This window comes from Pezoporus wallicus, unplaced genomic scaffold (genome assembly GCF_028554395.1).
Source record: "Pezoporus wallicus isolate ANWC-B61680 ecotype Strahan unplaced genomic scaffold, APGP_CSIRO_Pwel_v1 contig_4309, whole genome shotgun sequence".
NCBI classification, from domain to species: Eukaryota; Metazoa; Chordata; class Aves; order Psittaciformes; family Psittacidae; genus Pezoporus; species Pezoporus wallicus.
The window spans coordinates 791,692-931,286 of NW_026638191.1; the positions used below are offsets into that span (position 1 = coordinate 791,692).

Below are 139,595 nucleotides of genomic sequence, written 5' to 3' on the forward strand. Positions count from 1 at the left end.
TGTTGTCACAGCCTAATGTCATTACCTGAATTCTAGCACTTTCCAGGGAGCACCAGGTTGTAGCTCTTGCCCTTTACAGCCTCTGCTATAATGATAATTACTTGTAAAGGGCCTGGAATTACTTGCAGAAGTTTGTGACTTTGCATCAGCACAGCAGATAAGAATAAACCTCCCAACACAAACCCTTTGCAAAGCTGCAACCAGAAGTCAAGATCCACATAGTTTTTAATGCTTTCAGTTTGAAGTCTTTGTTACAAACCAAATTGATTACACAGCAAATGAGTGTTCAGTATCACAGCATCTCTTTAAGGAAGGTTGCCATCTCGTGCACTGCTCACATGCCTGCTGCAGGCTGGCTTTCTGTAAAGCAGCACAACAAGGCTGACAGTTCAAGCTCACACCTCTGTGCAGGAGTAAACTCTATTACACACCATGTCTGAAAGACTAACTGGACTCCTTGTCCCTCCATAGGACAAGGCTTGCAGTTGTAACAACTACAAACAAATGCGTTTTGACACTCCGAGCACGAGCTGTTCTTACTTACAGTGCTTATCAAGGGCAGTTTTGTTTCTAAAGTTTGACAACCCTCCTCAAAGTCATGAGCAAATTTAATGGACAGAGGAAATAATTTCTTCTCCTGAAACCAAATTATTTCCTCCAACTTTCAAATATTTCATGTCAAAGCAAGAAAAGTGGTGCCAAAACAATTCCGAGCAGCCACTCTGAAAACAGCTGTCAAGAAGGCATTTCATTGATGCTTCTTCCCCTTCCACCAATGTATGTTGTCAGAGGCATTGCCTTGACAGTAGAAATCGTATATAAGGACATAACATAGTATTCTAGATACCAGTTCTTAGAAACATACCAGTTTTCATATGAGGCATTGCTTGTAAAGCATCCTTATTCGCATAGGGCAATACTTGGGTCTGGAAGAACATCCTAGCCAGAACGAGCTTCTTCCACCTTCCACGTACCAGAGAGAGACTGCTCTGACTCAGAAGAGGTTTCCAAATGTGCACTGCTATCTCTGAAGCCCAGCAGACTTTTTGCTGCCCTGTACTCCCAGATTATCTATACAAATGTTTATTAGCACACAATGTTCTCCACCTAAAGTTTAACATCTTCTCAGGGCAGATCCTTCTTGTAAGGAGAGTATGCATAGTGACCGCACAGGAACACGGCCTTGATCCAGGTTACCCCTCCATGAGGGCAGAGGGTGCACAGTGTAAGTGTTGTGATCTTCGAGAAATGGTTTTCAAAAGGAAAGACCTTTTCAAACAGTAAAAAGATGAGTTGTGAGCAGGAACTCTGCTACATGCATGGAAACTGTCTAAAAAGCTAACATACAAACAACATTTACACAATAGGCATCTGGCAGCATTTTCAGACATTTTTTTAATTTATTCTGACATGCTATAAAGGAATAAATTACACTGTTAAAGAATTACCAGCAATAAAAGTATTTCTTTCTTTCAGCTGGGCTAGAATAGGAGTGAGAAGGAAGACAGCCTGGGGCAGTAACCAATGTGAACTCTGCATGGTGCGAGGCTGTCCCCGAGAACAAGAGTAAATCTGGTCATATCCACTTCACAAGAACTTGAAAGAAAATGCCTTGGTTTAAAACCATCCGAATACTCCATCCAAATTTGTTTGCTTAAAACCAGCAATCCCAGGTCAGTCCAGCCGGTGCGGGACACGGCAGCGCTCGGGGGGGGGGGCTGCCCATGCTGGGTCTGCAAAAGATGCCATTTTGGTTTAAAAAGCTCCAATCTTTAGTACAGAGGGCTGGTCTCAACCAACAAGTTATAAAAATGCAAGACTGCCCCTTCCCCCTCAAGGAAAAAATACAAAATTTATTTAAAAACAAAACAAGGAAGAGTTACAACACTAAATCTAAAATGATTTAGAAAGAAATAGGACGTCTTTTGCTTAACAAATGGCCTTGCAACTTGGTTTAAAAACAGGGTAATGCAGATTTCTTCAACTGAATTAACAAGGCAAATTAAAAAACCTCATTTCCTTACAGAAAACAGTTTTTAGTTTTTAATGAACTTGTAAACAAAAAAAGCTCCCGCTTCAAAATAAAAACAAAATCCCAGATCATATAGATGTTTACAGTGATTACATTTATCTAAGCAACTTACATACAGGTTCAGTTGTAAGATGTTAACTAAATTTCGTGACAAATATGCTGTTTTTCCTTTTATACCAAGAACATTATAGAGTTAATGCAGAGTCCTAAAGATTATCTAGTAGTCGCTAAGTTTCTCTTAAGTCTTCACTTTAGATGCTGTTATTTCTAGCACAGGTAAGCAGGCAGAGTCTTTCATACGCTTAAAAACTGGAATCTTTGGTTACTACCATGTCAGCTGGCTTGGTATGTTGCACATAGAAGCCAACAACTTTAAGAATGTTTTAAGTGTACAACTTTCAAAACCCAGGGAGGAATAACCAGAAAAGAGTGCACAATTGTGAGCATTTACAATTATCACAACTGTTGCCGAAGACTGTTCATGCCATTCTTCCAAAACAATGAGATCTCATAAGCAGTGTAGTTCAAAGTAAAAAGGTAACAAAAATTGGCATATGCACAATTTTCTCCACTTGTGTGTCAACCATTAGTTAACTTTTCCACTTGAAAAAAATGCAATAGAAAACTGGACACCATGTTTCACTATCTCAGTAATATTCACAATTACAGCTGCTACAACTCAAAGTGCAGCATCACTGACACTGCCCAGAGCCAGTTTATACTGATAGTAAGTTCTTTACACCAAGTAAATGGTTGCCCACAGCCACTGGCAAGTGTACGTATGAACTAAAATTTCTAGGATTTGGGGAGTGACAAGTCCTGCTCCGATCTGCTCTGCTTTGTCCCATCCTTGCCATGCTCAGAAACCTGCAAGATAAACACAAGGGCAACTTACTGATACGGGATGGAAACAAGAAACAGCCTTCACAGTAGGAGAATTAATCATCAGTTATGGTCATTCAAAGGGGAAAATGCTGCTCTGTCTCAGAACGGCAGGGTTCCTAGTGTCCACTTCCAAAGCTAACCAGCATTTGCCACCACCCTTCAGCTCAAACACACACCTCTCGCTCACACCTGCTACTGCACAGAACAGGCTTATGTACCAGCTGGATGCCACATTCCTCTAACAGGAATTCAGACCAACAGTTTGAAAACAAGATGTGTTATTGCCACTAGGAAGCAGGATGTAATTTCATAGGATTGTTTTCTACTTGTCTGCAGTGTCTCATGTTTATATCCTTGAATGTCAAACTGTCATCTGATTGCAGTGGTGCTTTTCAGAGAAGCAGTACAGCAGTGTCACACAGACACAAGGAAAAGGAACAGGAATAACTTACCTTACAGTAACTAGTGTTAGCTACGAGCTCACATGTACGACGCTCTGGGCAACCAGAACAGAAGTGTGAACCTTTGTCAGTGACTAGGAACCCAATATACCTTCTGTCCTTGGAAGGACAAGTGAAACAGCTCATGTGACAGGGGAGATGGGGTGTCAGGAACAATCCTTTCAACACTCAGTACTCCAAATGACAAATTCAAGACATTGTGGAAAAGGGAGAGTAAAGAAATACACACACACATCCCCAAGAACCAGTTACTGCAAGCTAAGCCAGTCTTCATGTGACTGCTTATGTACTCATTTCTACTATTCAGGTAGTAGCAGCACTGTGCTTTAAAGAGGAAAAAGGAGTCTCAACCAAAGATGACTTTGCCAAGCAAGTTTCCGTTCTGGATGCCCTCCAAAGGCACAGTGTTCTGCTGATGGATGAATTCATCTGAGCAACAGCTCTGAGCTTTTGCAAAAGAAATCTCTTCAGTGAAATACAAAGCTGACCTCAGCTATAGCTTGTGCTGTCATCCAGAGAGAAGCAAGTGCAAACAAGTCTTAAACATAGCCTCACATTCAATCAAAAAATGTATCTGGACAGTACCCAGAAGACAGCTTTAAGTCTTCCAAAATAGGCTACATGTAATTTAGAAGAGATTCAATAGCTTTGTTTGAACTGAGACTTAATGCACTGAAGGACAATTCTCTTTATCCAGCACTAGCAATTAAAAATAAAACTTCTGCACCAGAATTAGGACAGCCATTCCCACTTGGGTGCAAACTCTCACAGAAACCTCAGTGATTCCCTAGTTCCACTGGCATAAAGTTGTCCATAACTCTTACTTGATGCATACAACTGAAAATTACACTGTTTTTCCATTTAGGGTGTTCAGTCATGAACTCTGATTCATCATTTGAAGCACTTTCTCCATCAAAGCAGCCAAAACTAAGTCAACAAAGGAAGAATGTGCTCCCAGTGTGGAAACTCCCTGCTTTAGAAGCCTGGACCTTTCAAATGAAAGCGGGATCCTGAACCTGAGGACAAAGGATTTGCTAACAAATGACTTGCTGCTGTTTGTTAGAATACCTCAAATCCAAGTTATTATAGGCAAGAGAATGTCCGACTATGGAGCACTACAGGGAACTGGATTCAATCCACAAAATCTCTTGCAAGTCCTATTAAGACTACACAGAGATGTTCCTAAACACAGCACAGCCACAGCTGTTCAAGTGAGATGTTGACTCATTCATGTAGCACACAAGACTTTGCCAGTATGAAGAACATGCTGAGGAGTTTATGCCAGCACCTCTCTAACAAAATCTTTGCTATATACAGGACCAGCTTGAGTCTGCACATTGATGACTCCTTGTCCCCCTGGGGGAATACCCAAAACCTCAATCTCTATGCTACAAGAGAGATAATAAGGTTGCTTTATTATTATTACCACAGCTGCAGATCTGATCAGCAAGGGGAAAGTAACTATACTGCTGTACTCCAAAAGCTTCTCTACTTAAGAGGTGTTCAACCTTTTTCTCTAATACCTGCAAACAGAAGTATTTGGTTGTCAATTGGCTAAATCTCAAGAAATGAACTAATAGTCCATTCTGAGAAATACTGCCACGATCACAAGCTAATGGGGCTGCTGACAGACTTACAGAACTCAACACTGAAGGGAACTAAAAACGTCTTGCAAATGGAACCGATAGACTTTATCCCAGAGACTGACTGCTTGAGTCAGTTTTATGACTGAGGGAAGCTGACTGTAAGCATTGCTACAAATCACACCTGAACTGCTGCACTGTCAAGAGATCAAGAGCTGAACTTCCCTGTGTCAGCAGAACAGCTCACTCTGTTCACATCTCCCAGGTTCAAAACCAGCTGACCTTGCTGTTACAAAAGACACTGCACACAGTTCCAGAGAGGGACAGGAAGGGGAAAAAAAAGGCCACTGACAGGACAGGCTGCCCTGGAACCACACAGAATATTCAGCCTGAACAGCCTACAGAACTCTGTGAGATGGTTTAATATGGATCCGAGACAGGAATGTTGATAAATGAGTACACTGTTCAAGCACTCAAAGTCACAGAAGTCTCTGTACTTGAAAAAAATTAAGATTTCACCACCCTGCCCAGGTGCATGCTTTCAATAGTACTTACACTTTATACAGTATACTGTAAGGATTTAACCAATACATGCACCTGTGAATTGCTATTTCCAGTACTCTTGTTAAACTGGATGTGGTTACCAGAGGGATATAATTTGATACCACGAAGCCTTTTAAGCCACTTCAGCATAGGCTTTGCTACAGCAGCTATGTAAGAATTTAACTGAACTCCGGGAAAAAAAAATGCCATGTATTTCATTAATCTTCAATGCGACAGCAACTTATACTCAGCAACTCATACAGTCTCCTGCCTGAGCTTAGCTGGTTTCAGAAAAGCTTCATTAGCAAGCAATATTCCCCACATAAAGGCACGTAGGATTTTAGAAATCTGGAATCTTTACTTTGATGAAGAGACCAAGCTAACTATTTTAGGACCTGGGAAAGTCTTCAGATGTTGGATAAGCACTACATTAACACTCTGCTGACATTACAGCTTGATCAATCCAAAGGTCACAAGCCTTTTCTTCAACATGGGGAGGAAAGAGGAGGGAGTCATTCCTCCAAAAGGCTGTTACTCCATGCAAGAGTCAATGAAATTCTGCTAGAACAGCAGCACCTTCTCTGTAGCTATAGCTATGGCCTTATTATCCAAGAAGTTGGTAAGGAACGTTTGTCAAGAAACAGAAATGGTCTGTAAGGTTCAACAGCAAGACAGCTTCCCTGTACTCATGCTTGTCAGTCAGCTGCCGCTTTGCACTCTCACACTAAATCATCACTACAAGGTGGAGGCAGATAATCATAATGACCTTTTCTTCACTTAAGGTATAGCAGTTGAAAAGTGAGCCAGGAGAAAAGCACCTTAATCCTCAGGATACCTCACCAGCAAGGCAGTATTTTAAGTGCATACAACCTGCTTTTCAGGGCACTGCCCATTTACAGATCATCACCTCCTGTAAGAGCTTCACTTTGAGCACCAGCTGTTGCAAAGAGTGCACTGTTGCTCAGATGATTTCTTCCTGCTCTAACCACCAGCCTCTCCACACCCTTACACAGGGCTGGGTTCAGCACTGGGGGTTGAACTTCAGTCAGAGCTGCTGCATTTCAGGAAGCCTGGGTGCTTAATCACTGGTTCTGTATGTACTAGGGTTTCGGCTGAGGGAACTGGTTTATGGCCCTCAATGTTGTAACACCAGCTGGCTCCAGCAGAACAGGTTGGACTTTCAATGCCACAAAGAACCTGATATTTTAATGGTATCCTATGGAAATTTTTCTTCAAGAAATCATTTCAGATGGAATCTTAGGAAGACCAGCAGGTATTTTACTGCATCTTTCTGGATGAAGTGGTGTGGTTTTGGATAGCTATTTTGACTAAAGTCACCTGATGTTTGAACACAGCCACAGTACATTAAAACCAATGTTCTGATTTATTGTAAACACTTGTGCATTTCTTGGACTTTCAAGTCTGCCAGGTTAGCTTCATATATTGTTTTATACATATAAAAGTGATAGTTTGCAAGAATGTACTGAAGAGCAGCAAGTACTAGCAATACCCCAGTACATAATTTAAGCCTAGCTTCTCTATTCTTACTTGAAAAACCTCATTAGCTTCAGTTTTATCCACAGCTCATCTTGAGGAATCAGTTTCATTACCAGGCTGCCTGCAATAGTCACTAGCTGTAGCAGTTTCATTCTAGCAACTTACAAGACATAACACTGGCAGATTTACATCACAAAAAAAAAACCAGCACTTCTAGAAAGAATATGTAAAAAAAATAAAAATCAAGTAATTCATATGTGCCTTTTCAGAACTCAGTTTTCAATTCTTACACAATTACACCTTGAACATCTCACAATATTTCCCTTTGAAACCATAACCTGGAAACATTAAAAATAGTCAAGAAACCTGAAGCCCACCCAAGAGCATCCAGACACTTCAGAAAATTGTGACTTGGCAGTCCCCATCAGCTCAGGGTTACTCCTTGGTTTAGGCAAGGCATTTTGAGCTCACTGGTCCTCTCCTTTAACTCTGGACCAAATGTCTCAATGTAAACCCACTCGAGGAAGCCAGATCATTCACAATTTTCTGTTTCCAATGTTTGAGGTATACAGAACAGATGCAAACCCACAGCACTACACCAGCTGGAACAGAGTAGAACCCAAAGTCACTAGATCCTTGCCTAGTTAATGAGATTTACCTTTCAAGAAGTGTTAGGTCTAGGATTTTGGATTGTATTATATATTTATATATATATAAATATATATATGTGTATATATATAAAATAAAGATGTCACATTCCCAACACCAAGTCAGTTTCTTGTTTTTGGAAAGTGGTTAATGCGGGAGCAAAAGATGCAGTGGTTAAAATGACCCAATATCCCCAGAAGAAATGATATGAAGAACAAGGACATTTTGGTATAAAGTTAGTAGTCAAATTCTCCAAGGACGTCTTTTGGTTTTGCTTTTTTTCAATTGACAGCCAAATAATGTTTTTTTTTTTTAACCACCTCCTTGATCTAACACTTAAATTGCCAACATTGTCCAAATTAGTGTAATTTTTTTTTCCTGTAACGTCACTTGGTTCTTGGCTACTAACCTTTCATGTTACTCTTGGATTTGTCAGTTTGCTTGCCTGTGGGGGTTTGGGCCTGCTGCCCCTGCCCACTGGAAGAGGCTGCCTGCTGTGCTGCTTTCTGCTTTAACATTGTCCAGTCGAATGTGTAGTCATATTGGTGGTTCAAGGTCCTAGAAAGAGAGTGAAATACTTTAACACATCATAGCTTCCTTACTGCTAATACCAATCCTTTGCTGAAACCCTAGAACTACAGGTTAACTCCTTTTGTAAGCTTAAAGGCTTTTGTAACTTAAAAGGATTCCTGAAGCAAGCCCAAATACCATCGAGCAGTGTTTTCATCACTGTTTACACAAAGGTCTGCATTTGTAGCAGCATTATTTCCTCACAACCCAGCTTACCTATCTGCCTGCACTGAGGCGCTCAGCTTTCCTTTCTTTTAATACACGGTTTTAAGAACTGCAAGATGATGGAATAAAAATTGCTTTGGGTTCCAGAAACCTGGAGGGAGACTCTTGGGAGATCAGTACCAGCTCTTCTTTTGACAGATGCTGTTCACTCTACAAGGCTGAATTTATGTTCTGGTTTGTCTATCAAGCTCAGCCAAACAGCACTATTCCCCTCCACTGAAATCCATCCTCTGAGCGACACTGTTAGTCCCATCACCAATCTCCAAACATATAGTTTCAAAAACCCATCTATTGAGGAGTCCATTTTTAACGCTACCTGCAACAGAACTTGAAGCATGGGCTCAAGCCTCTAGCATTAGTGGTCAGATTATGCAACACAAACCCAAGAGAATCTTTGCCTTCATGTTTAATAGTTAAAGGACCTAAAAATATTGTTCAATAGCTTTTGAACTCTGAAATAAAAATAAGTCCCAGAAGAACTCCCTACACCTCACACATACGAAGCAGCTTTCTGCAGTGCAAATCCCACATAGCAGTTAGCAACTGGTAAAGCATTGACAGAATTCCTGTACTTTTCCACTTTGAGACTGACCTGAAAAGAATACGGAATAATTGCCTCAGATACATGTAATCTGGTGCCTCTTCAAAGCGCAGGCCACGACAGTAGTTCAGATACATGGCAAATTCTGCAGGGAATCCCTGTAAATCAATAGTGTTAATCAAGCCACAGCTTGCAGCAAAAAGCTTCTAACAACCCTGTAATAAGGCAAAAAGCTGTATTTCTGTCTATAATAGCAGATAATAACTGGCTGAAGATTCATAAGTGTAAATTCCACTGAGCCTCTAGTTATTCATTTATACTGTATTTCAGAAAGTGGATTTGATCAGCAGGTCCCCAGGTACACATGCCTTCCCCAGAATTGTTACCTGATGCATGTTTCACAATCACAAGTTCTCTACCACCAAAACCTTTAACACACAACGTATTTAAAGCACTTTATTCACCCTAGTTAAAACTAGTTCTCATTAACTAGGTCTCTGAAATTAATTACTGTCTCTTAAAAGATTCCATTCCTTGTTTCCTTGACAATCTACTTCAGCATACTAGAAGCAAGGTCAGTTACTACTAGTAAGTGTGAAGACTTGAACCATGAAAATCTCCTTCAAAGATCTTCTGCTTTATATATCTGTACATTGAATGCTACACTAAAGCCAGCATGTAAACAGGTAATAGCATACAGCACAGTGCTGTACTGCAAGAAAATGGAATATAGCAGTTCAGCACTCTGAAAGATGCTGTCAGACTGTAAGGGTATATAAGTGTGCATGACTAGAAAGTGCAATCATTGCTGCTGCTGTTCTATGTGCAAAGACTACCACATGTTTTCGAGGGCCTTTGCTAACAAGTATGCGGCTGCCACAGTTTAAGACCCAAAAGTATACTTTGGGTCTTCAGATTTCTCCTGAACTGTGGCAGCACTGGAAAAACATTCTGGCTCTAAAGGTCGTTTGGGGTCAGAATTATGATTGGAAATAAAGAACATAATATGAACAATCTTGAAGAGGCAGAACCAAGTATATATAAGCAAGCTATACAGCTCTATCTTGGTTTGCTTTTTATCCTGCTGAACCCAGGACAAGGGCACATGTAGACCTTTCACTGTAGAAACTTAAATGAGCAAGCCTACCCAAGAGAGCTGGAGAGCTTCCACAGCTGACAGGCACCAAGAACTGGAATGATGGTGGCATGAACAATGCCAAGAAACAGCAACAATTGCCTGCCCTGTTACACACATTCACAGTCTTACTGGGTGGCCAAACAAGGCAACCACGACCGCCAGAGAAGTATTATTCAGCAACAAATACCGTGTGAAAATACCTAATACATTGGCTCTAGTTAAAAACAACACACCAAAACCACCACCCTCCCCCTGCCTAAAGAAAGCAAAGAAGTTCCTCTTCACAGTCTGACATCATTTGGAAACTCTTACCTTACACAAAACCTCAACAGGAGTGGACATTTTCTTTTCACTAATCTTTTCATACTTTTGCTTCTTTGTTGCAGCCTGTGGAACATGCAGGTCACAGTATGAGAGATATTGTGCAACAATGGATTAACAAGGACAGTAGCAAAAAACCACACCAAACAAAAAACCAAAGACAAAAATCCTTTGGTCAACCATAAGCATTTTGTGAAATCTCCAAGTCCCACACACTTACTGCAGAGAGAATGAAGGTCAATCTGGTATTAAGATTTGGACACAGTTTAATACCATTTGTCGCAGTCTAATGCCTCCATCACATGGCACAACTCGTGTAGTTCTAGCTGCTGCTTTTGTCCATTAAACAGACCAGACTTACATTTCCATTTGCCAAAGTTCTATTAATTCCCACTCAGCACCCCATTCAAGGGCTGCCTGGGTGTTAGAGCAAGCAGCCATTACGTTCATTTGCAGCTGAAGAGTTCCAGTGTTACACAAGCAGCTTGCCTGTACAGAGACCCTGCAGCTGCAACACGATTTGAGTTACACAAGTCTCACATGGAGGAAGAGCAATAATTAAAACATGAAAACAAATCACTGAAGTCCAGAGAACAGAAATATTTGCCATGCTTTTACTTGGCAACCATACATGAAAACCACTCAAAACAATTCTGCTGTAGCTACGCAGTTCTGCCATAACCTGGACTGAAGGTATCACTAAAGCTAAGCTTCCTACGTAAGAGGTTATTTCAATGCTCTCCACTAACAATGTAATTTTCTACTTCCCAAGGGCCTCAGCCTAAACAGGACAATAATAATTTGCAAAGATGACGTAAGCTATTGTTTAGCATAAGTTTTCAGACAGTCAAACAATACACATTTTGCCTGCTGCACAAGAAGCAGAAAGACCCTTTCTTCTATATTCTATAAATATCATGGCCTTGGGAAAAGCCACTTTGTGTAACTGAAGCTTAACTTAATATAAAATTACCTCTCCAGAGCAACAGGATAAAGCACCATACCCAAACATGAAAAAGAAGAGGAAAAGAGGGTGTGGAGGGCGGGGAAGGCAACTTAACATACCTTTAATCCTTGCCAAGGCAGACTGGTTCTGTTAAAGTACATCAATACATAGCCTAGAGACTCCATGTCATCCCGACGACTGGAGAAAGAGGAAGAAAACATCAATTTACAGAACTGGACATTTCACGCTTGATTCCAAATAGTGCAAGCATTACTTATTTTATTTAAAAGTAATTAAGAGAGTAATTAAGGAATAAAACCTAAGCTCTGGTGCAAAGGAAGGTCTCTAACACAGCTAAGACATCTAGGTGTTCAGGATTCCACTCGGAGGCATGTAAGTCTTCACAAGCAAGAAGTGCTCCTATTCATTTTCCAAGTAAGGCACATTCAGTAGGTACTGTGTGTGGTAAGTTTCCATCTGTAGTTACATTAGAATAATTTGGGAAACAAAAAACTTTGGAAAATAAGAATGAAATATTGAATGTCTTTCCCATTTAATTATATAGCTTGGATAGAAGCTGAGGTTTACCTGTAGGAACCATAGAATGCATTGTACAAAATACACGGCATTAGCTTTAACTTAAGATTTCCCTGAACTCTGCCTCAATCTGGGACCAATACTGAACATCCGGCTCCAAAAGGGCATAACTACTTTCTTTCTCCACTCTGTTAAAACACCCTGAATTGCTTTTGTGACTTCTAAGACAAGCAATATTTAGAAAGGTGCATGCACAAATATGAGAAGAGCCTCTGTTTTCTTCCCACAAGAAGTCTGTTTCAAGGCAGTTAAAGATTTCCACCCATGGATCTCACTGAGAATTTGCATGCAAACTCTCATCTAAAAGGCTTCAAATGTTTTCTGTACTGCACAGGCTCCAGATCCACGCTTCAGCCACATGAACACCATCTACTGAGCTACATGGCTTTGAAGGTTACTAGGCCTAGTACAGTTCACTGAAGTGGAAAAAACACTCCATGTTTTTTTTTCCTCTTGGCAAAGCTGCCTCTTCCCAGCTCTGGTAGAATCAGGTTTTTCCTCTGACTGCCCCTCTGCAGCTGGTATCTATTTAAGAAGGGACACAAAAACAACTTGTCTTTCTCCACCCAGCCCTCTTATCAAAAGAGCTGGACACATTGCTGCTGCTTTGCCACCCAGGCACATCTACAAGCATTTAAATGGCTGCAGGAAATTCTACACACTACCCGCACAAGGGCACAAAAGGCTGAGAACAGTGTTACAAACAGTACTACAGGAGTGGGTGAGAGTAAAGCAGCTTTTAAGTGGAAGCAACCTGTAAGAATCCTGTCAGATCCTGGTATGAGAAGAAAGAAACTGTAGGCAATGCTTTATGTTACAGCCAACCCAATAGAGGCACTACCAATCACTAGAATGGTCAGCCTGTCACCCCCTCAACTCCTGTTCCAGTTCTCCAAGCCTTTGGGGATCCAGTTCAGCTATCCCAGAAGAAAACCAGCTTGGCTCCCTAAACCAGTTCACCACTGGCTGTTCCCAGGGGTGAAGCAAAAGAAAAGACTGGTTCTCTCCTCTTGACAGCAGCTAGCTCCGAGGTCATCTCAGCTGAAACATGAAGCCACAGCCGAAAACAGAGGGATGAAAAACGATACTAAGACCACAAGCTCCAGCCTGCAAAACTTGCTAATTCTGTTAGAATTGCAGATTTTAATCATCAACAGGATTCAGTGAACCAGTATGGGGTCATAATATAAAATTACATTTTCCAAGAAGTCAGTGGTAAATTCAGAGGCTATAAAGGGATTAATAGTTTCCATCCCCCATCCAGTTCATTGCTTTAATGTTTAATTTCATGATTTTGTAGTAGGAAACATTTAGTTCTGTAAATCTGTAGTGGATATATTACTCTGGAGCATACAAAGTGATTTTCAGGACAACACTCCATCCCTAAACCAAAACATGGATAACACTGTAAACAGCTCGAGAACAGGAAAACATGTTCTGTAGCAGTCCAAGCACAGCAGAAACAGCTGAAATATTCTGCCATAATCTTCAGGACTGGTTTCTCTTTATTACAGGAATATATTATTTGTTTGCCTCACCACTGACTTCATCTAGACAATGTAATGGCTCTTAATATGCACCAAGCTACATGTTAGAATTCCCAGTACCAGCAGAGATGGTACAAGACCTCCAACTAAATTCAAAAGCATCATCCTTTGCAGCTCTTCCCCTTCACACAGCTATTCCCTTACAAGAACAGCTTGGGTTCTATGCAATGTACTGACCTCAGAAATGACAAATGTTATTTGCCTTACTTGTCCCATGTCAAATGGGCTTAAATATTGATACTGACAGATAACAAAAAAACACTTAAGGGAACTTGAGGAAATTAAAGCAAAAAGGAAACATGAAGCATTTTAAAAGCACCATGTATTTGTTAAGTTACATGTTCTTTTGAAGCTGACCACTAGAAATTCAGTCCTTCTCATCTTGATTAAACTGAAGGACAGAAGCACAGACATTCATGGCAGCTTTAACTATGTCTAACTGACCTCAGCACCATGTGACAAAGCCACGCTATTACACTTGTACAATAGCTAGGCATATAGGTAAGGAAGAAAGGCATCGCTTCATGTCTTAAGAGTACCTAACTATACTTCCAATCAATCTGAATTGCTATCTCCACTGGATTGCTCCTAGGGCACTGAAGTAGCAGTATGCTTTTGATCCAGATGATTAAAATATGCTTGTTGATTAAGCAAAGCTCAAGCACATAAATATATATACATATACACACACGTGTGTGCGTGTATACACACACATATACAAAGCCACTGTGATTGTGTATACCAGAAACCAAAATACAATGTGAGTGAAGTAGAAGATCTTTAAGTCTTGCTTGCAGGCAAAAGGACAAACAACAATTGAAAGGAGAATGAAAACGCAGGACACAACCACCAGCTTTAGAATACTCCTGGCTACAGAGCTGCACCTCAAGCCAATAAGCAGTGGCATCAACAGGTACCAACACAGCCAGGAAAGTGCACCACTTTATTTGTGAAGGTCCTCTCACAGATCCACATGAAAGTATAGTTCATCCTTTAATAAAAAGGATAACTGTATGCAGAGCACCCACCTCATGCCTGCAATACTTAGTCTCGTCAATAAGAGAGTTAGATACTTGGATTGTTTTTCCCTACCCTTACACAGACAGCCAAAAAGAAAACCACTTGCAAAGGGATATATATACTTCTTCATATAACATTAGTTCAGACACTTCAGAAGCTTACAAATATGATCATCTTACAGCCTTCAAAAGCACAGCAGTAATATCCTTGAACTCACCTCTGCTCAATGCCAAGATGTGCATTGATACTGGCATATCGAGCTGTGCCAGTGAGATTTTTGTCTTCTCTGTATGGTATGTGTTGCCTTGTCCTGTTGTCCCGGTACTTTTTGGCCAAACCAAAGTCAATAAGGAATAACTTAAAGAAAAATGAAAATAGATTATATTCCTATACAATGCAAGGAATCCCCAACCTCTTTCACTAGGCCTTAGTTACATTTTAAGACATCCACACAATGTAACAGCCTACAGTTACAGAGGAAGCAAAGTAACAGTGCAGTGTCACAACTAGCTTTAACTAGCCAGTTAAAACAACTTCATAGTAAAGGAGTTCAAGCTTTTTCTCAGTCCAGTGGGATAGATTAGACTGTGCTACTCAGCATCTGTATCTTAGATCTACAACTATTTGAAGTTTGCCATTTTGTAATTTGTATCACATTAGCTCAATAACTACAGTGCACAATTTAGGAAGGAAACTAGTATGTGCAAAAGCACACTTCACAAAACCCCATTCATGCTAGAGCAGTTTACACATACAGAGAGTTAATGGCAGCTCAGCAGCTTAATGCAATGAATGCACATCCTGTATTCTTCTCCAGGTTTCAAAGAGCACTGGCCATTCTGCAGAGCATAAGGCCAAAACCTTCAACAGCAAACAAGACATCTTGCTTTCAATTATATGCTCATATTAAGACTACCAGAATGCTATCACAGCAGCATTACGCACTTGCTAATGACATTAATACAGGCAGGAAGCTAGAGCCTAGTATCTGGAATCCAATTTTAGTCTGTAATAACCAAGCTTGCCCAATGGTTTGATATTTAACAACAACTGAGTGCGTGTGTTGTTATTAGTGTGTAACAGCCAGCCTATCTACAAAGGTTAATGCAGACTGTAACTTCTTGTGACAAGATTTCAGGACTAGACAAAAAAAACCTGAGGCAGAAGTATGTAAGGAACACTTCAAATTCTAGCAATCAGGCTGAGCTCCCAATTCCAACACTGGATTAATGCTACAGGATCGGGCTAGAACTCCTACAGATTAACAGTGAAAAAGTAAGGGGTGGGGGAAGGCTGGATGGAAAGATGACAAAAGGGTCAAGAAATTCCCAGTAAAAACCTAATCATCTTAAAGGTGATTCCAGAACAGAAGAGGCAGTTTTAAATGCAAACAAGCACTGGAGATTGATATGCAGGTACACCTGCATCCAGAACTGGAACAAAGGGTCACTCTGACACACTGAAATGCTGTGAATTGTAAAGCGACACTCAATGCGTATCAAAGACACTGAAAGACTGAAAGTTTCTGAATTCCATGAAAGGTACATCCTGGAATGCTGGTTAAAGATTTTCTAACTATAATAGCCTCAATGAGAGAAACAAAGCTAAAAACCTCTTAAACTACCAACGTCAGAGCAGAAAACCTCGAGTTGAAATCTTGCCATGATTTACATTCAGCCACAAAGCACATTTGGTGTTCTGGCGAAGGTCACCCTGAAAGCCCAGAATGCTTAGAGCAAGAGCATGTAAATCCAAGTTTTTATACCAACTACACTGGTCAGTTAACTGAGGGTCTTGGTAGCTGTGTCAGTGCAACAAAGACATTAGAGGCGGTTACTCAGCATGGATGGACATGTTCTCCAGCTACCAAGCAACGAACTAGGTTGATACTGAACTCCTAATGCAGATAATACAAAGCTCCTATTCAATTACTGTACTGCAAATGCAATTCTCCTAGAAGCAAAGGCTGAGCTCAAATGCAATCCCTTCTTTTCTGATTAAGGCTTTCTAACCCAGTGACAGCCTCTGATGCATTGTTTGCAACAGTTACTTTTGCAGGGCCTCTGCCCCTTATTTTAAGCAAAATACTGTGAGCCTTGAGAATGGAAAACCAAATGCACACCAGTCGGAATACTTTCCCTGCATATTTAGCTATGAACTCTTTAAACAAGTCAAAGCCTTCATGTGCTTTCTGTCATCCTGGTGATCTTGCAGTTAATCGTATGAAGTGATAAAGTCACAGCTCATGAATCAAAATAGTTAACACTGGAAGTGTGCCTCATAGACAAGTAACTGGTGTCCAGCCCTGCTTAGCACAGTAATGGTAAGACTACTTTCTCCAAATAACTTATAAATGATGCTCTGCCTCTTCCCTAGCTTCTACAAGCTCTCAATATTAGACCTGAACAAGGAAATTCTGTATTTTCTCAAGAGGTATGGGCAGAACCCCTAAGAAGAGAAGAATCAATTCAGCAACCAGACCTGTTTTACACCAGTCAAGTAACTGGATATTATTTACAGCACTGATTTTACTGGGGAAGTTTACTCTGTTCCCTTGCTTGGGGCCATTCTGTACTTCCCATTCACAACGAGCGGAAGGCAAAGCAGCAAGTCCATCTTGCAAAGAATTAAGTTGGAAGACACAGCTTGAGCTGGATGAGCACAGAATGTACTGATGCCAGCCAGCAGGAACACAGACGTATTCCCACAGATAACCTCATACCACCTTAATTCTGTTTGTTGCACAATCAGCAGGAAACTGGAGAAGTAGGGCAAGATATCTGCCAAGAGCAACTAGAGAAGTAGATCAAAGTCTCTGCCTCGACTGATAAGAAAGTTTCAGAGGCAGACAACAGAAGCCTGTCAGCTTGCCTACAGCAGCGAGCTGCCTGGGATTTAATACATGAAGGCTATCACTGCAGAAAGCTATGGACCGATTCTATGGCCAAACTCCTGAGCTATGATTCATACTCAGCAATTTCCAGCTGTCCTGCTACAAACTGGCATATGGCTTCATTCCTCTCCAATTTATCTTCTCTTAGAGAGTCAGGAGTAGTACATTTAGCACTACAAGATAAACTCATGCTTCTCCATGACAGAGCCTATCGGAGTAATTTCATTTTATAAGCACAATGGATGAAAACAGGAGTCCTCATTACACATTTGGAAAGATTTTGAACAAAAACTGCAAGGGAAGGAGTCTGGCTGAAGCAGTAAAAGAACTTCACATGCATTCAAAGGCATTGCAGGAGCCCTACAGGAAGGCAAGCAGACAGCCCTACACAGAAGCCCCACTATTTCACTAGGGTGGCACATCTGTCCTTCAACACACTCAACAGATTGCCTTCGAGTTTTAAAGGACAAAAATACAATCATTTCTGCATGTGAAACCAAGCACATACATTTAGCCTTTTTTAATATCCAGTTTAGAAATAATTCCACCATTTAAACAAGCGCCACAGGGAAACATCTTAGTAATGTTACATGTTTGCCAAGTATGTCTGAATAATGCCAACATAAGAGGTGCTTTTGCAAGGTCTACATTCTCCAGGAAATAAAAAAAAAGAAACAAAACAAACCAAAAAAACAAAACAAAAATAAAGCACATGAATTTGGGGTTGAGGTTGGAATAGGAGACAGTTCAGACCTGGTTTAATCCTGAGAAAGATGGGTCCTGAGAAGTACTAACAGTCATGCTTCTTTTCCTCTTCCCCACTGGAGATTCTAAACACTGAACAAACAATAGAGGGTGGCAGTGCATCAAACAGTATTGCTTACATTGCAACAATGGCCGGCGCAGACAGGCAACACCGAGGCGTTTGAGAAAGAACAGGGTAGCCAAATGCCATCCTTCTTCCACCAAGCACTGTAGTTTGCAAAAAAACCAGCTATGTTCACATTGAATTTTTAGGTTTTTTTTTGTTTTCTTTTTTTTTTCCAAGGAGAAAATTTGGAAGATGTGACAAGGTCAATTTGAACTGTGAGCTGCTCCAATATGGCACTGCCTTGACCAGGGATAGCAATGGTGACATTTGGCTGTATTAAAAAAGGAAATTGGAAGTTTTGCTTACAAAAGCAGCCTTTTGTTCCACAAACTGCCCTTCCCCCATGGAAAATGTAAATCTTCAGTAAGGAAGAGGTAGAAGGCATTTAGTCACCTTAAAGTTTACTTTCATAAGCATGCAGGGCTGATTTCTAACAGAGCTAAAGATTCGTCTTTTAAAGGTGGGAGCAAAATTTCTCCCAATCACTCAATTAAAATTTGGAATTAAAAAAATATAAAAAAATTTTTTTTTTTTTAGAAAAATATAACTGGCAGGAAGCTACTGGAACAAGATTACCATGCTGCTCTAGTCCTGCTGGATGGTTTGCTTTAAACTGGGTACAGTTCAGCTCTAAAAAATCCCAAACTACACTTACTTACAACAAAGAAACAAGGTAAATACTGTATGGTGGCAAGTGCTCCCTACATAAAGCACTTGGTTCCAAACTGAAGCAACCCATTCCTCAGTTTGCTCATGTAAATCTATCAAGAACTATGTCCCAGATCTCTAAAACCCTGCAACAGTAAGGCAAGCCTATGCCTACACACTGTTCACCTCCAAATCACTGTGTGGCTCCCCAGCTAGGCTACTAATGGGAAAACGATATAATGGTTTACAGGCAATTTTGCTTTTCATTTCAGTTGATGCAAATCTAATGTGTTCCTCCACTAAAGTAAGCACAGCAGCAATTTCTAGGCCATTAATCCACATCAAGATGAACCAGAGTGCAGCAATGCCAACCTAGCATGACTGTGCAGAAGTCTGGAAAAACGGCCCAAAAGAACAACTGGAAATCAGAAACTAAAACTAGAACAAAAAAATAAAAATCAAAGTTTTCAATTTATCCTCTAAGTCATGCCAGAAAATTCAGGAGTGTAACTGCTCAACACAGCAGAGAAAAATAGAGCTCTACAGAGTGAAAGTATGAAACTTGGGAACAAGCAAAGTTTAACAGCAACAGGATTACATAAAAAATGCCTTTCAGCTGGACTTACAAGCTTTTCCAACAATGGTTGGATCTAAACATTCAGTGCACTGCACCTCTTCAGACAAGAGCTGTTATCTCATGTTAATCAAGTTTTCCCCTTCTAATGTTCATGGCCCTGAAGTTGGCATTCATACAGGCAAACAAAGGTAAACATTTTAAATACTAGTAGTGCCTAAAGAGATGAGACATTCTCAAATGGCATATAAAGAAGATAAGTGGGAATCTTGCTTCCAATAAACAGCTTGATCACATACATTTGTCCTGAAGTTAATTTCTATTAAGTAGCATGCTTAATGCATTGCCAATGCTGCCTGTCTGCCCGAGCTCAACATACAAATTGCAGGATTAAGCATATTTCACTCAAGAGAACTACAAATAAAATTAAAGTTTTCTTCTATATAAGGTTTTCAACAGGAAACATGCACTTCTGACTACATTTACCCATCCAAACAAGTGCAACCTCAGGCCACCCCCCTCCCCTGCTTTTTTTCCTCCCCCCACAGAGTACATTGAGAGCAGTTTTTGTTGTATAACATATTCAGGTACTATACAACTTAACAGTTTTTCATCAACATATCTGCATAATTTCATTGATTATAAAGGCAATTTATCTATATATTGGCTATTAGTTGTATCTGATGACTGAAGAGTTCTCTTTACCAGTCTGTCATTGCAAGATTTAATGCACTGATGACTGGAAGGTCAGGAACTCCCACATTGGTATGAATTCTTTCCATCCCAGGAAGTCAGCCCCAAAGCCAAAGGTAAGTTTTGACTTTATCATTGAGGAGAAAAATGCTTGTTATAACAGTTATCTCAATAATGAATCTCCATCACTGAGAGAAAAGTAGTTAAATATTCTCTAGGGTTAGTTTATCATCTTGTTGCAAGACTATTTCCAGGCTTGCAATCAAGTGCATCTGACAGGGTGGGTCAGAGACATGTGTATGCCACTGCATTTGGAAGCAGACACTGAGAAATCCAAGTTCTCATGTCAAGAATATGGTTTTAGCATCTAAACCATCAAATTTAGCAATGAGTTTTAAAAAGGTTGTGCAGCTTGAATCAAGTAACATGCCATTCCCTTTGGATCTTTACAACAAAGAGCATTAGACTAACCTTATTACAGTGACGCCCAATACCCATTAGGAAGTTATCTGGTTTAATGTCTCTGTGTATAAAATTCTTTGTGTGCACGTATTCAATTCTACTGATCATCTGTAAATAAAACAAAACAGCAACAAGAGAACAGGTAAGGTTTCAATGAGAACAATACAATTCACTTAAACCTGCAATGAAAGCATGAATTTTTAGCGTTACCTTCCTCTGCAACTTATGTATTTGCTTAATGAAAACCAAGTCTTGTTTTTATGCTGTTCAAATAAATGGGGGGGGAGGTGGGTTCTATATTAAAACTCCATAATATTTGTCAGGAAATAGCAGATTAAATACCTGAAACTACTTCCCAGACATTCTAGTTCATGTTCTAGCTATAGTGATCCATTAAAGAGTAATTTCTCTTACTTCTAACAAAGGTCTTCTATACTTACAATAAGACAATTTTAAAGCTCTTTCCCTCCCCCCGTCCCAGTTACTCATTCATCTGGTTATTCATTCATCCATCATCAAGCATCACTTTTCCAGGTAACAGTTTTCACAGAGCAAGCAAGAACTTGATTGTGGCCCATAGTGTCATATCTAGGCTGATCCAGGAGTGCCAGCAATGAAGACTCAAAGAAACTCTGGCAAATCTGTATCATCATAAGCAGTCACGCAGCTTCCTGCGCAGGAGATCACAGCACAGGCATTAACATGGTGCGGCTTTCCAGCCACTACAACACCCCTCACACAGTCCACAGTGAGTTGAACTGTTACACCACCATACCCTTGACAGCTGACCATGCCCTAAAAGCCAGTTCTGTGTAGAGATACTATATATCCCATCTATGTGGGGGTGATGACAACTAATTAGTGTTTTATCATCCAAAAGAATACTGCATAAAAACTAGAGGTTCCCTGGAGACGTTCTAATACCAAGACTCCAGGGTGTTAGAGCAGGCAAAGGGCTTTCTAAAGACCATGTACCACTCAAGGCATTGGAGAACAAGGACAGCTGACCCTGACTCCATACAGATGCCGTGAACTTCTTTGGCCAAGAGCCTGGGATTCTACGAGCACTTGGCTAAGTGACAATTTGGTACTAACATCAGTTATGAAATATTAGATGAAATTTAAACCACCACTGAAAATTCAATGGCTGTCCGTTTCAAATACTCTTATGTACTCACATGACCAAGCTGAAAAAGTATCAATTGCTAGAGAAAGACTTAACAGACCTCAATTTTACAGGCCCTGATTAAGTTTGAGGTAGAGTGGTATCTCAACTAACAGCTTTAAGAACTGCCTTTAAGCACCACAACAACCAAACCAGTATTCATTAGCTTATGGTCTGGTACCAGAAGTTACAGAAGGTTGTGAGTGCACAGTGAGATTCAGTAAGAACCCACATGCTTCTATGCTGCCCACCAGGTTTCCACTGAAACAGATCAACCATAACCGAAGACTGTTTTGGACCTTACATCACCATCCCCATGGTTGATCCTGGCTGATACATGGCTGACCTGTGCTAGTCTTGACACTTTATTAAAGTTGCACTTGTTAGATCGGCACCATCAAGGAGGTGGTATCTGTGCTGCTATGTTCCCACGCTGCCCATGCTCGTTTTGTATACCACAGCCAGTCACCATTACTTCACTCCTATGTGGGTCAAGTCTTCACTTGGCTATATACAACACTAACATGTTATTTAACCTTTTTAAGAATTACCATGTTGCAGAAAATACTTTAGGGTTTTTAAGTTCCTCACAGCAAGCTCTGTACATACCTGGTCTGCTAACATAAGTACTGTTTTCATCGTAAACCTGCGAGAACAGAAGTTGAATAGGTCTTCAAGGCTGGGACCAAGAAGATCCATAACTAGAACATTGTAGTCCTTTTCCTGACCATACCACCTGCAATGAAGAAAAAGAGAATTAGCAGGAACACTAAAGCAGCCCAGGATACCATTAACCTTCTTTGCTGCAAGGGCACATTGCTGACTAATGTTGAATCTTGAGTGCTAACTAAAAATTAAGACTTGTAGAATTGTATTTTTCCTGGAAACAAAGTCTGAGAACAAAATAGGACACACAAATTGGCAAGTGTGAGCATATTTCATTTTCCCTGAAGAGCACTACACTTTAGGGGCAACTGAAATACCAAACACCAAAATCAAAATGCAATCAAAACAGAAGCCATTACACATCATTAGTGACGTGTGTGTACAAAGTCTGAGCCGAAACTCATTGCAGGACTCCTTATTCTCCCATCAGTTTCCTGCATTATTTAACTCCACATCCTTCAGGCTTTGTTTTCAGGTGACTTCTCTGCAACAGACTAAAGCAGCTCATGCAGTTAACTCTTCATTCATTCATCCAAATTTAACAAATGGCAACCAAGTTCCGGTGTCCTTTTAAGTAGGAGATAAGGACTTTTCAAGGGGTTTTCAACACTCCAACTGGAAAAACAGTGTCACAAAAGCAAAAATACAAATGTAGCAAAATATAAACTGCAGCCAGGCGGTGATATCCACCCTGAAGTGTCTGATGTATCAATTCAGTGCAAAAAACTTCAATGTTACCAATACTGTGAGGACAAGCAGGCAGCCTCACACACGTTCTTCCTTTCAGTCCATGTCTAGCATTTCCACGATAGCACTGTTTTATATTATCTGCAACTGCAGATAGTATTTCACCACCTAAACTACCCCGATAAGACCTGGAGCCACAGCCTTGACTTCTGCATATTTCAGATGTGAATTTCCATACTTTGGCCACTGAAAGACATAACCTGAATATTATTCTCTATGGTCCTTCCATACATTCCAGATACCTACAGTTAAACGTTTTTTTCACATGCACCTCTCGCTTATGAAGCTGTGCTGAATTCTAATAGTTTGTTGTAAAGATTCAACATCTCAATCAGAAGGGTACATTTTGCCTTTCCCAGGCACCCAGTCCTAGTACCAGCAGTCAGGGGTAACACACTGACCAACTCATCTCCTGGAGGAGTCCTGAAGTGCCAACAACAGGGGTGCAGAAAAGATACAACAAGATTAGACCCCATAATAAGAGCATGCAGTTTAAAAAAATACCAAGTCTCAGCTCAAACACAGTGGTAGCTGGGGCTTAGAGATGTGTATAGACATTTTATTTCCACTTTAGGCAATGACTCCAGGAGGCTAATACACGGTTGTCTGGGAAATAGTTACACTAAAAAAGCCAACAAATTCCTCGGTACTCACAGGATTCCAAGCTTTGCCAGGGTAGTAGAGTCAAACATTTACAAAACTGCAGAGAAAAGACTCTATATTTGGATTTGTTTCAGGAACTACTGGCCTGTACCTTCTTCACACTTCATAATGCATTGTTGTACATCTGATAAAAGCTGAGTATGAGCCACAGCTCATATATATTGTTTTACTGGTCAGTGTAGGACCCTTATTCATTCCCTATATCAAGAAGGGATGTAGAAAAATGTATTTTGAAAGCAGCCATTCAAATGACATGTCAATAAAATAGTTTTCTCCAAAATGTTAATGACCATACCAAAAGTACTATTCATCAGGTTTTGCCATCTAAAAATTCACTGAATGTACTATTATGTAAAAAAAAAACAAAAACAAAAAAAACACACCCTTGCAAGTGACTCAAATAGGAAACCATGCTGATGGTATTATTTGATGAAGCCTGTTAAGTTATGGAGAGGTTAATGTTCACACTGCAACCTGACTCTGAGCCATGAAACATACACATTTTAAGACCTGCCTAGGGCCCTTTTCAGGACTGATGTAGAGTTTCACCTGCAAGAGCAACCAAGAAGAGTCTTCTAAAAGTGCAATGCAGAGATGGAGGAGAGAGTCAAAATGAGATGCTGTTGAGAATCTTAGCCATCTCCAAACCAGATTCAGTTCAAGAATTACTGACTATGCCTGTAGATCTACTTCTTGGTTACTATCAGTCACCTATGCAAATGGCCGAGTAGTTTTTGACAAGGCTCTATGAACAAGTCCATAGGTCACAGTTCAAAACTTATTATCTAGAGTAATGAAAACGACCATGCGCCTTGCCTTGTTACTCTGTCACATGGAATTTAGGCTTATTGTGCGAAAGTCTAAAGAACAATAAGTAAAATTGAAGCTTTCTAAGAAGTAAATCAAGATCTAGATAAAATATTTTCTTCAAGAAATGGAAGTCCAGTACTGACAGAGTGTAACTGTTTAGCACAGTAATGGTTCAGTGCCCAAGAGACTGCAGTACAAGGGAAAAGGATCAAAGATCAGTCTTCAACCAAGCTAAGAAAATTTAGCTACAGCATCACAGAAAAAATGAAGCTGATGAAAAGGAAGCCTACCCTGGAAGCTACATTTTAAAAAGCATTTGGTTCCTCCATAGGGATCTCTCTGCTTCGTAAGTGCAGTAATTCAGGTTGATTGCACAACCTCCATTTGTCCTACTTCTACGTATGCACAAGAAAACTTTAATCTCCTGACCATTCTGCACTGCTGGAATGCAGGATCAGCTCTGCAAGACAAAGAAAGAAGTCTGGCCCCCAGGTTTTATTTTCATGTTTACCTGCCTCTAATTCCTCACAGGATTCCTAACTACTGGCAACTGACACTTCTGCTGGGGTATTGGAGTAACCTGTACTTTATTTACTTTGCTAACACTGCAAGTAAGTTTTCATTTCCCTTGGAACACTTCCAGGGAAAATGGGATTAAGAAGTAAGGCTACATCACGTCCATTCAGTCTTGTAGCTGCTACTACTGGCAGCTCTAAGTAAAAAAATGTCTTGGCTCTTCTTAGTAAACCTTGGATATAATGATACATAAGAGTTTGGCAAGTGCTCCTTACTCCCACATTCGCATAATCAATGTAAGATGGCATAAGCACAGGTTTTGGATGAGCACAGATTCAGAGTATACTTTGTTTTAGTGCTTTGTGTGTGTTTTTGGGAGGTTTTTTTTTTGCCATACTGCCCAGTAGTGTTAAAACCTGCATGCCAAACTAGTGTCTCAAAGAAAAGACCAGTTGTAATACTGCATTTCTAATAACGAAGCTTGGATTGAACTACTAACATGAAGGAATGATGCCTACAAGGCCCTGGGCAACTATGACAACAGCATCTCAGAAGACAAGTGTCCCACATGTTTGTTTGAGCTCCATAGACTTTTTTTTTTAAGCACACTTAAGTACTCCCTAATGCTAAAGCTGTGGAAACAACAGCAACAATACATTTTAAGCAGGGAGCATTTTGGAGGGGAGTGGAAACTGGAAGCAAAAGATTAAACAACTTGACAGTTCACTTTGGGTGGGTATTTCAGATTGCTACATACAGTGTATTGCTTTGAAAAGAAAAGCTAAACTACTAAAAAAAAAAGCTAAACTAGGAAAACTTATTATTTCTCTAATTCACTCCCATAGCGCTGTATGTCCTACTAGGACATATTTCCTAGAGCGAGTTTTGATTCTGTGGCACAGGTCCATTTATACCTACTTGCATCAAAAAACCCCACACAACATAGAGATTATTAGTAGCTTTCCTGAACAGCAGCAGTAAATAATCTTACTGAAGAGCAAACAAAACATTAAGAGGACAATATTATCATGAAATGCTAAGAGTTGCCCTTGAACTGGTAGCATCTGATACAGCTGGTAACAACACTAGGCCATATTCAAGCTGTTAGGCATGCCCAGGCTCATGCACACATGAAAACGCTTCGTCACTCTCCCCTGCCTCATCTGTTTAAAGCTGCAGATCAGTGAGAATACAGTAAATATCCTTATATCTGTCAATGTTCGTTTAAACATTGAACAGTGACCTTAATCCGACTTCGGCAACTTGTCTACTTTGAAAGGCCAAGTCTCACAACAAGTTTCCAAACCATGTGGTTTAGCAGCCACACACAGAGCTGAAGTTCTGTAACATCTTCAGTATCAATATTTGTGGCTTTGTGCTCAACAACTGAGTCACATGAGAGTGTCATTTGAAAGGATTCAGCTTCCAGCTCACATACAGTACAATGGGGACAATGCCAGATCACATAACAAGTGAATGTTTATTTGAACTCGTGCGGGGTGGGGTTTTTAAGTCCCTTGACTAACCTTGAGACAAGCAAGTGAAGCACTGATGCACCTCTAGCACTTGGTGGCAAAGACTATAGTCAGGTCTACCCAAACTTAAAATCCTCCTCTGTTTTTATAGCTGCAGCTTTCCAAAACTGTATGGTGTCCATTTCAGCAACTGCATATGTTGTAAATAATGCCAAGGACAAAATAAATGTTTGAGAAAATGTCTGTTAATAACTTGTTGGTTGGTTTGTTTTGTTTTTAATTGAGAGAACATTTCATTCAGACACAGGACATGAAATTACAGGCCCAGGTTCAGACTCCTGTACTACTTAAACAGCTTTAGTAGATCAGCAGCAGTTTCATCCATTACACTGGCACTTGTAATTGCTGCAGGAAGGTAACAAAGACGTCACAACTATCAAAGTGTGAGCTGTTCATGTGATAAATAAAAGTATTCAGAAGATTCACATGAAAATAAATAATCTCAAATTCAGATCAAGATGAACTGAATTACCAGTGATCAACAGCTCTACAGTTCTCAGTAAAGAAACCCCAAATCCCATGCATTCTGAAGCCATGAAGGCACTACCACCATTAGCATAATGATGCATCATTTGGTCTACAGCTTATTATATACAAACCAAAAATCAGCTCAGTACCATAAAAAAAGTGTTCCTACTACCAGGGCAGCTCTAACCAGGCTATTTTGCTTCAATTTAATAAAAGCTCTCCTCAATCAATGCCTGCCTTGCCAGGTAACCTATCCTCCACTAAAAGCTTCTGTCAGCTCCATCACAGACTGTTCCATCAGAGACTGTGGCTGCTAACCTGGAATTACAGAAACAACTGCAGAAGGTCATGCCTTCATGAGACAAAACATGCTTCTTTGTTCCTCACTGTGAGGAAGTGCAGTGCTTTTGTGACAAGACTTGAATAGTTCAACACAAGCCTTTAGACTTACAGTAACCTTTCAGTCACTATAAAAAGAAAAAGAGACCGATCTGGACTTCTTTGACATTACATAAACTTCTGCCACTTCCCTAATTCCTAGTATGCGACCCTATGATTACTCTGTGTAATCCTACACAATTAGCTCCCCAGCACTTGGCCTTTCAAACCACCAAGCAAAAGAGTTCACATGACAAAAATTGAGACAGTCAAAACCAGAGTGGATAAAAAAAGCTGTTAAAACAAAAGGCATACGGTGAACAAGCAAGCTGGAGAGAGCTTACTACTAGAATTACCCGAGATCACCTTATCAGTAAGTTTGACAAGTCAGCAGGAGCATGGGGGTGAATATGCAAGTATGGAAGGCCTCATGAACACAAAGGATTCAGACATCCTACAGAAATCCAAATGACGCTGAACTGATGCACACTCTAGAACTGTATTCCATTTCTGCAAGCATTAAGTAATTTATACAAAAGTGTCTGAACTAGGCATTAGTCAGATGATGTGACTAAAGAGAAACCAGACATCTCTATAATCATTTAGTTTTAATATCAGGCATCACTGAAAAATAATAAGCAATCCTAACCAGTAAAAATACAAGTGTTCTACACAGACTGTGAAGCAATCAGTACCAAAGCTTAGCAGTGACGTGCAAACCCCATTACCAATATTCAGGAAAGGAAATCCAAATCAACAGAGACAGGAAAGAGACTTCAAGAAAAATGGGAAATACTGTAATCATGTATTCAAGCAGCTCAGCAAGGCAGCTATGGAGTTACACAACTACTCTTTATAGATACAAGAAGAGTGTTAACAGGCAGAAGGTTATGAGTAAAGATCAGGGAAGAAATAAATAGGAGCTGAATGCCTATGGATACAAGCATTTATCCAGGAACAGAGGCATGTTCTCTGTCTAACAGTCATAAGCACTGCTGTGCCAGCCTAGAAAGTTTTACCACTGCACCTGATCGATGCACAGGAAGAACTGCACGTTGTGCAAAACAGGTGATGGATGTGGACCAAAGGGTTCCCTTCTAGTCCCATATTCTAGACTTCTCAGCATAGACAACTCTTGATATAATCATGTTTCAAACAAATTGGCAAGTATATTCTGCCTGTTAAAATATACTAATTTGAGTCTTAGCAGATACTGAAGTAACACACACAAGAAAAGTAATCTATCATCCTAAAATCCATGTCTAAATTGAGACATTTTAGATTTCTAGTTTTATCTCCCCTGAAGCTGGAAAAGCACTTCTAAACTGTTAGCCAGCTAGAAGTAATATAAATGAACTTAACATAACATGGCATGACTGAAATACTGAAGTGGAATATTTAGCAGATGCCATCTAACGTTAGTTGCCATGGTGAGCATGAATTAGGCCACCCAAGCACTAAATAAAGAAACACAATGAACACCCTACGCTATGAAGTTAGCTAGGCTCTATAAATAAAATTCTCTATCACTTTTTGTACAGTTATGAGAGAAATATGAATGTGTGAAGTACACCAAAGCAACTCATCTCCTAAGCAATAAGGTCATTTCATCCGCAAAGTGTTATTATGCTGCATATATACTTCCATGTAGTTGACTTGCTGTTTTGCTAGCTGGTTTATGAGGTGCATTAACACCTGGTAGGAAGCAAGGAGAAGCTAAGCCAAGTTTCTCCCATAAGAGTCAGAAGGTTCAGTTGAGAAGGTAAAGCCATTAATCCACAGTAGGCATAGGAAACATTGCTGAGCTGGAGCGTTTCAGTAATACCTGTTCCAAACAGGAGTTACACTGAACTTCTGCAGCTGTTTCTGCAAAGACTGAGCTAAGGCAAGGAGAAAAAAGGGAAGAAAAAGAATCAAAAAGGACAGCTTCATTTGTTTTCAAACTGTGGTCTCTCTTGGATGCTTCAAAGGAGTCCACAAAGACTGATTAAGACAGAAGTTTAGATTGTTACAAAACATGAAATAGGTTTTGTTTAAAGACATTCATTCTCTCAGTAGAAAAACTGTAGGCATTAAAATACTCACTGGCCATTTTAGTCTGAGCTACCAGAACAAGAGGCTTCCTCTTACCAACTAAAGTGCTTCTGCCCTTCAGTATGCAGCCTTAAGTAATAACAGAAGGTTAATTAACATAAGGCTCTATTGCTAGAACCTTCCTCCTCATTACTTGCAGACCTACATAAAAGTACCAGTCTTGGCAAAGAAAGGAAAAGAGAAAACTTTTCAGACTATGTGACCAATAGTTTCAGGATTGTTCTGGGGTGTTTGGTTGGGTATTTTTCTGTTGGGAAGGGCATTGGGGGGGTGTTGTTTGTTTGTGGGTTTGGCAGGTGTTTTAATGCTGCAGAAAGTTACTGGGAAAACAGTTCAGAATGAAGGTGTCCAAGAGGTATATTTACAGATTTTTAAGCACTGCTTAAAGAGATCAAAATCTGAAGTGCTCAAGGAAAAAACTGTTGTGAGAACAACCCTAAAGCTATCAAACTTGACCACATTTTTCCATTACATGCATTACTCAGCGAGATGAATGCAGCCCAAGTCTGTTATTAATATGTTTTCCAACATGGCAGTCAGCAATCAGAACAAAAACTGTAGATACTTACGTAGGTATTTTACTTCTTGCCAGAAACTTGACAATTCCTTCACTATTCAGAAGATTGCGCAGTGACACATGGGTGGCAATACTGAATTTCTCAACATCAAAATCTTTTGCAAGAACTTAACTGCACTGAATAGCTCAGAAATGGAGGGATTTACTTGCTCCCTTTGCAAGAGGATGTGGCAAAAATATAAGCACTGCCCACTCAGTAACTTTTGTTTTTTAAATTTTCAAATGACTAAACTTATAAGCTATCACTTTGATCAGCCTCACATGCTCTACAGCATCTCTTCAGCCTTGCCCACCCCAGAATACATGCAATATCTCTTTCATATTCACTAGGTCTTCCTGCTATTAAGTGCAATAAATCTAATACAACACCAATAGCCACAGCTGGTTTCAGCATAGCCGTTTTCCATTTGAAACTGACAATAACAACTTATCCCATAATATTGCCAGGGTAAAAGCCTGAAGCCCACTTTTCTTTTAAAAGTATGTCTGAAAGAGTACATAAAGGTTTCAAGGAGATGAGCAATAGTTGCTAAACACCATAAATGGCAAAAACCAGAAGTGCTGTCACAGGTAATTTGACCAACTGCTTTTGTCAAGATTGCTGTAACAGTTACACTACGAACAAAGCACCACACACACATCACCAAACCCATTCTGCTGCACTCCTCCAAGCTAGAACCAAGAGTATGGGGATAAAGGTAGATGGTGCACAGTAATAGGATCAGTGTCCAGTTAACAAGATTACAGCTAAAAACGCTTTGTCACTGAAAAAGAGAGGAAAAAAGAAAAAAGACAGCTGGTAGCTGAGAACAATGAGAATAAGCCCGGCAGAATACTGCAGGCTCTGCATTGTGTCCTAAAGGCAGATCACATTGTTAGAACATTAAGCTTGGTTCAAGAGCTTTTTGTGAAAAATGAAGGTAATAATTCACCAAAATTTGCACACTGACAACAAATCCCAGCTTAAAAAAAACAACTTAGAGTGTTTCTATGAGGTTTTTTGAAACTCCAGAGACAAGTTCAGAAACTTTGCTGCTCTTCCAGGAAGCAATAAGCAGCAAAGTGAAAGACTTGCAAGTTTAAAAGTGTTCAGAATATTCAGAGAATAAGGACATTCCCATCTCAATTTTTGCTATTTTATGTGCAAACTGCATGTTCTCTTCCAGTGAGTACCACCAACCTTTGTGGGCCCTCCACAACAAGCTCACAGCTGATCCCACAGAAGCAATATTAAAAATCTTTGAATTCAAAACTGAGATTTTGCTCATTACCTTTCCTGCAATCAGCCAGAAAGGGCATCAAATCAACCTGAAAGGCTATAAAACCAAGTTGCTTGGTTCCGAATTAAAGTGACACTCCAGATAGGCTACCTTATCATTACTAAGTCTGCAACCATATCTAAAGGGCAGAATTCAGTTTAAGAACAGGTGCCCAGAATGAATGAGCAATCCATACCTCACCTATGATTTCAGCTTTGTGAGTCAAAGAACCACAGCAGACCACTTTAGTGAGGCAAAGGCACATAACGCAACTTCTAGTAAGTTGATCTTGGCTACTGCATTACTTAATGAGATGAAAAATAGAGAACAAGTCCCTCATTCTTAAATGATGAATGCAAGATTACAGGCCTCCATTTCCCAGATGGGGAGCACAGAGAGAAAAAAATGATGCTGAGCCCAGCTTAGCATGGCAATGGGAAAAGCTTAGAGTGATTTTCTATCTTTCTTGATTTTCTATCAAATGCTCTGAGCTGCTGTTGTTTAAAGGTGTCACAGTACAGAAGTTTCTTAAAATGTATCAAGTGATTTTCCTTCAACTTGATTCATCCTTCTATAACCACTGAGCCAAGAACGGCTTATTCCAACTTGACAGCATACCATTATAAAACAATGGTGGAAGGAGTATTAGCAATTACACATGCAAAGTGACCCAAGTACAAAATCACACATTCTCCCAGCTCAGCTGCTGTCGAAAACACACATCAGAAAAGCTTGAACTGTCCGAAACAATATGGACAGTAACTTCATCTTGGTCTTACTCTCTGTAATCCCCTATTCCAAGATGTATTATTGTTAAGTACCACAGCAATATATCTCATCTGGTCAGTCAGCTCCTCCCTCTTAGATTCAGAGAGCCATGGATTCTACTTCTACTGAACACATGAACTTTTGTAGCAAAACCTGTGCTGGGTACCCTGCTCAGCTTCCTCTTCAAGAAGAGAAAAATAATGGTTGGGATTTCTTCAACCATCACCAGATGCCATACAGGAAGAGGTCAACTGGTAACAAAAGCCCAGTCAAAGAATCTGTCAAGCAGTGTCTGATATAAATAGATTTCAATGAAGACAAAAAAAAAGGTATTTATAAAAAATTTCAGAAAGAAACTTTTTTTTTTTAGAAAATTTTTTGGGGTTTATACAGTGAGAACTTGAAAGTGAAAAACTTTAAGACTCACTGACGTTATCAACTAGATCACACACCCTGAACATCAAAGAGAGGAAAAAACCACCTTAAAAATGACTGCTGCAATTGAAGCTGGAAGTAAGAATGCAAGATTGTTTCCAGTATTCCAGCTTTAAATAAAACGCTCTCAGGGTGTTTTCACCAAATCCAAGAACTCAGCAGGTCACTTCTGCTACATGGGAAAGTTGAGAAAATTCCAACTTAGGCCTCATTATAGCACCAAAAAAGAAAAAAAAAGTAGTTGAAGAATGCCTGCTTTTCCAGTTCTGTGATGAAACACCTGATATCTGCTGGCTTTGGCTGTTTTCCCAGTTTTCCTTGTTGTAGCATGTAACTACACTGGGATAGCCTTCCAAAATGCACTTTCTAGTCTTTCAGTTGTGAAAGGAAGGCAACCACATTTGAAGGAAGAAAGGAATCTGTTGTCTAAAATGAAGACTAAATCTGTTTTCACATAAGCAGCTCCATCTAAGCTGCAAGTATTCTGATTAAGGCAGGTATGTTTGTCCTGCTCCTACACCAAAAGGCTGTAGTGAATGAGGCCAGATGGCCATGACAACACTGTCTCCTCCACCATACAGCTCCACTTTACAAGCAGTAAAGTAGTTGGGGCAGGCAAGGAAGAGGACGGGGGAAGCTATTAACCTCAGAAATGCAGACCTGGTTTAGGCTTTGTTAAAATTAACACATGATCTAGAATAAGTCATCATCACAACCTTGCAATAGACCCTACAGGCCACTACTCATATAGGTGCAATACAGTGAAGTCAGGGAAGGGTTAACAGATTACATGGAATGGTCAGTTTGATGGAAGTATCTAAACTGAAATCATTGCTGAAGCTCAAGGCACAAGATTCCTCTATGCCATAAGCGTATGCATAAGAAATTCTGACTTTAAAAACAGACATTAACGAAGTTTAAAAGAAAATAACTTATTGTACAAAGTCTTTCTGAAGAATACTGAAGTTTCACATAAACTGTTCTGATGAATAGATTCAGTAGCTGGGAACTAATCCAGTACTAACACCTCACTAATCTCAAGAGAAAAAACTCCTCAGAGTCTGCTGCACCAGTGATTTTCTTTAAGATCAGGAAATTATTAACCACCACTGAAAGTTTCAGAGTATGAAGCAAGGATCTGCATAAGAAGCAATTAGGAGAGATTCATCTTGGCACTTTAACTGCACGGAAACCCAAGTGACGCATCTGTTGTGGGTAACAGAAAGGGGGCTGGTTGAGGTTCTCAAGCCTCGCAGCACATAACTATGAAAGGAAAAGATACATGCCTGAGCACGTCCCTTGTCCCAACACGAGAAGGGGGAGGGTTAATCACGTCCATCCGCCATTTTCTGAGCGGAGGAGGAAGACATGTTGGAACAAAAAAAAAAAAAGCAACAAAAGAAAGCAGCCATTTCCAGAGCCGGTTCCAAACTCCAGCCCCAGCAACACATCGGGGCAGGCCCACACTGCTCCCATCACAATTCAGGAGCTGCTGAACATCCTGCTTTCAAAGCACACTATGTACAGGTAAGAAGAGGCAGCAAGCCAGTTGGGAGGATACCCAACTAGTTGTACAGCTTGGAATGGAGTATTGCCCCCCCAACAGCACAATCCTGCCCAGGTAAATCTCCTTTTAATGGTGATGCCCTGCCTCACACTAACATTCAAAGTACTGGCACATATGAAGGATTCCTACCGTATATGTGGGATGCCAACTCCTCCCTGCAGAATCTTGTATAGTTTGCTTTCATACAGCAGCTGGGGATGTCTAGCCTTCTGAGACTCCAACTTTACAGCAACTTCCTACAGTGAGAGGGAACAAGGAGTCAGAGTGTCCACCAAGCACAGCTTTGCCACTGAGGTTTAAGGGGCACAGCACGTCAACATTCCCCACACAGCCCTGCTGCAAATGCTTTGAAGTGTAATATTTTTAAGCTCTCGGTGCTTAATGTCCTGTTATTTTGTTGCTTCTTCAAATAAAATCCGTACGGTGATAATCTGTACATAAACATCCATCCCAGGTCATGAAACTGAGCTGGAGATGTGAAGTCTTCAGATCCATGTAAGTGAGGAAGAACATATGTGGGTGTTTCTTCTTTACAGCTCACAGCCGTGAGGGGGAGGAAAGAAAAAAAATAAGAAAAAAGAAAGAGCTGAAGAAACAGGGGATCTTCTTTGTTTCTATTACAGTTGATGAAAACGAGATAAAGTGTTCCCCAGCTGAGAGAGAGGGGGACAGATGATTGGTGGGAAAGAGACGACTTTGGCCACCCATAAAAGACAAAGTATGTTTGCCCACAATGGTGGCCTCCTCTTCCTGCAACACACAAGCGAGCTATGCAGCTGCTGGGTGGGCGACACCACGACCGCACGGCTCTGCCCTCGGGGATGAAGACCCTCGAGGGGCTCAGCCCCCCAACCCCGGGTTATGCACCTTCGCTACCCCTCTTTGGCGAGATGGGGCCGCCACAGGGAGCGATACCGGGAGCAGTGAGGGCAAAACCAGGCCTCGGGAATGTTACCGCTGGTCGACGGTTCTCCCCGAGGTGCGGGAAGGACCGCGCCGATGGGCCCAAAGACGGGAGAGAGTGCGAGCCGCCCTTACCTCCCCGTTGGTGATGTTGATCGCCAAATAGATGTCCCCGAAGGAGCCCGACCCGATCTTCCGCACCAGCTTGTATTTGCCTCCGACACAGCAGGAGATAAGGCTGGGGCACCCCTGCTGTGACGCACGGTCTCATGTGGGGCTCTGGCAGGCGCTGGTGCAAGGTGCTTATCGGCTCCAAACCCGACGTGTGCGCTCGGTAGCGGTGTGGGTTTGAGTGAACCCACTGCAGCGTGTCTCCTGTGCTGTGGGGTCTGCAGGTTGTGGGGCTGAGGGGATTGCGGTGCCTTCCCCACTGCTGGGTGCACGCCACGTGTGCTTCACCCCCCATGCTCGGCTGACACATCCTGTTTATCCCCCGCGCCTTGAGCCTCGGCTCACTCGAGGCTTGAGTTCCTGGATGCGGTGAGGATTCAGCAGGCGCTGAGGAAGCTGTGGCCTCTCACAAGGACCACACTGCGGGCAGAGGCACCCATCGGGGCCGCATCTCTTAGCCCTGCGGCCCTTGCCTTCACATGGCCGTTACCCTCGTGTCCTCTCCTTCCCCACGCTGCTGTGACCCAGCAGCTCGTGCTCTGGGAGCTGTTCCTTGCTGTGTATCAAACCCAATGGAAGCCTCCTCCGTTGCCCCCTCGCTGGGTGCTGTGAGCTTTGCCTTTGCAGGAACACAAACCTGTGAGCTCCCGGTGACTCATCATCGCTCCCTGTCAGAGCGGCGTCTTCTGCTGTGCAAGCCTACATTGGGGAAATGATTCAGTCTGCAGGAGAAAGCTCCTACAGGAATGCAGCTCATGTATGTACAAGCAAAGCCTACTCAGGGTGTCTGCTTTTAAGGGAAGCAGTAGGAGAAACTGCTTTCCAACTTGCCTGCTTGACACCCAGAGCCATGAGAATAATAAAAAGTTCGATTTTAAGACTGGTCTATGCGCAGATTTATTTATTTTTTAATAGCTAACTTCTGGAGGAAAAAGTGAAATGAAGAGGTTCAGGTTAGGACACTGCTATATTGGTTGGAAATTGTTCATAGAAAGTAAAGGAGTTCTCTGAACAGCATTCACACGGTGATAGAGGCTTGTATTGCACTCACCATGTTGCTTTCTAGCTTGGTAAAGGCACTGTGCTACAAACACTTTCTGTCTGCACAAGTGAGAAAAAGTCCTGGCTTGTATCCATCTGGCTGTTAGGCAGCGAGGGAAGTCTGTGATTTGCCTCTGTTTCTTCCTGTGGTGGACTCAGTCAGCTACAGGATGACTCCATAGCGAGACACCAGGAGGAATGGAGAGAGAAGATTGGCAGCCAGAAATTCCCTGAACTGCAAATACCAGTTCCAAGTTTCCCGTGTGTTTCAGGGAGCTCAGATCCAAGAGTTTACTACAGGTCTCTAATAAAAATAAAATGTGAAGGGTTCAGAATCAGCCCGGCCTGTGCCAGATGCACCAGAATGAAAATGATGCTCTGAGAGCACACTAGCCTCCAACTCATTCCCACCTCAGTTCTGTCAGGGAGCATTTGTTGAAGCAAGAATATCTGCACCCTTGTCACTCAAAGGGAATGTAGATCTTGTGCGGAGGAGCTCAGATACATCGCACACTAGTTAAGGGGGCTGGAGTTTCGAGGGCAAATGAGGTATCTTTGAGCATCACACTCGTTTCTAAATGCAGAGCCCCTGTGTCCTCAGTTGCCCCCACATGGCTGTTAATGCTGGTTTGCAAACTGCTCAGGACTGATGTGCACTTACCGGCCTTTGGGGGTTAGTTATTTTTAATGGTTGCTCTGGATGGGATTTGAGCAGTTTGGAAGCTTTCGGCTTCAGTCACATATCCTTGGAGGAGCTGGAAAAACAGGTCTGCAGCTCCTGGCAAGTAAATAGACCATGCATGGGGATGCGGGAGAGCAGGATCTCCTGGGCTATGCAATGCTGCCACCTCCTGCCTTCCGGGGGACATCTCTGTGTCCAGGAAACACTGCTAGTGCCTTGGGATAGAGAACATCACACAGGACAAGGACTGGCCGAACTGATCTGGTGCAAACGCACCCAGGCGCGCATCTTCCCCGAAATGTCTGCAGTGTGTCTGCAATCTAGCTGGGTGTCGTGCAAAAAGAGATGGCCAGCAGTCAACATTTGCTATCTTTTGTCTTGGTTATTTTTAACATCCATTCATTAATGGGTCCTGCAGGAAGGATGGGAATGGAGAATTCAGAGGAGGACCAGACTAGGCAACGTGCAGGTTGGAGGAAAGCAGAGATAGCAGAAGTCAGACAGCATAAACCAGCGTAAACCAGGACACAGAAGAGAAGAAAGACCGAGCAGTGCAGCTGCAGCTCCTTCACCCCTGGCCAGGAGCAGTGAGGATACCTATGAACACAGGACCAGGAGGGTGATGAAAGCCTCCACCACTTCCAACTGTGGCTGCTCCATGAAGGAAGATCTGGGGAGCCCCGTGTGCCAGCGTCCCACCATGTGCTACACGGAGATGACCTCAACCTGCTTCCAGTTTCCTCATTCCCATGGCTGCAGACCACATCTGTTGAATCCTACTTTTCAGATTTACATCTCAGCCACTCCAATAGCAAGGAGAGCTTAGTTCCATTTCAGAGAAAAGGGAAGGTACATGTGTATTTCTGGGTAGGAAGAATTGAACCTGGTGCATGAACAGCACTATTCAGAGCATGAGACTGGAGGAAACTCTTAGTCTGATAGATCCTAGTTGTCCAGAAGCAGATCATATCTGGAGGTGGGTCTTACCTGGTGTGTTGTCCCCTCCTCTGTCAGGACAAAGTCCACCTGTGCAAGAGCTTTTGCTGTTTTTATTTTGGCGAATGGATCTGTCCTGTCTTTGTGCCACAGGAAAATTCCCCTTCTAGCCCCTTGCAGAAACCACACCCCGTGGCACCATGTTTGGGGTTTGCCTTGCTGAGCAATGGGGATACTGACAGTCTGAGAGCAGTGCTGGCCTTGTAAAAATCCTTCCATGGCCTCTGCCTTGGACTTTGTGTCCTGAGTCTTAGGAAAGCTCAGAAACTGGTGAAGACAAACGCGAACAATACTAAGAGTTGCACAAACATAATGGAGACACTGACTGGATTTAAGATGATTCAATTTTAAATGAATAATTAAAAGCTTTAAAAATGTAAGTTGGGAGGGGAATTTCAGGCTGTGGTTTCACAGCAGCTGACCTGATCTAAGCACTTACACGGTGTTCTCACTTCTGCATCCTTTTCTCCTCCTACTTAGCCCACTCTCAGTGCCCAGCTCTATGGCTCGTTGGACCCTCTATGGTCAGTTCATCTCTCCAAGCCTACAGAAGATTGTCCAAATGGCCTCTCTTGGTGTTTTCTCTGGGTTAATGTTCTCACAGACAAGTGACTTGAATGGCTCGAGGATCTCCAGGGGACAGTGCAAGGGTTGACCCCTGCTGGCAGTGACACTGGCAGACAGAACGCCAGATGGGAGCAGTCACAGGGGAAGACTGAAGAAACCTCCCTTGCTACCCAGAAAGGTGTTCTACCCAGGAGAGAGCAGGAGAATCATTGCATTCACTGCTAACACAGAGCACCAGCCTCAGCACCACTGCCAAAGAGGGTGGGGTGTACTGGAGAGCTAAAGTATCCTCAAGGTATTCTTTAGCTCCTGTTCATTATTATTTTTCACAACTTTCAGGGACACCAAAGCAGTGAAAACACATTTATAGCTGTATCACTTGATAAAGTGAAAGGAATAAATTCCCTCTCTCATCTTTGCAGAAGGTAGGCCAGAGCTCTTGCTGCATGACCAAGCCTCCAGTGTAATCATCCCTCCTTGATCCCAGCGTTGCTCATCTTTTATTTGTGCCTGCTTTGCAGCTGAACATCTCCAAACCCCTTAATTTGATCCCAGCAATGGGGAGGAGTGTAATAAACCAGCTGCTTGATGCAGCACTGATGGAGCTTTGCATGCTTGTACCAATGTCAGCAAATATGTGCTACTGTGAAGTTGATGCAGGAGGGAACTGCTCATCCTCTGCAGCAGGGATATCCTGGGCTCCAGTCTAAACAGTCCTGGGGAGGAACAGTGAAATGACAAGCTAAGCAAAGTCACAACTGAAAAAGTCAGAGGGCTTTCAGTGCTTCTGCTCCAGAGCTGTCAGATAGTGTTCAGGTCAAGTTAGAGTTTCAGAGCCTCTCCAGAGTGGAGCTGACATCATTCAGGACTTACCTCCTGCTGCTGCGGGTAGGACCAAGGAGCACCAGGGATGCACGCCCCGAGAGCTGCTGCAGTACAGACTGCAAAGGGCAAAGTTACCCACCACAGAGAGCAAAATTACATGCCACTGAGCTGAGCTGAACTGAGAGATTCCATCCCCTGCCCAGTCCTGCTCCCTCCTGGCCAGCCACTCCAGCAGACTGGCCCCTCGCTGAGCCCAATGCACCTCCTAACTTGGCAGATGAGTCCCTTGTATTGCAGGCTAGTTTTGTAATGGTTTAAGGAATCAAATTGTCTCATGGCAAGGTCGAACAAAGCTGGTGCTGATGCAAAGGAAAAAGAAGAGTGAGATCAGCAGAAGCCTAACATCTTAAAAAATAAACCTGCTATCTTCTCTCTTTTAACTCACTGCCTAGCATCAGCCCCTCTCCAGAGGGACAAGATCGCTCTGTGTAGCCTTCAACCCGAGGTCCGTTCTGTTCTCTGAAGCATTTATTGTCTCAGAGAGATGAAGAACCCAAGGCAGTTTCCCCCAAATTTTCCCTGAAAGTGGGCAAAGCCCAAGTGCAGATGAAGAAACCAAGAGACCGCTGAAGGGTCTCACTGATCCCTGGGCAGCCAAAGTCATCTCAGTATTCATTTGCTCTTGGGCAGGAGGGGCAAGAGAGCTTCTGGCAGGGCTGAAGGATTTGTGTTTTAAATCAGGTGTGGTTTGCAGGTTTGTAGACACAGCAGGTTGCTTGTCTGGGATCATCCATTCTGCTTTGCACTCCCCTTGACCATACTGTTACACCTTCACACTGGGGCCTTTGTCCTCCCTCTGAGCCCCGGGGCTTTGGCTCTGTGCTGACCTTAGCTGATTCTCCAGCCAGCTATTGTTAGCGGAGCTTACAGCACTTGGGAAGATGACTGGAGAGGAGCAGCTTGTGCCGGTAGGAACCAAACCAGGCTGTGCTGGGATCCCACGAGAGGTAGCTCACCTTTGGACGGTCCTGTCTGTGTGCCCAAGGACACCTCACGAGGTGGCTTTGCCACGCTTCTGGCCAAACCCTGCTCCCCCGCAGGCTGAGTGGGGCTCACCAGGGTGTTGCAGTGAGGTGGGAGGGATCCGGTCCCTCCACATTCCTTGGGCAAAGTCCTGCCTGACACCCACCCATGCCAAGGGCATCTGCAGGCACCAAGGAGGTGCTGGTGGCCACCCCTGCCAGGGCCACTAGTCCCTGCCTTGCTGCTGCTCCCTCCCCTGCACTGGCAGGACCCAGTACAGGGCTGTGGGGAGCCAGCACAGGGAACTGCTCCAGGTTGAAAATAACCCTGTTTTTCCGGAGCAGTCTGACACCGGCTGCATTTGCCAGGCTGGATCTGAGTGCACAGCTTCCATGCCAGTGCTGGCACAAGGCAAGAGGCACCATTGTGTTTGGCAAGGGTGCCTGCGTTAAGTGTTCCCACATAACCCTCACAAAGTTGTCTTCCCTCATAGCCTAGGGTTACAGCCAGCACAGGCGATGCTTTATTGCATCAGAAAAGATATGAGCAGGTGAGCCATGTCCAACCTGGGATTCTATCTCCAGCACTGCTGCAGCAGAGGGGCAGCAGAGACGGGCAAGGCTGGGGTGAGCCTTTCCCACCCATGCCAGCTCCTTGCCTTTGACCACATTGTGTCTCGAGACAGACCCCATCATCTGCAACCACGACAGTGTGGGCATAGCATCGTGCCTTAATTGTCCTCTGGCAGGGAAGGGACATGGGGGGCCCTGGAGCTGGTGCAGGGCTCTGTCAGGGCAGAGCCTGGAGCAGGGCTGGGACAAATCTGATTCTTACAGCACTTGAATTGCACCAAAGGTATCTGGGTCCAGGGAGAAGGTGTTTGTGAGCTAACAGCGCCATTTCCAAGGCTTGCATGAAGTTAGAGGGGAATTCTTCAGTCTGGAACATTCATGGCTGTTTGGAGAGAAGGTTGGGGGTTTTTTAAGTACTGCAGGAAAAGGGGGATTTTCAAGCAATTTGGGTGATTCATAGGAAATTACGTTAGTGCACAGCTGAAGCTCTACCAAAGAACTTGTTCCCTGGAAGACAGGGGTTTATCTAGTGAACACACTAGTGCCAAGCAGCAGCATCTGCCGGCTGCCTGGATTGCCCCGGCTCTGCTGCAGAGCTTGGACTATCCATCCAGGCAAAAAGGTTCAGAGACGTGAGATCATTACAAGTTTCTTTCTTGATGGAGCTCATCTGAGTTCCTTTGGGGCACCTTGTTTTACCTTGCTTTACCTCTCTGAAATGCCATGAGATTCCCAAAAGCAGGTTCCTTCCCTAATCCAGTGCCAGCAGGCTGTGCAGCTCCAGAAGCATTTGCATGTAGGTGGAGGAGCTGCATCTCCTTTCCTTTGGCACAGTCCCTAGGGACAATTTGCTGAGCGGGGGTGAAGCTGAGGTCCAAACTTTCCAGTGATGTCAGACTTAAAATTGCTTTGGGTACTTGAGCGTATGCACTGGGAGCTGAGGCGAGAGACTGAAGCAGCCAAAAAAGATGTAAATGGCAGCACAGCTGATTCACTGCATGTCAAGTGCTGTGGGTAAGTCTTCAGCGGCAGTTTCAGTGGTGCTTTTGAATTAATTACCCTGCTAGTGCAGAGCTCTGGTAGTTGGCATCCAAGACACATTTCCTCTGTGAGGCTGCTTAGATCCAGTCAGGTTAGAATCACTGAGGTGAGTCTCCTCTCACGCAAAGTAATTCAGCTTGTGGATGATGGCTGGTACACCTGGGAGTAAATCTTCCCCCTAAGAACAATTTCTTCAACTATTTTAGGGAACACGGGTTTTATGCATGCCATGTGCTGTGGTTTAGGATGCTGGGGAGGATAAGAGGAATGAAAGTAGGTGGTGCAGAGTGTCTGCTGCAGCAGCAGAGCAAGAGCCTGCCTGGGCTGCAGGATGTGGCCAGCTCGGTCCTGGCTGCCCAATGCAGGCTTTGGGTGTGCTGAGTGGACACTGCTGCTCTCCTATGGCAGGAGCCAGCAGAGCAAAGTCCATCACAGCAGGCTCCCCATCACCCTCTGCTTGGGGTGCTCTGGATCTCTTTTTGCACTGGGGGAGAAATGACACGGTGCTGAGAGCAGAGACTGTGCCTAGCTGCCCCTAGGCCCCTCTGCAGCAGGAATTCTCCCTCTGCCTCCCACCTCCTGAATCTTAAAACACTTGGAGGCTGCCTCTGGATGAGGATCAGCACTCGAGCAGATTGCAGATGAGGGACGCAATCAAGGGCTGCTGAGTTCCGTGATTTTCTCTCTTACAGCACATCATGCGGTGGCTTTTATCTGCACCTCCTCAGGGGGCAGGCAGTTAGTGCTGTGGAGTCAGGGAACTACAGCTCCTTCCATTCTGGTTAAAGCTTCCTCCCTAGATTGGACACAAAATCATGGCTGAGAGCACCCCAAAGGGCCTGGAGAGCAGGGGGCAGCAGAAAGGAGCCCACCCCTCCAAGGGCTTGCTCTTAAATCTCTCTGTGGTTTTTAACCATGACATTTCCTAGGCCACCCTCCTGATTTCTAAATCCTGGGGGAGGTTTGCAGGAGACTAGCGCTGATGGATCCTGAGCACTGGCCCATCTCCCAGAAGCCACGCACAAGGGCATGGCACTGGGATACTACAGGGCAAAGCACCCAGGATTTAGGCTCAGGATGGAGCACATGATTCCAGGCAAATTGTGGCTGGAAACTTGGGTCTCCAGCCCCTTTGCGAGTGTGTCCTCCCAGGGGTAGGATCCATTTGTATCTTCTCCCTCCCAGTAGTCACCTGCAGGCCTGAATATCTTCTCAATGGAGCAGCTTTTCATGACATTGAAAAGCAGTTCTTGCTAAGATTTATGAAGAAAAGAGATGAAACCATGGGCTGAGAGATGCTGTTTGATTGTGCCTATTTTTTTTCCCTCCCCTGCTCCAAAGATCGTCACGAGCTCTGGTTCATTAGCGCTTGGGGGGAAGTGTAGGGTGCAAACTGCCAGATAAGGGGAAAGGCTCATCACATCTCATTGTTGCCACAGCACTGGAAATATCACTAACAAATCTATCAGCCCCTTGATGCACAAGGCCCCGCTCCACATCTCTAGAGCAGCAGTCACACACGTGGGTCCCCCTTTATCATCTGAGGAGCAGAGCCAGCAGATGAAAAGGGTGCAGACTGCCCCGCTTTGATGCTCTTTCAAGGGCTCCTTTATTGATGGGCTTTGGGCTAATTTTAGCACCAATAAGCAGCAGAGCTCAGCACAGTGCAGGGCAGCAGGGGCCATGGTTTGCAAAAGCAGGGGTCTATGTTAGATGCTCCAGACACAGAAATGGCTCTGCAGGATCTCACAGCAGTGCTGAGCTTGCTATACCTATGCTCCAAACTAGCCAGGGACACACCATCTTCAGACCCAGAGCTGGGCAGCAGTGAGACCCTGTAGGAACAGCTTATCCTGGGCTTTGTGACACAGCAAGGCAGCTTTTGGCCATGGTGTTTCCTGGCAGCAGATTGGTGTCCTGATGCATAGGACCAGTCATCTCTGCCCTGGGAAGCAGCTTGCTCTGCCTTGCAGAGCAGGGTGCTTCACTGAGCCCATGATGTGAATCTGGGAGCATCACCAGCTAGGGGTGAGCCTCCCTTTGCTCTGCACTGACTGCAGCTCCAGCATGAGCAGCACAAGGTCCTGCTGCATCGCCCTTGGCCAAAGAGGAGTGAGTGCTGGTGGGGACTGGTCCCTGCTACAGAGCAGCTCCATGATGGGAACACAGCTCTGGTGCTCTGAGCCTGCTCTTGTCACTGGGACTGAGTGAAAATACAGGAGTTTCTATTTATCACTGTGTGAGGCTCTGTGTGCAGAGCTCTCGCACCCATGCTCCTTCCTGCTGGCATCTCCTTCGGGGTCTGTGAAGCCACATGTGTGGTGGCGTGACACCTGGCACAGGAAAGTCACACAGCAAGGATGCCTTGCCCTGATTATGGGTGCTGCTGGCCTGGTCCAAAACCCACTGGAACGTGGGGAGCAGATTGATATCTGGTGTGACTCAGGCACAAGACCTGCCACCTCTCTCCTAAGTGAGGCACTTCCTTTGCTGTCTCAAGGTCTCTTGTGATCCTGCCTCCAGTGGGACACAGAGTATCCTGGGTCCCCAGAGGAGAAGAAGGTGTGTGGTGGCCACCCAGGCTGATGGAGCCATGCTCCTGGGATGACATCCAACCTGCCACCTGAGACAGGCCATTTACACCCCTCTGAAGCTTCCCAAGAAAATTCAGATGTGTAGGACCTGCATCCCCTCTGCAGGGAGATAAAACATGGCCTGAGGCCAGAGGGGAAGTAATGAGTGTTTGCCATTCACCCAAGGCTAGAGAAAGGATCATTCCCCCTGAAGTGTGCTGCTCACTGCCCAAGGGTCACATACGTGCCACCGTCACACTGTGACTGCTGTGTTAGCTCTGGAGCACATGAAGCCCTGTCAGTCACCTCTGAAAAGTTATCCTGAGAACAAATGTTTCTAAAAATAGACATTTCTCATTTCACCTCTCCTGGACCCTCTCCCAAGCGACAGAGGGGACAGACCAGAGCCAGATCTTCCCATTAAAGCTGATGGAGTCACATCCTCTGTACCCAGCAGCTGGTACCTGGCTGCTGAGAACTGGTTCATTGCGGGGAACTCCAGGCACATGACAGCATCTTGTGTGCCCTTGCTGTGAGGTTTGCTTTATCCCCCTAGGGAACTGGAGATGAGGATCTGCAACCCAAACTCAGACTGGATTCAGCAGATAGGGCTGCTGTGTATCACAGTGATCAGATCACATCGACCGTGTGGCAGCAGGTGAACAGAAGACACTGGGGTTGGCTGCTGTGTCCCAACAGCCAGCTCCTGCCACCTCTGAGCTGATCACAGCTCTTGAAAGCATTAAGCAGTGGAGGGGAGACATGCACACAGAGTGAGAGGCAGGACAGAGTCACAGCAACAGAACTTTTAAGACTGATTTTTGCAACCAGAACATGTGTTGTGGCTTCCATGGATTCCCAGACTCTTTTCCCCTCCTCTGTCTCAAGGGCATCACTAGAAGGCTGTTAGCAGCAGAAGTATTTGCTTTCGTTAGGTTGTACGTATGCTGCCTGAAAATCCAGAGGAAAGCAGGCAGAGGGATGTTCCCCGGGTGAGTCATTCCCAAAAGCACTGCAAGAAAAACAGTGAACGTCAGTTGATTATGATGAACTGTTCTCTGAAAGCCGAAGGGAATGGGAACATCTTGTACTAGCATGGCTACCCCGGCACGTGGCACAGGTTGGGATGAGCCCCTCATGTGGGGCGGCCTCCCTGTAGATCCTGGCCTTCCCTTGGATGAGGAAGTGGTGTGCCATGCTCCTGGGAGATGCCTGTGCTGTGGCTTCATCCCAGGGCAGTGGTTTGACAAGATGCAAGAGCCCTGTGACAGCTCATCCAGATCAATACCCTGACTCCAGCTGTGGCCCACAGCAGATGTTTACAGAGTACAGGCACAGCAAGACTTCCTCAAAGCAGTCCCTGAGCTCCCACCAGTCCTTCAGCCTTAAGGAAGAGTGATGGAGGTTCTTTGTATTTGATAACCCAAAGGATTTTTCTTCCATGAATTCATCCAGTTCCTGTTTAAATGCTTTGCATCTGTCACATCCTGTGGCAAGGAGCAATATGGTTTAACTATAGGTTGCACCAAGAACCACTTCCTTTTCCTTGTTTTAAACTTCCCTCCAGGTAGTTTCATTTGGAGCTTGTCTCCTGTACTGGAACATATGGTGAGCAATCACCCCTCCGTACCCTCACATACCTCTCAAGATGGTGCAGATCTGTATCACACCCCTCTCCATTATCCTTTTTCCTGGCCATGGATCCTTTCCTCACACAAAGGTGGCTCCAGATCTTGGGTCATTCCTGCTTTCCTTCTCTGGGCCTCTTCCATATCCCTGTAGAGATGGAGGCAGCAGGGAGAGACAGACCTGCACACAGCGCGCTGAGCATGGGCACATCGCTGCCTTGCACAGTGGTAATGCTTCCTTTCTCATCCTCTGTTTCTTTCCTACTCACTTCCAACGTTCCATTTTCTGCTTCCTCTGCTCCAGACATTTTGGAAACATCATTTAACATTACCAACAGTATCTCCTTTCTGAAAGAAGATGCACCAGTCAGAGCTCATCACTGGGCTACCAACACTAGGACTGGGTTTGTGTGTTTGCTTTTGCCCAAGTTTCCTTGGCTGCCTTACTGTCCCACTGCTTGGCACCTCCTCACATCCTGCCCTTCTCTGCTCTGCTCTGAAGTACTCAGCGCTGATTACAGACACGGTCACTTTGCTACCCCTGCCCTTTTCAAACCATTTCTGGACGCACTCAATGGTTCTCTGTGGGTAACACCCCTTTGCTGTGAAAACAAACCCTTTACTTCAGTCCTTCCTTTCCTGCCTGTATCAACTGATCTGCCCAGCAGGTCTTTCCTCTCCCTCCCATAAAGCACCATGTCCCCGAGGGTCTGTGGTGGGAGGCTGGCTGAACATCTCACTGTGCACCCCAGCAGACCACATGAATCAGGTTTCTCTCCCTACATCCTTGCTGGATCACCCTGTGATCGGTCTTGGCCAAGAGCAAGACCCAAGGCTTGGCAGGGAGGTCTCTAAGTGGAAGGTGCCAAGGCTGGAGGCTCTCCATCATGGTGGCCTGGGGAGGAGACCTGCAGCTGGGGCGTACGCTGGTGAGTCAAGGCAGGTGGAAGAGCTGGAGGTGGCATCTCATTTACGCACATTAGTGATGCAGACGTCCCTCTGACGCTGCAGCCTTCCCTCCTGAGGCTGGAGGGAAGGAGATGAAGCAATGACTGCTGACAACAGGGGAGCTCTGCTTATGGCAGAAGTGACTGATGGGCAGAGCATGCTTTGGCAGGAAGCCCCATGTTGCTGGAGCCAGGATAACCCGGCAGGTACAGGGGGTGCTGAGCTTTATGGTGTGGGGCTTGTGGTGCCCATGCTGAGTGGCAGAGAGTGCCATCAGCACCTGGCACTCCTGGCCGTCATTTTATATTCCATGGTAATAGCTGATGATGTGTTTTTCCACAGCAAACTCCTCCCAGTTAAACATCCTCCTTGACAAGTGGTGAGGAGGCGGGTAGAGGAGGCTGTGGGCAACACGATGAGCTGGTCCTGCAGCCTCTCTGCTGCTGCTGGGGCTCCAGGGATGCCTGGACCTCTCCCTCCACCTCAGCCTCTTTTCAACCTTTATGGGTTTGCTCAGCCACATCCCTCTGTCTTCTCAGCCTTGGCATGTGCAGCCCCAACAGCACCATGCTGCCAGAGATCTGCATTCAGAGCTGCATTAATGCCAGGCAGCTACCTCCCTCAGGCCTCTGCAGCCTCCAGGGGAGGTGCCTGGTTTTCCCTGCTTGGTTTATCTGCCCACAACATAAGGGGGGACCCCAGGCATTAGGCTGCACCCTGAAGAGCCTTTTGGGATTCCCCAGCCCATTGCAAAAAGCTCAGGGGCTGTCTTCTCCTGCCCTCCCTCCAGTGCATGGAACTGCTGGCCTACTGCAAGGACTTTGCTTCAGGCATCCTTACTATGACACAGCACATGGGCTGAGATTCCTGGGCTGGGTGTCTGCCTTCAGTACTGAAACAAGCCCATGATGATCCCTCTCAAGGGGGCAGCTTTTAGGCTTGCCTGTGGCAGAGACACAAGCCCCGTCATGGCAGAGGCATTCCCGGTTGCATCAGTGGAGCACAGGATGGAGAGCTTACGCATGGACTGGCTTGGCAGCTTCATGGGGCTGCTCTTGCCTCCCTCCTCCTCATTTCTCTCTTGAGCAAGAGATGTCAGCCCCTGAAACATTCCTGTGCACTGCAGCTACTGCAGTAACTCCAGAATAACCCCTCCTGCAGGGATTTGCCTGGAGAAGCGGGTGCTGGTGGGACTCCAGAGGTACCTGATCCCAAAGTGAATCTCAAGGGGCTGCACCTCTGCTTATCTTCTCGTGCCCTCACCCTGCGCAGGAGCACAACTGCACTCCGCGGTGGGTGCCTGGCACTGGGGTGGCCCAGGGTGAGAGTGTGGGGAGCACTGGGAGGAGGTGGTGGTGCTCACGTGGAGCTCAGTGCCGCGGCGGTGGGTGTGATGAGTCGGCAGGAGCAGGAATTGCTCAAAGCCAGGCAGGGAGAAGATGCGGGTTTGAGCAGTGGAAACGACAAACCAGCACAGACCGCCAGAATCTGCCAAATTCTTCTTACCTTCCTCATGCCTCGTTCCCTCCTCACTGAAGGTGCTGGGTGGGATGGTGCGCCTGCCCTGTAGGGTGCTTTGGGCAAGGAGTGGTGCCACTGGCACTGCCCTTTGATGGGGTGTCAGTGACATGGGACACATGGCGAAAGGCCCAGTCACCAGCCCTGCAAGAGAAATGGAATCTTGGAGTAGGAAAAGCAGTGCAAGGCAGCAGGACTCAGTGGCGAGAGGGAAGGACCACAGAGGCTGGTGGAAATGAAGCTTCAAGCACTAAAACATTGATACAGAAGACTTGAGCTGCTGTAGCCTCAGAGAAGCCGAGAGGGGTTGAAGACTTCTCCATGAAGGTCTGACTAAGGCCCATAAATAACCCTCTTAGAAATAAAGAGCTGGCTCTTTATTCTGCTTGGATCAAATTCTGCTTATTTTTAGCCTGTGCTGTGCCTTGTGGTGCAGGCAGTGTCCCCTGGCCATGAGGCTGGAGTCTGCAGCTCCTTCCAGACCACTGGAGCCAACACAGTTTCTACCTGCCCAGGAGCAGGCCCTAGGCCAAGAACATGGATGGGATTATCCCAGGCAGGCACACACACCCCTCCTTGCCTCCCACAGAGGACAGAAGCACAGGTTGGGTTAGCTGGGGAGGGAAGAAGGAAGAGAAAGGCATGACACCCAAGTGGTTTTTCAGGAGCTGCTCATGCTGATGGCCAGCCTAGCAGAATGAAGACCTTCATCGCGTGGGTTGTTCCACCCTTTTCCTATGGTCTTAGCTCAAATTGCCCCACAGCACATACAGGCAATGGTGTTGGATGCAAAGTCCACTTCCTAGACCTTCAGCGTGGGAGGAAGTTGTGATTAGGACGCACCTGCAAGCACATTCTTGAGCTGCTGTGTTTCTCCCTGTGTTTTCATCTCCACCATGAATGGCTGATAACGGCATGGGGTCACAAAGTCCTTTCAAGATGGGAAAGAAATCCAAAGAACAGTAATAATGGAAAAAATTAAACAGAGGAAATGTAACTTTCCTGTGCAAAGCTGCTGCTCGGGGAGGAACCCCCGCCTGCTGTTATTAGGCACAGCCTGAACAGCCATGCTTTGCATGGCTCAAAGTTGTGTTTATTTTCTGAGCAAGCCCTAACTCAAAGCTTATCTGCTGCGTTCCCAGAGAGCCCCCTGATGGCTTTAGCTTTCATCCCCGTAAGCTGAGCTTTAGCATTTTGAGTAGTAGGAAAGCTCTGATGGCAGCAAAAGGCTTTCAGGGAGCCAGCAGAAGTTCAGGGTAAGATGCAGAGGGGCAATAATCACCTTCTCTGCTGAGATGGCTGTGTACACACTGGGCAGCCACATATTCCTGAGCTTGGCTCGGGCAACCATCAGCCTCCTGCCCTGCAAACCTGTCTTCTTGCTGATGCTTTGAGCTGGAGCCCAGCACCATCAAGCAGGTGCTTCTCCATCCTCTGGACTGGGCCTCTGGTCCTCACATGGGGAGTATCACAGGGGAACCTTGTCCCACCAGCAGGTTGGGTCGGTTTTTGTTTAAACAGTGTCATAAAAGAGCTGTCAGAGCATTCCTGCTGTGCCTGGGCAGTGCTGTGGAGGATGCTCACTCTTGCCCTGCAAGAAGCACCCTGTATAAACTTGAGGTTACCCAAGCCTGGCTCTGCTGTGGGTGAAGGCAGTCCTGCCTCCCTGCTGCTCCCCACTGCAGGGTCCCACCGCCTGCCAGGTTCTGTGTTGGCAGCGCCAGCTGCACACACTGCTGCCGATGCCGAGTGCCAGGGGACAGCACACCCTGCTCGGACCCTTCAGCTTAGCTTAACCTGATCACAACACCTCGCCCTGGGACACAAACAACTGAGCTCGACCAGCCGGCGCCTGTTTGCTTTTCCTCTGTCAGCAGAGCCGGGCCGGGGCAGCCAGCCTGGTCTCACGCCTCCCTGGGGAGCCCTGGGGTGGTGACAGCGCAGTGACACTGCTCCTACCTCCTTGCCACCCAGGCAAAGCGGAGACACGGCAACCCCGGCCCATGGGCTGGACGGGAGGAGGGGAGCAGCAGCATGGCAGGAAGGAAACGGCTTGCAGTGGGGACAAGGAGGTGTCGGCCGCTCCCCACGGGGCTGCGAGCAGCTCGCTGGGGGCAGGTTATCCAGCGACTGAAAAACAGGACTGGAATGGGAAATATGCCCAAGGCAACACCCGTGACGTGAGCCGGCCGGGGCGGAGCGGGTGGCCTGAATCCTGCCTGCTGTGCCAGCCTTGGGGAGTGAGGACGTGAGGACACCATCCGAGAGGGAGCACTGCCCTGTCAGGACTCCGTCAGCATCCACTGGAGTGTGGGTTCTGCCCTGGCGTGATCAGCCGCAAGATGCTGGTAGGAGCAAAGCACCAGTGACGTGCCTGGAGGGATGATGGTTATGTTGGACACAGCAGCGAGAGTGCCTGCCCAAGGACAGAGCTGCGCAACTCCTGACATCAGTGTGATGCCAGCCCGAAGGCTGCCTGGCCAGGCATTTCATTGCTTCACAAAGTGCCTGAGCGAGGACTGAATCCCCACTGCCACGTGCAAGGGAGGAAGGACAACAACTGTGTCCCCAAGGCCAGGTAAAGCCTTTGCTGACCAGCTGCGTGCGGATCTCTCCCATGGCCACGTCTCTCCCTAAGCCCATATGATCTGGGTCAGCCTGGGAACCATTCTCATGGGGTGGCTTTACCCCAGCCAGGGGACATCGCTGTGCATTGGCTTTTACCCCAGAGACCTGCCTGGGCATTAACGCTTCTGCCTCTTCGCATCTGGCTCCTCCTGCTGTTGCTGGCCAGATTATCCACTCACAGCTCCTCTTTGTGTCTTGCAGCACCCCTCCAGCACAGGGATGAGGGAGTGAGATTTCATGTTTTTAGCTTGTGGCCCCTCGGCACAGCCCCATAAGCCTCACCCAGCCTCTCTGTGGGTAGGATGGGATGCAGGCAGGGAAGGCAGTGGGGCAGGCTGGCCTTCCTGGCCTCAGCACTGGGAGCCAGTGAAGCAGATGCATGCAGGCCCCCATGTGCCCTGTCCAGCCCACATCAACCCTGCACCTTGGGGCCTGGCTCCCTCCCCCCGTAATGGACCCAGAGGGAAGTGTTGTGCCAGAGAGCTCTTCTTGGCCACAGGGATGTTTGTCTATGGACACAGACACCACCTGCGACCTGTGTGAGTCACTGACTCATAAGTCCTTTTTGCAGTGACAGCTTTTGGACACTGTGGGTCACCCTGGAAACCCCATGTGCCGCCACCCCCTCCCTGTGGTCACGCTGTGGCTGAGCTCCAGTGGCAGGAGTTGGCAGCAGATCAGCTTCTCTCTTCTAATAGTTGTTTATAACAATGCAAACACTCACCAGCGAGAAAACTTCACGCCTAATAACCAGTAGCTCCCAATGGCCCAACCCGTGCAACCACTTCCTCAGTTACATATTTTCATTTCTGTTTGCTCCTTTTCCATGGCTAAGCCGCTGGGAAGCGATGGCAGAGGGGGCTGTGGCATATCCCGGATTCCCCACGGGATAACTCAGGGGGAATCCTGTTCATTTCTGGATGGGCTGCGGGAGCAACCAGCGCACCAGCTGGGCTCCCCTTGAGGCAGCAGCCCACTGTAGCCTTAGCAAAAAGCAGCCCCAGAGGACTTTCCCCTGTTTATTTATGACAGGTGAGCTGGTGCATCATCCCCTGCGCTCCAGCCGGAGCTGCAGCACAGGATATCACTGCACTGGCGCAGCACCAAGGTTTGGGGGTGGAGGGGCGGAAAGGTGGGTCCGCGGCTGCCGTGCCGGGGGTTAGCACAGACCGGGCACGGCGCTTGGGGACAGGCGGCGGTTGCCCATCTCCTGTCCCCAGCTCCTGTCCCCAGCTCCTCTCCCAGCTCCTCTCCCGCGGGCTCGGCTGCCGGGAGGCGGCGAACGCCCGGTGCCAGCCCCCCCCCGCGCCGCAGCCGGGCTTGCGCAGGGAGCGCGTCGCGGCTCATCTGACCGCGCTGGCGGGGCCCGAGCCGGGCGGCGGGCGCGGGGGGGGTTCCTGCCTTGCCCCGGTCCCGCCGCGGGTTGATCATTAACGCAGCAGCGGCGGTAGAGCGGCCGCGGCCGGGCCCGGCTCCCCGGCGCCAGCCCCGGCGCCTCCGCAGGTAAGAGCCGGGGCCGCTGGTTTCGGGGTGCGGGGTGACCGGGGCAAGGGGTGCCGGAGCTGCGGGCACTATGAGAGTACCGGGGCTACCGCGTCCCTTCCCTGCGGATCCGCGGAGCCACTGAGCAGCGGTGTCATGTCAGAGGCAGGCAGCTGCCTGGGCGGAGAGCCGGGGGGGGGAAACCTGCGCCTCCTCTCTCTGCCTGCTCCAGCGCTGCGCAGAAACGCTCCTTTTTGCCCTATTCTCCTGTTCCTCTGATGTTTCGGGCCAGGGGGGTAAGGGGAGGGAAAGAGGTTTCCCCAGCTTGGGGACAACCCCCCAAAGCAGTAGCATGCTCTGGGGGATGCTGGTGCAGGGACCAGTGACGCACCATTGCCTGCATGCTGCCAGGCATCTCTTCAGGCATGTCTCACACCAGGGCTCTCCACATGCCTCCATTGCAGCCCTTCCTCTGAGCAAGGATTCTGCTGTCACCCCCAGGCAGAGGGCACTGGGCTTGTCCAACAGTTCTTGATGGGTATCCTTCTGCCTGGACACCTCGGAAGCACCCAAAATCACTCAGGAAGGCGTCTCCCACTCCCCATGTCCCATAGCAGCCGATGCCTTGCCACAGGCAGGGGTGGCAGCCAAATGTGCAGAGGGCAGGGATGACAGCTGGCAGGGGATCATGCCCCTGGAAGGCAGGCAGTGGTCCCATACCTCATCACAGGCATTTTGGCTTGCTGTGCCAAGCCCAGCTCTCCTCCAGTGTAGCAGTGCGCATGTGCCAGGAGGGGCCATTCATCCTGCCCAGTGCCCGCTTGATAGCTGGACCCTTTTCCAGGCTCAGGATGTCCTGCCAGCCCCTCTGCTCCCACTGCAGGTGCCCGGGGCTGCAGCCTCTGAAGCAGGAACCTGTTGTGTCCCGGCCTGGCACTGGCTGGGCAGCTGGCAGAAGGCAGAAGGCAGAAGGCAGAGGCAGAGCTGCCCTCCCTGTGCTGCTGCCTCTGCCATCTCGCTTTTATCCTGCCAAGCCACCTCGGCCCTGCCTTCACTCTGCACTCCCCCGCAGCCTCCACGGGCAGGCTGCCTGGCAGCATCCATCCCTGCTGGTCCTGGCTGGGGTCTGGGTCCAGCCAAGCTGTGCTCTGCACTGGTGTGGGCTGCGCCATGCCTGTCTCTCAAGGCCTCCTGCTTGACATCGAGCACTATCTGTGGTGCTCTGGGAGCTGCTCCATCCTCCTCAGTACTGGTTACAGCAGAGGATGTTCCCGGAGAAGGAAATGGAATGAATCAACTCCAATTTTCCACGCTCTCTGCAGGCAGAGGGGAGCAGGGAGCAGGCTGTGCTGGGCAGGGCACAGGCACTGTGCACCAGGGACTGGGAGTGCTCCTGGCAGAGGCGCCTGTAGCTTCTTCCCCCATCCTCATCACTGTTAAACCATCTCTGCCTGCCACAGAAACATCTTTTGTTCAAGCACTGCAGAAACACTCTTTGTACTTTGAATAGGACTGTTGAAGGCAAGGCAAGGCAAGATGCCAGGCGCAGGCAGCCACGGCAGGGAGGGAACAGCTTGCCCTGGGAGCAAGGAGTGGGAGCAGAGGTTGCAAATACCACTGTGCCTTGGGGAGCAGCCCTGCATAGTCCCAGTGCGGGGTGAATGCTGCCAGGCCTCTGCCTGCAATGGGGCTCCCCTTGCCTGCACTCTGGCCCTGCATGTGGTTGCTGGAGCTTGGGCATGTGTGTGTGGCAAGTCCCTGCCTGTCTCACGTGGGTGCTTGCTCTCCACAGCCAGCCTGCTCCTGGCCTGCAGCACTTCGTGGTTTGTGGGTTTGCAGTGTCATGGATAACCTGCCTGTAAGCGCATGTGGACGGCTTGAGTGTCCCTGGGGATGTGCTGTGGGGTGCCCCCAGCACAGGGAAGGGAGCATGGGCACTGAGCTGGGTTGGTCACTGGAGCGCTGGTCCTGGGGCTGCCTTTGTGTGGCCTGTCCCTAACCCCCTCTGCCTCCTGCAGAGTGTCCTGCCAAGATGGCAAGTGACCCCAGGGCAGAGCCTGATGCTGAGGATGCAGCTGAGGCTGAAGAGGGTGTCTATGAGGAGGTGATGCCCTGCGACAGGATGGAGCTAAGCCAACGGCTGGCCGTGGAGGAGCTCATCACCACTGAAGCCAGCTACGTCCACAACATCCAGCTCTGCGTGTTGGACATCCGAGCACACCTCCAGAAGAAGCAGGTGAGGCAGGATGCATCCCCCTATCCAGGGGCTGGGGACTGCAGCATGAACCTATTGAGAGCTCCAAGATGTCCAAAATCACTGCAGGGAGGTAGCCACATGCTCACCTTCTACCTTCCTGGTCTCCCTCAGTCAACTAAGCTCTTGGGTTGGATGGACATTGGGTCAGACCCAGTACAGCCATCCTATGGCTTTAACCCTGCATCTGTAACATGAAGAGGCCTCATTGCCCCACTCACGAGCACAGGCAGGTCTCAGCGTCCCCAGTGCTCCTGAAACAGAGCATCGCTCCAGCTCCTTGGGTGTCATGTGGGGCAGCTGGAAGGACGTAAGTGCTCAGGAGGGCATGAGTGCCTCCAGAACACGTGGTCCACCTCTACTTGATGTATTTAGCTTACCTTGGGGCACCTCTGTTCCCTTCAGCTGCCTGACCTTGACCTGGAAGGACTCTTCTCTAACACTGATGACATCCTGCACATGTCCAGACGGTTTCTGAAGGGTCTTGAGGGCACGACCACAGCCACCAGTGAGCATGAGCAGCTGTTCTGCATCAGTAAGTGGTACAGCACGAGAGCTGACCTGTACTATTTGGCATTGCTCTGCCAGCTTCACTCTCCCAGCAGGTTGGGGAGAACCCTCTGCCTTTCCCTGAGGCCACAGGAAAGGACCATCCTCTCCTACCTCACTCTCCATCCCCAGGCACACTGTTCCAGGAGTTCAAGGAAGAGATGGAGACCACCTACAAGATCTACTGTGCTAGCTATGAGCATGCCCTCCTGCTGGTGGAGACCTACCGCAAGGACCCCAGGCTGCAGGAGGAGATCCTGGACACTCTGAACGCAACAGTGTAGGTACCTGCTGCTGAGGCCACCGCTTCCCTCTCCCTGTTTTACCTACTGGCCTTGCCCTCCTTCTGTCTGGACAAGCTGCTGCATGGGCACATGCCACCAGGCCGAGTCTGATTCCATGGCCATTGCCTTTTTGGCCCTGCCTGGTGCAGTCCCTGGCAGCCTGTCCTGCATTCTTGGGGCCACTTGCCAGGTTGGTGGGCTTTTATGGTGGACTCCAAACTAAGGGATGGGGTGGCACCCAGATCTCCTGCCTGCTCCACAGTCCAAGAGGCTGTGCCCACAGAGGACACATGTCCCCCAGCTTAACCAGAGGGACAGGCTGGCCCTAGGAGACCTGCCAAACCCCTCCTGAACTATTAGAGGAGTCACAAACACCATCAGAGAGTAGGACAGGGGAAGCAGGAATGACCTCAGAGGAGCTGCTGGGATCTGCTGCTCTGTTTCAGGGCACAGGGGGTACAACTCCCAAATGAGCTATGCCTTGCGTGCAGGTAGCAGGCTTGTCCTGCCTGCAGCCTGCCTGCACTTTACCCACACCCTCCCTCCCCATTGCCTCTGGAGCAAGCTCCCATCCTGTGCCTCCCAGCTAGACAAGCACAGCACTGTTTAGGGAGGCAGAGCACTGCCTGGGGCTGGCACTGATGGCATCCCCTGCCAGCAGCTGGCAGGGAGCAGAGTTCACAGCCAGAACCCCCCCTGGCTGCTGGGCACAGCTTGCCTATGGGTCGAAGGCAGCAAAGCTTCCCTGCAGCTGGAGAGGTGCTGCTTTCCCCCTGGAATGCTCACAGAGAAGCTGTGGGAACAGCAGAGCAGGGAGCAGCCCTCAATGCCAACCCTGAGCGATCCCCTCTCCATCAGGCCTCACACGAGTGCATCGGACCTCAGCTTCTTCCTGGTGATGCCGGTGCAGAGGGTCACCAAATACCCGCTGCTGCTGGGGAAGATCCTTGAGAACACCCCCCCCAACACCAGCGTGTACTCGGCGCTGGAGGCAGCCGTCCGTGCCATGGCCCAGGTGAACACCAACATCAACGAGTACAAGCGGCGCAAGGAAGTGGGTGAGTGGTTGGTGCACGGTGCAGGCAGGGGGCACAGTGTCTGGGCAGCCCCAGCCCAGTCCCAGTTGTCTCCCCTTGGTGTTGCACTAATTCCTACTTGAATCAGTTCAGGCCTCTCCTGCTCTCCACCCATCCTGCCTGTGGAGCCACAGGCTAGTGCAGGCAGCTCCCGGCGTGGTGCAGGCAGCAGCCAGCACTGCTCTGGTCCTGCAGATGCCAAGCTGGGCAAGACCCAAAGGCTGCAGGAGCAGGGTGGTGGGGAGGAGTGGGCACAAAACCAGTGTGTCTGCATTGCCAGAGATGGGAATGGGAAGGAACAGTCGTGCCCTTGGGATAGAAGTCAGGCTCCCCACAAACAGGAGCTTATTCTTCTTTTTGGTTTCCCTTATACTTCCCCCGGGGCTTCCCTTCTTTGATGTGGGTTGTGCTTATCCCGTTGATCACGATTTGTCAGCTCGGGGCCTCATTGCCCGCTCAGGCTGCTGACGCTGCTGCCCTGAAGTTTCCTTTTCTGACCTTTCCTCCTCTCACCTCGTGTGCCCGACCCGGGGCAGCAACCAAATACAACAAGGCCGAGCACCTGACGCTGCGGGACCGCTTCGCGCGCCTCAACACGCACTCCATCGCCAAGAAGACCTCGCGGCTGAGCCGGCTCTTCATGCACGAGGCCGGCATCGTGGCCAAGGTGGGCAGCCCTGCACCCACGGACCCGCTGCCTCTCCTCGGGTTGCCCCCGGGGCCTCTCCAGCGGGTCGGGAGAGCGGAGCAGGGTGGGGTGGCCGATGCTGACACCCGGTGGCCGGTGCTGGCATGGGAGCTACAGTTCCATTTGGAGCAGCGCTCCCGGTCCCTCATCCCAAGCAAGGGTGGGAGGGATGCAAGTACACACCTCCCTCCCCGCTTCAAGGCATTGCAGGGGAACAGTTTGCCCTCCAAAGGGATCTTTGGGCACCCCAGCAAAAGGAAAGACACCCCAGTGTTCTCCAGCAGCACCACACCAGAAGCTTTGTTTCTAGCTGCATCCTGAGCACAAATAGATCGCAGCCTTTTTCAGATTCCTGGACCCTCTTGGGGTCTCCCCTGCTTATCCCCAGCACTGTGAGCTTCAGGCAAGATGCTGTTTCTGTTGGTATTCCGTGAAGGGCATCCTCTCTGTCAAGGCTTCACCTGGCCTGCCTACGCTGATGCTAAGCTGTCCCTTGCCTTGCAGACTCGGGACAAGGAATATGATGACCTGGAAGAGAAGTTCCAGTGCGTGGTGTCTGCCGTGACCACACTGAAGGAGAATGTGGCATCCTACCTGGGCCATTTAGAGGTAAACCCTTGACCATTTGCAGGGGCTTGGCCCCTTTCAGTCCTCAGGACCTGATTCTTGGGGTCACAGAATACTTTCAAGCCCTGTGGAAGCCCATAGCAGTTTGGGATGTTCAGGGACTTGCATCTCTTAGCTGAAGGGGGCTGTTGTGCTAGCAACTTGCACAACATCCAAGGATTGCTCACGTCCAGGGGAGCTTAAAACAAAATGAGGCTTTGTCAATGCAGTCTGAGCTGGGTGTCATTTGAGGATAACCTGTCCTTAAAATGACCATTATTCCAAGGTGGTAAATAGCTGAAAAGGCCAAGTGTTGTTCAGCTGGGGAATTGCTGTGTTAATAACAGGTATAAGGCAGAAATATCCCCAGATAGGCCTGATGACAGACTTCCCCTCCGAAATCACCTGCTTCAGTAGCAGGAGAGGCAGGAAGGAGGCTGCTGCCCAGGGTTAATACTAGAGCAAAGCCTCTCAAAGCTGAGGTCTCCTCTAAACCATCCCTGGCCGGTTTTCTTTCCCACCAGTCTCACTCTCATTGCAGAGGCAGGGAGAAGGTTTTGTTCACAAATACAAGAAGCTCCAGAGCTGCTGGAACACCAAACCCAAACACCAAAGCACCAGGCAACACCAATCTGGGGCAGGCTGCCTGGGGCCACAGGGCAGCCTTGGCCACCTTGTTGGGGTAGGAGTAACTTGAGCAGGTACTTAGAAATGTATGACCCCTCCTTGAGCAGAGATGTTTGTTAACACCCTAGCATGTTCCCTCTCTTGCAAACAGGAGTAGCACAAGAGCATCCATCCCACTGGGCTGCAGAGCACCCAGACAGGGGTATTATCATGTCTTTGGGAGCACAGGGCCAGCTTATAGACAGGTTAGTCAGTGGTGGCAGACTCTGCAGGTCACCTCTGACATCTTTCTCCCTTTCAGGCTTTCCTGTTGCCCACCCCACACCAGCATGAGCTGGAGCTCACCGAGGGACCTGCGCAGCAGTACCGCAGCTTTGCACAACACCTCCACTGCACTGCTCTCCCAGAGTTTGTGAGTGCTCCTTCTGCCAGGCACTGCTCTCATGCCTCCCGCCAGGGTAGGTAGGGCAGCCAAGAGCTGAGGGGGATCCCAGAGCAAGCAGTGTCCTCACCAACAGGCACACTCCCCTGGGGGCTGAACACTGCAGGCAGAGCCAGGCAAAAGGACCATCAGCAGCCTCAGATACATGAAGTAAAGAACCAGGTCCAGCATCCATCCAGGAAAGAGGAGGCAGAGCCAGAGACATGGCTAGAAGCATTAAAGCCCATCCAGGGCTGGAGACAAGCTGTAACATCCAGCTGATGGGTTCATCGAACAGCTAAGCTACCTACAGCAGGGATGCAAAGTTTAGCTAAGACACAAACCCCAACACATTCAGAGCAATAACAAGGAGAAGCAGGAGACCTTTAAATGGGTTGTGAGCAGGGTGGAGGCCCCAGGTGAGGCTGGTTTGGGCTATTAAAGGCTGTTTGTGCATTCAGGACCCTGACATGTTGATGGCTGGACATGCAGGTAGGGCTGCAGTGGAGGACAGAGTGGTGGGAAGCCCAGAGGTACAGTTTATTTGGCTCACACAAGGCATCTGCTCCCAAATCCAACCTATCCATGCTTTGTGGACATCATGCCTTATGTTTGAGGGCTGAAGACCCTCTGTTTCCTACTACCACTGCTTGGTTGTTCAGGACTCCCTGTTGGGTGGTGGCTGTCCCCCTGAATGCCATTGGGGAAGTTTTCCAAGCAGTGAGGAGTGTAGCAGGACAGCCTGGGCCCCACATCTGGGTGCCAGCATCCCTAGGGAGCACCAGCACAGGGAGGGAGGGTAGCTGTGTGGGGTAACAAGTTTGGAATCATGGATATGCATAACATGCATAACTGCTCTCTACCGGGGCTTGGTTTAGTTGGAGTCCTGTGTGCCTTGAGGGAGGATGCCCCAGATGCTCCCCGCTCCACACAAGCCCTTCAACAGGTCCCCAGGTCTTTTCTTCTCTGTAAGAGCAAGCCTCATGCAGGCAGCCCGTCCCCTCTCAGGGCTGACACCGACACGTGTATTCTCTCGCCCCACAGAAGCAGCGACTGGACAAGCTGGTGTGCCAGCCCCTGTGCAGCCTCTCAGACATGCTGGTGGGGCCGCAGCAGCTGGTGAAGAAGCGCCTGGACAAGCTGCTGGACTACGAGGAGATCCAGGAGCGGAGGAGCGAGGTGGGCAGCGTGACGTACGACGAGGAGGCCGCCATGAACACCTACCTCGCCATCAACGCGCTGCTCGTGGCCGAGCTGCCGACGTTCAACCAGGCTGCCCTGCAGCTCCTGGGGCAGATCCTGCGCTCCCTCAGCGCCCTGCAGTGGGACTTGGCTGCTGAGGTCCTGCACCAGGCAGAAAAGGAGCTGGAGCAGGTGAGGGTGACCCCTCTGCGTGTGTGCCCAAACTGGCACGCATGCTGAGCCAAACCCACTGCTTCAGGCTTGGGACATCACTTGGACATCAGGGCACTGATTTGCTGTAGCCCAAGCCCACTCAAGCAGACATACAGGTCCTCCCCTATCATTTGTAGGGATCTCTCCTCTCCTTTGGTTGGGAGAAGCCAAATTTTCTCTTCTTCCCTGCCAGGAGCTGTCCTGCTTTCTCTTAGAGGGCACCACTGTTAATTTATGACGTGCTGCCTGAGAGATCAGTGTTAACTCTGAGCTCCTGAGAGCTCTGTGCTGGGAAGGCAAGGAGGAGAGAGACAGCTCCTGGACAAACAAAAGAGCATCCCTTCACCTTATCCACTGGGAGATGTCTCCCCACCACAAAGTACTCTTTGAGACTGACATTTGCAATCGCAGTGGGTCAGGCCAGTGCACAGCCCTGGGGTAGAGCATGGCCCTGGCCTAACCCATGATTAAGACAAGAACAAGATGCAGCCACATGGAGGCAGCTTTCATAGACACCTGGTTGTGAGGTTGGATTGCTCTTGGTCAGTCTGGGATGCTCATGCTGCAGACATCTACCCTGGAGCTACATCTACCCATCTCCATTTATAAAGAGGGAAGGGCTGTGGCCTCAGGGCAGGGTAGCAGGACTCAAGGACTGCTCTGGTGAGCTGGGGCCACCCCAAGAGCCCCATGTGTGATGGTCCTGCCCAGGAAAGGTGGCTCAAAGCTAGAGAGGAGCAGCTTTGATCCTAGATGCAAGGTGCATCTTTAGTGGCCAGGTCTGTTCTCTCGCTTTCTTGCCCCTTTGCTCCATTTCTCTTGACCCTACCATCAGCTCTTCCCCTGCTGGGCCCTCTCTGATCTCAGTCTGTCTCCACAGATGCCCCATGGCCGCATGCCCCTTCCCAGTTTCTGGAAGATGGTGGAGGATGCCCTGCAGCAGTCTGGTGCTCAGCTCCACACTTTCCAACAGACGTTTGACACGGTCACACCAAGCCCTGTGGCGCAGGTAGGAGCGGGGAAGGGGATGGCTCAGGCCACATGGATAAAGAGGAAGGGCTGTGGCTTCCCGGTGCGTAACATCTGGCTCAGAAAGTGGCATGGGGGGGACTCCACAACCACTGTCTCAGCTCTTCTGGTTTTGGACACATCTCCAAACCCTGAAGTAGAGCTTCATGCGAAGGAGTTTCCCCTCTAACCTCTCAACCTGTGATCTTGCAGAAAGCAGAGCACGTGTAAACGCCTCTGTCTCATCGGGTGCTTCTGTGTCTCTTGCTCCCCACCAGCCTCTGAACCCTGCTGAGGAGCGGAAGGTCCTTTCCCTTGTGAGCAAGCACGGCCCAGACAAGCTTTACCAAGTGACAAGCAACATCAGTGGCAGCAGAGACTTGGACCTGACCTTGCAAAGAGGACAGGTTGTAGCTCTGCTGCAGAGTGTGGACACCAAGGGGAACACGAACAGATGGCTGGTGGATGCTGGAGGTACTGTGAGCGCTATGGGGAGCCTCTCCCCACCTTGGCACCAGGGTCAGAAACCAAACCCAAATCACCTCTTCATCTTGGATGAAACAGTGGGCCATTTCCCCCTGGGTCTTCCCCTCCAGGGCTTGCTCAGCCCGAAACCACCTTTGCCTTGCCAGTTACGCCCATAGCCATTAGCAGTGAAGTTCAGGTTTCCCCATTCATTCCCCGAAGAGCACTCTTGTTATGAAGTGTAATGGCTGGGAAAGGAGAATTGAGAATCCCATGCACACAGCAACATCTTGAAATCCCTTTCGGGGGGGGGTTTGCTGCTGGATATCCTCAGCAGGGCCCCATGACCTCTGGGTGTGTTTATTCTCCAGGTCCCCGAGGGTTTGTGCCTGCTGGAAAACTCCAGCCCTACTGCCCAGCACAAAGCCAGCAGCCTGGGATGCAGATGCTGACCCTTGAGAGCAGCACAGAGAGAAGGAGACATTCATTTGCATCACCTGCAGCTCCCAGGCCTCAAGTGCCCACCTTTACCCCAACCTACCAGGTAAGAGTGGGGACCATTCCTAGCAACCCCACCAGCTTCATACGAACCCTTGTGTGTGCAGGGGGTAGGTGGGAAGGTGAACCTGCTTCATGTGCAGCCATGTGCCAAGCAGGACAGGGTCACAGCCTGACACTGTGTGCCCTGCGAGGCTGGTGTCTGCCCTGTTGGGGCCTGAGGATGGACAGAGCTGTGCTTGATGTGGTCCCCAGTGTCCCTGCATCCATGGCACTGCTGTGCTGCCCTCTCAGGAGTGGCCTCCTGCCATGTCTGTCCTTTCCCCTTCATGTCCTGCAAGGGCTTCCTCCCTCCTTCCCCTGCCTTTTGCAGGTAGTCGCTGGCTTCTCCTTCGCAGCCAGGAGCCCGCAGGAGGTGACCCTCCAGGCAGGGCAGCCCGTGGTGGTGCTGGAGCCGCACGACAAGAAGGGGAGCAAGGAGTGGAGCCTGGTGGAGGTGAATGGCCAGAGGGGCTACGTGCCCTCCAGCTACCTGGTGACCGTCCCCGTGCAGGAGCCCACGGGCTGGAGCTTGCCTGTGTGAGCACCCAAGGGCATGGGCTTCACTGGATGAGAGCGGTCTGCCTGGCACCTGAGGACTCGTCGAGGGAGATGCTGGAGGGGGGTGACCCCTGGCTGGGAAGATGGTGGGAAGGAGCTGGCAGAATAGGGCCCAGGGGACACGGGTGTGAGGGATGGCCGTTGGGAGGCAGTTTTTGATGGGTAGGCGTGAGGGTGCCGTGTCCCATGTGTGTTTGCACAAAGGGAAGCAGCACAGAGTGAGGGCAGGTGGCTGGTGTTTACCAGGGGGTTGCTGAAATCCATGTCAGTGACAGGTCCCTCGGGAAGAGGAGACAGTGCTGTCCTTGTTCCCAGTTAGGTCAGGATGGAGCTACAAAGGGTGCAGCGCTGCAGAGGGGTCTTCAGCCCAGTGGGGAGCAACTGAGCCTCTTGGAAAGAGGGTCTTGGGACAGTGCTGATGTGAGTGCAGAGACTGAGGTGAAGCAGCCCTAGAGACACAGCTGCTGCTCCTCACCAGGCTCTGCACCTGCCTGAGTGCCCACCCCAATGCGCTACTGTGGTCCCTTTGTCAGCACAGCCTTCACATCATCACTCCTGGCCTTGGTTTCCCACCCCAGCAGGGCCCCACTTGGAGCACTGAGTACAGTTCTGATGTCCTCAATGTAAGAAAGACATGGAGCTGCTGGAGCAAGTCCAGAGGAGGGCCACGAGGATGATCAGGGGACTGGAGCACCTCCTGTATGAAGATAGGCTGAGAAAGTTGGGGCTGTTCAGCCTGGAGAAGAGAAGGCTGCATGGAGACCTCATAGCAGCCTTCCAGTATCTGAAGGGGGCCTACAAGGGTGCCAGAGAGGGACCCTTCATCAGGACTGTAGCGATAGGACAAAGGGTGATGGGTTCAAACTTAAACAGGGGAGACTGAGGTTAGCTATAAGGAAGTTCTTCCCTTTGGGGGCGCTGAGGCACTGGCACAGGGTGCCCAGAGCTGTGGCTGCCTCATCCCTAGCAGCGTTCAAGGCCAGGCTGGACGAGGCTTGGAGCAACCTGCTCTAGTGGAAGGTGTCCCTGTCTGTGGCAGGGGGTTGGGACTAGATGATCTTAAGTTTCTTTCCAACCCAAACCGTTCTATGATGCTGCCTACCCGTTTGGGAGGCGCTTCGAGCAGTAGTGATGAGAAGCGTTCCGTGAACCCCAGATGCTGTTCGGTGACCGTTGCGCTGACATTACAACAGCTCAGACCGTGGCTCCGCCGCACCGTGTTGGGGGGCTCGGGCCTCGCGTGGGGACCGGTCGTGTTCCTGCGCGGCCGCGAGGTGGCAGCACTGCCCGCCGGCCGGGGACCGCGGAGGGGTTTGAGCGCTGCGCTCCTGCGGCCCTGGGGCTGCCGCGCACCAGCGGTGCGACACGGGGCGTGTGGAGGAGCACGGGATCTGCGGGAGAGGCTTTGGGGAGAACCAGCTTGTGTGGGTTCCTGACCTAAGGCTCGGTGTGGGGATGAAGGCAGCGCCGCCTCCCACACTGCCTGAGGCGTCACAGCTCTGTGCCTCTCTTTCCCTGTGGCTTTGATGCTGTGCTGTAACACGGTGCCGATGGGGCTCAGGGCAGTGAGCTGTGTCCACGGTAGTGCTGACACGGTGTCAGAGGGGAATTCGGGAGCCTCCTGGTTGCAACCCTGCAGCCAGGGTGCCATACTGCCCACCTCTCACTGCCCGTGGGCAGTGGGGCAAGGAGGCACAGGTGATGCAGCAGCCTGGCATTGTCCTGCTGCCCTTGGGCTCCTACGGATTCCTGCATCAAAGGTGCCATGGGCTGGCTGGCGAGCGCTGGCATGCCGGCTCCCAAGCCCTTCCCATAGTTAAGCAGCAAGCCTGCTGCCCACAGGCCCTCTCCGGCGGCAGGGTGGCTGTGCTGGTGCTGCTCTGTGGGCTGGGCAGAGGGGCAGAGCTCCATGTCCTTGCCTGAGCTTGCACTGTGTGGGGAGGGATAGGGTGGGTGCCAGGCAGGTGGGGACAGGCCCCAGGCGCTGCTCTGCTCTTGCTGTGCACCCCACACGTGAGTCCAGGTGCCTGCTTTGGGCAGAGCTGCCTGTGGGGCTCACCCTCCTGCTGGGTCCTGGGGCATTATCTGCTGGGGGTTTGGTACTTCTGCCCGGCTGGCAGCAAAGCCCCCAGAAATGCTCACCCATGGGAAACGTGGGAGGGGACAGCAGTGCTGGAGCAGGGACATTGCCTGGGGATGCTCCTAGTCTGGATGGGCTCCTTGGGACAGGAGGGCGGGCTTTGGGGACGAGGGCGGCTGCGCAGGGGCTGCGTTTCTGAGGCTCGCACCTCCAGCTCGCTGCTGATGGCTCCTGCAGGCTTTTCCGTTCCTGATCAACTCCCTTCAGGTCAGATTTCTCCCCGGGTCACCTTCCTGCCTGCATAGTGCAGGTGCAATCAGCCCTGTGCCGGTGTAGGAGGCAGCGGCTGCAGCAGGTCCCGCTCTGCAGCCGCGGGTGCCAGGGACCCTTCGGAGGGTGGAAGGTGAAAACGGGACAAGGAGAGCTGAGAAAATGCGGCTGTCTGAGCCCTGATCTGCCTGCATGAAGGAGACGTGGGGCGGGCAGGACTTGACAGGCGACTTATAAAACTGGTTGTGTGCTCTCTATCCCACTCATCAGGGCTCTGGTTTCATGTGTTCTGAAACAGCAGCTCCCCTTTCCCTCCCTGCAGGCATGGACAGTGCTGCCAGTGTGGCCAGGAGCTCTTTGCCCTGCCTGCAGCAGGCACAGGGGGTACAGGCTATTGTGAGGTGTCCCAGACTCTCACTGCCTCTCCTGGGGCAGGCTCTACCTGTCACATGTCCATCTATCAGTGCTTGCTGGGGCTGACAGACATGAAGGGCAAGGTGGAAACAGCCCATGCACATTCACCAGGAGATGGACGTGAGCCACACACCAGGCTCCGCAGGAGGTGGCAGCACACTGGGGACAGGATGCTTGTGTCGGGCGCCGGCTGGCTGCCCAGCGCCAGATAACGCGGTTGTGCCCCAAGCTGGGTGCAGCCGAGGTGCCAAGAGGCTCTGTAGTGAAGTGCTGAGCCAGCCCGCACTAGCACCCTGCCCAGCGGCGGTGGCACTGGTGTCCTGCCTACCCCGAGGTCCCCGCAGTGGCTGTGGATGTCCCCACTAGGAGGGAAATGAGCTCATGCGGCTCCTTTAGTCTTTGGACCCGAAGGGGTGAGCTGGCCTCTGCTGTACCCACTGGTCCTGCTGCTGATCTCGATGGCCCTGGGATTTTCCCCATGGGGTAAAACCTCAGCCCGTGGCCTAGTGCTTGGCTGCAGGACTTGGAATGCTGGCATCCCTCACTTCTCCCACGATTTCACCCAATCTTATTGCACCTGCTGCTGCCCCATGCCTGGAAGTGCCTTCTTACAGGAGGGTATGGGGCTCTTCCAGCCTAAACAAGAGGGGGATAAAGGGCACAAGTGCGCCTTTAAATAGCCGGTGAGGACAGGCTCTCCCTGGAGGAATGCTCTGGCTGGCCTGGTGGAACATGCTTTTAGCTGGGGGCACGGGGGGGCAGCCAGGCAGGGACAGGTCCTCGCCGGGAGGTCAGGTCAAGGTGAGGCATCGGGTGCCGCTGTGCCGTGGCTTGGCAGCACGGGAGAGGAGCCCTGCAGGGGGTGGGAAATGCATCCCATGCTGAGGGCATGCCAGTGCCTGGGGCTGGTCTGTAAGGTGGCAGCAGAGCCGGGTGCTGCTGCCTGCAACCTGCACATTGACCCACACGGGGCCTGGAGAAAGCACAGCCTGGCTGCAGGAGCAGTGTGCCAGCAGCTCGGGTTGTCCAGGAGCTGCTGCTGCCCTCCTGTCCTGGCTGATTCATATCCTGGACATGCAGGCACTTGGATAGCATCCACCTGCGGGGTGTGATAGAGCACGGCCATGTCCCTGCGGTGCAGGGCGCCAGCCCGGCGAGCAGGAAGGTGGCAGCTCACACTCGGCTCCCCCTGCCCTGCTGGGCATGCTGGTCTCTGGGGACATAGCACCAGTCGTGGGCAGGGTGTGGAGCTGCAAAGCACATCTCCAGATGGAGACACATGGACTGCAGGAGGATGGTTGTGCTCTGGTGTCAATGTGCCCATTGGGTCTGCTGGGGCACCCAGGTCTGAAAGGAAAGTGACTGCAAGAGAAGCCTCAAACCCAGACCCATGCCCTCACTGCAGGGTGCCAGAAGGGGAATAGGGGTGCAGCAGGGATGCAGAGCGCAGGGAAGGAGGGGATCAGGGGGAGCCCAGCAGGAGCTGAAGGGCTCCGCCAGCCAAACAGGGCCGTGCTTGCAGGCATGGTGCTCCAGTTCACCTCTACTGTTCCCAAGCACCCGTCTGTGCCTGAGAACAGCATGGCCCATGAGAAGCAGCCCCCAGCAGCCTGCCCTGCTCACTGTGCTGCCAGCCGTGATCAGTATGGTGCTGCATGGCCTGAAGGAGGGCTGAGCCCCACTGAGAGCAGCCATGGGGCTGCGGAGCAGATGCATCAGTGTGAGCAGCAGTGCTCGCTCCAGGCTTGCGCAGCCGGCACCTGAATTGTCTAATAAAGTGTGAAATTGCTTTCATGCTCTGCTACCTTTGCTGAGATGGACCGTCATTACGGCCCCCCCTTCCCAGCCGGCTGCCGGCTGGTGCCAATGTCCCTGCTGTCATAGTACTGCCAGATGAGCCCCTGGCTAGAGCTGTGCCTGGCATCCCTCTCCTCCTTCTCCTCAGCCCCTTCACTGCACCCACCCCATGGGATGCATCACCCTTAACAGGGTTAAATCTCTGCTATGGGGCTGGGGGCTGCCAACCCTCTTCCTTACCCTAAAACAGATGCCCTGGGGTGCAGGGATCAGCTCAGGTCTGAATCCTGCCCTCTGGCTGTTGCCAGAGCCCTGCCCTTTCCCAGGAAGGACTGGTGGGGAACATGCCCATCAGATACAGCCCGCAAGGAGACGGGGCTCCCTCTGGCTGTGCCAGGAGCACCTCAGACCCCCACCTGGATGGTGAAGGGCTCCCACCTTGGCAGGGACAGAGGGATAACGAGGCTCTCCCCTGCTGGTGGGTGACTAATTGCTCCTGAGCCACCTGGATGTGCACAGGAACTGTTCTGCAGCCTTAATAGCAGCCATCCATCATCCTGCTCTGGGCTGTGGAAGGCTTTCCAGGGCTAGGAAGCTGGGGGGGGGTAAGGGGGACAGGGACTGTGGTGCCAGCGGGGAGGCTCCCCTCGAGGGGACACAGAAGTCTCTGCTCTGGCACTGCCTTTCCTCCTGTGCTCCCTCTGCAAGGGCAATCCCTGCCCAGGTACAAGGGATAGTGCCAGTTTCTCAATGCTGGCACCATGCCGGAGTGCCTGGGTCTGTGCAAACACTGGCTGGGGGGGCAGACGGGGCCATCTGGGAGCCCAATCTGTGCATGGGGTGCTCCCTGCCCCAGAGCATCTTGCAGGTCCCTGTGCCGAAGGCCCGGACCTGAGTGCCAGTGAGCTGCTGTGTGGGGCCAAGGCAAAGAAACCTCCTTTGGGATCTCTGCAGGGATCAAGATACTTTGCCCCAAGGAAACGGTGCCACGTTTTTCCAGCCACTCATAGAGTTAAACCCTTGATCTAGTTAAAGATTTAGCCCACAGGGCACGCCTGGGTAAGAGAACAATGCTGTTAGCGCTGCCACTTGCCAAGGCAGGGGGGACTAACCCCGCTGTGCCCCCGCCTGCAGCTCACCCCCACTGGCAGAGCACATCCCCACATCCAAACCCTGCTGTCAGTGCACAGACACCATGGCCACAGCTCTCACAGCCCTTGTGCCTGCGTCCCCAGGGTGGCTGCACCTGGTTGTTGCAGCAGTACTTGAGACTGCAGCCGCTTCCCAAACACATGCCTGCAAAGTCATCCCAAACACAACCCTTGGAGCATCTTTGGGGGGGCTAGTGCCCCCCAAGGCTGCAAAGACAGCTCTGCCTTGAGACATTTTTGGCACTGGGGCTCTGGAGTTCACCTCTGCTCATGTCCCTGTGTGAGAGCAGACGAACACAAGCAGATGCCCCAGGGAGAAGCTGTGTGTGTGATCCATGTGTGCCACCAGGCTCTCCATCATCCCCTTCCACAGCCAGAGCTGCCATTGCTGATCCTGCTCCTGAGCCAGCCTGAGCCCTGTGGCTACAGCCTCCAGCCCTGCAGTTCCATGCCCGGGTTTCCCTCACTGTACAGGGAGGGCTAAAGGTGCTCCTGAGCCCCAGACAGCCTGGGCTGTGCTCTGCAGGCACCTTGGCTTACTCTCAGCCAGCTCCAAGCCATGCTGGCTGCTCACCAGAAGCATGGCCCTACTGTGGCTCTGGGGAGACCCCGAAGGCAGCCCTTTGCTGGAACAGAGGCCACCAATTCAGCATCAGGAGCCATTCCAAAGTTCTCCCCTTGCATCATGCACTGGAGGCAGAAAGGCTGCTTAATTCCCACCTCACCTCCCCACTGCCCAGAGCCATCCCATCTGCTAGAGAAAACCAGGCTCCGGGAGCAGCGGGGCGAGCAGCACTCTAACCCAGCAGCATTCCCAAGCCCTCCTTCATCAGCATTCCTCCTCTCCCAGCCTGCACAGCCTGTTCCCAATGCCCCGAGTGTTAATTGAATTACTTCCCCCAGAACTGCCGCAGCTTCAGGGGCTCGAGCATCTGCACACACCGCAGGCAGCCTGCTCCATGCTGGCTCAGCCCTTCCCTGAAGGATGAGCCAGCTGCAGGAAGGGGAAACAGACCTGGCAAAGGCAAGTCCAGGTTGGTGTGAAGGTGCAAATGGCCCCGTGGCAAAGACAGGGTGAAGGGAAGGGAGTCAAAGTGTGAATCAGAAGCCCCAAGAGCTGTGGGACCCCCCCAGTACGGTCTGTGAGTGTGGGAAACCTCCTGCTGCTGCCGGAGCCATCGCTACACTCACTGTCAGGCAGCAGTCCACCTACCGTCAATCTGAGACATCTCTGCTTGAAAGAGGTGATTTGTGAGTCTAAAGTTTGCCTCCTTTGGGCTGCACCCAGCTATAGCTACAAGCTACAGGCACGAACCCCCTTTGTGTGCCCAGCCCGCATCCTGGCTGGGATTTACCTCAAACAGCCCCGGGGAGGAGCGGCTGGGCGCGGATGGGGGAAGGCTGTCTGGTGTTTGTTTTTTACTAATGAAGCCCCATAATCAAATCATTTCAATTTTAATTGTGAAGCCAGCAGGCAGATTTCTGTCTCCAGATGGGACGTGATAGGAATAGTGGGAGGCTGGGCACTTTCTGCTGCTCACCTCAACACTTGGAGAAAAGCTGATGGGAGCATTCCTGGGGAGGTTCCCACCCTGCCTCGGAAGAGCCTGGTCCCCAAGGGGTGCAGGGACCATATGAGCCCCCTTGGCATCATTCAAGCAAACTAGGGAGAGAGGGGCTCCTGCACTCTAAGCCATTCCCTGCTAGAAGCTGAGGTGCATGCAGATGCACTGCCAGCAGAGCCTGGAGCTGTGAAGCTGTACCATGGCATTGAGATGTTCCTTGGAGCACCAGACCAACGAAACAACATCCCACCTGCAACAGCCGGGCCCAGACCTTGCCTGGTCCAAACTCCACTGTGCCTGTGGGCAGAGAGCAGCAGAGCCTTTGGGCTTGGACAGGGAGTGACAGCTTTCCTAAGCACTTGGTAGGCAACGTGGCACTTGAGCTGGGGTCAGACCCAAAGCTAGCCCCGGGGAGGATGTGCTGCCACTGTATCTGAGATGTTTCCCCAGCTTCATCTCCCACCTCATGAAATCTATTTGTGGCTTCCACTTACAGCCTCATCTTTTGGGTGTTTGAACTGTGGGAAAAGAGAAAAATAAAGAAACTGGGTCATTTTCTATTTATTTGGAAGAGCTGAGATGTTAGCCCTCCAGCTGCAGAGCTCTGCTCACGTCTCTGCAGGGCTTGATGAACTTGGAAGCAAGTGATGGGGGAGAGGAGAAACCTCACCAAAGAAAATGTGTGTTTTGTACAGCTTTTTGTTTAGGCTCGGGGGGGAACAGGGTGCAGTGAGATTGGGATTGCCCTCCCAATCTAAACCAGATAATTCAGGCTAAACACATCTGTTTGTTTCTCGTGATGGAGAAATGCAGGCAGGAGGGGCTGGGCTGCTCTGGGACTGATTAATGACCCCAGGCTGGGGCAAGGGATAGGCAGACACAGGTTCCTGCTGGAGGTGTCAGGGGAAGGAGGAGGTTTCCTCTCCTCCCATCAGAGAGGTTTATTCCTCTCTGAAGAGGACGAGGTCAGAGGGACAGGGCAGTACAGCACGATCTGGGCTGTATCATACCTAGCTCTCCTGTTAATGCAACTGCCATAGCCATAATGAGGCAGGGCCATCTCTTATCGGGGATGGCTGCTTCTCCTTTCACCTCCCCACGCTGCTGCCCTTCTGTGCCTGCAGTCCCACTCCCATTGCTGACAGCATTTCTGAAATCTCCTGGAAGGGATCCATGCTGGGGGACTTTGGGCACTGAGCAGCCACCAGCATCCCTCTGCCCGGGCCTCTTTGCTCATATCTGCTCTCCCTTTTCGTGCCTGAGTCATCAGAGACAAGAGCATCAAATCAGAAATAAAGCCATTAACTCACTGAGCAAATACAGATCAAAACCCTCACTTCAGCTTTTGAAATCAGAGCCCTCGTTCCTCGGGGCTTTAAGTGGCGTCTTCCCTCCTCCAGCCTTCCCATAGCCATACGTCTGCTCCAGCCCCATACAGGTCACAGGGGCAGGAGTGAGACACCGGCACCCACCTCATGGAGCTCAGCTTGCCCTGCAGCACCCCATGCACTTGCTGTGGATACAGCTCTCCAGCCGGGATGGCACAGCCACATGCCCTGCTGACGGGCTGCAGCTACATGACACCACTGCAGCATTCCCACCCAGGCTTGGGCATGCTGTGCACACCCAGCAGGAGCAACGTGTTCCTCTCCTCCCTCTGCAGCACCCATCCTTGCTGCCAGTGCAGCACCCTCTGCCCAGGGATGGGCACATCCCCAGCATGTTGTGCCTTCCACGTGGTTGCAGCTCGCTCACTCCATCCCAGCCGCTCCGTGCTGATCTGCGACTTCTTTCCGCCATGGGAACGGGAACCGGACTGAGGCCCTTAAGCTCACCCTTGCCCGCAGCTGCACTGGGGCTGCAGGCAGCGTTTCACCACCAGCTCTCCCCAGCGGCTGCCTGTCTCCGGCTGGAGAACCGCAGCGGTGCCCGGCGTGCCGCTGCCTGCTCCCTCATGCCGGCAGCCGCGTGGGAAAGCAGGGCTGGGGTTAAACAACCACAGCAGGACACGCGCCAGCAATTGCCTGCTCATGTGAGTGCACGAGGAGCCCCAAGGCACCGCTCGGCTCCTGCTGGGGTCCCGTGGCTGCACCAAAGCCCCAAACCCATCACAGTGGGTTTATGGGGTGTCCGGGGGTGCACGGCTGCCTGCAGCCCTGCCCCAGGAGCTGAGTGTCCTTTGGCACAGGGGCCATGTTCCATGGAGCCATGTGGTGTGGGCTGCGTGGATGACCCTGCGGCATGGCTCAGCCTCAGGGCGTGAGGGACCACCATGGGGACATGGGAATGAACCGGGAAATGGGAATGGGGGGGGGGGGGGGGGGGGGTGCACCAGTAACCAGTGCAGGGGCCAAGCATGTGAGGCTGAGGATCCAGGCAGCCCTGCATGACCCACTGCACCAGGCAGGGAGGAGGCATCATGGGGGGTTGAAACCCAGTGTGAAGCCACTGGGTTTAGCCCCCCACAAGCAAGGAGCAGCCCCCAAGTACCTTTCCCCTGGAGGTGACCACTTAGTTTTAGGAGGCAGGACAAGGAGAAGGAGGGATGCTGGCTGTGTTGAACTTGCTGGAAGACTCGCTTCTCTATCACCCACGGAAAAAGCCCAGGACAGTGCCTGTGGACAGCAAAGGAGGGCGGGCATGAGCGTGCCGGGAGGGATCAGCTGCTGGGAATTTAAATGACCGCCCATGAATGCTGGTTTTGTTTTGTCCCAGCCGTGGCTGCTCTCTGCTTTGGCCAGGCAGCATTCAAACACAGCTGAAACAGGGCCCGTGCCTGCAAACAGGGCTGGTTTGGAAAACCTGGGGAGAAACTGAGCTTGAGAGGAGCCCTGGAGCAGCATCCTGCCCTTGTCCAGCCATGGAGATGGCCAGAGCTGCAGTGGCATGGAGCTGGGATGGGTTATCCCTGGGACCTCAGGTAAAGCTTTACTCCCATCTGACAGAAGGAATAGCAGGGGAAGAAGAGATGCTCAGGAAATGAGCAGGGCATGCTTCCTGCTTGCTTCCTCCTTGCTTCCTGAATGATTCCTGCATGCTTCCCGCTTGCTTCCTGCATGCTTCCTGCTCACTTCCCGCTCCCCTGCCTGATGGGACACTGCTGCAGGGCTGGACTTTTCCAGGGACAACCTGGGTGTGAAGATCCCAGCTTGGCTGCAAGCCTGGGACATGGAACAGTGCCCTGTGATGCACCACGGCTCCCCAGGCAAGCAGAGATGTCGCCATGCACCGTGGTTTATGGTCTCAGCCCTGCACCGCCTCGATGCTGCCAGGTCCATGCCCTGGAAATGTAGTTTCATCTGGACAAACAGCGTTTCTTATTGCTGTTGCTAATGTGGTATCAGTGCACTGCAACATAGATATTTTAATAGCACATAGTTCTTTTGATGAAGCGGCTTTAACAAACTCCTTCCCAACATTGTTTATGTCATATGTGCTCATTTATGCATGCAATAAATTAAATGAAGGCTCTTAAACATTTAGGAAGTAACAAGAAGTGCCCCTGTGTATTAACCCCCAGCAGGCACTGCTTTCCCTTGCACATCCACGCACTGCCGGGTGTTTCCTCCTCTGCCCGTGTGGCAGTGCAGGCTGGAGGGGGTTCTGCCAGCCCCACATTCCCGGGAATGCCGGCAGCTGTGACAACCACTGCAGGTTTATTTTTACCATCCCGACAATGCTGCTGCTTAGCTCAGCTTTTATTAGACATAAATAATGCTTTTAAAGCGAAGCTGGCACCGGGGCAGCAAACTGTGACAGAGGCCGGGGAGGAGGCCCTAGGGGTGATTCATGGGATGTTTCCAACATAAAAACTGTAGCAGTTCTCCCATGTCGGGGGCTCTGCCAAGGAAGTGTGGGAAGGATGGAGGCTCTCAGTGCCACTTGCAGCCCGGTGGCTTGTCCTCAGGGGACACAACCCACACTGGAGGGAGGTCTGACTGCAGCCTCATGCTCGCCCCAAGCCAGGCTTTGGTGGGCATGTGCGTGGAGCCCTCCCAGCCCCTGGCTCTGTATCCATCCCTCCTTCAGCCGTTATCGTCCTTGCCTGCCTCCAGTGTGCCCAGCAGGGTGATGAACTCGCTCATCGCCAGGGTAATTAAACAGGGCACATGGTGTACCCTGATATAGGGTCTAGGCTGTCCCTGGGGCTTCAGCAATGTCATCACTGCACCACTCTGCATGGGCACAGAGTGGCCCAGGCACATTGGTGTCACATATGCAAGCTTCCCTCGTATCACAGCCTGCAGGACGAGGCTTGTGGCTGGAAGGTTGTAGCCCTTCGCTTGGAGCTCATCCAGACAGCACTCAATGCCTAAGCTTTCCCCACTTCCTGCTCACAGCGACCAGAGGGAAGAGTAATGAGCAAAGTCCCAGGCAAACATTTTGGGAATCAAAAACCTCACTCTCTGAGTGTGGTTTGGCTGAGCAGCTTGATGGAGGATGGTGCACGCTGCATGCACAGACTGGGAGACAGAGATGCTGCCCCACAGAGCTTGCAGTGATCCGCTCCATCAAGGGAGAAAGTGCTGCCGCACAGTGCTTTGCTCCTTTTATCCTGGTCTCCCCCCTCCATTTCCAGGCCACAGCATTTTCCAAACTCTGCTTTATCCTATCTCTGCTGCCTCCTTTCCAGCGCTACCAGCATCGCTAATAATAACAGCTCTAAATTCTCCTTGCCTGGCGCTCAGCTGGTGTCAGCGGGAGCTGTGCAGCCTCGCTGCATCTCCTGGTGCCCCCGTTTGGACTATGTGTGTGCGCCCTTAAATCCACACCACTCCCTCCTCCCCGCACTGTGCAATTGGGATGTTTGGATGCAACATCCAACCCCCTGGCTCTGTGCTCATGAGAATATCATGCCCGTCCTCGCTGCAGGCAGAGGAGCGAGGCGGCTGTATTCCTTACCTCTCCAAGGAGCCGGGAGTGCGGAGCGAGCTGGAAATAGCCCTGGCTGACACAGATACCTGTGCAGAACAGCAGGGCCCTGCTCTTGCCGTGGTAATTGCATACTGCATGGAGATGAGTCACCCGCAGCCCCGCTCCGGCGGGCAGCACGCAGCCTCCCTCCTGCATGGCGCGGGCAGGATTCGCCGTGCTCAAGTTGGTACCGTGTGCCTGGGAAAGTGCTGCACATCGTCATTCCCCCCCCCCCCCCAAAGTGAGCAGTGAGCAGCAAGGATATCAGGGAAAGGATGGGAATGAGAGCATCTTGCAGCTTTTTAAGCTCTTGAGATGCTTTCAAGTGCCAGGAAGACTGAGGGAGCTGTGATTTTGCTGCATTATTTCTGTTGCTAGCATCTCTGCGCAGGGAGCTCCTGCATGCAGAGTGACTGCTTGCTGCAAGCAGGCATTCACACACTGCCTGGTCCGGGGGAGGCCTGAGCATCACCTGTAAGAGACTAGGGACCACTCTGGGACCAGCCCTCAACCCTTCCCATAATGGGGACCAGGGGCCTCTGAGATGGGTCCCCTTTATCATAGTCACTGGTACAACCACAACTGAAGCAGCTGGAGAAGGAAGTGATGTGCTGGCTCACCACGAGCACCTCATTGTGATCCACAGCAAGAAGGCCCCATCAGCAGAGCTCTCCATCCTCCTCCTCATCCTCTGCCCCATGGTGGGGGGCTCAGGGCTGCCTCACTGCTGGCAATTGCACTATCAGGAGGACATGTATAAATAATTAGCCAGCAAACTTCCACTGGGGAGCTTTGTTTCTCCTCCTTCAGCAGTGCTGTGGGTTCAGAGACCAAAAACCAGGGGAGAGCAGCTATCTTTGGGAAGAGGGCCTGGGGGGGGGGGGGGGGGGGGGGGGGGGGGGGGGGGGGGGGGGGGGTGGCATTTTCCCTGCCAGGCTGGCAGCTCCCTGAGCTCCTCTGCAGCTGACTTCACATATCAAAGGGATGTAGGAGGGAGGAGGAGGAATAGGTAAAATCAATGAGAACCTATTTGGTGGGATTAAAGACTGTGGTTTTATTTATAGTGCTGGCTAGAGCTGAAGTGCCTCCTGCCCAGAGACATGGTCCTGAGGTGCTGAGCAACAGCAGAGTGGTGTCTGCGCAGGTCCAGGAGATGTGCCAGTGACTGCTGCCTTGGCACCCCAGCTTCCAGCCCCACTGAGCACACAGCCCCATCCCCAAAGTGATGCGGGCAGCTCTGCTCACTAGGTTGGCAAAGGGAGCAGGAGGGGATGCTTGGCAAGGGGTTTGTGCTCTAACAACAGTGCCTGCTGTCAGGGGGAGCCAGGATCTGACAACCAGCCCCTTCCCATCACTGGGGCCCAGGCTGGGGGTGCAGTACGTGGGGACAATGATGGCCAATCACCATGGGGGATGCTTGGGTAGCTGGTGAGGAGGGCAGGGGATGTGGTGTGGAGAGAAAGCTATGGATGGGGGCCTGGGGACAGACGGGGACAGCCTGGCTGGTGCTTGCCTTGGGCTGGGATCCACAAGGCAGGAAGATGCCCATGGACATCCCTGCCAGCAACGGCTGCTTGAGGAACAGCAAGTCCTTGCTCGGCAGCGCTGGGGATCCAAAGCAGCTCCCTTCATTGCTTACTCTCTTGGCCAGCTCAGATGGTGCAGGGGGTTGGGATCTGCTCTGATGATCATGGCGTGTCTCCAGGAGAAGACAGTTAAACAGAAAGAGGAAGAGGAAACTGTGATGGCAGCCCCCAGACTCTGAGCATCCTCCAGGGAGAGGCAGGAGGAGTCGCCTTGCTTGGAGCCAGCATCAGCAGAGGAGGATGAGGTCAATCTGGGTCTCAGCCAGCCTCCCCCCTGCCCCTTGCTCTTCCCATGGAGCAGAGCAGAGGAGTATCCGGCAGCAGGATGATGGGGATGGAGGAGACACCCCAGCTCCTGGTGCTAGGCAGGGATGAGCAGGGAGGAGAGGCCGAGCAGCACCACCAGGACCGGAGGCAGAGGGACAAGGCAGGCCAGCGAGGGGACAGCGGGGTGGCATCAGTGTGCTCTGACAGACACCATCAGCGCAGTGTGAGAGCCACCAGTGACACGGTGCAGCGGGGAAGCCGAGTTCAGCCACTGCAGAAGAGTCAGCACAAGGGACACATGCCATTTGGTGCAGCGCCCTTTGGTCCCTGCATGCTGGTGGCTGGCTACAGGCTGGATTCTCCATGGAGGGATGTCAGGCAGTGCAGAAAGAGCCATGCAGGGTCTCTGACAGAGGGCTCCTTCCCTCAGATACAGCGAGGGATGCTACTGGGCTCTCATCCCCAGGCAGAAGGGCCATGTGCTGCTTCCTGTGGCCAAGTGAATCACTGGAACGCCATAAGGAGTCAATGGGCATCCCACACTGCTGGTGGGCAGCATGAGCCATTGCGCAGGAGCCTTCCCTGCGCTGCCTGGACTCTGCTGCTTGCTCCGGGAAATTCCCATCTGTTTCAATAGCTCATCCACAACCCCCTTCATACTCCTTTGCCACCACATTTCTCTCTTCACAGGTTTCCTCTGCAGTAACTGCATGGCTTTAGCTCCACAGCAAAAGGCTGCAGTTTTGGAGAGGGGCAGGCTGCAGAATGGGGCAGAATGGGGCAAAATGGAGCCCTGTACATCATCACCCCGTGTGTGTGTGTTTTCCCAGCCTCAGTGCTGGCCATGGGCTCCTCTGCTGGGCTGGAGCAGCCTGAGTGAGTCTCTGCTCCATGGAAAGAGAGCTGTGGCAAGCCCAGTTTGGTGGCACGGGTACACTCTGGAGAGGGGAATGGGAGTCTCTCCATGACGTAGGCAGATATGGTACCTGTGCACAAGGGGCTTTGCTGACACAGCGGAGCGCTGTTCCAGATGGTGCGTGGGGATGCTGGAATGGGAATAGCAACCTCTGAATGAGCACAGCCCCAGCTGTACAGGCTGGAGCTCAGAGCCAGGAGCCCAACCAGCACCCACGTGTACTCTGAAGCCACTCTTTTTTACCCCAAGTCCCCTCCAGCTCAAGAGGCCACATTCTCAGCCCTGTGGACATCAGCCTGAGAGCAGAGGGGCAGTTTCCACCCAGGCTTGTGGGGAGTGAGGGGCCATGCTGCCCAGTGATACATTCCCAGGGGTTCACTCCTTGCTGGCACTAAGCACGACAGAGCCCTCCCATCATAAACGGAGGAGGAAGGGGAGGCAGGAGCCCCTAGGGAACATGGCTGATCAGGAGCCACCAGACACAGAGAGCACGGAGGTAAAGCGACACGAGGTCCCTGCGCCGGGTGACTTCAGGTGAAGGACAAGGCCGAGCCGAGTGCCAAGCGGGGCTGAGGAGAAAGAAAACCAGAGCTCATGGAAAGGAGCCAAGCACAGCAACTCAGTGAAACCCAGTGGCACGGCATTGCTAACCACTCCTGCCCCGTGGGGAGCGGCGCCTCCCATAACGGCACACATGAATGAAGGCTGCTTTAGGGGAGGACTTCGGGAAAGCCTCGGGGGCATCTTCCGCTTCGGCTTCCCCCCCCCCCGGCCAGCACAGAGCCCCCTTCCCCGGTGCCCCACACAAGTTCTCCCTGGGGCCGCGTTTAATGTCGGTGCCACGGGGTGACTGTCCCAGCGCGGGGGGCTGCTGGGGACCCACGATGTGCGGGGGATGGTGTAACCCGGAGGAGCCCCATTTGCCGCTGCCTCTCACTGCCCGGTCCTTACAACATTTTCCCATCCACAAACAGGGGCAGCTGCAACACGAGAGCGAAGGCGGGAGTTTGCACAGCGCGGGGTGTCTCCTGCCCAGCCGCCGCTCATTGGCTCCTGCCCCTGTCCCGCAGTTGGCCTTTGGCAGGCTAAGGGTACCTTCAAACCCTGTCCCCTCCTGACCGCTGGCCTAATGACATTACTCACTCTCTGCTGGTTTGAAAGGGCAGTTGCGGGCTTTTCCTGTTATATTTTACCTCGGTAACATTATCCTCGGCCTGTCCGGGGTTAGCATCGTGTTGCTGCGGCTGGCTGCAGCGCCGGCACGGTGCCATGGAGCGCTACGGCTTAGCCAGGGCTTGCATGCGAGGGGTGGGCACGAGGGGACTTATTCCTTCCGGGCTGTGGCTGACACCTCTGTGTGTATATAAACACAGGGAGCAGCAGAAGCCAGAGCTCTGGCAGCTCTCCTGCTCACAAAGCTCAGGTCTGGGTTAGGAGGAAAGCTGTGAGCTGTGAGCCAAACTGCACACTCACTCTGCGTGCAGACAGGGAAGGGTGCATGCACACGGAATATAACGTCCCATCCATGTCACTGCACTGAAGTACTGGGGATCACTCTCTCTACCAATGGTGGGTATTTCTGAGGCCGCCACATGACTGCCTTCTAAAGGAAGTGGACACAACACCAGCTATAACATCTTGTCCTGCTTTGCCTCTCTCTTGGTGCTTTTGAAACCCTTTTCATGAGTGTTATTCAACCAATCCCCCCTGAAGCTCCAGGGCACAGGGAAGTGATGTGATCTCTGTTCTATAGGTGAAAACCCCCAAAAAGGCACAGAGCTGTGCAAAAGTCCAGAGCAGTCAGGAGTATAAGCTGGAACATGTTAACACCAACTTGCAGCCACGTCAGCAACTGCACTTCGTCCTCCAGGACCCTACTGAAACCCAGAACTAGCAGCATGTCCACCCCACTGAGATGCCCGTTTCTGCCACCCTCTGGGCTGGAATGGGCTCATCTTCTTGGGTTAGAAAGCAAGTAGAGAGGAATTATGCTAGCACACACACCAGAAAGGAAAAGGTATTTCTGAAACACACAGCTATGCATAACTTGATTTCAGAGCAACCATTCACTAAATTCCCATGAATGGTTACTTCCTATTTGCGTACAACTGGAATAAAGGAAATCACGAGATACTCAAGTAAGAACCTCGCCTTTTGTGCAACAAATTCCTCCTGAGAGACCATTTTTACGGTGAGGCCTTCCACTCCTCTGGTGGGGCAAACATCCCTCCTGTTCCCAGCCCACCTCCTCTCTCCACAGCACTAGCTTCTCCTACAAAGGATGGACTAGGGGGAGAACACATTCCAGGTTATTGGCCAGCAGGGTCAACTGGGAATTGGAGCCTTATCTGCAAGGAATTGCACGTGCTCCAGAGCAATGCAACTTCCTTCTCCAGGCCCTTCCGATGCCGCTCGGCCCCCCTAGAGCTGTGCATCCTGGCAGTGGCGCTGCTGGGCCCAGAGCTTCCATGCCTGGGGAGAGCAGCTTCCTTGCTGCAGCTTGAAAAGCACCTTGGGTACCTGCTTCAGTGCTTCACAGCAGTAATCAGTTGATGGCAGCTTCTTTCCTGCTTTATCCCATCCCAGCAGCCCCTGTCCCCCGCTCTCATCAGCCAAACAACACATGCTGCCTGGTGACATCTTTTGGTGCAAGGCTGAGGATCACCAGGGAAAACCCAATGTTGCTACATTGCCTGGTGCTCACAGCGCATCCTGAACCAAAGGGAAGCTGGAGGGCTGGAAAGAGCTCTCCTTTTGAAACACAAGCAAGGCAAGAACACAGACAGGCAGGCAGGCAGCAAGCCTTTCCTACCAGGGGATGAAGCACCTTCAGCTCATCCATCAGAGTCTGACACAGCTCTCTACCTAACTCACTTCATATCACTTTGCTTCACCAGCCATTTACGCTGATCCTGCAGGCCCATCTGAGCCACCTGAGGGGATTTAAGGATCTGGAGCCATTAAGCTGTAGGTATTGCCACTTGGTTCATTGTGTATCATCTAATTCAGACTGCAGGGCCAAACCCTGCTCTTTCCCATGTAATTGCTGTGGGTAAGTAAATAGAACATTCATGAGATTTTTGGTCCCATCGTTATTTCTGAAAGGGCTTTTAGCATACATCTCAAAACCTCAGGCAGAAAAGTGACCTGCACGACAGCAAGATGCTAGCAGCAGCAGTGGGCATGGAGAAGAAAACAAGGGAAACCTGAAGATCTTTTGCTCCTTGTTGCTCTTTGCTCTCAAGCCACCCGGTCCCAATCCAGTGCAGACCCATCAAGCCTGGACATGACCCTCAGCACAACACACTCCTCCCAGGGTTTATATATCTCATATATATGTATACATATATATATATGCAGTGATGTAGGGACTGTTAGGTGCTGCAGGGTATCCCCACTTTTAAGGGCTGTCACTCCTAAGGTGTACACAGTGGTGCTTCCCATGGGAAGCTGCCCCACGTGTCTGCCAGCCGTATGAGGTGACCCCCCGGAGCCTGGATGTGACCCTCAGCCCGACGTGCTGCGCACAGGCTTCATGTGGCTTAACGGGGCTGTCGGGGAGCCCCCAGTTCTAAGGGCCGGCAGTCTCTGGGTGGCGGAGCGGTGGGCAGGGGTCCCGCGGGACGCTGCCGGTGCCCCATGCGCACCCCGCAGCCGTGGGGGTCCCCCCGCCCCGCTCCCGCTGCCGGCGGGCGGGGGCTGCAGGCGGCTCCGCCCCACCGGCCGCCCGGCTCCCCGCCGCCGCCGCGCCTGCTGCATGCTCGGTGCCGCCTCAGCCCGAGCCGGAGGTGGAAGATGGCGGAGCCGGGGCCGGATTGCAGCGCTCTGCTCGACGAGGAGCTTTCCTCCTTCGTCTTCAGCTACCTCGCTGACAGCCAGGTAGGGCGGGCCGGAGGGGGGGCTCTGCTGCCCGGCTCCACAGCGCGTGCAACTCATGGAACGGGGGGGAACCGGCAGCCCCCCCGCTTCCTGGCGGTCCTGCGGGAAGAGACGGTGTCTGCACTCCTCCGGTGTGGTGGGGGTGCAGGGACCGGCTTTTCCCGCAGCAGCCCGGAGGCTCTGCGGGGGTCCCGTTTGCTCCACAGATGCGCAGAGGAGGGCAGTACAGGGTGGGGGGGGGGAACACAGGGAACCCTGCCGGCCCCGCGGGTCTCTACGCGCCCCTCCCCGTGGCTTCGGGGCGGCCCCGGCGCGGCACCAACCCCGCAGCCCCAACGCCGCTTTCAGCACCACTCGCACGTGGACTCCCGCGGCCCCCCCCCCCCCCCCGGTTCTGCGGGAAATGGGGGGGGGGGGGAGAAGAGAGAGGAGAGAGAAGTTGATGGGTTGGTGGTTTCGGCACAGTCCCCCCTCCCCTCCTTTGCAGCACCCCCCTGCAGTGGTGGGGAGGGGGAGGCCGCGGTGCAGGGCGCCGGGGGGGGCTCCGCAGGGGTGATGGAGCGGGGCTGTGGGATGAGTCATGCCGAGCGTCAGTTACACGCATTCGGGCTGGGATCCTGGGGGATGGAGGTTTGGGGAGGGGGGGTTTAGCAGGGAGAAGGGTCTCGGTGCTGCGAGTCAGCGGCCCCGAAATCTGGATGTGCTCCCTTCTGGATGGAGCTGGGTATGAAAATCAGATTAAGGCTCCTTGGCAGCTCCCGCTCGATCACGAGAGTGAGCAGTGCTGGCTATAGGGCTTGCATGCTTTTCCATTTTGGGGGGTGAAGAGGCACTATACAATGAGCAGGGCAGCGGCGAGAGCCGGCACTGATCTGGGAGCACAACCGCGCATTTTGCAGTGGGATTGATGAGCCTGGTGCAAGTGGGAAGAGTTTTCTGTAGTTATATATCATCCCTCCAGCCCTTCACTTTCATAACCACAGATTACAAAATAGCTTCGATTGTGAAGCTAGCACATTCATCCCAACCCTTGCTCTCTCACCAGTTCAGCTTCGGGATTGCAAACAGCAGGAGTGTGTGTGTGTGTTGGGAATGGGACGGGGACTAATCCTGCTGTTTGGGTTCAAAACAAATAAGGTCTCAAGACTTGGTAAATCAGATTTGCCCCTGGTGCGTGTGCCAGACAGAACCAGGCAAGTCTTGCCACCAGCTAGATTGATGTAGTCCCGACACCTCTCCTTGCCTGCACCAGCTCTGGAGCGCTCCGGCTTGGCATGGGAGCGGGGCGTCTTGCTTGGGAGCAGAGCGGGGGGCAGGCGGCAGGTCCGGTGGTTAACGAAGATCTGCTGACAGGTTGATTACAGCACGGGGGTCAGGAGGGGTGAGAAGTGGGCTGAGAAGGTTTTGTAAGCGGTTTGTGTTTTCTGATGTGGACGGATTTAGTATTGCTGAGAGAATTGTTGGCTAGGGGAGAGGAGGCTGGCTGTGTGGGATGCCATCCCCAGCAGAAAGGCTGCAGCTCCCACCAGCCCCATCGCTCCCTGTGCAGGTGAAAGTTCCTGGCTCCACTTCCCTGCAATAACCTGTCTGTTCTCCGCCTGCTTAGTGTGAAATGAAAAGCTCAAGATTGCAGCACGCATCTGAAGGCTTGTTTCTTTTTCTGCTTTTTGGTCAGCATTTGATGTGCCAATTTAGGAATCTTATTCTAAAAAGGGACTGCTTGGGGGGGGGGGGGAAGAATATAATCCTGCAAATTGTCATCCTTCTCTGGTGCAAAACCACCATGTTGTGAACATCCCCTGCAAAATTTGGGAGTGTGAAATGGCCTGCGATGAAATAAGAGCGTTTTTATGGCATCTCTTGAAATAGGGTTTGCTGTGCCCATCCCTTCTTTCTTTCTCCCTCTCCCATACGTGCATTACATTGCGGGGAGCAGCATAGCTATGCACTGAGTTAGTGCTGGTCTGTGCCTGTAGGTGCATAAGGTGCAGCACAGGGCTCTTGCAGCCCGCTGCAGGTTCCCTCTGGTGTGCAGCCAGTGTTTGCTCTCCCACCCGGCGCCTGCTGCTGATAATTGCATTTCCTCTGTCCCCACGTGCGCAGGGGGTTAAAAGCCAGGGTGAAGAGAAGAAAAAACGGGGAGGAAGGAAAAAAAGCCTTCCCCCAGCGATGATTTGCATGCATTTGCTTAAGAAATGCCTGAAGTTGTAAGCTGTGTTGTGCTTGTACCTTAACCTCTGATGAAACTGCAGGGAAGGCTCCAGCCCTGGCTGCTGTCACATGCCTGGTTTATAACTGGGAGCGGGAGGCGGGCCGCGCTGCCTGCTGACGTCTCTCCCCATTACTACTGTACGAGCCTCTGCTTACAACTGGGTTCCTGACTTCTCATTGAAGCCCGAAAGCTGCTTCTGCAAAGACCCCAGTGCTCGAGCACAAGACCAGGCTGTCCTGAGAGGCTGCAGTGTCAGGAGGCCACGAGATCATCAATAGCCATTTCCTTCATGGAAATCTTGAGGAACGCTGACTCTCCTCCTCTCTGCCTCGTGTTCCTCCCCAGTTCTCTGCTTTTGCAGTAGGTTTTGAGAAAGGCGCAGTTGGGTGCTTGTAGCTGCCCAATGATCCCTTCCTCTCCAGGAGGGCTCTTGGGAGATGCATGGTGAAGGTCTGACATAGATATTTGCATCGGTCCCTTAGTTATATGGGCTCGTGCTGAGGATGCTTGCTAACCTCTATTTACATATTGAGGACAGCGATGATTCACGTGGTACCTGCATTGCTACAGAAGGAAAATCAGGGTTTTTTACTTGACATCTGCCTTTCTCCTGCCAGCTCCTTCTCCCTTGCTAACAACAACAAATAAAAGTGATTCTGTTCTGCTGCGACTCAAAACCTGTCATTTCTGGGCCCGCTTAATCCATTTTGTGCAACTCCGCTGCTCAGAGGTATGAAGCTGGTTGTAGCTGGTCTGTCTGCTGGCACCAGGCGCTGGGAAGTGCCAGCCAGGCAGCTCTGCCGGGAGCAGCCAGAGCCTCTCAGCATCCCTGCGAGAGGCAGGAGCGGTTTGACTTATGGCTTCGATTTGTTTAAAAACCCCAAACAAAGTGCAGCAGGGGGAAAAAAACAACCAGGCTGTTTCTCGGCGAGATGTTTAAAGATCACAGGAACCGAAATACAATATTCGCTCTTTAACTTCTCAGCCTCCTGCTAACAGCTTAATCCATTGATGAATGCAAGAGGCACAGTGAAGCCCTCAGTGGAAAAGAGGTCCATTGGGTGGGTTGTCGCTGCTAGTCATGAGGTGCGGACTCAGCCCTGATTTCTAATAGTGCTCATCAATCAGACCAATATGCTGCTTTTGCTGTGGCTTCTCTGTCAAATCTGTATGTGGGGGGGTGTCTGGGTAGCTGAGACAGCCCAAGGGCCTGAGTAGAATGTGTCTCCAGCCTGGCAGCATTGCTACTGCATTGCTAGGGCTGGAAACCCCCTTGCTCTCCCAGGAAAGCACTGCAAGGTGGCTGTGGCACGTTGGCAACATGTTATGGATGGTGGCAGTCAGCAGTGGATACGTTTGCAAAGCAGGGACGGTTGTTGCTGGGATGCTGCAGCCGCGGCAGGAGGTGGTGAGCTCCGTGTGCTGCTGAGCCTCAGCAGCAGAGACCAGTGGCTTAGGAAAGGAGGGCTGGCCTCAAATCTAGCCCCTTGGAGAGCATCCACACACCCCTGCCCGTCTTTACCCCCTGCTTCTGACCAGACACCCCGGTGCTCCCCAGCCTGGCAGGCCCAGGGCTGCCCCACGTCATGGGCTTTCCTCGCTGCTGCCTGTGCATCCCTGCTCATGTCTCATGCCGTAATGGAAAGGCACCTCTCCAACAGGTGAATAATTAAGGTCTCAACCTAGTGCCTCCAGCAAAGGGAGCTTTGTGAGGGAGACGGATCTCTCTCTTACATTAACCTTTCCAATGTCAAAAGCCTCTTTGTAGCTACAAACTCCACTTGCTCTGGCACTTCAGGACTGTTGGTTGTCCTATGAAAATTGCCCAGGGGGTGCCTTTCCTGCCCCAACCTTCTTCCTGGCTTTGAGAAATGTGTCTGTGGGGCTGGTTTGTGGTGCTGCTGACCACTGCTGCTTGCTGCTCCCGAGGTGCAGGAGCCCACCAGGCTCTCAAATTCCCTTTGGTGAGGCTGGGGGCTGGCTTGTGGCAGAGCATGGGAGCTTGTGGCAAGGGCAAGCTTCCCCCTGGCCAGCATGTACCAGCACTCCTGGGAGCTCGGGGACACCAGCCTGGGGCAGAGGCATTCTCCAGGGACAGTCTATGCCTTTGCTAGTGTGGTGCCTGCGGGGCAAATACCACCGAAGCCACTGCTGCTTCTGCCTGCCCCTGGCCTTGGGGAGATGGTGTCCCAGAGATCCTCACCAGGATGAGGGGCTCAGGGAGATGGTGTCACCGGGGTGAGGGGCTCGGGGAGATGGTGTCACCGGGGTGAGGGGCTCAGGGAGATGGTGTCACCAGGATGAGGGGCACCATCCCTGCAGGGTGCTCTGGGCTCAGCTCTCCATGGGGCTCTGCAGCACGGAGGAGGTTCTGGCTCTGCCGGGGAAGGAAGGGGCTGTCCCCAGAGGTAAGGCTCCACCAGGATCACGCATGTTGCATTCACTCTCCACTGCAGAGGAGCAGGGGTGAGAGGAGGCAGGGGCACGAGGTACCGACAGAGCCTCGGCTGGGAAGCGCGTTTGCCAGAGGGATCGGCTCCGGGCTCCCGCAGCCGAGCCCCGCTCCATGGCAACCCTGCGCGGGCTTACGCTTCTCGTGACTGCTTGGCAGCCTGAAGTGATTTCGCAGAGGGGGAACTTTGTACATGCACAGGGCCAGCGTGGCCGTGCAGGGCCAACCGCCATGGTCCTGGATGCGCTCCTGCTCCCGGGGGGACACGGTCTGGCAGCCCCTTGCCTGTACCTCAGAGCGGGCAGCGGTTCCCTGCCTGCATGCTGTGTGGGAAGGGCAGGTTCCCACCACCTCCCTGGTGAGCTACCCTCTTGTGAGTGCCTGGAAGAGGATGTTTGAAGCTGCCTCTGCTAGTAGTAACGAGCCAGAGAGTAAAGGTTGAAGTTAATGGGGCGAGTGGTCAGGTGAGGTAGTGACCTAATTCTAGGGGCAGTCGTGATGGTCCAGCCAATGTGTTTCCCTTCCCTTATCTCTTGGCTGTTCTGCTTTTCAGCACTTTTCCTGAACCCTGGCTCACAAAACTTTATTTATTTATTTACTGTGTTTTTTATAATGGGAGCTTCTGAGAAATGCCAGAGGACTTTGCACAGATCCGGCTGCACTCAGGGTCTCATCACCCTGCTCCCTTCTGTCTTTGCTGCACCTCCTGGGCAGAGGCAGCAGCCAGGGTTGAGCTGCTGCAAATTGCTGTGTTAAAACCAATTCACTTCAGAATTGACTGGGAAAGAAAAAAGCTGGAAATCTCCTTTGGTCCTGAAAGAGCTGGAAAACCCCCGGGAGGGGTTCCCCGTGCAGCAAGTCTGGTTATCTGCTGGTGGGGAGTGTGGAGACTGGCAGCCCTGGGGGCTCTTTGGGATGGCCCCATCCAGTAGCCAGACTAACCTTTGATCATGACTGCCTCCTGGGCAGCAATGTGGGGCTTAGGGGGAATACTTTGCTTATCTTGCATCCCTGCTGTCCCAAGGCAAAGCCGGCAGGCACTGAGTGCCTCCCAGTGCCCCTGCACCAGGAGCTTTGCCAGGGAGCGTGAGGAGGGTCCTGCTGAAGTATCGCAGGAGCTTTTTATACCTGCCTGTACCCACGCCGCACCAGGCAGCGAGCAGGCAGGCGTTTGCCATCGCAGTGGGGAGCAGGAGGCCTCAGCCCTTGGCGAGGGGCAGCCGATGTGATGAGGCTGAAGCGGGTGAGACCCCAGAGCAGCGGGAGGGCTGATGTGACACTCCTCCCCTCCCCAGAGACCCGGGGGAACATGCTTGATATGGATGTTTTTGTGCTGAGGTGGCAGAGGATCGGATGAGCTCTCTCGGGGACCATGGTTTCAGGGCAGCGTATCTTGACTGAGATGCATTTTCTAAATTCTTTCTGTGCTCCTGCGCCTGCGGTCGCTGCCTGCAGCGGCAGGGAGCCGGCCCCAGCAGCCCCTTGTGCTGAGCCAGCGCCGCTGGTCAGGCTCCTCGGTTCCTGTTTCAGTTTGCAGCAAGTTCACCGCTGCTGTGGCTTCTGCTTCCTCGGCCTTTGTGTGGGGAGGCTGCAGGACCCTGCTCGACCCCACCGTATGGGGCGGCAAGCGAGGGGTGTGGAGGTGTCATCCTCCCCCCCTGCGCTGGAAGCTGCCTTCCCCACCTAGTCCCCAAGGAACCCTCATTTCCTAATTTTCGTGCACATCAGGAGCAAGGAAATCCTGTGGCGGGGGAGAGATGGAGGGGATTGGGCAGAGCATCCGCAGGCCGGTGCTGCAGCCGGAGCAGCGTGCTGGACGCTGCGCCCTGCGCACGGAAGGAAGCCTGGCTGCCGCTAACCGCGTTTCTTCTGCTCCCTCCTGCCTGGATGAGGGCGGTAAGCAGGTTTCACCCCATGCAAGTGACAGCTGGGGACCCGATTGTCCTGCCACGAGGGGACACATGGCCACAGCTGCCCATGGGTGCACACAGAGCTGGGGTGCAGGAGAGCATGGTCCTGTCCCCACCCTCTTGCCAAGCACTTTCTTGCTTTGCTTTTAGCCAAAGTGGGAGCAAGTTATGTTATTTTTGTTAATGAAGAAAGTGCAAATGTAGCCGTGGGGTCTCTCAGGAAACATCCCAGCAGGACACTGCCATGACCCTTTGCATGCACGTGAGACTGAGCCCCCCAGCAGCCGGGCTGGGTTAGAGCGGTGACTGCAGCTGGTGGTGTTGTGCATGTGCTTGGATAACAGCAAGGAGCTGGGGGTGTAAAACGTGGCATTCACACAGCTCTCTTGGAGGCTAAGGCAGGGGCAGGCTCTGTCTTCTCTTTCCCCTGCAGAGGCCACCCCTCTGCGAGCATCTCCTGCTGATGGGACAGCCATGGTGCTTTCCTTTGGCTCCCCACACATTGCCCAGGCAGAGCAGCATTCTCTGGGCTGGCAGCATTGGGAGAGCTGTGGCCTGTGTGCCGGGAGGTTCAGGGCTGGAGGGTGACAGGAGGCTTTTTAAACCTTCCCTTGTTCAGCACAAACCCCAGAGCTCTGCATAGCAGGAGCTGGAGGTTTAATCCAAGCAGCTTCATTTCTCCTTGCAAGCAAGCTTCCACACAGATAGTCACGACCTAACTGCTAATAATGAAAAGAAAAAATTGCAAATGTTCTTCTTAAAAAGGAAGTTTCTGTCTCTATGTGGGCCCCTCCAGGAGACTGGCACATATGGGTTTTATGCTAAAACCCATTTCCCAGGTAACAGCTCTCAAGCCTGTGTATGAGAACCGTGTGGTTTTCTCAGGCTGAAAGGTCGGATGGTATTTGAGCTGCCTTTTTTTTCCCTCTTGTAGCCATGTCCTTTTAGGAGGGAATAAGTGTGTCTATTTATATGTATTTTGAAAACGAAAGCATGTGGTATGTGTCCCCAGAAACTCCCATAGTGCGTGTTGTCACCCGGCTCTGCTGGGGACACTGCTTCGCTCATGACCAGCAGCCAGCTCTGCCCAGCAGCTGAGCGGGCAGCAGGGGCAGCCCCTGCCCTGCAGCCCTGGGGCTCGGGGCGAGCAGTGGTAGGTGTGTGGGACACGCTCCTGCATGCGCTCCTGCGTGTCTGCTCTCCTCATGGGACCAGAGGCTTCAGGATGTGGAAGTGGATGCAGCAGGAAGGAAGTCAGCAGCTGAGCATGGAGGGATGTCCTGGGGGCACTGTGAGGACAGGCATGGACGGGGAGGGCTGGAGCTGCTCAGTTTATTTACTTCTGTTGCCTCCTCCTGCCTGTGTTTTCGGCCGTGCTGCCTGCCCTGCCTGCAGTGCTCTCTGCAGTGCCTTCTCCGTTCCTCTGTTAGCACATCCAGGATGCAGTACATTGGCAGCCCCCCTGCCCCTGCCTCCCTGCAGTGACCAGGGGCTGCCCATGACGGTCCACTTATCCAGGTTCCCTGGGCTCAGCTTGCGCTCCTTGCTTGCTGCCCGTCTGCCCGAGGAGCTGGGAACCCCTCTGCACATCCAGCTGAGATGAAAATAAAGGCAGGTTATTGGGGAGAGACTGTCCCCATCCCTGCTGCTCATATATGGCAGTGCTAGGTCCTGGAAACACAGCTTTCAAGTTTTGCTCTGTATTTATGTAACCCAAAGTAACTCTTTTTTGGAAAGAGCCACTCCGCCTCATTTAGATACCTAAATATAGCAGCCACTCCGGAGGGAGGATTTGCCTGAGGCTGCCCTGGTGGGTATGGGACCTTTGTGGACTGGTGTTAGGGGGAATGTAAACCTCGTTCAGTCAGACCCAGGGGGTTATTCCCCTGCCATTAACAGAGTGGGCTCGCAGCCAGCCTGGGGCAATGGGGAGCCTGTGGCGGTGACTGGGCTGCACAGGCTGGCAGGGAGCAGGAACCTGTGGAGATGGGGACTGCAGGGCTTTTTCTAAATGTCTCAGTACCTTTTGAGGCCAGAGCCCATCTATGCCCAAACATGCTGTTTGCTAATGTGCCATCACCTCCCCTTGGAGGAAGGAACCGTGCTCCAAAGCACAGAAGCAAAGCTGAGCTGTTTGGTGGAACCTGCGCATCCTGCCTTGCCGAAGGGTCCTGTGGGGCTGCAGCTCCTCAGGGTGGTTGTTCAGGGATGCTGAGGCAGAGGCACTGCTGCAATGTGGGGAGGCAAGGAATGGCAAAGGTCCTTTTGCCTTTAGGTGTGTGGGGCACCACTGGCATCAGTCCTTTGAGCTCCTTCAGTGAAGGTGTGGGACTGACCCTTCGGAATGCCGAGGGATGCCTCAGCCAGCTCCCCTTGCCAGGGTTGTACTCTCCCCACCCTTATGGGCATTGGGGCCTGTACACTTGGCCAGTGATGGGATCTGGGCACTGTGCACATCCCGTGGACCCGCTTCTGCTGCTTCATACACACAAGCCCCCTCGTTGACTTTGGAGTGAGCACAAGTGATGGGTTTGCCTGAGTGGTCTGACCACCTCACTGGCTTACCCATGTAGCATGTTGGGGCTCTCTTGTACCACCTTGGATCAGCAAGGCTTGCACATTGCACCAAGTATTGACAGAACTGAGTTTCCTGGAGGTGCACAACATGGCCTTTGCTTTTGCCTCCTGACATCTCCAACTGCCCTGTGATGAGGGTGCCGTTGGTCCTTTCCAAGGAGCTGGGGAGCCGATGTTTGTATTTGTGCATGCTGGTGTCCCAGGGACTTGGGGCATGGGACATGTGCTGCCTGGGTCTCTGCAGCTGGCTGTTTATAAGCGCATGGAGAGGGCATCCTTGTGTGCCCCTCTGCTTCTGCCTGCCTTGCAGTGCTGACAGCAAGATCCTGGCTCCTGTGCTGCTGCAGGGGCTCCCTGACCTGTCTTGTGGCTTGGGTCCTGGTGGAGATGCACAGAAGCTGCCTTATTCTGCAGAAAAGCAGAGGGTCCCTCAGCTATTTGAGCCTTCACCTCTGTACTTTTCTTGTTGCTTCCTCTGCACGTGATGGTTCTGTCTGTCTGCATGCCCCCACATCTCTCTGCTTCCTATCCCTGCCCCTCACCATGCCCTCTGCCACCCCTTCCCATCCCACCAGGGCAGGTGTCACCTGGCTAAACGGTGGGACCCCCAGGAGGTGTTGGTGGACACATACATGCTAGCGTCAGATGGTGCCCTTGTACAACCTTGCAACCCCCAGTGTGATGCCTCTTGGCTCCCATCGCATGGGTAGGGAAAGGGCAGATTCAGCGCTGCTCCATGGCAGCCCCCCAGTCCCTGCTAGGGAGATGTGGCTGGGGTCTGAAGGAAGGATGCTGATGCTGCCTTTTTGGTGATGCCTTGCTCAGGCCTGTGTTATTTGGCCCTTGCAAGGAGGTGAAACAAAGAAGGTGAAGGTTGCGCATTGAAATGGGGGAAGGCAGCTCTGTGGAGATCCATCCAGAGGGCTTACAGCATCCCCAGCATCCCCGAGCCACTTGGGCAGATGGCTGCAGCCCTCCCGCCCTGCTCGAAGGAATACAAATGTGCGGCAGATACGGTTACCCAGCCCCGAGAGCAGTGTTAGCTTTCATCTAGATCGATATCCCTGCCTGCCTGTGTCTGAGGGAGCACTCAGCCGGCAACCCAAGCCTGGCCAGGAGGAGACACCCGCTGAGGCTCTGCTGCCTGCTCCAGACCGTGCCTGTCCATCTGCCTCGGCGTGAGGCAGAGCCAGCGCCGACCACAGCGCCGTTGCCGTGCTGTCGGACTCCATCATGCGTAAAATGTAATAAATAGGGCCATAAGCCTTTTACGAAGTCTATTTCCACTCTTGGATCCGGGATTTAATGCATGGCTGCTTAGAGAGGCTGAGGATTTCAGGGGTCAGCAAGGCTAATTGCACTGCTGGAATAAAAGGGCAGGATCCTGCGGGAGGATGTGCTGGGGGTCCCAGCCCTTCATGCTCCTTGCCAGCAGCATGGGAAAGCAGCAGCCATGTGTGGTGACTTGGCAAGGGATGCGGTCCCTTGGGAGCGCTCCTTGGCTTGGCACTGGTGACTTTTGGGATGGGGGGACCGTGCCAGCTGGGGAGTCATGTGCTGCGGGTGTTTGGTTTCCTCACTGCTCTGTGGTGTCCCTCTTTGTCTGCCTGAGCACGTCTGGCTGGAGCGCTTGATCTTGGATTACCTGGAAGCCAGGGAAAGCCTCAGTGGAGGCCGAGGTTCAGTGAGGATCAGGGATGTCCTAGTGCAGGCTGGTACTGCTGGGCTCGGTCCCAGCCCACAGCATCTCCTTGAGCTGCAGAGGGGAGCTGGGTACCCACAGTGCCGGCTGGCCCCGACACCATGAGCTTGGGATGTGAAGGGATGTGTGTGCTGGGAGGTGGTGCTGCTGGGCACACATTCCCACCAGGAGTGGAAATGCAGCGCTGGGGCCAGAGCCAGGGGCACAAACCTGGCTGGGTGCTCTGGTGCTGGATGTGCACCCAACCAGCACAGGGCTGGGGATGAGGACCTGGGCTGTGCTTCCATGGAGGTGTTGGGGAGGGATGGATGGGATGGGCAGGCTTCACAGGGACACCCGGCAGCCAGCACAGCCCTGTGAGGCGAGGAGGACCCAGATGCCCGGAGGCTCCCGGGTTTCACCCTGTGCCGCCGGCCGCAGCAGACGAAGGATGCCAGCTCCGCTCAGTTACTTCCCTGGCTGATCCTGTCATCTCCATCTCGCGCCAAGTGCTGAAGTCGTCATGGAAACCGGCATGGCGGCAGCATCGCCAGCGGCTCCCGCGGGATCTCGGCCCTGTCGTGGCGGGTGCCTGGCTCCATCGGCCACTTGTTGCTGGCCCTTATTCCTCGAGGGCATAGCTCTGGTGCTGGTTGTGGCGGGGCCTGATCCATTAGTGTTCACCAACCCCAGAGAGCCTCGCAGAAAGCACAGAAAAAAGAGCACCATAGTATTGCTATTAATAGTACCTGTTCAAAAAAGTTATCTTTAGCAGCAATGTTCCCACCTTCATTCATAACAGCCATTCCACAGCCTCATTCTTCTCCCTGCTGTTCAAGTGGCTTTGAGGTAACCATGATATCCTAGGGTCCCTGCTCACCCCGTGCTTTCATCACTCGCCAGTGTTTCATCTGGCTGTGGAAAGAGATGGTCTGCAGACCTTTCCCTGTAGTGGGAAATGGAATGGGACTTTTTTTCCAGGGTTAATTTTCCTCTGGTGACTGTAGTTCTGAACTCTGCTTGCCTTTGCCTCTCCTCCCACTTTGCTCCTGTCCAGTGGGGCTGTGTCATGCCAGAGGCTTTCTGCCTGGAGTATCCCTGCTGGAAGTCCACTCTGGTGCTGGGATTTTGATTGATCAGTGGTGGAGGAGTGCCTGAACTTGACTATCAGGGTTGGAGTACTTTCCACTTGAATTTCAGTGGGTGTTTTCATAGCTTTCAAGCCGTGGTCTTCCCTTCCTGGCATCTTATGTCTTCAGAGCTCATGCAGACTCCCGGGAGGGAGCAGGGCTTTGAAAGGGCTTTCATGGGTTCAGCCCACCGCTTTGAGGCAGCATCTCTTGCCACAGACAGGGAGAGGCCTATTTCTCCTGTTCTTGAGCTCTGCAGTCACAGAGTTCCTCGGGTTCCTGGGCTAATCTGTTCCTGCCTTTAACAAGCTGCCTCATTAAAGTGCTTTTCCCTAATAATCAACCCTCCAGGCTGGGTGAGAGGCTGGTGGTGGTTGACTGTAGACAACTGGAGACCTGCAGGCTGCAAAGGGCTTTTCCGACTGCTTGCAGCGGTGCAGAATGAACACCAGCCCTCTCCTCCTGTGTGCTGCCAGCAAGGCTGTGAAGGGGGCAGCAGCCCGAAGCACCCCAAACCATGCCTTCTTCTGGGCTCCAGCACCAGATTTACTGGACCCACAAACCACAACAGTGCAGCTGAGGGGTTGCAGGTTGCACCAGGGAAGGCATCTGCCCTTGGGGTGCAGTAAACTGGGGACACTGGGGATAAACTGCCCTGCTGCGGTCTTACTGCACAACGTGCTTACACTGTGATGTGCTGTGCTAGGGCTGCTCAGCATAACCCTATGAGCCAAACTTGTGTGTGCACGCTGCCGTGCAGGCATGCCTGTGCGCCTGCCGAGACATAATGAGGGGCTTTGAACTTGGTGCTTGGGAGTTGGGGCGGCTTGTTTTGATAAATGGAAGTGGAAATCTCCCTCCTGCCTGGTGTGGAGGAGGACACACACAGCTTGCAGCAGAGGCCTCATGGGAGTATCCACCCTGTGGACAATAGTCCTACCTGGTCCCCTGCCTCTGGTGAGCAGGGCACAGGGCTGGGAGCCCTTGGGGTGATGGCTGTGAAGGAGCAGATTCAGCAGTGCCTCTGGCAATGTGGCAGCATTTCAGGGCTGCCACAGCCCAGGCTGAGCCAGCTTGTCTCCAGGCCATGGTTTTTAGGGTGGCAATGATGCAAGGCAGGAAGGTGCAAGGTACCAGTGCTGCTGGGGCTGCTGTGTTTATATATAGCTGACCCACTTGCTGAGCGGGGGCTGCTGGTCCCTCCTGGTGCTGCACTTCGGGGGTGTGGATGCACTGGGGCTGCACCAGCACTGGGAGCACAGGCAGCAAGTGCCGGGGCTGCAGCTTGCCCTATAGAAGGGCTGCAGACACTCTCTGCTCCCAGGCTGTAGCTGTGCCGCAGCCTGCTTCCCCAGCACCCCTACCAGCCTCACCCCCTACTGGCACCCCATCATTCCCAGGGAAGGAAGAGCTGCTGGTGCCCCAGCAGAGCTGGGAGCAGGCAGGAATTGCTGCTGGAGAGACCAGCCTGAGGTTTGCCTGGCTGTGCCTGAGCAAAGGTGTGATCCCCATCCCAGGGCAGAGGCAACCCCATATCCCATGGTGTTATCCTGTCGCCCAGCCATCCTTTTCCTTCCAGGCAGGCTGGGGTTTGTGTGCTCAACACGCTGGGGTTTGGGTGCTGGAGTAGCCACATGGCTGCTGGCCTCAGCTCTGCATGGGCACGCGTGTGCATGCGCTGGTGAGGCAGGAGCTGCAGCACACCTGCCAGGGCCAGCTCCTGCCACACGTGCTGGATGTGAGCGTAGCCAAGTGTGCCCTGCATTGGTGCTGCCTACAAGCACTGTGTCCTGTGCCCATCCTGTTCTGCTTAGTGTGATGGGGCCTGAGCCCGTCGGCAGGCAGGAGCACTAGAGTGCTGGGATGGGATGGCAGAGGTGCAGGGACCCTGTCCCTGTGAAGCTGTGCTGCTCCGCAGGGATCACATCATCTCGAAGGCACAATCTGGTTCTGCATGGTGGCCTCCCAGACCTGAGTTCCTGCAGGGGACAGGGTACAAGATGTGGCTGAGCAGAGTAGGTGGCAAGAGGAGAGTGGGCTGTAAGAGAGAAGGATGTAGCCCCACCGTAGAACCATAGAGTCAGCTAGGTGGGAAAAGACTTTTAAGATCAAGTGCAACCTTTACCCCAGCACTGCCAAGTCCACCATGAAGTCATGTTCCCTTGGGCCAGAGGGCCCAGGAAAAAGGGAGCAGTAAATTCATGCCCTGGACTACTCTGAGCACAAATCTTGTGTCTCCTCTCCTGCTTGGTACTGGTGGGGCTGCTCTGATCTCCAGGCACCCCCAGCTCACCCCTCCAACTGCCTGCTGCTCTTTGCGATGGCTGCTGCCAGGGTGCAAAGGGCTTGGAGTAGCTCCTGGAAAGCACTGAGCTGCCCAAGCAGTGCCTCTTGGTGCCAAGCACCTGGGAGCCAGCCGCTTCCCCAGGTCGGGAAGGAGATAATTAAATCCTCTTCTTGTGCTGCTGGTGGAACACCACATGTGATAGCCACGGTGAGAGGGAAGGAGAAGGCGCCGCTGCTCTGAAGTCTGCACCCATGTGGGCCTTGGCTGGTTTTGGCTCTGGGACGGGATGCATTGCCTCCTGCCTGTGCTGTGGCCACCCTGGTTATGGGCAGCCATGGGGTGAAGTGGGAAGGACTCATGTTTGATAGGAGAGGAGCTGCAAGCCCGCAGAAGCAGCAAGTGTCAGAGCTGTGCCAGGTGATGTTCGGAGCCGCTCCTTAGGCTGACCCATCAGTTTTGTGCCCAGCCTGAGCCCAGAGCTCAGGACGGAGCATCACAAGGGTGCTGGTAGGAGTGGGGATGGGGTCCGATGCAGTCACCCATCAGGAGGCTGCAGATGACAGGGTGCCCGAGCTCTCACCCACAGTGAGCTGCTCTGTGGTAAGGTACTAGTGCTGGCATGGGGTGGTGGGTGGCATAAGAGCCAGGGACATGGCAGAGGCTGGTATGGGTGCATGCTGAGTGGCCTTGGAGACACTACAGGACTCAACCCCCTTAACCCTGCAGCTTCCTCGCCAGGATCAGGGCATCTGGCCAGGATGCTTTCCTGACAATGGCTGTTATCCATGCGTAGTTGCTCTTACAAGCTGGAGGGGACATGGTGTTCCCATCTGAGAGCCTCTTGAGGTCCCTTTGGTGGGGTGTTTCCAGGGCTGTTGTGGTTGGCACACCTGCAAAGGCAAGTCCCCAAGGTAGGTCAAAGCAGAGCGCTTGCTGCGGAAAGGGAAATTAATTATAGGTGCTTTGCTGCACTCAGAGCAACTGCAGAGGCTGATGTTTGTCCTGTTGGCCGATAAACTAATTGTAATGACAAAACCTCAACAAAAGCAACGCTCTTAAATGCTTTCTTAATAATTCTCAATAATTACTTGACGTCAGTGCCCAATACAAATTTCAGAGAAGGGAAGTTGCTGTTGAGTGCCCGGTACCTTTGCTCCTCCAGTCCCTGCGCCTGGGTTCCTGCCGCCTGATGAATCCCACAGAAACGCTCGGAGAAGGCCAAGCCCAATGTTTTTAAAGGAAAACATTAAGTAGCAAAATAGTGATTATTGACGTGTGTGTCCACAGGGAAAAGAGGAGGGAAGCTGAGCCATTGCTCAGCCCTGCTGCTCCCGGCTGAGCCGCTAGCAAAGGATGGCAATGCTGACAGGCAGGCACCCAGAAGGGTGGCACCCATGGGAGACCCTTTCCTGCCCTTCCAGTGCTGGTGAGCCCCCAATGGGGTGCTCTTCTGGGGACAGCATGAGAGAGAAGACACTTTCCCAGGGAGTCCTTGTTCAAGGGGTCTTTGAGACCCTGCTGAGTGTCCTGCACCCATGGAGGGTCACCTCCCTCCCACAGGCAGCTGCCACGTGCCTCTTCCTCCTCCTCCTTCTCCTCTTTCTTTTCCTCCTCCTCCTCCTTCCCACGGCCTGAGGGCAGCATCTCCCGTCCCAGCACTGCCAGGCCTGGATGTTTCACCAGCTGCATTGTACCGGGTGGGAGTCAGGGGGACCCTGTCCCTCTGTTGCTCAGTGGAGCCTTGGGAAGCCTGCCATTCACCCTCCCTGCAGTGCTCCTGCCTGCAGTGCAGTGCCGGCAGGGTTAATGTCCTTCTCCTCCTCCTCCTCCTCTCAGCTTCACAGCCATCTTAAAACCACTGGAGCCAGAGCTGTGCAGTCCCCGTTCCCACTCCTTTTACAGTATGGGCCGCTGGCTGGCCAGGGAGCCCAGCCGGCTCCTCCACTCCTCCAGCTCCTTTCCTTCTTTGGATGTCCTTGTGCTTGCTGCCCAGGCACAGCTCGCTCCCATGGGACCCGTGGCCCTGGCGAGGGTCGATGGCTGGGGTGTGGGGCAGGGGGTGGCAGGCATGGGGGGAGAGTTTTGCAGAGGTTTCTCCAGGATGGCACTGGATGTCTGCCAGGATGGATGCCAGCAGCTCCCGGATATGGTTAGCACTCAGTGAGCCCTTTATCCTGGTAAATCCCTTGGCAGGCGTTAGCAAAATCCTCCTGCGGGGAAAGGTGGGAGAGGGTCACTGTTGTTAGTGGAGGAGGGTGGCACAGACAGGAGACATGAGCTGGTTAGGGTGAAGAAGCCTGTTGCAGAGCATCCCATCAGGGCTGGGGACAGTGCTTCCTCCAGGAGGACCTGGCACATGTCACCATCCCAAATGAGCTGCGGTCCTGGGTGGGCAAAACAGTGGTGCCATAGGAGACCCCCCCAGCCCAGTGAGCTGCAGGCAGGGAGGGCAGAGCCTTCTGCAGCTCTTCCCCCATCTGCTACCCCTCACATCTGCACTCAGGGGTCCCACGGGTGTTTGCTGGCGGCCGTGGGAGAGTTCCTGGAGCATCTGCTGCTGCTGCTATCCTGACAGAACAGCAGCACGTGCTTCTGGCTCGGCATCCTCAGCGCTCCCTGGCCTGTTACCCAAATACCAGCTGCTGCCCAAGGGTTTATGCCCCTGTGAGCATGGGGAAAGCAGGGGAAAGGCCTCTGAGCTGAGGAGGGAGGCAGAAGCAGGGCGTCCACGCGTCCCCTCTCTGCTGCTTCAGCACGTCAGCACAGGGAGGAGGAGGTCATCCAGAGATCATGTTTGGGTTTTGGGTTGCTGTAAGTCTGTGTGCACAGGATGGTCCCTGAGCAGGGAATGAGGAGAGAAGGGGGAGCAGCCCCCAAAGGCATGGGGAGGTCTCTTGATGTGCTGCCTTGTGAGCCCAGACATTCCCCCCAAAAGAAGGGCTGTTGCCATCTCTAAGATCTGGCTGAGGGATGTACCATGGGACTGGCGGCTCACCCTGAGTGTGGGGATGTGGTGACAGTTGCCAGGGCTGGGCTGAGGGATGTTCATGGGCACAGGGCTCTTCCTGCCATGCTGCTGTGGGTACCCATGGTCCATTGGCAGGAACAGTCTTGCTGCAGCCCCCATGGCAGTTGGGACACTCCATGGGCATCAAGGACCCCCCAGTTGTAGGGTGGGTTTTCAGCTGCCCTGCATGAGCGCAGTGGGGGAAAGACCGGCTGTGCTGGGGAGCCGGGGGCTGTTTCCTTTGGCTGGTGCCATGGCAGGGGGCAGGAGTCGTGGCCGAGGCCAACAGTGCTGGCAGCAGGGCGCCTTGGCCACCCAGGAGCCGGTGTCCTAGCGTGAACCGGCCTGCCGGGAGCGCCGGCAGCAGGAGGCAGGATGCCTGGAGTTCCCATCCTGCTTGGCCCTGTCTCAATGGGACTCAGTGCCAAGAGCTGGGGGGATGGCTGCTACGAGCAGCCAGCAATGCCTCGGCCCAGCCTGGCTTTCCGGCTGCGCAGGGATAGTGCCTGGCTTGCAGTGCATCCCCAGTGAGTAAAAACCCCTGTTCTTCCCAGATGTGGTGATGGAGGTAGCAAGCACACAGGCTGGGCTTGATGGCTTAGGCAGCATGGCTCCCTGCCCCTTCTGCCTCTTGCACAGAGCTTTTGCTTTGATATCCCTGCCAGAGAGCAGCAGGAAAAGGTCCCAGGGGCTTGCTCTAACCAGGCAGGAGGCTTGTGGGCAGCTCACACCAGCTCTGCCATCTCTTGGGATGGCTCTAACAGGACCATGGGCTGGGGTCAGTGCTGGGATTTTTGTGGCAGCATCTTTGGGGTCCCACTGAGTCCCTCCCCGCGAATGCTCCCCCAAAGGAGCTCGGGCAAAGGAGCAGCTTGGTCCAGGGTGTGAGGCTGTGCAGGGCAGTGTGGGGTCTGCTCCCAGGGCATGGTGCCATGGCACAGCAGCTCACAGCTGCTTGTGAGTGTGGGCAGCAGCCAGCAGTGTTTTACAGCATCCCGGGATTCACCCTCTTGCTCCTGCCCGTGCCTCAGCTCCATAGCAGCTGCCTTTACACCATGTCCCAGAGCTGAGCCTGGCAGGATTTTGTGCTCTCCTGGGCATGCAGGATGCGTTTTCCATCCTCCTGTGCCTTCCCTGCCCTGAGCATTGACTCATTTCCCCCTGCACCACATTTCCCATCAGTGAACAGGGTCTCTCAGGAAAACCTTGGCAAGGTATCACAGGGGCTGCAGGTCCCCAGCAAATTTGGGGCATGTCTCCTTCCCTCTGGGATGTGCACAGAGGGACAAATCCTGGTGTGACCTGACTGTTTGGCAAAATCAATCCCTTGCTTGTAGTCCCAGGGAGAGAGTAAGGGCAGCTGGGTCGAGCACTGGCATCCGTGGCTGGTTTGGGTTTCATCAGCAGGGAAGCGGCGCATCCTTTTCTGGGATGCCTGGATGCCACCACTGCTCTCACCAGGAACAGGAGGAATCTTTATCCACCCAGGCAAGACCTGATCATGCCAGCACATCTCTGAACCGCTCTGGATGCCGAGTGGGGGGTTGGGACATGCAGCATTTCACCAGCAGACCAGCCCCGTTTCTCAGGAGACACACAGGGAGAAGGCTCATGGTTTATTTTATGCTCTGCGCCCTGTTTAAGCCAATGGGAGCTTCTGCATTGGCTGTGCACAGCCATGGGCGAGGGAGAGCGTTGGTGCAGGCCCCCCCAGCTCCTCTCACACCACATCCAGCGGCTGGCAGGGTAATAAATGAGGAGTCTATATTTAGATGCAGTGTCTGGAGAGGCGTCATGGCATTGCCAGTGGGTTTTACTACTGAGCGCAGGCAGGTTTCCCTGCTCCTCCAGCTTGCTGCCACCTTTGTGGAAAAAGCTCCACGAGGACACCCAGCACCAGCTGGAAAAACACCCCAAACAGAAAAACTGACACCTGCAACAGGATCTTGGCACCCTCTGAAGGATGCTTAGAGTGGAGCATCCTGGGGAGCCTTGGAAGGAGCTGGCTTGGGGCCGAATTAGTTTGGCAAAGGCCTTATTTTGTTGCACAGAAGTTTGTAGTAAAGAAATGTGTTGCAGGGATGGAGCCATCTCTTGTGGCACCCCACACTGGTGTCAGTTCCCCCCCGTACTGCTGCTGGTGCAGCCCGGTTGGCATCTCTCTTGTCTGTGCACTGGGCTGGCTGATCCCTCTCCCTTTTCCAATGTCTGGCTCTATAGCACTTCTCTCTCTCCACAATCCCACCTGGGCCCCCTGGGCTGGACACCATCTGTAGCAGGAGCCCTGCAGCCCTACTGCAGGCAGGCAGTTTCATCCCACTTCATCCTGCATTTCAGCACAGCATCGGTTATTGCTTCTAATCCATACGGTGCTGTACCCTCTGGCAGCAGCCTGGCTGCCCTGGCTGTGCCACTGGAGATGCTGGGAGCAGCCAAGGGAGGATAGGGAACATTTCTCTACCAGAGCCAGGGCTGCTGGGGCTCTGCTGACTCAATCAGTGGCATATGAAGTTCCCTGCAATCTGTGTTGAAATTTAAGGAGAGGTTGAAGTGTTGTGCAAAGGATGAAGAGCCCTGCGCAGAGCTGAGCTGCAGGCTTCCTGCTGTCTCAGAGTGTGAGGTTGGTAGTGGCTTGGGAACAACGAGATTTGCATAAAGGTGCCTAATGCTTGGATCTGGGATTTTTCCCCCATTTTGCAATGTGTCGGAAGCTGTTTGGAGCAGATGCTCTCCACCCTGGGGAGAGGTTCTGCAGGCAAAGCTAAACACTGAGCCATTGCCATGAGGCATGTGTGGCTGAGCCAGCTGGTGACAGATGTGGTGACCAGCTCTGCTTGAGGCCCCTTTGTGGCTCACAGCTCTGTGACTGTTTCTCCTGCACCCTTCCAAATGTCAATCACAGTAGATCACGGGGAGCAGTTTGCTTGGGTTCCTGCACCAAACCGAGGGTGCAGACAGGGTGGGAAATGCCATCATGGCTACAGTGCTGGGCAAAACTCACCAGCAATTGGGCAAATGGCTCCTTCCCTACCTCTACTGTACCCTGGGGTTTGCATGGCCCAGCTCTCTACTCCCGGCCAAGCGTGATGGGTGCGAGCTGTGCATGTATAACCTCTCCTCTGATTGCCTGCGCTACACGTGTGCACCAGCAAGACCGGGACGCTTGAGGACACCTCAAGGACTGTGGAACGTGCTAATGGAGCTGGTTCATAGCTGCACTGGGGAATAAGAGCACATGGTGCTGGGGGACAGTGAGCCCCCACGCCTCCTGGGGCAGCCCAGGGACGGAGAGCCCCTTGTGCACAGCACGCACAGCATGTTGTGTGGGGCAGAGACACTGCAGGAGCCTGGGCTGCTGCCCACAGGGACTGGCAGCCGTTTGGGGAGGAGGAGGAGGAGGAAGGCACCTGACTGCCAGGCAGCAGTCCAACTAGTTGAAACAGCTCCCGTTGTGGTTTGCATAACCCAGCGTGGCTCGGCCGGCTCTGAGAACATGTGGCTCCTCCCGGTCGCCCATGGTGGAAACCGCACTTGCAGAGGAGCCGGGATGGAGAGCCCAGGGGTTTGCTTGCTGTGCCCATGCTCGGAGGTGCAGGGAGGCCTCCTTCCCCTCCAGCAGCGTGTGAAGCCAGCTTTACTGCGGGCTCATCCTGCATGGCACAGGCAGGGTTCCTACAAGGTTCCCTCGCCAGTACCGTGTGCCCTGCCTCCCTGCCAGATACATCACGCACTCCTCCAAGGTGACATTGGAGGCTCTGCCCAAGGACATGTGGATGCGCTCCCACAGGGGAGCCTCAGACACAGGGAGCAGAGGCAGCAGAGAGAGACCGATGGCCTCTGTGGAGCAGGGAGATGGGCTGGATAAAAGCCAGCGAGAGGCAGAGGTGGTGGGGCTGGTAACTGGAGCTGCTCACATGATGGGGGTGCTGCTGCCAGGAGCCGGGACTATTCAAAGTGCATGAAGGTGGCACACCAGGCAGGTGCCTTAACCCCTGCAAGCCCGACATGGTCATTCGGAACATCTGGGACATGGCCAGGGCAGAGGTGGAAAGGGTCCACCTGCATGCTGGAAAGGACCCTTGGCTCTGATGCTCCTGACCTGGAGATGGATGCTGGGTCAGATCAGTTCCTGGTCACCAGGCTGCTGGATCCAGATTTCAGGTCTGGATTTCAGGCCAGCCTGCCCTGGGGTCTCTGGCTTTATGTTGATCTCTGGATTAGCTAGGGTCAAAAACGGGGGGAAAAAGGCTTGGGAGCAGACAAGCTCAGGGCAGGGTTGTGAGGGAGCTGGCGCAGGACGTGGAGTGGTAAAAGGGTCTGATTTAACCATAGGAAGTCATGTTTGTGGGCTTGAATCCCACTGATTTGGGGGGAGACGTTTCCCAGCCCCCATCCAGACCCTAGCTGCGTGTGCGTCTGCAGTGTGCCCCACTGGAGCCTGTCGGGCTGGGGTTTTGGGGAGGGGAGAGGTGTGGTCCCTCGCAGGTGAGGATTTGGAATAGTGCAAAGCTTTGTGTGTGGGGGTGATTGCCTGGGTGTGCATGTGCTCCCGAAGGAGTGTTTTGCCCTCAGAGGGATTTTTCTATCTGGAGATCTCAGTGCAGTTTCTTTCCGGGGTGAGTCAGTTGTTTGTGGGGCGGGAGAGGGGAGTGCCCAGTCCCGATGCTGGGAAGAGCTCGGAGGAGCAGCAGTGGTGGCAGCGCTGGCTCTAGGCTGCAGCTCCCACAGATGCTCCCTGCAGAGCCGAAAAGCAGGCAGAGAGCTCCCAACCTCGTGTCCTCAGGAGCAGGTGTCCTTGCTAGGACTCTGGCCACTTCCCAGGATGGCAGCAGCGCTCCAGTGCAGATCCAGGCACAGCAGAGCCTTGTGACGGTTGGTGCAGTGCCGGGAAATCCCCGGGCCAACAGGTTGTGCCAGTGAAAGCACGGCGGGTGCTGGCAGCAGCACAGCAGCCCAGAGGTGCTGCTCTGGGATCACGCCTCCACCATCACCTTGTGAGCCGTGTATATAGCCCGTGGTCATGGGACCTGCTGTGACCTGCTCTCATTTCACCTTCCCGTCTCAGTTTCCCCTCTGTAATAATTGGAATAGTATCAATACCGTTGGTGAGGTAATACCAGTGATTTCTTAGCACTTAGGATGCTCGACTGGAAAATGTGCTGCTGTTCAGTAACTCCCTTGCCCATCATTTTTCTAGGTGATGAAGGGGTGATGCAGCCACACCAATTCTCTGCAGTTTTGGGGTGCTGGGGCAAGCCCAGGACATGGCAGTGCCCATGCCGTGCCTGCTCCCTGCTGCCCTTTCACTGGCTTTCCCAGGGAACATAGGCAGAGTCGTGCCCGAGCAGAACCAAGTGGTGACCAGGTTGGGTGGTGATGCATCTCCTCCAGCCAGGGCACCTCCAGGGGACCCTGATGGTGGGGAGCAGTGAGGTGCCAGCAGCACTGCGATTCCATGGGGTGCCAGGGCCCCGTGCAGGGCAGCTGGCAGGAGCTGGCAGCAAGCGGATGCAGCAAGGGGTGGCCGGCAGCACCTGCCTGCCTGGCAGGGGAGGGCTGGGCAGGGCTGGTGCTTCCACCCCACCAGGATATGGGCCCAGGCATGCAAGGACAGGCCTGGTGGGAGGGTACGGACAGATCTGAGCATTTTTGCCTTTTCCACAGTGCTTTTCATCTTCAAGGCCTCGTGCCTCCAGCTGAAAACTTCAGTTTTAGGCTGGGCACAGTGGGGGCTCCCCAAAGGCCCCCCAGCAGAATGGACAGCACAGCTGGGGTCTGGCAGGAGGAAGGATCCAGTGAGGGTCACAGTGGTTGGCGATGCCACTGCATCATTGATGGTGGTTCCCTCCATGCCTGTGGCAGCAGAGCAACAGGGCTGGACCCATTGGGAGGTCAGGCTAATGCAGGAAGATCCTCCTTGTGCCTTCTTAACCCCGGCTTGAACCTTCCCAATCTCCCGCCTCGTCCTGATTAGCACTAAGAGGCTGCTTTGCTGCCGGGAACATGGGCAGCACTGAACAGTGCTGGGCACAGCACTGTCTTCCATGGTGGCAATGGCTCAGCACCTCTGAGCTTTGGAGCAAACCTTGAAGGCAAGCAGGAGACATGCTTTCCTTCCTTCCTTGCCTGCCACCTCCGTGGCAAAAGGGACTGGGAGTGCTGCTCGCCAGGGACAGGCTGCCCAGAGAGTTCCTGCTCTGTATGGTAGGGTCAGTGGGTCTGAAAAGGCACCTAGGGCTCAGGAGGGTGAAGAGCATCCTGCCAATGAAGGCCACAGACCTGGCAGAGGGTTAACATCAGGCTGTGATGTCCCACAGTGAGCAGGTTCTCTCCACCAGTTCTCAGATGTGTATGTAAAGGGACAGGATTGGGGCCGGCTTTAACCTCAGCTTCCGTGTCATAGCCATGGATCTGCTGACATGGAGTGCTAGAATGCTTTGGGAATTACAGCCCCCGCAGTGCCAAGCTGCTGCCTTCTGCTTGCTGCCACCCAGCAAGCCCTGTGTTTGGTGTCCCGAGCCAGGGGAAGAGTACATTTCTGTAATGATAGCTCACCCCGAGCTGGCCTGCCCTCCCTGCTGTTGCCCAGCCTCAAGCCAGCACCCCCGGAGCAGGGGTGAGTGGCTCCAGTACAACAAGAGAGACTGTCCTGCTGCCACATTTGCTCCCTGCTGCCTGCCCATGGACCTCGAAAGCCTCCCGCTTCCCCACAGTGCCTGTGCCAACCCCCAGTGATTCCCAGGACCAGAGGCTGAAGGTCCCAGCAAAGCCAACGGGAGCTTTTCAAGCACAACACTGCAGCAGGTCCCAGGCTGTGGGCATGGACAGGGAGCATGGCTTGGGCTGGTCTTGCCTGGACAGCTCTGGAGCTGGAGTGGGAGCCCAGCATGGCACAACACAGTGATGACCCACTCAGCAGCTCTGCTTTCCTCCTTGTGCTGCTGCAGGTTCAACCTCGCTCGTGGCGTGGAGAGCTGCAGGGACTGTTGCTCGCATCCTCCTGGCAGGGATTTGTTCCTGCAGCCAGCCGAGAAGGCTGAAGAGCTGCCAGTGCCAGGACAGACAGTGCTACAGAGCTGCAGTGGTGTGAGCTGTGGCAGGAGGATGTTTGCAATATCCTCTGGACAGAAAGGGCCTCTTGGAGCCCCTTCAGCCAAAGGCTGTCATGTGGCTCTGGCTGCCAGGACATCCGAAGAGGAAGGTCTGAAAATAATTGCCCCCTCATGTTTTCCTTTCAAAAGCAGGGAGTTGTCAGCATGGGGAATTTTTGTGACCAGCAGAGCTGGCTAATAGTCAGCCTCTCATGAGTCAGTGGTCTCAGTGCCCCGCTGGCCTCAGCCTCTGCTGGCATCCTCTGTTCAGAGCCTCTTGAGGTTGCCAGGCTGGTGCCACCTCTTGTTCCGTCCTTGCCCCATGTGGTGTAGTGGGGAGGTGAGCATCACGCTGGAGCACAGCTGCCTGCTCCTGCCTGGGCTGCTCTGCCCACAGCCAGGGCATCGCATGGCAGGGCTGGAGATGTCTCAAGCTGATGGAATATTTCAGTTTACCCTGTGGTTTTGTACCCGGCTCAGCATGTCGGTTGCTGCCTGTTGGGCCTGTGTTTGGCTTTGGGGCAGATAACAAGGAATTTCTTAGAAAACACCACTAAGGTTCAGGACCATACTGTGCCCTGCCTGATGCCATTGAGCCGTGTCAGTCCTGCTGCCTGCAGCAGCACCCATGGGTGACTGGAGCAAGGCTGGCAGCTGCTGGCACATGTGTATTTTGGGGTGCTGCTGTGTACTGTGCCGGGATCAGTGAGTGGTGGGCAGTGTTTGCTGGGCTGGCATGGGTTACTGCTGTTTGGATTGAGGGGTGCAGGATAAAGCTGTCACACTTGTGATGGGAGCACTGTCACCAGCATGCTGTGTGTGCCCGAGCGTGCTGGCACTGCTGGGACAGACCTCTGCCTGGCAGACCGTATCCTGGAGACATGGCAGCAGCCAGCACGGCGCAGCGTTGGCAGCAGCCGCAGTCAGCCTGTGCTGTTTCCATTAAGCAGTGTTGAGAGAGAAGCATCCCTCTTTGGGAACAGCCTGTTCCCTGCTCCGTCTATCTGCTGTGCCTCTCCTTGCATGGGGCGAAACAACCACGAGTTCTCCTTTTCTGCCCTTGTGTGGTGCTTGGCGGTGCTGCCTGTATGGCGGCGGTGCTGGAGGGTGACATGGTGGGAAGGTGCTTTGGGCTCTCTGTGGGGCATCCCCAGCTCTGCTGTAGCACCAGTGGGTCCTGCAGCCCTGGGCTGGCCCATCCCAGAGCTCAGACAGAAATAAAGTGGATCCTCTAATTTGGAATCCAAAAGAACAGCTCCCAGATTTAGTGTGAACATGCAGCTCTGTAACCTGTGATTTACTCTGCTGCTGCCCTTCTTCCTAAACCCGACACACCTTTGTTTGAAGTGTTCCAGCAGAATGTTGTTTATTCAGGGCATTATTACGAGTATCTCAGGCTCCTTTTTTCTATCCTGTGACTCAAGGATAGTTTAGCGCAATTTCTTCCATCTTTCCTCCATATCAAAGATATCCTGGCAAGTTCACATTTATTGTTTGCAGTTAATGGTTAATATTTCCTATTACTGGCAGCTCGTAGTTGGTCTTAATTACACCTTCTAATGTAAGACAAAAGTCAGCAAGTGAGACTACGTTGAGGCTCCGGCTCGGAGCCTGCCATGGAGCACCTCTTGCTCTGCAGGTCACAGGCTGCATTGACATTGTGGCTGCCCCACACGTGTCGGTGTGGGATGTTCCATGTGGGGTGTTCAGTGCACTGCTGCGGTGGCTCCCACATGTACAGCAATGCAGACAAGCAGCAGTTGTTTTTGAACAGTTTGAGTGGAAGAAAGGATCAACCTGCTATTTGTTTTGTCCAGCTTTAAATGCCAGTGCTGGTTTTTCCTCTGCTGGCTGGGCTGAAGCGTTAACAGATCAGTAGAACTAAAAAGAAATTAACCATCAACAGAGTGCAGAGGGCGAAATGCCCTGCTCCTAGCAGGACTGGGATGTTGCATGCGTCTGTGCAGACCTGGGAGCCTGGGATTCCAAGCTCCTCGTCCCCCCCAAGCTGGGGAACAGGGTGAGGGAGCAGCAGTCCGCTGCAGCACAGCCTTGCCTTGCACCCCTCTTGCCTCCCTCTGCCATGTCCCATCAGTGTGTTTGCAGGCAGGATCCCCGCTGCCTTCACTGCCTCCCGAGCAGGGACCACTTACCCTCTACTTTGGGGTTCTTAGGCTATAAATATCAGGGGGTGGCGAGGGGCAGCTGGGCCAAGGCACAACCCGACACCATCTCTCCCTCATTCACAGTGACATTTTGTCAAATGCCAGCGGGGAGGGGGTTGCTTATCTGCTGGCACACACTCTGGTGACCTTCACAGCTCTGGCCAGGTGCCTCCGTGCTGTATTTACACTTATTTATAGCTCTCTCCTCCATCCCCATCTCTGCTCTCCTTGCCAAACTGGAGGGGGGTGCCCACCCCACAGTGGTCCCTTTGCACTGAGAGGGAGCTGATGCATCCTTGGGGATGATGAGGGGCTGGCAGCATCCAGTTTTGCTGCTCCAGAGCACTGGTGGCCTGACCAGGGCTGGGTTTGGCCCTGGCACGGGTCACGGTGACTGCATGCCCCCATTGCCTGCTGGGCTGGCCGGGGAGGGTGCTGAGGGCCTGCAGCCCCTGGGCAGGGCTCGCTCTGCCTGAAGCAGCGAGTGTGGTGTGCAGTGGTGCCCAGCGCTGCGCCAGTGCCGCCTGCCCGGGTAGGAGTTCATCCCGGAGCCCGGCTCCCTGCGCGGCTGTAATCCCCGTTTCAAGCAGTCTGTGATTGCGGATTTCCCTGATAAGACCGGACTGCTCCCTCCAGAACCCCTGCAGGAGGATTTTATTTCCTTTCTAGAGACAAGCCTGGGGTGAGGGCGAGGAGGGGGAAACTCCCCGGCTGGCCATGAACACAGGCACCCAGCACCAGTGCTGCCCATGCTGCCAAGGGAGGGCTGGCGGGAGCCGGCGTTTCATGTTCTTGGCATTTCTCACCTTCTGCTGGGTTGGGTCCCAGCCGAAACGCTGCCGGTTAATGGGGGGCTCTGTCTCCAGCACGTGGATGTGTATTTATCCCCTCATGCTTTGGGTAGGAGGCTCCGTGCGGGGCTGAGTCACCGCTTCGGCTCCCCGGCGAGGATTTGTGCTGCCTGTTTCTGGCTGGTTCCTTCAGCCCCTTCTTTTTCTCCGTGCAGCAAAGCGGCGTGTGAGTGACAAGGCGCTTGCAAAGCATCCTGGGGCCATGTATGCGGGCGGCAATGCAAATCTGCCCTGCCGGGCTTAAACAGGATTAAGTTCCCTCGCGGGCTCTGCTCACATCCAGCACCGCTTGCCCGCCGGCAGGCTTCAGAAGCTGAGGCACTCGCAGCCTCGCTAAGCACGAGCACAATGCATGTGCCATTGCCCAGTGCGGAGATAAGGGTGATCGTGAGGGGACAGGAGAGGCGGCCATGAGGGCAGAGGGGAGAGCAGGAGCAGCCATGAAGGAAGATCATGAGAGGAGAGATAGGGTGGCCATGCGGCGTGAGGGGAAATCATGAAGGGGCAGGAGAGGTGGCCATGAGAGATGTGGGGGAATTGTGAGGGGAGAGCAGGGGCGGCCATGAGGGGAGATCATGAGGTGAGAGGTGGGATGGTTGTGAGGAGAGATCGTGAGGAGACAGGAGGGGTGCCATGAGGGGAAACTGTGAGGGGACAGGAGAGGTGGCCATGAGGGGTGAGGGAGGACCGTGAGGGGAGTGGTGAGGTGGTTGTGAGGGGAGATCATGAGGTGAGAGCAGGGGCAGCCGTGGGCCATGAGGGGAGGCCATAAGAGTACATCTTGAGGGGAGGTGAGGGGTGGCCATGAGGCGTAGGGGCGGCAGCTATACAGTGCGGGGCTGCCATGAAGGGGCAGATGTGGAGTGACTGAGTGGAGATCATGAGGGGCAGCCATGAGGGGAGGTCAGTTTGCCCTTAGTGACGTGGTTTAGCAGTGGGCTTGACAGTCCTGGGGTTATGGTTGGACTTGATGATATTAAAGGTCTTTTCCATCCTGGTTGATTCCATGATTCTAATTGTGATTGCATTTCTGCTAGGGCTGAGGTCAGAGCTGGCTCATGCTTTAAAGCAAGTTGAAGAGGATGTCTCTGGGAGGAGGCCATTCCCCCACATACCCTTCACCTTTCAGCTTTGGTTTTCAGGTGTGGTGTTGCTGCAGGGCTCTCCTGCTGCTGCAGGGGAGGGATGCTGAGGCTTGGGCTCCTGCTGCCCCAGAGGGTGTAGGTGTGTGGCGCGGGGGCACCCTTGGCTGCCTGGGCATCGCTCTTCCCTGGCGCAGGGATCCATAGACGTGTTGTTGCGAGCCACCGGTCACAGCCACGCTGCAGTGCACACAGACCAGGTGTCTGGGCTGGAGGATGCCTCCGACTTTCTGAGCATGTCTCCATGGGTGTTTGCTGGCTGCACACCAAGAACCCATGGCTGCAAACTCCCGAGTAAAATTAGAACAAAAGTTCACTCCTCTCCCAAGGCAGCAGGAAATGCAAAGGGTGGGAAAAGGGAAAGTTAGGGCAGATGGAGTCCAGTGCCCACAGGCAGCCTCCCCTCACCACTGCCACCTCTACCCGTGGAGGGGGCTCGGTCCTGCCCCAGCCCTGCAGCTGGAGCTCTGCTCTCAGTGCTCAGTGCTGGGCTAGCGGTGCTCCAAGTGATGGATTCCCACCATGGACTCAGGTCCGTAGGTGGCTGGGCTGCTTAAATGACCCTTTGGAGCAGAGCAGGGTGGCTGGGGCCATGGCTTCCTGCTGGGATGCCCTGTGGGTGCCCATGCGGGTGGCTGTGCTGAGCAAAGGCTCTCCCTGCTTTTTCCAAAGAGGAGGGGGACTGGGACAGGCAGAGCTGAGTCTGAGGCACTCCTGACCTAGGCTAGCCAGGCACCTGGGAGCATCTGCTGCCAGCCACTGCCTCGGGATGGCTGCACACAGTGCAGTGCCGGGGCACTCCTGCCTAGAGGGTGCCCAAAGAGGGCAGCTCAGCAGCGCCGGATTGCAGGAGTTTATTTTTACCCAGCTCTGTTGCCAATGGGGACATGTCACATCTGTGGAGTTGATCAAAAGACATCCTGAGCCCTGGTGTCAGCTGCTCCTTGTGATCTCAGCACCAGGATCTTTTCCCTTGTGGCATATCAAAAGGAGCAGGAGAATTTGACTGCTCTGCTATTTTTAATTGAACACGCAGACACACACACACATATATCTATGTATGTATGGCTTTTCTAAAAATAAAAGCCTTTGCCTGTGTTCCCATGGGAAGATTTGGGGAGAAGTGGGAGCCAGGGTTGTTGTGAGATGTTTTCTGGAGCAGGCACAAGAAAAAGGAAAGCAGGGACAGGCTACAGCAGGTAAGGGGCACATCTGAGAGGCCAAAGGACAACTGATCCCAGAGCAGCCTAGCATGGGCACGAGCAGAGGGAACGGGAGAGCTAAAGGAAAGGTAACCGTGTTCCTCAAAGCTGGCAGTGAAGAGGACAGGGACTCCTGACCTACTGCATGTGCTCTGACCACACAGAGAGCAAAGATCTTTGCAGGGCAGGTTTGAAGAGCCCTCGCCTTGGGGGCCCACAAGGAGTATCCAAATCCTGGAGCTGCACAGACTCTTTTTGTGCCCAGTATATGTGGTGGTACCACACTCATGGATGTCTACCTGATACACCTTCTCCAGCAACAGGGTGGAGGGAGGGTGCTGGGGAGAGCATCCCCTAGCCCTGCTGTGGCCATGGCACATTTGGGCTGGCAGTCCCTTGCCAGGACACAGGCTGTGAAACTGCTCTCCCTTACCTTTGCTGCACCCTCCAAACTGCTCACCCTTTCTTCCTAGGATGGGACAGGGTGAAAAGCAGGTGGGAAATGCAAAGTGGGAGCAGGTGTGTGCACAGGAGTGTCTTTTGGTATTGCACAGGGTGTCCTAAGACCAGTGGGGAGCATGGCACATGGGCTGCTCAGCCTATGGGAACACAATCAATTATCCCAGATTATCTAACGAAAATTTAAAACAAAAAAGAGAGAACGCTGTCTTTTCCATTCCTGCAGCTCTGTTTGAAATTCCTTTTCCTTCCCATTGAGTGTTGGAGGAGACCCTTCCAGGGCACTTCAGGAGGGGAGGCCCCCATGTTCTCCTGCCTCTCTCTCACATGCTCAAATGTTTGCCTGCTCCAGAATCCTATAGCTCTGTAAATAAACTTGCTTCCCTCATTGCCAAAAAACTCCCTCTGGATAGCCAATGCCAGGAGGAGTCACACTAGGCCTTTCCCCTCTGCATTTGAACCTGGATGTTGGGGGCAAAACCAAGCCTGACCTGATGCAGGCAGGGCCGTGCTGGTGCCAGACCTTGTTTCCGCTGGTGTTGGGTACAGTCACAGGGCTTTGGGAGCCAGGCAGAAGCAGGTGCCTTTCTGTAGTTAAATGGAGATTCTTAGTTCAGTTTTTAGGGCTCACATCGCCCCGTGTGCACCTGGACATCGATTTGTTTCCTTGCTGTTTTTCTTATCCTGCATGTATAATGTGAGGACCAGGGTTTGTATTGCCTCCTTGGCAGTGCCTTGGGATATGCAGGATGTTCAGCTTTCCCAAAGGACTCCCCCTAAGCGGTTCAGTGCCATGAGGTGGGGACAGGGTATCAAGCAGCCATGGGGACTGGGCGTGAGCCGGGTCCCATGTGTTGCTGTCTCATGCTCCCAAGTCTCTCATGTTGCTTGCTCTGCTATTGCTGATTCCCAGGGAAGCTGGATAACCCTGGGTAGCACCCTTAAGGCACCAAAGGCAGGAATAGCTTCAATTTCCCCTAAGAGCACAAGCAGCTGCTTTGCCACAGCCCAGATCCTGTGCTGTAAGCATCTGCTCACCAGAGGAGATGAGGCTTTTCCCATGCTGACGCTGCTGGTTTGACCCTTGACACAAGAGGGGGAGTTCGGTGGCAGTTGTGGGGTGGCTTTTGCTAACCAGCAGTGCCAGTGCCAGACTGAGCAAACTGATTTGCAAGGTGTGCAGTAAAGATGTGCAGTGAAGAGGCGCTCTCCACACTCTGCACTGCAGTGTAATTGCTTCTGGAACTGCTCGCCAAAGCTTATTTGGAAGAGGGTCTGAGTAATGGGCTTGAGTGGGAGCGACAGCATGCGAGGAGATGGCTGCCTATGCAGGAGGCTGCTGCTGCCTGTTGCTGCCTGCCCCTCAGGCTCACCACCTGTCTGTTCTCTCCCCAGTACGAGGTGTCTGGTGAGGAGCACCTCTACTCCGACTTCCCTGAGATCGATTTGTCTCAGCTGGATGCCAGTGACTTTGACTCAGCCAGCTGCTTCAGTGAGCTACAGTGGTGCGGGGAGCACTCAGAGACCGACTCCAGCCAGTACAGCACAGACGACTCCGAGCTGTTCCAGGTACTCCCATTCTCCTGATACAGGGGACCCCAGGATGGAGGCAGGAAGAGGGCAGGGGAGAGGGAGAAGGAAGGAACACACAACTATTAATAGGTCCTCCCCAGCTGATTAGTGCTCCATTAATTTCTGCACCAGCTCTAAATGGGGCAAGCAGTGTAAGGCTAATGAGGAGGTGGATGAGCAGAGGAGGCTGCTGAGCCAACCCTCCTGTGATGTATTATTAAAAAGGAACTGGAAGAACTACAGCTGGTGTGCAGCTTATCCTGTTCAACTCCCAGGATACCTGGGCTGTGGTGTGGGACAGGAATGTTCATTTTCTGGGAGCAAAAAGCAGCCCCTTCCCTGGCTCTCCAGCTTTGGCATCCTCCCTGTGTTTGGGTTTGGGTCCCGCTGGCAGAGGGTAGCTGGTTTCTCTCCTCACCAACTCTGGGTTACATTTTGGGAGGGAGGAGGATTTATATTTAAACAAGGGGAAAAAAAAGCCATAAAAACCCCCAATATTTTCTAACCTGCCCACAATAACAACCCTCTGGCTTTTACGCTGTGCTGATGCTGTGCTTGAAAATGGTCCAGTCCAGCTGAGGGACCTTCATCACGAGATGCATATTTTCCGCTGAACTTCCTGGGGAAAAGATAAACAGAAAAGAAATGCAAAAGACAGGCCCATTAGGAGCAGTGGAGTATGATGAAATGTATCCCACTGAACTTGTATGCACAGTGCTCTTAGGCCAATAACAGGAGGAAAAGAGAGCCAAAACCGGAGCATCCTGCTGCCTTTCCCCGGAGCCTCCTCTGGTAACTGCGTGCAAGGTTAGGGCATGGAACAAAAGATATTTAATTTTCAAACAAGATGAGAGAAACACAGGAGGCTGCATGCAGTCAGCAGTCCTCTTTGCGAGCCTGAATTTACCCCTGTGCTAATTTTGTAGCTGATGTTAGGCTGCTTCTTGTTGGACATGGTTTACATTCAGAATATGATGGAGGAGGACCAAATAGGAGGAACTCCTGCTTACTTCAGCCTTTCCTCAGCTTCTGCATCCTCTTCTGGGCTTTTATATCATATTTCCAGTCTGGAAAGGGGCTCGATGGGCTATGTGGGACTGGGAGGGCACTGGGATGGCAGGAGGTGCATCAGGCAGGGTGGAGCCCAGATGGGAAGAGGGGCCCAAGGGGGCAGGTTGGGGTAGTGGGCAGGGAGGACGCAGGAACAGCCTGTGGCCCTGCTTGGCCCAGTGCAGCCCCAAACACTCACAATTCTCCTGTCAGCATCCCCAGATCATGCCATTTGCCAGAGGAAAGAGATCAGGGGACCTGTAAGATAAAGCCTATCTCGTTCTGGGGGCTATGCTCTGTCAGTCGGGTTCCTCACAGAGCGCTGAGTGCAGCCAGCTTTAAGCATGAGGGCTGAGAGCCCCTGTCGACCTGGAGGTGCCTGTGTTTGGGGGCTTTTAGTGAAAACAAAACCCATACTGCTTGTGCACGTTGTGGCATCTGGCCAGTGGTGCAGCCTGGGATGAGGTTCCCCTCTGCCTTCTTGTCCACTGGGCAGCCCTGGGCCAGGCTTATGACTCTTCACATTTCCTTTGCCTTCCCCATCAGGAGAGCTGAAAATAACTGGTTGTGCCCTCTTGGGCCTCCCCAGCCCCACAGGCTCCCATCCTGGCTGGTTTCTGCTCCCGGCCCCCCTCCCATCCTGGGGGAATTTGCAGCCCAGAATCAGGAGGATTTGGGCAAGGAGCCTTTTAATCACAGATCCTTTATCTGCTGCTGTTTGCCCCATGGTGGGGTGGAGACTACTGTTGGGAGAGAAGATGCTCTGACTCATTATTTTCCCACTGTGGGTGCAGGAGGACAGATTGATGCTCCTGTTCAGATGGGTCTGTCTCCTCCTGATCCCATCCTAGTGTGCTGGGGAAGAGCTCTCCCAGATCCCCTGTGGGGTCACTGGGAAGTGTGGGTGCTGGCGTGGCATCACCAGCCCTTCCTGCCTCTGGCCCAGCATCCTGGAGTCCCTCTGCCCAGCCTAACTCTCCCTCTCTTCTTTGCCTCTTCCTTTCAGATAATAGACAGCGAGAATGAAGCACTGCTGGCAGCCCTCACCGAGACATTGGATGATATACAGGGAGATGACATGGGCCTGGCTGCCTTCCACACTATGGAAGAGGGGGACACGCTCAACCATGCCTACACCTCGCCTGCCCCCTCCCCCAAACCCACCGCCCCGGTCACGGGGGGGCCATCCCCGGCCCCCGAGTTTGATGAGCTGTCTCTAGTAAGAACCCACTTCCTACTGTTTAAGGTGGATTTGGATGAGCCCCTGATAAGCCGGCTGCATGGGTATGATAGGAAGCAAAGGTCTGAATTTTTTCATTCTAGGCTTAAAACTCTCTTTAACCGTCAATACCAAAGCATATACTTGTATTGTATACGTATACATGTTCTGCATCATTGCTGTCACCTCCATCACCATCCTCACGGGAACAAGCTGTGTGTATACAATTATATATATGAAAGGGGTGGGGGTGGGTATTGAAAGGGTGGGAGCTGCTTTGGCAAGACCCACATCTGCTTTTAATGGGATGTGCGGATGTGGGGCTGCCTGGGGGTCTCCCCTAGTGCATCCCAGCTCCGTGCCCATGGGAATGGTGGCTGCTCCCATCCAGCTCTGCCTTGAGACCGAGCTGCCCACTGCTCTCGCAGGAGGGACAGAGGGGGCTCGGCCTGAGGGACAGACAGCCCATGCCCTTGGCTTGGGTTTGAGCCCACATGCTTTCTACCACAACCCCCTCGGGCTGTGTGGCCTCCAGTGTCTACAGATGTGGTGACCTCTTGGTTCCCTGCATTATCAGGGCTCCAGCCCTGCTGCCCGCTCCTGGCCAGAGCTAACTGGCAGTACGTGCTGCAAACCACCACCATCCCCAGCCCACTCCTTCCTGCGGCTCACGGTCCCCCCCAGGGACCCCCAGCCTGGCCCCCGGGTGTCCCCAAAAGCCGGGGCTGTGATGGGGAGGAGTGACATCCAGTGGTGAGAGCGTGCATTTCCACTGCCCTCGCGGGGGGTATATATCACACACGACATGTATGTGTATATATAGGATGTATACGTTGCAGGGGTGGGGGGGAAAGGGTGCTGGTTGCTTCCACCAGCAGGAGCTGCACGCCTAAAGCTGTGGGTGCCCTGCTTGATGTTTCCCAGCAGACCCTGATCCGGGCACCCACTATTTCTGTCACTCCTTAAAGTCCCCCCGATGCCTGCCCTGGGGCTCTGTGCCCACTGGCCAGCACAGGAGCCCCAGATCTGTCTCCTCCATGCAGTTCCCTTGCCCCTACGCAGTCGTCTTGCTGTTGAGCTGTTGTCACCTTCAGTTGTTAGTGTGACATGGGTGGAATGTGAAATGTTATTGCTGGGTTGGGGTATGGGTTTTTTTCCTCCCCTAACCAAAAATGGGTTTGAGTAGAAAAAAATGATATGCTGACCTTGCCATCAGATGTGGTAGCCCAGGGAAAACCCCACTTCCACCACTCATGGTCTTGACAGAGCATGTTGGGGAAGATCCTCAACAGGTCCCACAGGGGCTTGCATCTACAAAATGCCTTGAGAGCCCAGGCCCTCTGGATGTTTTGGCTAAATGAGCCTTGGATGGGACCTAAGTGAGCTGTCCAAACCCACCACTTACGACAAAGTAAAGACTCTGTCACCTCAGGGCAGAACTGGTAGAGTGAGAAGTTTGGATACCACAACAGCTCCTCTGTGCAATGAGAGTAGGGATGCCCCTAGGAAGTAAATTCCCCCATGTCCCCACCACCCCAACCTGCTTGGGGGTCCCTGGGGATGTGGGTGAATGCTGTGGGACCCCTTCAGGGCTGTCCACTGGGATGTGGGAAATGCCTCCCTGTGATTTTATTTTTCCTCCCCCATTTTTGTGTTGCGCGTTCAGCAATGGCCGTGCCCAGTGCAGTGTGAGCTGGGGGGCTGCTGCCCTGCCAGCACTTTCTCCTACCCTCACTGCGATGCCGACTCCTTTTCTTGCCACTTCTCTTTGCAGCTGAAGAAGTTGCTCCTCTCTCCATCACATGTGCCCCCGAGCTGTGAGGCGCAGCGGGACGGGAGCGCCCGGCGCCTGGGGACCCCTAAATCCCGACCCACACGTCCCTGCACAAAGGTACTTCCTTAGCAGGCAGAGCTCGAGACCACTCAGTGCTCACCTTTCATGAGCCATCCTACGAGAGGTCATCAAAGGATGGTATTGAGAGCATGGGTAGACTTTGGGCTGGGGCAGGGGCTGGGAACAGGCAGGGACCGTACCACCAGCACAGCAGTGCACAGTGTTCCTGTCCCTGCCTGTGCTGGGGCTGCTCAGTGAAACTTTTGGGCTTTGTGCTGGGCTGAGAAAGGTCTGGATCTCATTTGCACCCTGTGGGGTCAGGCCTCTCCTGGCTTCCCTAAGCACTGGCTTGTGAAAGCCCTGTGTGCTCCCTGGTTGTCCAGGTCCCCAGTGACCTGCAGCCCAAGTGGGGAGCCATTGTTATGGGGAGAGCCTCAGAGCTGACCCCATCACTTAAGATAATCTCCTGAATCCCAGCAGAAGTTGCCATCAAAGATTTTTCTACCTTGCTAATGGTAATTGTGCATTAGGCCCAGCAAATTAGATTGCCTGGGAAGAGAAGCAAATCCCTCCTGGGGAGGAGCATCATTGCATGCTGGCTGGGGGGGTGCAGCACTCAGGGTGGTTGGAGTGCCTAGTTATCCCCTCTAGGATGTGAGGCTGACCCTAGGCACGTCAGGATGCTGGGGGACTGGAACCAGGGATTCAAAGATGTGCGGTGGCTCTGTCAGTCTGGGGGGCTTCTCCCCCTGTTCCTGGTGCCTGTGTCAGGCTGGGGCTGTGACCTGACATAAGCTTTCTCCTCTCTCCTCTCTGAAGGTGGAGGGTCCCCGGGACAGGAGGGTGAGTGTCCCGCAGGTGCAGAGCCGCAGCTGCTCTGAGCTGCACCGACACCTCACCTCTACCGCCTCCTGCCCCCAAGCCCCCCGGGTGCCTGAGGAGTGCCCCAGCAGCAGCCACCACCTGTCCCCTGGTGACTGCAACCATCATGAGGATGACAGCGACTTCAGTGAGGACTCTGTGAGCTCCAGCGACTTGGTGACACCCCCATCCTCGGCAGAGGATGGCTCTGGCAGCCAGTTCTTCTGTGAGGGGGAGATGCACTCGGTGGTGGAGCTCATCCGCTACATGCACACCTACTGCCTGCCACCAAGGAAGCTGCCCGCCTGTGACACCGCTGATGCCATGCCCCAGCCCTGCAGCAGCCCCTACAAGAGAGCCAAAACAGACTGCCCCGCACAGCCAGGTACCCCTGGGAGAGCGCAGAGCCAGCCAGGCTGCACCTGGCAGATGAATGGAAGCTGCAAGAAGCCTGGAGCATCCTTCTCCATCCTGAAGGAGCTGCTGGCACGGGACCTGCTGTGCGACGTGAGCAAGCCATACCACCTGGGCAAGCCTGTGTATGCTGCCCTGGTGCAGCCACCTGGCTCCTGCTCCCCTGTGCCGCTGACCCGAGATGGGGAGGATGCTGTTGGGACCTGCACATCCAAAGCCAAAACAGCACCAGAGAAGGGTGAGCCGCGGCAAAGCCCCAGGGCTGAGGCAGAGGCACTGCAGGAGCTGGGTGGCCACGAGGATGATGCTGGGAAGCATGTGGGCACCCCAGGCACAGCCGTGGGGAAGGTGGCCCGCAAGCAGGAGAGCACTGTTTATGCTGTACGTCGGTCCAAGAGACTCAACCCTGAGCTCGACCACTGGCTCTCCTTCCTTGACGAGCCACCCCCTGAGCTCTCCATCCCTCGGGAGGCAGGGGATGGCCGCAGCTCCCGCGATGCCCTGCCCTGCAGACAGCCCATACCATGGCCAGCACTGGAGGGCTTCTCCCCTGAAGATCCTGCAGCTGAAGTGGAAGTGGGGGTTACAGCACCATCAGCAGAGCCCCAGCCCCTCTCCCTGGGCTCCCCAGGGGATGGTGAGGTGGGCAATGAGGCTGAGAACCGGCGCTGTGTCCTCCTGGAACAAGCAGGTAAGGGGCCTGGGGACTGCCACTCTGTTCTCCCAGCCCTGGTGTGCCTGCACTGCCTCTGATAATGTCTGTGCTGTCCCTGCCACTGGCAGGTGCTACTGGCCAAGCACTTGTCACTCAGCAGTGAAGCTGTGAATGGCCCCAAGCACAGCAGAGCCCTGACATGTGCTGGTTGGCTCGGGGGTCCCATGCATGTGGAGTTGGGGGTCTGGTTTTGGAATGCTGTTTCAATACATGGGAGCCTTCTGCCTCAGTTTACCCATCTTTATAACAAGATGAATTTGCTGTAAGGGTGATGAGGCACAGGAACAGGTTGCGCAGAGAAGTGGTGAATGCTCCATCCCTGGTGGTGTTCAAGGCCAGGTTGGACAGAGCCTTGGGCAACATGGTCTAGTGTGAGGCGTCCCTGCCCATGGCAGGGGCATTGGAACTAGATGGTCTTAATGTCCTTTCCAAACCTAGCTATTCCATGATTCTGTGATTCTATGGTTTTATGAAGGAGTCAGTGTAGCACTAACCCAGCAGGGACCAGGCTGCCCCATCCCTTCAGGTCCCTCTTCCTCTGCCTGCGCACCAGGTTCACCTGCATCAGGGCCCCAGACTCTCAGCTATCTGCAAGTGCTTTGTGAGTGGGAATGTTCCAACCTTGACAGCGTTTGCTGCCTCACAGGCAGGCGGTCCCCAGACACTGCCAGGCCAGGGTGGGCAGCTGGGCCCTGGCTCCTGCTGTGGGGGCTGGAGGAAGGTGCACAGCCTCACTGGTAACCCTGCTTCTCTCCTTGCCTTTCAGAAACACCCAGGGGTCTCACACTGTCCTTGGCACAAACGTAAGTGTGCATGGGGCTACAGGAAACCACTGTGGTGTGTCTGGCTGGGCATGTGTCTGCAGCGAGCGGGCAAAGCTGCTTGTGTAGAGCAGACTGAGCCCTGCAGTGGGGCGTGGGGCTGTGGGGAGCCGTGGCCATCGCTCGGGTGCAAGGAGCTGGCAGAGCCCTGGGCTGAGGGCAGAGCATTGCTATGTGCCAGGGGCAACGTGCCCTGGAGCTGTGGCTGGGATGGGGAGGGCACACTTGCTTGCCCCTTTGCCCCTGCACCCCTCTGTGGGGTTACTCCATATGGCACGATGGGAGGGGTTGCTTGTAAGCAGTGGTTTCTCAGTTTCCTTCGGGGTTTGGGACAGTTTTAACCTAAACACTTTCTCCTTATTTTCTGTTCTCCAGTGACCCAGCCTTTGGGAAGAGAAACTTTGAGCCGATGCTGACTGTGGAGCTGTGTGGGACAGCAGGTAGGACAGGCTTTTCATTTCTTAATTTTGCAGAAATCCTCCCTGGGAGGGGGCAAATTTATCCTAAATTGAGCCTGGTTCATCAGCTGCAGCTGAGCCCAGCCACAGGGACGTATTCACCCCCTGGCCCAGGACCCCTTTTTGATCCACAAACACAGGAGACTTCCCATGTGCTGCCTCCACATCCAAGCGCTGCGAGAAACTCAGGGGTGTGCGTTTGGCGTGGGGGAGCTGTTCAAAGGGCCTTGTATGGCCCATGGGGAAGGGAGAGTCCTCTGGTCCCAGCTGGGATCAGGCATCCTTCTTTTTCCCCAAGTGCCAGTGAATGATGTCTTGGATGATATGCTCAAAGCCAGGTTGGATGGGGCCTTGAACAACCTGGTCTAGTGGAAAGTGTTCCTGCCTGTGGCAGGGGGGGTGGAACTAAATGATCTTTTCAAACCCAAACCATTCTATGATTCTATGGATGTGGCTGTGGGGCTGAGCAACCTCCTTCTTTGCAGTGTCTGTGGTGCTGGGGTAGGATGGTGGGGGCAAAGCTGACTCCTGCCCTTTGTTCGTGTGGTCTAGGTCTCACACCACCCACCACTCCGCCATACAAGCCCGCTGAAGAAGACCTGTACAAGCCAGACATCACACAGGAGCTGGGGAAGGAGGATGGGATGGCCCCCAGCCCCGGGGGTGTCGGGGATGCAGCAGCCTCCCGGAAAGCCCTCAGGAAGCACCCTGAGAGGACAGAGCTGTTCGCCCACCTGAGCCGAGCTGCCGGGCGCCCTGTGCTCCCCGAGCAGCAAGGCGTGCTCAAGCGGCCCTTCTCCCGCTCCTTTGGGGACCACGACTACTGCCAGGTCATGAAGCCCGAAGCCGCCCTGCAGAGGAAGGTGCTCAGGTCATGGGAGCCCCCAGGCCAAGTGGAGACAGAGCACAAGAGGAGGGTCCCAGCTGCGCACTACCAGGGGCTGGACCTCAGCAGCAAGGAGGCTGGCAGCGAGATGCTGTGGAAGGATGGCGTCAAACAGCTGAGAGACCAGCAGATCAGAGCCAGCTTAACAAAGCACTTTGGCTTTCTGGACAGTGCTCTTGATGACGAGGACATGATCTTCTGCAAGACCCCTGAGTATGACACCGTCTTTGAAGATAGCTGCAGCGAGAGCGGCTCCCCTGTGGAGGAAGAGGAGGAAGAGGAGGAAGAGGAGGAGGAGGAAGAGGAGCATGGCAACACCAAGCTGTGCCTGCGGAGAAATCCTCTTTCCAGGACCAGTTTGCATTACTGTTCCCGGAGCAGGTCCAGCTCAGGGTCTTCCTGCTGCCGGTCCCGATCACCCACAAGCAGACGCGCCTTCAGGTACAGGGGACTGTGGGGAGGGCACTTTGGACTGTTCTTGCCCCTGCATTTTTGCATCGGTCCATGGCAGCCCTGGCTGTCTGTCTCTACTGGCCCAAGTAATAAAGGTGCAAATTAATGCAAGAAAAACTGTTGAAATAATTGGTACTACAGCAGCTGCTGCAAACATCAGCCATGGCCAGAGAAAGCAGTACTGGGGTGTGGGCAGGGGCCAGAGCCATGCCAGGGCTAGGAACCCCCTCCAGAATTTATTAGAAAGGACTTTCCAGTGTCCTTTCCAGTGTTCCCATCTCTCCTTGGCTGCCAGTGCTCCAGAGTGTCTGCCCGCCTGCTGCTACAACCCTGTGTACCTACCTCAGTTTCTTTTTCATGTTTGAAGCTTTCTCACTGGGTTCCCCCCAGGGCTGACCTCCTCTTCCTCGCTTCCCAGGTGTGAGAACAGCGAACAGTGTCAGGGCGGGAGCAGGCACCGGGGCCAGATGGAGAAGAAACGGGAAAAGGCCATCGTAAGTGAGCAGGGACAAAGCAATCCTCAGCCCTCAGTTCATCTCATGCTCTGGAAAAGCAGTGGTGCAGCCCATTAGCCCTGGCTTCAGCAGCCCTTGGTGCAGGGCCAGTGTTAAACAAGGAGATAGGGGTGGAGGGGGGAGAGAAAAACCCAATATGAAGTGAAAGCCTCTGGCGACTGGCAATACACAGAGTTCTTGGCACAGAAATGGCTGGAGCATCCCACACTGGTGCTTCAGCACAGTTGGCATTGGCAGTTAGTGGGGTGAGCTGGGGAATCCCTGAAGCTGCTCAGCTGTTACAGATGTGGTTCTGCTGCAGAGGCAGCCTCATGTACCAGGAACCTGGCTTGTGCCCGTAGGTGGGAGCTGGATGCAGGGTGAGTGAGTGGGAAATGACCTCTTCCTGTGTAATGTTGTGCACACACACGTTCACACATGCCCCTCTGGCATTTTATTTTTTCCTGCAGTGCAATTTCATTTTGCCCCTAGCAATTCTTGGGAATGCTTCCCTATTGCAGCCTGATTCCCAGTGCTGGTTTGCAAGGGCTCCTTGACAGCCCCATGTTTCCAGTGCCCATCAGCAGTGTGGAGGTGTGGGGTCATGGAGCCTGAAGCTTCTCACTTGCTTTGCCAGGGGGAAGGCCGGGTGGTGTACATCAGAAACCTCTCCAGCAGCATGAACTCCAGCGAACTGAAGAAACGCTTTGAAGTGTTTGGTGAGATCGTGGAGTGTCAGGTCCTGTCCAGGACTAACAGGTGAGTGGGGAGCGAGTCCAGGGCTCCAGCAGCTACATGCAACCCCTGTCCCCAGGCACCATCAGCACTTCCAGAAGGTGCAGGGTCAGCCCTGCACCTGGCCATGTGTGTGCGAGTGATGCAGTTGTGCCACGCCAGCTCCCTCAGTCAGCCAAGCCCATGGTTTCAGTGCTTTGGGCTAAGAAATGCAGTGTGTGCCCAGGCCCAAGAGCATGGGGCGAGCTGGGAGGATGGAGGGACAGCAGGATGGAGGGTGCAGTGCTGGGCAGAGCTGTGTGAGAGGGGATGTGGGGCACGTTGCATCCTGAATTCTTTCTCTGGTCGCTCAGGGGGGATAAATATGGCTTCATCACCTACCGGTATTCAGAGCATGCCGCCTTATCTCTGAAGAACGGCACCTCACTACGGAAGAGGAACGAGCCTTCGTTCCAGCTCAGCTCTGGTGGCCTCGGGCATTTCTTCTGGACCAGATATGCTGACTTGGGTAAGAAAGCAGGAGCTGCTTTTTCCAAAGCATCTCATTTATCATCACAGAGCTGTAACAGCACCTTGCACTGCTGAACACTAGTCAGGCAAGGATCTTAAACATCTTCAGAGCCTGCAGGAAAAGCCCAGCAGCTGTCTTATGGCTCACGTAGCTGCTCTTAGCTCAGTCAAATGGCTTGGGAAACTAGGGGGAGAGAAGAAAAGCAATTGGTGTGAGGACCTGGAGTGTGTTGGCTGCAAAACATAGCCTCGCACCCCAGGGCTGCTGAGTCTCAGCTGACCACAGCCCATGCTGTCTCCGCTGTGTTTCTACAGTGCTGGATGCTTTCCAGCAGAGAAGTCCCTTTCCAGTCATTAGATAAAGCAATCAGCAACATTTCATTAGCACAAGAGGTGATCTGGGTGGTTTGCTGCTCCACAGGACAGATTCACCACACTGCACAAGCATTTTTGAGCCAAAATGACGGCACTGAAATGTGCTGCAGTTGCATTAACTCTTTCTGTGCTGTACAGGCTTCTGTAGCACCTCCTGCCTCTCTCAGTGGCAGTATTTGCCAGGTCTTGTTGGACCCCAGCCCTTGCAGGTAGCAGGGCTGCAGCCTGAACTGAGGGGCAGGAATGAAACCCTGTGCTAGTCCTGCAAAAGAAGTGTGATCCAGGCCTTGCTCAGCCCTCGTTGCTGTGATCTTCAGGTGTTTCATAAACAGCACACATTTATTTCTGTACCCTCTGCAGGGGGTGCAGTGGTTCTAGTGTCCCACTTCAGGCATGAGTGACTGAGACACAGAAATTAAAGCGCCAAGTCTGGGCTTCTCTCTGGATGCTCAGTTTGACACACGTGCCTGATCTTTTAGCGCCTTGTAATATTTCATCTGCTCAGAGCAGCAGTCCCTCTGATTTTGCCCATTTTCATCTAAATAAATCCGAGCCCCTCATTTTGGGCAGAGAGAAGATAGGAAACAGCACCCCACGATGAAGATCGTAGGGTGGCTGTGCAGTGCTGTGGGTAGCAAGAGACAGCACTGTCCCCACTCCCCTTTGCATTAGTGCTTGTCCAAGCTGGCTCTGCAGCGCTGGGAGGCAGCATGCTGATAGCAGTGCCCTGCCATGCCTCAGTTTTCCTCCCTGCTGTTCCCAGATTGCAGCGCAGAGGAGTCCTCCCCAGCTCCAGTGAAAAGCAAGTATGAGACCATGGATTTCGACAGCTTGCTGCAGGAGGCCCAGCTAAGCCTGCATCGGTAACAGCCTTAACCTTGGAGGAATACCTCAATACCTCAGTCAAGGCACTTCCAATATGTTTACGTTTTCAAAGAAATTATTCAGTCTATGGAAAGCGAGAGAGAGCGTGAGAGAGGAGAGCACGCGAGAGAGAGACTGCTGTCCCTTCCGATCGATGTTTACATTGAACAAAGCTGCTTCTGTCTGTGAGTCCCCATGGTGTTGATGTCTCACTGCCACACGTTAGTCCCTCCGCTGCTGACTGGTTGTTTTAGGGTGAGCCTAGGAGCCCCCCGGCCCCTCTCCCCCATCCCAGTCTCCCCCGTGCTCCCGCCGTGGAGTTGCAGCTGTGTTCACCATAACATTTTTTTGTCCGTAGTGTGTGATGATGAAATTGTTAATTGTGAATAGAATCAGGATTATAAACTAATTTTTAATAGAAGAGAAAAAAAAGAAAAGTATATACTTAAAAAAAATGTATTTATGGCTCAGATGTACTGTAATTCAGATTTATTGTACCGCTTCCTTGATTTTTAACTATGCACTGTAATGAGGCACTTGCCACTCAGCAAATGGGGGGTCAAAGCAGAGTCACGGAGCATGGAGGCACCTGCCTGCCCTGCTGGCAAACCAGGGTGCTCGGTCATTGTGTCGCAGTCACCCTCTTTGCTGTCAAAGCCATTATTCTTTGCTTGCATGGTCTGAGACCCCCAGCCCCGGCCCAGCTGGGTTGCAGCGCCCGGATGCTGAGCTTGGTCCTGGTGTGTGCTGGAACAGGTGGGCAGTGGGGCACAGCAGCCCCATGCCATTCTCACCATAGGGCCAGTCAGCTTTGCAGGCTTGAAGGAGAGGGGTGGTAGAAGGATGCACTACATGGCAGGCTGTGGGACCTATGCCTGGCAGCCAGCGCTGCTCCAGCCCCCTGCTGCCTTTGGAGCCACGAGAGATGGTCCAGGGGCCTGAGCTGGCCAGGCTTGATCCTGTGGGCACAGCCTGGGAGACGGGCACCTCCGGGTCCGTGCAAGGGAGCTGGCTTCTCTCTGGCCCCTTGGGCACTGGGAGATGAGACAGGCTGAGTGGCTTGCTTCCCGCTTGCTTCTACCCCTGCAAAGCAAGTGGGGCAAGAAGACCCATTTGTGATGGCCCCCAAAATCCAGAGGGGCAGGAAGGGGGCATGGCAGCCACACTGAATGCCTGCTCCACTGCCCTGTCTGTCCTCTGCTCGGTACCTGATAAGCCATACACTTCCCCAGCACCCAGTTGGCACCCAGTGCCTGTGGCACACTTGCCTGCTCTGCCCCTGGCCAGGCACCCTCGGAGCTGCCCAGCAGCACTGCATTGAAGGCATGCTCAAGCAGCAGCCCCCCTGAAATTTGCTTGCAAACCTGTCCTCCATCTCCAGGTGAGGTGGGAGATGGAAAGAGCCCGCCAGTGGCTGGAGCAAACCCCACCGCAAACCGGCCAGAGGCACTTTTCCAGAAGGAGTGGGAACCTGGCTGCTCCTCAAGCCATCTCCATCATTTCCATTTATTTTTCAGACCCAGAGACCACTAGGGATTCAGCCATCCTATGTAGATAGAATATTATAGCCTTAACTCTGTCAATAGATTAGAGTCTCCTGGGATCTCCCTTCCCCATGACTTAGAGGTTTATTCTCATTTCCCTGGTGTGGGAACTATTTCGTCTTGCAGGGAGTTATGACCAAAGCCTCTGAAATTGCACAAGATGTGATGCTAAGAGCCTGAGCCCTGCCGAGGAGGCCCTGGGCTCCAGGGCCGTCCGTGGAGCTGGTCTCTGGTGGGATCAGGAGCGCCGGCAGCGCCGATACCAGCACAGTTACCTGGCTATTCCTCCCCGCTTTCGGGAAGCCAAGGTTCTGACAACCAGCCCGGCAGTGCAAGGGCCCATGGGCCGCTGCGGGTTTGAACTGTAGGTCCCCAACCTCCCGCCGGTGACCATCACTGCCAGGGAACAGCCCTTGTGCCATTTCAGTCTCAGCAGCAAGGTTTGGTGTCTCTCCTGCCACAAGCTCTCCCGGTTCCTCATCCCACCTTAGCAAACATGAGAAGCTCTGGCCAAGACTGAGCATCTGCTATTGGCAATTGCCTCATTGTAGCTTTGCCTTTTTCTGTCCTAGTATTTCCTCACAATGATGATGTTTACATGTGATTGCTATAGAGCTTATGTAGAATGTATATAGCGACACATTTAGGGTGGGTAGTACTGTCCTGTGCTGTGCTGTTTTTCAGAAAACAATCAATCCAAAAAAAAGCAAACAAAAAAAAGAAGCAAAGTGGAATTCTTCCATCTACCACTCAGCCGGGCCCTGCTAGGGATGCATCAAGGTGGCAGAGGGTAAGGGTCAGTGCAATGCCTGAGGAAGCCCTCTCCTGGGGGATCACTCAGTCACTTCCCAAGCACTGGTTTTGGTGTACCCAGGTATCAAATTCCAAAGTTTTCCTGTGGCTGGACACCCCGGGTCAGCCCCCAGCCCCTGCCGTGCCTGGCTTCTGAATACCAAGGTGGGTGCTTGGGAAGGGGAGGGCTCATCCTGCACAGAGCTCATCAGCACTGCACCCATAGGGTAAGAAGAGATGCAATACGTGGTCTTTGTGGTGCCTGAAGCCTATAAGTGGGGTTGGGTTTTGGGGGAGGTTTTATTTGTTGGGTTTTTTGTTGTTTTCTTTCCTCATTAAATTGGGATGGCTTCTTTTCCCTCCCACCCAGGAAATTTCTCCAGGACTTACGCACTATGCGCAGAGGTGTGTGCAAGGTGCAGGGGCACTGTGGCCCATCGCTGCCTGCTCCAGGGGCTTCCCTCAAGGTTTAGGAATAGAGGGTGTTCAGCTCAAGAAGCACAGCTCTGCTGGGTTTAGAATCCCTCACACAGGGTTTGTGGTGAAAAGTTCCCACTTTAGTTGATTTTCTTTTATCTTTTTTAATACAAAGGTGTCTTTAGCTCACAGCGCTCAACGTCTGCAGAGAGGCAGGAAGGAGTGCTCGGGCACAAGGTGCAGGTGAGAGCTCACTCCCTGAGCAGCCCGTGACTCTTCCGGATGCTGACAGGGAAGCCAGGCAGGAGCAGAGCAGGGAGAGGCAGCCCGTGCTGCTGGGGAAGCCGGTGGCAGCCAGTGCTTTGCTGATGGCAACAGGGAGCAGGATCACCCTCCTGCAGACAAGCTTTACATCCCGCCCAGCCTGTGGCATCACAGCGGGTGCCCTGCTGTGGCTGTAGCTCAGAGCTTGGCACCCCGAAAAGGGAACCCTGGCCCCAGCTGCCTGTGAGGGCTGGGGCTGCGGGGCTGGTAGGAGTGATACTTCAGAGAGGAACTGGGAGCCAAAGGGTGTATTATGGTAGGCAATAAGTGAGGAGATTTATTTTTTTAAACATATATGACTATAGAATGTCCCCCATTAGTTTCCTACAGGTACTGTGGGGTAATGCTGAATGTGAAGTCTTCGTGATAAAATGCCCCTTTGCCTTTTTTGCACAGATTTGTCCCAGGGAAGCTCGTGGTTCAGGGTGGGATACTGGGTTCCTGACTGGACTCCAGCGGGTCCCTGGGGCTCTGTGGGAAGGAGCAAACATTTCTGAGTGTCTGGGCTGAATGCAGAGGACAATCCTGGGTTTTAGGTTCCGTGCTGCCCCAAAGAAGAGGTTTCTCCCTATCCCTACTCAGCGCAGCTGACTGGCCTGCATGTCATCTTCAATGAAGCGGCTGCTCAGTCACCATGTTACAGTCTTGAGTGATTCCAGCACTGGTCCATGCAAAGGAGCATTGCAATTGCAGACCAGCACTGTTTTTCTTCTTTTTCTTTTGTTTTGGGTTGATTTTTATTTCTTGGAGGCATGCTGAATACTGAGATACATCCTTGTACATCAGCTGAGCCTTGCCACCTTTTCTGTTCCAAGTGTCGTAGTCCATCCCTGACAATCTCAAGCAATATAGAGCCAAATGCAGCCTTTGGGTTTCATTCCTCTTCCCTCGCCCACCCTGGGGTCAGGAGGGGAGGTGGCAGCCTGGCCCCAGTGCCCACAGCACTGAGCCGAGGGCCACGCTGCAGTAAATACTGAGCTGGGGAGGGAGTGTGTGTATGCATGTGAGAAAGAGAAAGATTAAATTGATGCATTTCTTGAGAAAGGTGTAAGAATTTCACCTAAAAAGGGGCACATCTGCTTTGTTATTTATATTAAAACCCGATAAATTCTGTCTTTTTCTTCCTTTTTTTTTTTTTTTAAGTAAAAGGACACTGCTCATACTTACAGGGGCCAATTCTGCTTCCATTTCTCATGCCGAGTAAGTACTACTTAACTCTGCAGTTTTCTCCTTGCAGAGTAAGTAGAAGCAGCGGAATTGATCCCTCTGTGATTAAGAATCAAGTTTTTAGTCTGTTTTTTTTTTTAATTGGTAGCATTTTTTTATATTTCACTGCATTTTTTCCCCAGTTCCGTTCTGTTGTGTCCTTATTTATGTAATATACTTTAACCTTAAAAGGCGGCATGGATTCCTATGCCTTTCCTTTATTATTATTGTTATTATTTTTAAACGAAGAGATTTATTTCTAGTGTGATTTAACTGTCTACCTTCTAAGACAAGAGAACGTTTTCTTGTATTTTTACATTGTCAGATTCTATAGTTTCATAGATAATTTAACCAAATCGCTCAATGTATTATCTCTATCTCTCCGGTGGGTATAAAAGTTCTATTTTAAATTGTGTAAATACTTCAGAACTGGCTTCTTTTTCCAGACTCCCCAGCCGTGGAGTTACTTGTTTACATCAAAAAGACTGTAGAATCTCTACGCTCATGTACTGTAAATAGTGAAGTGATCTGCCTATAAATAAACGATAACATATATACTACAAAGTGGAAACAAAAACCAAAAGGAACAAGTCTGTGCTTCTAATACTTTAGCTCAAGCCTGCTCTGGGAGGAGGTGTTTTTTGCTTTGCTAAAGGTGCTCCCCTGTGTTGGCCTGGCTGGCAGTGGGACAGCTGGGACAAACTGGGGCCCAGCGGGGGGGCGAAGCCCCCAACTCACTTGCACCAACAGTGCCCTACTGCCAGAGATGCAGGAATATCCCTGGATATTGCTGCTTTAAGTGTGGCTTCTTGCAGTTTAACTCCTGCAGGAAAAACGTGGGCTGTCCTGTGGACTTTGGGAGCGGTGCCACTGCTGCAGGACCCATTGCAGAAGAAGCCTCCCCGACCAGGGAGGGTAAAAATGAAATGGGGCACGCACCTCAAATTTGCTTCAGTGGGAGTAAGAGAGCTGGATTGCAAGGAAAAGTGTGGAAAAAACTCCAGATGGTGATGCAGGAACCATGCAGTCCCCCAGTGCCAGGAGCGCAGTCCCACAGGAGCCAGCCTGTGCTCCCAGAGACACAGCCGAGGTGGCTGAACCAGCACAGGGTGTCCTGGGCATCATGGGAGCCCAGGCTGTGGAACGGATGGATGGAAGGCCAGGGCAGCTCTCCTGCAGCACCCAGCGCCCGGGAGCCCAGCACTAGCCATTGCCCAGCTCGGAAATGGTACACTGAATTTATTCGGATGATGCTGCTGGGCAGGAGGACCTGACAGGAGGAGGTCTGCAAGGTGCTGAGCTGGTTTTTCCTGCAGATTTGCACTGACTGAGGCAGCTGCCATAGACTGGTCTGTCTCTGGCACATACAAGGACTCATGGGCAGGCAGCTGCTCTCGGGGTGCCTGGTGTGGGTGCACAAGAGCAGGGTTCCTGGCTGGCAGGGCACTGGGATGGAGCAGGGGCACACAAGTGAAGGGTCTGCAGAGAGGAACAGACCCACAGCTGGGGTTTTTCCTCCCAGCCTGACCTGCGCTGCGTTTTCAGGCAGCTTCCTGGAAAATACAAGACATTGAGTATTATCCTGAAAGCAGACCTAGAAATCTAAGGGAGCTGTTGGTGAATCACAGCATCATTTCAGCAGCTCTGTTAGTCCCTGCAATTATATCCAGCCGGTTGGAAAGAAAACCAATGTGACAGTTTTCATTTTGGTGTAACTTTGTGATAAAACATCTTTTCACACAGATGGGTTCTTGCTTTTGCAGCAGTTTATGTTGCTGCTCATCGGCTCCTGGAGGGAAGGGAGGCAGTGCTATCTACTGAGCCTTGTGGGACGGGAAAGTAAGTCAGTAATGGGCTGTTGTGAACAGGGGCAGCTTCTGTTGCTGACCTTGGCTGGTTGGCAGCATGGGCAGCACATGCAATGTGGGCATAGTGGTGGTGCAGGGACAGTGTGGGCAGCAAGGGCAGTGTGGCAGTGCCCACATCTGCCTTGCTGAGGCAGCATCTGCCCTGGGCTGCACTGGCTTGGTGGGACACCCCTACCCCCAAAGGGTCCCACAGAGAGGCAGGGACACAGCAAGGCAATGCCAGGCTGACCCATGTGAAGTGCCCATTGCTTGGGACCGATTTCAGTGCCTGGCAAGCTGTCCTGGGCTGCCCTTTGGAGTTTCAGCTCCCACCTGCGCTCTGAGCAGTGGCATCCAACACTGCTCTGATGCTCCCTCCTCCCAGTACAGACCTCAGCTTCTGGGCAATGCAAGGTCTGTGCTGGGGCTCTGGGGGCCATGCTTAGAGTAACATACACATTTGCCCATCCTCTCCATCAGTCCCAGCTTGTTGCCCAGGTCCATCCAGGTGCCTTTGCAGGGAGGAATAGGGCAGGTTTAGTTTATCCACTCCCTGCCACCTCTAGACCCACTTCTCTGCACTACCACTGTAGCTGCCCAGAGTCCCAAAGGACTGCTCCCAACTTTCCTTCCCATTTCCTCCCCAGCTTTTCAGCTCCCTCACTAACACACCTGCAGCTCCTGCCTCCTGCTTGCTGTGTGCCTTTAAATACTGGTGGAGTGCCTTCCCCAGGTGCTATTGGTTCAGGGGCATGTAATCGGTGTTCCCTCTTTCCTTCTCCTCAGTCCTTGCCTGGGTGCTGTTTAATCTTTCCTATGCTGTCTCTGCCAAGTACCTTTTCAAACTCAGACTTGGATCTCTTGTGTTTCTCAGCAGTTTCCTGCAGGTAAGTAAGCACCATTCTTTCCATGCCACCTTTTCTAGCACTAACCCTGCTCCTCCAAAACCCCACCACCCTGATCCTGGGTTCATCCTGTGTGGCCATGGCTTCTCCAACGTGGCAGACTGGATGCAGGCAGCTGGGTGGAGGGATGACTTTTCCTTGCCAAGGGGAGGAGGCAGCAGCTCCCTGCTTGCAGCCAATGGTGCTTCCACTACTGGTTTCTGTTTCACTTCTCATCAGTGACTGCTGGCACTCCACCGCAGCTCGGGCTACATGGTGATGCCGTGACCAGGCTGGAGATGGACCTGACCTGTGCCATCTGCCTGGACACTTACCTTGAGCTGGTGATGCTGAGTTGTGGTCACAGGATCTGCAGGGATTGCACCCAGGAGGAGTGCCCGCAGGACCATTGCCCACTATGCCATACCCAGGCAGACCCAGAGGAGGAAAGGCCTGAAGTGCAATGTGAAGAGAAGGGGGAAAGCTTGGGACAGCAAGATGGGGTGATCCTGTGTGACTTCTGCCTTCAGGAGTCCCAGCCAGCCGTGAAGACCTGCATGAACTGCGAGGCCTCCCTCTGCCAAGCCCACCTGAGCAAGCACAACACAAAGAGCCCTCTGAAAGAGCACGTCCTGATAGAACCCTGTGAAGCTCAGGTTTTGGCTGAGAGGAGATGCCCCCAGCATGGCAGGCTGCTGGAGTGCTACTGTGTGACAGACTCTGTCTGCATCTGCATGCTGTGCTGCATCATCAGCTCCCACAAGGACCACGAGATCACCACTCTGGAGGAGGCTTTTGGCAAAGCACAGGTAACAGGCTGCCAGGACAGCCCTTAGAGCACAGATTGCACTAGGAAAACCACAGGGACCTGGGCACAGGGAGCTGCCTGCAGCACAGAGATGAAACGTTTCTTGAGGTTCAGATCTGCAGACTTGGGTTGGGGCTAAATCTCCAGCTTGGGATACTGGGCTTTTATTCCCAGTTTTGCCCTAGATTCCCTCTGGGAATACAGGGATATAAAACAAGATGTTATGAAAACTTTCTTCCCACCCTGAGAAGCCAAACCAGTGGGACCGGGTGCACGTGACTGTGCTCCTAGTCCTGGGTGCAGTTCCAAGCCGAAGGTATTTTCAGTTTCAAAATGTCTTTCCTGTGCTTGTGATTGCAGTATTTGTCCAGGGCTACAATCTTCCAGTAAACCTTTATGATTCATTTGACCTGAGAGCAAGCAATCCTATGTCCATAAAGCTGCTGGTCTCATGCACCTGTGTCCATCCTATCCTGATACCTCCCGCTGGTTATTTTTACAGGGTTTTTTTACTGAAACCCTGGAAGCAGTGAAAACCCACGAAGCTGCGCTGAATCACAGCATAGAAAACCTGCTGAAACAAGAGGAGGAAGTAAAGGTTTGTTCCAAGTCCAACCACCACTCTGGGGATGGTTGTGTGCTGGTAGCTGATAAGATAAGGTTTTCTTTTGCCCTTCCCCAGATCGCGCATTCCAAAGTGGTTTTAGTTCCTGGTGGTTTCTCAGTTATTTTCTAGGTTTTGTTTTTTTAGGGAGGATGATGAACAACTTTCTTACTTCCCTTTACTGGGAAGTACATTCTTTGTTTCCAAAGGGCATGTGAGCTTAAAAATTGCTATTAAGTCCATGCTTCCTGATTGGTAGGTGGTGGTATCTCGCACCATGCTATTGTGGTTTTATTCCTCTTTACAACAAGAAATCCCTTTAGGTTAGCCTGTGGTTCTGAGATGTTGATAGGAATTATGTTAAAAGATTGCCCCAAAATGCCTGGTTTTTGCTCCCAGCATGCCAATACCTATGTAAAAGCTCTGGAAGAGCAGTGAATTTAACACAGGTCTCCAAATCCTAGCTCATTCTGCTGAGGCAGAATTGGCACTTGTCTTCCTCCACCAGTAAAAATGATAGGACTTGAAGTCCTGGCACTGGGCAAAGGTCTGAAGACAGAACTGTACTTGGCACTTGGTACTTGTACTTCCTCACCCATCCTTAAAGGGACCAAAGACAACTAATGCAGAATATGGGAATACAGTGGAAAGTCTTCAGCAAGCATCATGCAAGCTTCACTACTTTTTCAGCTTTTTCTGGTCAGGTTGCCAGATGCTGGGGTACTTGTGTCACTTAGCCCTTCTGCTATCAATGGGACATCTTGTTTTGTTGTCACATGGACAGACACTAAGTTAGTATTTACTTCTCTGAGCCCAGAAGAGACCAGGCTCTTTTCTGAGTGAGAGTGATTGGGTTTAAATGTAAGATTCGGTTCCTAACAGCTTTGGAAGTGTTTTCTTAACAGACTGAGGAGGGCCTGCGGAGGGGTCGGCTGGAGAGCCTCTTCAAAGAGATGAGTCTGCAGCTAGGAAACAGAAAAGAAGAAGTCCTGAAAGTTCTCAGTCACAACGAGGAGCAACAGCTTTCTTGGATTCAGAAGGGGATGCAAAAACACAAAGAGGGGAAGGATGCAGCCAGCCGTGATGTACGGGAGCTGGAGGCTCTGAGAGATCAGAAAGACCTCCTTCTTTTCATCAAGGTACCTAACAGCATCTCCCTTGCCAGAGACACTCAGCTCTTGGGCTACCCTTTGCCTTTGCTATGCTAATTCTACTTTCAAACTGTCTTTTACAGGCTTTTTCAGCAATTCAGACCAGGTAAGCTCTTCCCAAGGTGGTCTACTATCGCACTACACGTTGCTTCGGGTGACTGATAGCCTAGCCTGCATGTCCTGGGCTCACTCTTTGGCATGCTGGTGGCAAACTGAGCCTGAAGAAGCCCCAGAGGCCGTGTGTGACTTTTCATATACAGCACATCTTATTTTTCTGTACCCTCTGCACCTATTCTCAAGTCCCATTCTGAGGGCAGTTCCTGAATGTTGAGGTCCCTGTATGGGCATGCAAAGGACAGATGAGCTTAGTTATCCTGAGTCATCCTCCAGCTCGCATTGCCTTCTGCTTGTAAGAAGCAAATGTGGCAGGAGCCAAACATGCAGCGCAGTCAAGAGTTTACAGAGTTCATGGCTTTTCTCCTGAGCTGTTCTCCCAGGGTCTGCCCTGCTCCTCCACCACAGCATGCACACAGGCTCCCCCAGCCCTGCATTTTGGGTTTAGCAGCTCACCTAGGGCTGTGGAAACGCAGCACATCTCATCTGCTGATGAGATCTGATCTCATCAGCATCATTAGCTGTCCCAGCATCATTAGCTGTGCCACCTCATTAGCTCCTGCTCCGAGGACGGAGGACTGCAACCGCAAACAGGATGCTAGAGTCTGTCCTGGCAAAGCTGGGCTGAGACGGCTGAGACAAGGTCCTCTATGGACAGATACTGTCCATACTTCAGCCTGCTGATGCTGAAGAGATCTGGAGTTCTGGGAGAAGACCAGTCAGAGAGGGAGTCCCTGGTAAAGCTGCAGAGAGAGGGGAGGGTGGAAGGTGCTTTCTGTGTGTCCCATCAAGGTTTGGTGTGGAGTGGGGGATGTAGTTGTTCACTCAGTGATGGGCTTGGGGATGGTTTTCTGATGCCTTCTGCTGCTCTTCTGATGTCATTCTGTATGTTTTAGGGAACACGAACCAGTTTCTAAGAATGCTGATTTAAAACCAAGGCCACCCATTATTTTGGATAAATTAACAACAGATGGTACTCTAAGGCTTTTCCAGCAATTCCTCTCAGACATGCAGTCCTTATTTAAATCACCGCCTGGTAAGTGCTCATTTCACTCTGTAATAAGAACATGGAGAAGCTAACAAAGCATATTCAGGAAAAGACTGTAGTAAACCACCAAGTACTCAAAAATAGATCTAGAAGAGCTGATTGCTAACACTTACTAGATGATCTTTAAGGTCCCTTCCAAGTCAAACTGTTCTATAGTATTCTGTGATATGACTGTATGATTATTTTCACATATGTGTACATAAAAGGATGCTTGTCCCAGGCTTCAGTGCTTTGGACATGCCTTGAACATACCCTGCTAAAATGGGTTCTAGGTAAAGAGGTATGGATGTCCTAGGACATGTATGGGAAGATTTAGAGAGAAGAATAGCAATAGCTTTTCAATCTGTAGCACCACTTCGATTCAAAGCACGGGGAAATTTGGGAACTCATCACAGCAGCGGCAGGTGGAGTTTGTCTTATGACAAAATAATCCCCTCTTTGTGTGTAAATCTACTCTTTGTGATGTCTTGTAAGACCAACGTACAGTGCTGGTGCTGTGCACAGTGGGAAGCCTGTTCAATTTAATTAGACAAAAAAAAAGGGTTCCCTAGTTATTGCTGCATGGAGGGTGCTTGAGCCCTGCCTGACAGTGAGCCTAGGGTCAAGACCAAGAGACAGCTGGGGTGGGAAGGCTCTGCCCAGAGCATGTGTGATGTGCACACCTAATTGGCTGCTACCCGTACAGCCTCGGCTATGCTAAACAGCGCACCATGCTCATGGCCACTCCCAGGCTCGGTCTTTACCATCCCTGTAAGCACAGTCCAGACCTATTCTAGCTAGAAAGCCCCAGAGCCAGGTTTTCCTCATTGTCCATGCCATCTGAGCAGTCCAGGTTAGTTGTCCAAGTCACTGCTGCTATTTGTTTCCTGAAGGAGTAACTTCCACAGAATCGAAACGCATTGAGTGCAAGGGAAGGTCTGAATAAACACATTCTGCAAATTCCCAACTGCAGAATTACCTCCTTGTGCCTGGCCATGCTAGGAAGTTTTAAGAGTTCTAGAAAACACCTTCAAATGATCCTAAGCAAATAAGCATGTATAAAATGGCTGTGCCACTGCTCACATGTTTCTCGTCTGTGGAAGTTAATCTGGGAAGTTTTTAGAAATGCCTAATGAAGCTCTGCAGGGCACTGATGGAAAATGAGAATCTCAGAGCTGCTGTCATTGGAAACACAAAGCAAGAAGACATTTTAAAATTGTGAAAGAGCAGTGTTTCTTGAAATGTGGGATCACCCCCTTTTAGAATTACGTGGGAGCAGCTAAGAGAGGTACAGAAGCACTTTCAGTTAACATGCTTTTAGTGACTTGGGTGGGTTGGACTTGAATGACTTGGATAGGATAACTTGTGTTGACTTGGATTGGGAAATCCAGCCTTCAGCAACTGGGGGATGTGTGGTATCTGTGTGTTGGTTTTCTTTCTCTACAGTTCATGAACATCTGACAACTTCAGTGTGTCAAGAAGGCAGATTTGCTTTTGGGAGCAAGGCATTCCATGTGTCCCCACGGCACCTACCCACAGTTCCCAATGTGGATGCATTAACAGCCCCTATCCCCCAATTCAAGAGCAATGAGAGCTTCTCAGAAGGCTGTCACTTCTGGGAGGTAGACACTAGCAACATGAGACACTGGATGCTTGGAATTGCTTGTCCCAGGTTTCAGTGCTATCTGGAAGCGTCTTCTCACTACCTCTCTCTGTTCCTAGATAAAACACTGATCACAGGAAAGCACTTTCCTACAGCCCTCAAAGTGATCAGGGTAGAGGTAGACTGTGGAAGAAATAGGCTGTCATTTTATAACGTGTCTGTCAAGGATGGAGATCCTACTGACAGTCTCCATCTTTTAGAGGCAGTAAGCATCCCTTTCAGCTACCCTGTCCATGCTATCTTCAAGATATTTGAAGGCTCTCTGAAGCTCCTGTAGTGATGTGGGGACAAGGTGCTGTTTTGTATTTCCAGGCGATCTATCAGGACTGCTGCTGCATGGAAGCTATGCTAAGCTGGCATATTAGAAACTGGAATTGGGGCTGCTGTGATGGCTTTATCTCTGTGAGGGCAAGGCCTCTGTGGGGTGTATCACAGCACACAGCTGCTTACCGCAAGAACTCCTGTCTTCTGTTAGTCACAATGGAAATGCTGTTAAGTTGTGCTTTTTTGCTCAGCTGTACCAAATTCTGTGTTGGCTGCATGCTATTACATCTGGTTTTTACTGAACAGCAGTTCAGTTCATAAAGAAGTTGAACTGCTACAGAACAAAGCAGCAGCAATGATGATCTTTAATGCACAACTGAAGCCATCCCGTGCAGAAGCAAATCTGGGCTGGGAGGCGAGTAGAGACTAGGTGGTAAGACATCCCGTTTCCTTTCTCTCCACTGCTGACATCCCCTGTGAGGACTCTGATAGATCATTTACCAACTTTTTTTGCATGAATTTTGGGTTTTCTTTTCACCTGTGCAAAAATCTCACAGCAAAGGGAACAATAAAGCAGAAAACTCTTGTGCTTTTATTCTGTGCCACACGGGGCCTGGATTAGTTTGTTCTTATGACTGTCTGAACACCTTGGGGAGGAAGAGATGCTATTCCTGCTTGTTCCCTGTGGTTCTACTGTCTTCAGAACAAGCGAAGGTATTTGCATTAAGAGGTCCAGGCAGGAGCTCTTCAACCTAGCAGAGGCAGTGAATGACCTCATGGGACACTACAGTTTTATGTGACAAAAGAAATCCTTGTTCAGTCTTAGAAGAAAGCAGATGTGCTTTATCTTTTGTATTTTATACACCAAAATGATAGGGAAAACCATGCAGGCAGAGTCGGGTCTCTCAAAGGCACCTGCAGTGGCTGCTGCTCTGCCTGGTCTCGGGCGGTACGTGTGCAGAAGGTAAGCAAGGCTTCGACATGGTGCGGGGACATTCCTATCCTACAGTGCCTTTACCAGCGCCCATTTCCCTGTGGCTGCAGGTACAAGACCAGCACCAACACCTGTCCCCTGAGTTCTCCCTGCTTTACCTTTAGGGCAGCACCTGTAACCGTTGCGGAGCAGAACCAGAGCAGAGGGAACCCCTGGCTCACTCACGCTCTTCTCACCCAGAGCTTACTACCTCGCTGCCCCTGCCAGGAGCCGGATCTCCCCGGGAGAGCCGAGCGCGGCAGAGCAGCCCCATCCCCTGCCAGCCTGCTGCGGGCTCG

General features: G+C 51.8%; 5 protein-coding genes across 7 annotated transcripts in view; 4 read left to right on the forward strand and 1 right to left on the reverse strand.

Moving 5' to 3' along the window:
* Window positions 1–207: 207 nt before the first annotated feature.
* Window positions 208–35,857, reverse strand: CSNK1A1 (casein kinase 1 alpha 1). The gene is made up of 12 exons (XM_057409769.1): window positions 35,828–35,857; window positions 35,382–35,495; window positions 34,473–34,579; window positions 22,470–22,596; window positions 20,705–20,803; window positions 18,201–18,284; window positions 14,772–14,911; window positions 11,510–11,588; window positions 10,436–10,510; window positions 9,037–9,143; window positions 8,059–8,207; window positions 208–2,899 (listed from the first exon to the last, which is right to left on the reverse strand). The coding sequence occupies exons 1-12, from the start codon at window positions 35,855–35,857 to the stop codon at window positions 2,892–2,894; spliced, it is 1,119 nt and encodes a 372-aa protein (XP_057265752.1). The 3' UTR covers window positions 208–2,891.
* A 15,301-nt stretch (window positions 35,858–51,158) lies between these two features.
* On the forward strand, window positions 51,159–63,954 carry ARHGEF37 (Rho guanine nucleotide exchange factor 37). Of its 2 annotated transcripts, none has more exons than XM_057409819.1 (13): window positions 51,159–51,179; window positions 54,960–55,177; window positions 55,601–55,730; window positions 55,877–56,024; window positions 56,887–57,086; window positions 57,641–57,771; window positions 58,297–58,401; window positions 59,327–59,437; window positions 60,491–60,820; window positions 61,722–61,850; window positions 62,128–62,323; window positions 62,686–62,858; window positions 63,186–63,954. In XM_057409819.1, the coding sequence occupies exons 2-13, from the start codon at window positions 54,974–54,976 to the stop codon at window positions 63,393–63,395; spliced, it is 2,067 nt and encodes a 688-aa protein (XP_057265802.1). In that variant the 5' UTR covers window positions 51,159–51,179; window positions 54,960–54,973; the 3' UTR covers window positions 63,396–63,954. The 2 variants fall into 2 exon arrangements, with proteins under 2 accessions (XP_057265802.1, XP_057265801.1); XM_057409818.1 differs by lacking the exon at window positions 51,159–51,179 and adding an exon at window positions 52,768–52,962.
* Window positions 63,955–82,089: 18,135 nt separating this feature from the next.
* On the forward strand, window positions 82,090–126,137 carry PPARGC1B (PPARG coactivator 1 beta). 2 transcript variants are annotated; one of them, XM_057409825.1, is made up of 12 exons: window positions 82,090–82,251; window positions 113,813–113,986; window positions 116,046–116,258; window positions 118,033–118,149; window positions 118,912–120,058; window positions 120,849–120,885; window positions 121,279–121,343; window positions 121,914–122,688; window positions 123,119–123,194; window positions 123,832–123,953; window positions 124,283–124,437; window positions 125,578–126,137. In XM_057409825.1, the coding sequence occupies exons 1-12, from the start codon at window positions 82,168–82,170 to the stop codon at window positions 125,679–125,681; spliced, it is 3,069 nt and encodes a 1,022-aa protein (XP_057265808.1). In that variant the 5' UTR covers window positions 82,090–82,167; the 3' UTR covers window positions 125,682–126,137. The 2 variants fall into 2 exon arrangements, with proteins under 2 accessions (XP_057265808.1, XP_057265809.1); XM_057409826.1 differs by lacking the exon at window positions 82,090–82,251 and adding an exon at window positions 110,548–110,756.
* A 6,514-nt stretch (window positions 126,138–132,651) lies between these two features.
* LOC130599362 (E3 ubiquitin/ISG15 ligase TRIM25-like) lies at window positions 132,652–138,918 on the forward strand. Its single transcript, XM_057409770.1, has 7 exons — window positions 132,652–132,695; window positions 132,933–133,501; window positions 134,003–134,098; window positions 135,010–135,243; window positions 135,339–135,361; window positions 136,266–136,405; window positions 137,843–138,918. The coding sequence occupies exons 2-7, from the start codon at window positions 132,992–132,994 to the stop codon at window positions 138,334–138,336; spliced, it is 1,497 nt and encodes a 498-aa protein (XP_057265753.1). The 5' UTR covers window positions 132,652–132,695; window positions 132,933–132,991; the 3' UTR covers window positions 138,337–138,918.
* A 386-nt stretch (window positions 138,919–139,304) lies between these two features.
* Window positions 139,305–139,595, forward strand: part of LOC130599363 (E3 ubiquitin/ISG15 ligase TRIM25-like) — a 4,962-nt gene continuing 4,671 nt past the window's right edge. The window contains 2 exon segments of the mRNA XM_057409771.1: window positions 139,305–139,367; window positions 139,422–139,595. The exon segment at window positions 139,422–139,595 is cut by the window's right edge and continues 22 nt beyond it. Coding sequence (XP_057265754.1) covers window positions 139,305–139,367; window positions 139,422–139,595 — 237 coding nt within the window.

Coding starts and splice junctions, on each gene's coding strand:
- CSNK1A1 (XM_057409769.1), bottom strand. CDS start 35,857: ATGGGTGCCTCTGCCCGCAGTGTGGTCCTT. Junction 35,496..35,827: donor CTGCCCGCAGTGTGGTCCTT/GTGAGAGGCCAC, acceptor GCGTCACAGCAG/GGGTGCCCCAGCCTTATCTC. Junction 8,208..9,036: donor TTATTCCGTATTCTTTTCAG/GTCAGTCTCAAA, acceptor CTCTCTTTCTAG/GACCTTGAACCACCAATATG.
- ARHGEF37 (XM_057409819.1), top strand. CDS start 54,974: ATGGCAAGTGACCCCAGGGCAGAGCCTGATGCTGAGGATGCAGCTGAG. Junction 55,731..55,876: donor TGAGCAGCTGTTCTGCATCA/GTAAGTGGTACA, acceptor CTCCATCCCCAG/GCACACTGTTCCAGGAGTTC. Junction 62,324..62,685: donor ATGGCTGGTGGATGCTGGAG/GTACTGTGAGCG, acceptor TTTATTCTCCAG/GTCCCCGAGGGTTTGTGCCT.
- PPARGC1B (XM_057409825.1), top strand. CDS start 82,168: ATGGCGGAGCCGGGGCCGGATTGCAGCGCTCTGCTCGACGAGGAGCTT. Junction 82,252..113,812: donor GCTACCTCGCTGACAGCCAG/GTAGGGCGGGCC, acceptor TTCTCTCCCCAG/TACGAGGTGTCTGGTGAGGA. Junction 123,195..123,831: donor AGAAACGGGAAAAGGCCATC/GTAAGTGAGCAG, acceptor TTGCTTTGCCAG/GGGGAAGGCCGGGTGGTGTA.
- LOC130599362 (XM_057409770.1), top strand. CDS start 132,992: ATGGACCTGACCTGTGCCATCTGCCTGGACACTTACCTTGAGCTGGTG. Junction 133,502..134,002: donor AGGCTTTTGGCAAAGCACAG/GTAACAGGCTGC, acceptor TTATTTTTACAG/GGTTTTTTTACTGAAACCCT. Junction 135,244..135,338: donor ACCTCCTTCTTTTCATCAAG/GTACCTAACAGC, acceptor TGTCTTTTACAG/GCTTTTTCAGCAATTCAGAC.